The sequence below is a fragment of the Nannobrachium achirus genome (genome assembly GCF_963921795.1).
Source record: "Nannobrachium achirus genome assembly, chromosome: 7".
NCBI lineage: Eukaryota > Metazoa > Chordata > Actinopteri > Myctophiformes > Myctophidae > Nannobrachium > Nannobrachium achirus.
Genome location: NC_137816.1, coordinates 32,283,355 through 32,427,533, shown reverse-complemented (window position 1 = coordinate 32,427,533; position 144,179 = coordinate 32,283,355). Strand labels below are relative to the sequence as shown.

The 144,179-nt window shown below is 42.3% G+C and overlaps 1 protein-coding gene across 1 annotated transcript; it reads left to right on the top strand.

Annotated features, from left to right (window-relative positions):
* The first annotated feature begins 57,304 nt into the window (after positions 1 to 57,304).
* loxl1 (lysyl oxidase-like 1) lies at positions 57,305 to 108,142 on the top strand. The gene is made up of 7 exons (XM_080729248.1): positions 57,305 to 58,434; positions 77,507 to 77,615; positions 80,062 to 80,199; positions 99,350 to 99,506; positions 100,090 to 100,185; positions 102,763 to 102,878; positions 108,020 to 108,142. Exons 1-7 carry the CDS (start codon positions 57,306 to 57,308, stop codon positions 108,024 to 108,026), a joined length of 1,752 nt encoding a protein of 583 aa, XP_080585374.1. The 5' UTR covers position 57,305; the 3' UTR covers positions 108,027 to 108,142.
* Positions 108,143 to 144,179: the final 36,037 nt, after the last annotated feature.

Genomic DNA, 144,179 nt, shown 5'->3' with positions numbered 1-144,179 from the left:
ACTTTAGAAATACTGTGTACTGCTTTGCGTGATTTAGGGCAAAATCTGTATAGGAGCAGTGTCCAAAAATGTGTTTTTGAAAAATCGGCCAGATGGTGGCGCTAGAAGAGGGCAATGTGAGAAATGAGGGGTGGAGGTTGTGGTTTGGCAACCAAGGAGTGTGTACCGCTTTGCGTGATTTTAGGGCAAAATGTGTAGGAACAGTGTCCAAAAATGTGTTTTGCAAGAATCGGCCACATGGTGGTGCTAGAAGAGGGCCATGTGAGAAATGAGGTGGTTTGGCAGGCAAGGAGTGTGTGTGCAAAGTTTGGCATGGACAGGGGAAACGGTGACGGAGATATGAGAAGGGGAAAAGTGTGACGTGACGTGACGTGACGTGACAGACTGACAGCCGGTGGAGGTTTTGATAGTAACTGCGACTTAACGGCCGCAATAACCACTTGAGCCCTATTTTATACTTTGACTATTAAAAAAAAAGAAATTCAACACAGCTTGTAGATCTGATGTTTCGCAGTGTTGGCTTCGTCAGGTGCTACCTTGAAATTGTACATAGTTACTTTCCATCTCTGTATATGGGAATGGGAAATACGAATACAATGAAGATTTGGTCTCTCATGCGTTACTCAAAAAGAGTTTAGGCCACAAAACACTCATTAGATGGCTAATAAAAAGTAATTATTATATGCTGAAGGATCATAACCCGGGCCTATGTGTGTTCCTATGTGTAGAAATATTTTCTTCGTTAGGCAACTTACTGGAGGTAATGGCATTTCCTCTCACACTCTGGAGCTCCAGCCAGGCAGCAGTGCTAGCCCCTGTGGTCCGTGACATTGTTCGCAAGGTTTAATTAAGTCACAGGCACTCTTGATGGAGTTAGTTAAAGTCATGAGCCCCTATTGACTTTGGAATGGCTGAGTGAAGCCCATTCTTGTTGTTGGTTTGATTGTTTTTAGTCATTAAAGGACTGGGACCTTGGGGAAGCTTGGGTAAGGGACACAGTCACTTACGGGAAAATACTGTGTGAATCGCAAATCCTGTAGTTTATGTTCATATATTTCTCAGAAACAGAATAGGCTTACACTTCACATCACAAGAAGTGACTGAAATTTGTTTCTGTGCAAGCTCCATCATTTGTTGTTTTCAGGGAGAAAAACTGAAAAGAAACATAAAAAAAAAAAAGTGGCCCACAAAGCACTTATGTTTGTGTTTTATTTTTATTGAATACTTTATTAGTCAGAAATATAAACAGCACGTGGTACAGTCAGACATTAAGGCTAAAAGGATAACACAAAAAAGTCCTGCGGGACTTCTTCCTTTGTGGTCCTATGTATTCATCAATGAATCAACATAGCATACACAATTACATTTCTTACACAATTAAACTTCTTACCTTGGCTTTAGAAGTACTTATTTGCTCCCCAAAGACTGGTCCAGGTGTTATTTTTCAAAAGATGCAATAATTTTGGATCCATCTGCCCTACCCGACCAGGGCTTCAGACAGGAGTGATTGGTTGAATTATAAATCTGCATATTTCTCTTGCTCGAAAGTTTATTTTTCTGTACATGTCTGCCGTAAATACTGATAGCATCCTATTCAAGCTGTAATATTAGCAGTGCGCCGCCATATTGTTGTTAACAATCTAACCCTGTGAGTTCACCCAGTGCTGTGCAATCCACTCAAAAGGGATAACAGTCTTGATTTGGAATTTGCAATTATCTGGAACATTGCTATTGTTTCATTAAATGATTGTGGTCTGCAAAAGACTTTCCACCTTGGTTCCAATAAAAAATAGGGAAAGAAACAGCTTTTTTGTTTATTTGAAGGCAATACAGTTGCCATGGAAGTACAGTCGGAACTACTTAGCCAGTGTTGGTTCCTGGTGCCTATATTTAAAACCCCTGGCTGTAGCAAGAATGGAGTTTCTATTAGGTCTTGTCTGGTAGATGATTTTAGCCCAGAGGTACTTTTCCCTCATCTCTCATATTTACTGAATAATCCAAGGGTGAACCACAAATCAGTCGACACAAATGCTGCATTAATAATGCTGGAACCTGGAGAGCCAGGGTACGCTGATGCTGCCAGTGACACTTTAATGTCTGGACAATTATGACTTAATTCAGCGTTTCTCCACCAGCTCTCACAGTATGTTCTGATGGGAGACTCTCCACAGACTCACAAAGAGGGTATGGCCACACACCAGAGTATAGCTACAAAAAACATCTTTATTTGGCTGACGTTTTGGTCAGACTCTCCACAGACAAATAATATAACATAATTCATAAATATTTATGAGTAAAACATTGATTGATTGATTGATGATTGTAGCCGATTTCGAAGGCCTCGTCAGTCAGAAAGCAATCAGATGAAGCGGCCCTAAGTTGTTCGAATGAACCAGGCTATTATTAATATCATGCTTTTAGTAATTGTTTACACAAGTTGTTCTTAAAGTTTAGGTATCATTTGTTCAGGTTTGCTTCATCATTATTCGACACAACCACAGACAAGCGTGTACTGTTGGCAAGCATTCGGTGGAACAAAATGTTTCTCCCGCACTTATATTATGAATACTCAGGGCAGTATGAAAATGTACAGCACAGCTTATGTTATGAAGGAGAGCTGAGCAGATTGAATGTGCAGCAATAGGTAATAAGATCAACTTTTATTGATCCCTGTGGGGGAATTCAGATGTCGTATGCAATAGCAGTAATAATGAAACACAGGATCGGTACAGGTAAGAGTAGAGAATATAAAATAGACTCATAAAATAGCCGATTTATACTTATCACACGACAGTGTGCCTACAGTAAAATAGTTTATCTACAGTAATATGGTCACAGATGTGATGAGTTGTGAACATATAGATTGCTTTTATGAGGCTTGCTTACGTGATCTTAAAGATCTGTTATTTTAGGAGCCACAACACGTGTCACAACACAATATCTATTTTTGCAGAATTGCTCTGGAAACCGGATTCAAACCCAGGGTAGGGTAACAGTTGCATAGTGCTGCTTCAGTTTCAGTTTTCATGTACTGTAGGTGACAGGCGGGGACCTACCTCCAATCATGATCAAGTGGGGACAGGCCTTGGTGTGCGTACCTCCAACCATGATTGGAGGAAGGCCTCACTATCCTGATTGGAAGAAAACTTGTCACCCAACAGTTTTTGAAACTGCATTTTTCTCCTCACAGGAGATATGACTGAAGTCCAAATGTGGACCAAACACTCTAGTACCATCAGATTATAGAGCCATTTTGTTATTATTTGAATTAAATGAAATCACTTACCCTACCTTTAAGTATTTTCCTGAGCATATACTTTTGAATAATTACTTGTACCTGCCTGGGGTCGACTGCTGACATGGACCTACAGACACCCCCAGCCTGCCTCACTGGAGCTGTTCACTGGTCTGAAGCCCAAGTCTATCATATACTGCATGGCCAGCCGCCACTCAAGCATGTATTTCTGTGTGAAGCAGCACTTAATCTGAGAAATAACATGCAAGAGCCTGCAAACAAACCTTCACTGGGATAAATAAGGATTAAATGAGGGCTAAATGTGTCACAGCATAATCTTTTGCCAACGTAAAGTACACTTTTACATCCTCTCTGACCCCCATGTTAAATCACCAGGGGATGTTGTGACAGGAGGGCCGGACAGGGGCGTCGCACTGCCAATGACAAGCTGTGATGTGAGGAGAAAATAATCATACAAGAGAGAGGAAGAAGGAAAAAAAAGCGAAGCGGCTTAAAAAGGAAAAAAGAAAAAGCACAGCTTTCTAAAATTACCTGATTTTTCTGGCATCCTGTGCCATGTACTAATAAGGATCAGAGGCCCTCCATATGCTTGTAGTGTCTCTTTCTGCACTGGAGGGTCCAGGGATTAAGGGGGCTTGGGCTGGAAATGAAGACAAGCTGAGCTTCAACCGGCCACACACACAGACAGACGGACGGACGGACGGACGGACGGACGGACGGACGGACGGACGGACGGACGGACGGACAGTCTCACCGGCACCGCTTGTCCTTTATGCATCTAGTAGCACACTCTGAATGTCCACTGCTCGACTGTTTCTCTGGCCAGCATTACATATTGCCACAAATCCAAAATGGATTCCACATTATTGCCAAATTTGAATGTGTCTCACTGCTCATAGCGTGACGGTATGGTTCGTTTTACAGCAAATAGCAAACAGTATTCTATCCGATCTGCAGGCTTACAGGGTGTCAGTGCGACACGTAAGCTTGTAGATCTGTTTAAAATCAATTAAAAATAAATACAAAAATCTTTACCTTTTAGCGGAAAAAATATGTTGATCAGAATAAAAAATCCTTATATTTATTCAAAATGTTTCTCTGCAAAGACATGCCCGAAATATAGGGATGCCATGTTGAAAGCTCTCTCCCTGTGAGTCCTTGTTCTTACTAGGAGCACATACCGGTATACAGATGTGCCGTTTCAACTTTGCTGTATTTACTGCTCTTTTCCCGACAAATTCCTGCAAATGCATTTTTTCCACAGGTTTCTTGTTGTGCCTTTCTAATTTCTATGGAGAACTGAGCGTATTTTTGCAGAAACTTGCAAATGGCAAGGCACCTCTCCATTCCCATTGAAAAGCAGAATCCACCTTCATATTTCATAGGTAGATTTAAACTTCAAAGTAAGAGAAGGTCATACAAATCGATCAATGTTCCGCAAATCCCCTGTAAATCTACTGTCTTGCCAATGGCAGGACGGACGTGTGGTAGTTTTTATATGGCACATACGGTAACTAATGAAGATCTCAAGGACTGAGCCTTCTATATTCCAATGACAGTGTATTAGAGCTGAGGGCACAGAATACATTGTGGCTGTAACTGTAGCAATTCATCTCTGTCGGGTGGAAACCTCATATGTCCAAAACTGTTACTTTTCAGTATTAAAATTCAAAAGCAGCAAAAGTAGCAGATCCACATGCTCGACGAGCATAAATCTGCTACTTTTGATGCTTTTTTATGACGCTGTAGTATGATCAAGTAGGGCATAGATTTATGAAAATACACTAAAAGTAAAGATATGGACATAGACAAATTAATACCACCAGTAAGACTCCCGGTCGCTTATCTCCACAAATAGGGCAAAAATTTGTTTTTCCTAAATCTTCCTGATCCATGTTGATGACATGAGTGTAGACATGCTGTGTAGTGATTTTCGTGATTTTAGGGCAAAATCTGTAGGAGTTACGGCATTTTATGTGAGCTGCAGTGGAGGGGGTCCTCCACTGGGGGCGCCACCACTTTTGCATCCGTTCTGGAGCACCAGGAGTGGGTGGTCCCCAGGAATTCCCCGTGAGCAGCCCCGTTGGGGTGGTCATTTGGTCATTTTTGCACATTTGGTCATTTTTTACACCTGGGGGTCCCCCAGGGTCCTGGGGGTCCCTGGAGCTCCGGGGGTCCTTGGAGGTTGTAGTTTGACAGGTAAGGAGTGTGTGTGCAAAATGTCGCATGGATGGGGGCAACGGTTGTGCAGATAGGAGCAGGGCAAAATTAGACCTGGGGGTCCCCCAGGGACCTGGGGGTCCCTGGAGCTGCGGGGGTCCTTGGAGGTAGTAGTTTGGCAGGTCAGGAGTGTGTGTGCAAGATTTGGCGTGGATGGGGGCAACGGTTGTGGAGATATGAGCAGGGCAAAAGTGTGACGTGTGACTGACGGACTGACGCACGGACAGCCGGTGGAGGTTTTGATAGTAAATGCGACCTACGGTCGCAATTATGTGGGCACATTTAGCATGTTGAGATGCCAGGTACAGTGCAGTCATTTGCCCCAAGCCAAGGTACCATGAAGACATGCTGTCTGCCAGCCTGAGGCAGATAGTTGGCTCGGAGAGGGTGGGGCTTTCTGCTTTCTGCCACTCTTCAACCCTCTCTTCAGCTCAGTTGGTCCATGTCTTCAATGTTTTCAGGCCAAGGACCCTTTAGCAGAGAGATACAGCAAGGACCCCCCCACTACATACCGTATATTGTATAGAATTTTCACACATTTAACCACTTAAATCTTCGATACTTAGTTCACTTGACCTTTCACTCTGTAATTGGTCTGCTCTTTTCAACACCAAACCTATTTGCCGTAAATAGACGATCTACAAGCTTTCAACGCTCGCAGCGCGAGATCTGCTATTTTTGGCTAAAGTTCTCAGAATAGGCATGCGAGGATTCAAGTTGTTAATTATCACACAAAGATTTGGCGGCCCCCTGTAGTAACTCTGAGGACCCACTAGGGGTCCCGGACCTCCTGTTGAAGACCCCTGCTCTAGGCAGTGGTTTTCAAAGTGGGGTCTGGGAACCCCTGGGGTATTCGCTCTTTCTACCCCCAGGGGTCCTTATGGTGGTTCCAGGGGGTCCCCAGAATTTATTTTGCTATAGCATCTAAATCTGTTTGAAAACTAACCATATATACATTTGCTATTTTAAAATGGACGATCAACAACCGCAGTTGTGAGCTTTTGTAGCTTTGTATTCTTTATATTACTGTGGTTGCCCATATTAGGGGAACCAGACTATAGTACTTGTCCAAGTTTATTCTTTCCATCCACGTCAGATTAACTTTATTTTGCCACGCTACTACTCCTCCCACAGTTTTGGTGGCACGCACTTGGGCCATAATATGTTAAATCGACCGGCTTCATCAGGACACGCAGGGGTCCTCTTTTTCTAAGAGATACTTGTAGTTTAATTTCTATAAAATGTATTTGTGAATTGATTTTCCCCATTGACTTTAATTTAAAAACAAAAATCCCAAATATGGAGATGACTGACATCATAGATGTCTGACATCATAGACCACGTAGGACTGACACATTATGTCCATATATGGGCAATCCAAGATATGAGCTTAATATTGATGCCACAGGGATCTCCATATATGGGCATAAAAGGGACAAGGACTGACATATATCTCCATACTGTATATGGCCATCAATTTATATGTGAATTAATTTTCCCCATTGATTGAAAGGGGGAAATTCAAATGGTAAGATGGAATTCATTTGCAAGGGTGACTTGCGTCACGGCAACCACACTTGCAATTTCCAATTGCATCTTTCTAGTTTTCATGGTGTTGTGTGTTTTGTGTTGTTGTTGTAATCTCGTCACTGCTGGAAAAAAGGCTCCCAGTGTTTTCCGAGAATTAAATAAAGGTTCTCAAGGCTTTTCACCAGTCTGAAGTTGTGTACAATAATAATATTCCTTGGCACACGTTTTCTCACAAAGCCAAACGCATCAAAAGAGACTGACACTATGACCATGTGAAGTAAAATCACTATATGTGAAAACAGATACTGATTGAAACGTCTTGCAAAGGTGGTCTCAAAGCAGGAGAAAATCAGTGCTGCTGACCTTGAAAGAGTGAGAGTGCTAAACTATTGGCAAATAGCTCCATGGTAACCCGTCCGTTTTGTTGCAGAGAGCTTAATTCCTAGAGTTCCGCAATTGATTGAATCAAAGGGTTCATTTGAGGCGCATGAGGTGCGCATTAACATCTCCTCCACCAAATGAATCTCAATTAGAAAAGCTAAACATTAATTGGGTGAATTAAGGCTAGTTTCTCTTTTGGATATATCTGGGTTATATACAACAACTAGCCTAAATGTTCTGCAAGGCCATGCCACAGTCACTATGCACCTATAAAACAGGGATTCTCAGGGCACCCCGATAAATATTTCTTTCATACATCCGAGGCACCCCTACATTATATTCATAATTTTCACTCCCAGCACCTTATATTTATGGCATATTTTAGCGATTATGTTGCAAGGAAGGTTTGAGATAATAGCCGTTTTGGTTAGAACTTTTGGAAAATTACTTTTGTACTTCAAAGTGTCCAAATATATATTCCAAATATTATCAAATTATCCCACCACGGCACCCCAGGGTGCCCCGGCATCCACTTTGAAAACCCCTGACATAAAAGATACCTCTGAAAACTCTTGAGAGCGATTTGCACAGAATGAATGACCACATCATTCACCCGTTCAGAGCTATGTGAACGCTATACTGTGTCATTCAAAGTGAAAACTGTATTCTCCTCTTTGTGCTGCGTCATCCTAACAAAAGGCAAATGATAGCAGTTGGTAGCTGCAAGGTTATCCATTATTAGCTTATGCACCAGGCTGCAGCCATTTTGCTGTGCTGGGCGTATAGCCTACAAGCGATGCTAAAAACTGGTTTCCTGGTTAGTTTTTTGTTTCATTTTAGTGAAGGTCTTAAAAGTCTTTAAATGTTGCAGGAGGGCACGGTGCATGGCACAGTCTGTATCACTGTTGCCTCACTGTTAGTGTGGTTTCCCTAACAGGGCATCATCTGGGAATCAGATGTAGAGGTCAGCTCCATATATAGAGATCTAAGTGATTATCGAGTCGTCTCCATGGATATCCAGGGTTTGATGAGGTCAATGTCGTGATCTTCATAAATGGATATCCACGTGATGATAGTCAACCGTCTTGATTTGCAAATTAATTCTCTTGGCCATATGGAGCGTCCATATATGGGCATTGCCAAATATGGGCTTAATATTGATGACTTCAGGGATATCCATATATGATTGCCAGAACAGGCTGTCTTGGTCATTGAGTCAACAATGTGATGTCACAGGTCAGCTACAGCATAGACATTGAGGCGTTACCCACTGACGTACAGACAAGATCTGACGGGTTTCATAGTAAACTGCGACCTACGGTGAAAATCATCTGGGGGCCCCCCTGGAGAACCCGGCCCTCAGGTTGAGAACCACTAGATTAGAACACTGTTCCTCAACCATGTCCGATTATGCCCAGTTGGTCCAGTTGAATTGACCCTAAGGACTTTACTGTGGGGGTCATAGAGATAACAAAGGGTATCAAGTGGAGTCCAGTGGCATAACGGATAGGTCTATAAATAAATAAATCACAGAATCACTTAGTAAACTATACTGGAACCCCAATCTCCACTGTGAAATCCTCAGTGCTTTAATATTTAAATCTGAGAGTGTGCAAATTATTTGGTCTCATTTGTACAATCTCCGAGGGACCCCCTGCAGATCCCAGGACCCGCCGTTGAGAACCAGCGCTATAGCAAATGTTCCCCCACCAGTCTGTGATCAGGGGATCACTGGAACTGAAATAGACGTAAAAAAAAGTATGAGAGATTTCCTTGAACAAAAAGTGGATGCATGAAATTATGCTAAAAAGAAAGGGATGGACTGCCAATTCCCTACTCCCCCCTCAGATCAGCTCCATCCCGAAAAGCCTTGCTGCAGTGTCTCTAATCCACGGCTTTATTTTTATTTATCTGTCTTCTTTCTTAAATGTATCATTGAACAAGATCTTGTCTCATGAATTCGTAATTTCGGCGAGGCCTTAGAAGTTACACAACGGGGGCAGAGTTATTTCTCTCTCTCTCTCTCTCTCTCTCTCTCTCTCTCTCTCTCTCTCTCCATATCTCTCTTTTTTATGAAGCTGTGATCGTTTGCATAACTAATCTGGTATTTACATTCGTCAATTGCTTCATTAATTAGGTCAGTGATCAAAGCAGGGTTTCTCTATCACTGCAGAGAATAAGAGGAGGGTTGAGGGGGAGGGGGGAGCACATTTTGGTGACTCGGAACATATTCCTTATTATTAAGAACAATAACAACAACAAAAGCAGGTGGGGGAGGGGTTAGTGGAGGGAGCTTTCAGTTGAGACCTAACGCTGCATTTCTCATGCAGCACACAGAAAAATAGCGGTTCTTTAAAAGGCTATGTTATGGTTCCACGGAGAACCATACCTTGCTACTATATGGAACCATTTTATTTTGTGAATGGTTCTTCATGTTCCTCATATGGTTCTGGAGAACACTTTTTTCCTCTCCTCCAAGTTGCAACAGCCATCAGCAAATGGGTCTTTGAGGCACCTTAACCACTAGTCAGGGGACACTAATAAAACCTGGGAATAAATTCCTTACCAAACGATTTCTTCACCAATGTGTTCATAAAGGTGTCTAACACATCTAACAAAGGTTGAAATTGAAAATCCCTAGGAGAATCTTTGACAGCTAGGGTAATTCTGGGTCTCATTCACTTACTATACAATAATAGAAGGGAAAAAATGACTCTCAAATAATCTGCTTTAAGTAGCATTTGAGGGGTCTAACTATGGGTGTTTTTAATTATTCTGAATCCATTGCAAGCATTTGTTTTGCACAAAAAACATTCATTGGGCTAAAAACAGCCCCCAAAAACGATGGTTTAGTGATGAGTCATCACCGTTTTATGGGTTCCAATTTTTTGCCCAAGGAATGTTTTTCGTGCAAAACAAATGCTTACAAAGGATTCAGAATAATTAAAAACATATATTTAGACCCCTCACATCCCACTTAAAGCATATTTTTGGGAGTAATTTTTTTCCCGTATAGTAAGTGAAGAATTACCCTAGCTGTCAAAGATTCTCCTAGGGATTTTGAATTTCAACTTTTGTTAGATATGTTACTAGACACCTTTACGAACACATTGGTGAAGAAATCGTTTGGTAAGGAATTTATTCCCAGCTTTGCAGGTATTCTGATAATATTTCCTGACTACACTGAAACCCTAGCATCCTAATTTTGTTAATTGGAAAAAAGTTGAAATTCCTTGCAAATAGCAGATCTACAAGCTGTTGATTGGCTATTTTATGTGAAGAGATTTGGTTTTCGGGAAAAAGGAACAGCAAAGACCCCTGGGAGATACCGGTTGATGAAGTATATCCGGTTTACTGTAAGTGGTTAAGAATTCTTTATAGAAACATGAAAATAAATGGTTCTTGAGAGAACCTGGTACCAAAAATGGTTCTTGGAATCACTCTGAAGAACTGTCTGGCACCTTTATTTTTCTGTGTGTTGAGAGCCTGCTGAGATTATGCTGCACTCTTATGTAACTACATTATTATGATGCCAGTCAGAAAAACCTCCCATCTTCACCACAGTCAGAGCTCCCACGCCATCTACTGGTGGATGCTGGAGGAGGTCTCTTTTCAACCATTGCTAATGACCCACCTGTGGGAGAGCTTGGGGTGAGGATGTTGGTGGGGTCAACCAGTTCTTTGAGAAGGAGTCCCGACCTATCACAACGGAAAACATGACTCTAGTACTGTATGTCACAGGACTTCCCCCAACCCAACCCTTGATGCTGAGTGCTAAGCAGGGAAGCATTGGGTCCCATTTTTCTAGTCTTTGGCATGAACCTTGACCTCTCAATCTCAGGGCGAACACTAACCATGAGGCCACTGAGGTGGTTATTATTGCGAGTTTAGTATGTGAAACGGCACATGCTGACTCCGTCTGGACGTAACGTATATACATATATGTACAGTATATATATGTCAGGGGAACCACTCTAACAGAATGTATTTGCAGCTCTGACATCACACTCTGCCTTCACTGTGATGTCAGGGGCACCACACTAACAGAATCCCTTTTATGCCCATATATGGAGTTCCCTGATGTCATCAATATTAAGTCCCAACAGGACTTCATATGGGAATGGCCATATATGGAGGCCACTTCAGCCACATACTAACAGAATCCATATACCGGTATGGCCAAGACAGATGGCCAAGACAGCCCATGTGTGGCTGGTAGGGATGCCCCGATCAGGGTTTTTTTGCTCCCGATCCGATACCGATCAAATATTATTGCTTCCGATTCGATCCCGATCTTTCCCGATCCGATCTTTTGGCAAGGCATTAAGAAGAAAAAAAATTCTATTCATTCTATCACTTGGTTCTCAACCTTTTCAGGCCGTGACCCCCAAAATAATCATATTTTAACTGGGGACCCCCGACCCTGAAGAGTTGAGGAAGTATATTTTGTATAACACGGTTCTATTGTGAAAATAGCAGATCTACATGCTCACAACGCCTCGCAACGCGAGGAGTTGTGAGCATGTAGATCGGCTATTTTCACAATTTCTGGCTTTAATATTTGACAATTTGGCCAATGTTTAATTTGTCATTTTAGAGGTATTAAAAAGTCCTTAATTTTTCACTTTCGAAATGTGCAGATACCCTCTATACACTTAAACTTTATGTTGATTTGTTTACTGTTGAGAGAGAAAACAATGTTGCACATTAAGTTAATCATCTGGGGACCCCCCCAAAATAATTTGAGGACCCCCCTGGGGGTCCCGACCCACAGGTTGAGAACCACTGAGCTAGTTGACAGTGCAGAGAGACATAATTGCCTTCCTTTGATCCATTAGCAAGGGGCCAATTACTACTTATTGGCATCAGCTGCCAGCTGTACACAGAGTCTGACACAATCACCTTCCCTCTGCAGTGCTCTGTCTGTCTCATTTCTCCAAAAGCCCTTGAATATGATTGAAAATGATTAAGGATTACTGTGATTATGGTAAGCTTACATTTCATATCGCATTCACCTTACCTGTAACTTTCAGTACTCGCAGAAAATATTTTTTTGAAAAAAAAAAAAAAAAAAAAAAAAACTTTTTTTTCCCCGATTTTTTCCCCCCGATCTCCGATCTTATAAAAACGACCATATCGGCGGCCGATCCGATCACGTGATCGGGATCGGGCAACACTAGTGGCTGGTTCTACAGACGGGGATCTCCATGTATGGGCATAAAAGGGATCGTATGTATGATGTCAGATGTCATAAACGTCATAGGACTTTCACATAACGAATAACTGAGTAAGCATGTTTTTGCTCTCACAGCATATCTCCAGTACATGGATCTCCAATGGGTACCAGGGGTCTCCATATATGGGTATCTGGTCCGATATACAATACATCACTGGCCAGATGGCCAAGACATGACAAGGGCGAGGTCGCTTGTGTATATATATATATATTTGCACCCAAATGTATTCAAACACCACTGCAAATCTGGTTTATTGGCAAACTTCTGAAACTGTAAACTGCATGAAATAAACAAATCAAACAAGAACAATGTAAATAGCTCAACACAACTAATATTGTCGTGGTTTCTCCAAATTTAACACAAATCTTCACTTTTGATGTCAGAATTATTATTATATTATTAACTGTTCATGACAAATGTCTTTATACTTAGTCAAGCACCCTTTTGCTGTTATGACCTGCTGCAAACGTGATGCATAGCAGACACCAGCTTCTGGCAGCATTAAGGAGGAATATTGGTCCATTTCAGGACCAATATTCTTCGCTCATAGTCTTGGATTTTCATTTTGCCAACCGCCTTCTTCAAATCCCAATGAAGAAAAAAGACTGTTCACACTGATGACATGATCCACACTGTTGACCAGCAGCATCATTACTCATGTGAGACAAACCCAGGCCTGTGAACCCCAGAGTGTGCTCCTCCCTTTCTCCATGAGTTCCTTTGTCAGTGCTGATGTGTGTAATTTGTCTATAGCTTCCTTCCACGCTTTGCACTGACCTTCCCTTAGACAAGGCATCGTCTAAATAGACAGGGGGTGTGTGTGTGTGTGTGTGTGTGTGTGTGTGTGTGTGTGTGTGTGTGTGTGTGTGTGTGTGTGTGTGTGTGTGTGTGTGTGTGTGTGTGTGTGTGTGTGTGTGTGTGTTAGGGTGAGCATGCACATATTACTATAATTGTGAGGGCCAATTGTCCCCACAATCATAGTTGAGTTCAAGATTTTACTAGAAGAATCGTTATGTCATGGTTAATAGGCTACTAGGAAAAGTTTCAGGTTGTGCTAAGGATTAGTTTTAGTCATTTTAGAGGTTAGGTTTAGGAGTTATGCACAATCTAATACTAAGTGCATGTTCAAGAACCAAAAAATGCAGATCTATGAGCTTGTGGATCATCTATTTTTCACAATGACAGAAAACTGAAAAGACACTAGTATAAGACCGCTCAGGCTGTCTATATGGGGCAAGGGGTTAAAGAAGGGTCAAAAATAAAATGTCATTCTTAATGTCGGCACCCTAAAATGTTTATGTCCACACAAGTATAGTAAGACAAGCGTGTGTGTGTGTGTGTGTGTGTGTGTGTGTGTGTGTGTGTGTGTGTGTGTGTGTGTGTGTGTGTGTGTGTGTGTGTGTGTGTGTGTGTGTGTGTGTGTGTGTGTGTGTGTGTGTGTGTGTGTGTGTGTGTGTGTGCGTATACGTACAAGGCTTTTGTGTGATCCTGCTGACACACTCACATTGCACTCTCACGGCAGCAGCGGAGAGGAGCTGAGGTCTCAGCACACAGCTCAGCCCGTCTGTCCCGCGCATCAGCCCCGGTCACACTACATCAGTGGTGGAAAAAGTACTCCCATTTTATACTTAAGTAAAAGTATCAATACTGTATAGAAATACTCTGTTAAAAAGTAAAAGTACACATTTATTGGCATCAAAATGTACTTCAATACAAAATGTTTGAAAATGGCAGATCTACAAGCTCACAACACGTTGTGATGTGATGTGTTGTGAGCTTGTAGATCGTCTATTTTCAAATAACCTAGGTATAAAATAGGGCTAAAGTCGGTAATGCGTGTTTTAGGCTATGGTATTAGTGTATATCTGCAAAGTAACTAAAGTTTTAAAATAATTAATTGTGTTGGAGTATTATTACAATATTTGGATCCGAGATGTAGCCTAATGGATTAGAAGTAAAAGTATATTGGAAATTGGAAATACAAGTAGGCTAAAGTACAAACAAGTAAGACGCCTTAGGGCGACAAGCGACCTCACCCTAAAGGGCGAGGTCGCACATGTCATGGCCGTCTGGCCAGTGATGTATATCGGACCAGTTACCCATATATGGAGATCCATGTACTGTATATGGAGATATGCTGTGAGACCCATATATGGAGATCTGACATCACTGTGATGTCACAGTGTCAAGCGTTATCCCTGCTCTGAGTATCTGACATCACTGTGATGTCACCTGTGATGTAACAGTGATGTGTCAGGGGAACCACAGTGTCAGGCGTTATCCCTGCTCTGAGTATCTGACATCACTGTGATGTCACCTGTGATGTCACAGTGATGTGTCAGGTGAACCACAGTGTCAGGCGTTACCCAGACGGACGGATACGGTCAAGCTGTGACGATTCTGACAGTAAACTGTGACCTACGGTCGCAATAACTCAAAATTGTACTTAAGTAGGCTACAGTACTTAAGTAAATGTAATTAGTTACTTTACACAACTGCACTACATCACCACCTGAACACGCCTCAGAGAGACGAGACACGCACCACACCGCACGCACGCCAGCGGAGACTGAATAGAAACTGCTGACCGTATGTTTTCTCCCCTTTTGCTATTTCAGAAACTAGGGGGAGAAGAGAAAAAAAAAGCGCGATCAATTTGATAGGCATGACTGCATTGAAAAATGAGTGTTGCCTTGCTTTAATTGCATCCATTGAAGTGTTCTGCGCCTCAGTGAGTTAAGTGTCCCATTATTTGAGTTCAGTCACTATAGCCTCTTGCTCCGTGCGCTCATCTTAAAAATGAAGTTTGCACATACACTATTAGGCCATATATTATTCTGCTTTACATTGGCCGCCGGCCTAAAGGGCCATAATGCTCAGCAATTCACATAGCTCTTTATTCTTAATAACTTCCGTTTAAGCGGTAGGAAGATCTAAACAGGCATCAGAGGAGCAAAATATACAGCATGCACAGATGGTCTTCAATGTATAATGGGCTTGTGACGATAACAAAAACTCAGGACACGATATTATCTCGATAACGACTATTGTTGCGCAACATTCAGCATTCATTCATTAGCTATTTGCATAGGTAGGCTAGATATTTATCACTGGGACTTATCCACAAGTTTCCAATGTCCCATCGTGCATTGCACAGAAGGTGGGCGGCAGTTCTGGCGTCGCAGCCGAGCCGAGTGTGAACTACAAACTCACAACGGTCGCATCTGTGACGCGACGTGAACTTGTATGTCAGCTGTTCTCCGGACGTGTCCCACACATAATTCTACTGTAAATTCCAGCGGAAACAGTTGGATATAGGCCTAGGCTATACAAAAATAATCAATTGTTCTCTCAACTCGCATGTACTGTATGATCATTAACCACATGGACTCCCTATTTGGGTCATGTTGTTAAAAACGACAATTTGCAAAATAACCCCATAGCCTTTACATAATTAAGCATAGGCTATAGCCTATGCTTAATTTAAACATGTCATATGCCGGTATTGCGTTGCCAAACTAGCCAGTGCACAGTGCGGTGCAACGCATTGTTGTGACGGTGTCATGGGCTTAGTGTACAATTTCATCCATTTTCAAATTGGTCCTCAGTAATGCTCATTATATGGCACTATTTGAGTGTCTTTATTAATGCAACAATATGGCTTCTATTAGCTTTGGATCCCCATCGATGATGTCATAGCTAGGCTGGTTTCTGAATTGCCCAGTATAGCCCACCAATGAGACTCATAGTGAATTGACGGAAATGGTGCCATCTGAGCATTAGTGAGGGCCAAAATGTACAGATATGGTTGGAAATGGGTGAAGCTTTCCTTCAAGTAAAGCACCAGAGTAAATGTACTTGGTTACTTTCCCTCCACTGTTCGACGGTGTCCCAATTAATCCATTGTGACCCAGCGAGTCACTCAGGTCGGCTGGCGGTGGTCCCTGGGTACACAGCAGCCATCGGCCACTCCCTGCGGCCAAGCATGATTAATCCGCACGTGGGCCATTCCTCACCGCGGACATGGCTGCCACAAGGCACATGCATTTCCAAGCGGAAGAGGCATTATCGGAGCACTATTTATTCATGACCGCGGTTGATATATTAGATTTATAAATGTCACCCCCTACTGCAACAATGATTCAAATCCAATATCTGGCCCTAGTATAGCCATCTAGCCAAGGCAATGACATTTTTGTCTGCATCAGTCCGGGGACCTGTGGGTGGCACAGAGAGAACGGCATGTTCACTGTGATTTGGGAGGCTTAACCGCGTTAGACCATGGCGTCCCGAGTTTGGGCATCACATTATGTACGTGAACATTTTCACAATTTGTCAATTTATCAAAAGTTTTCAAGAAAGATTTTTGGCATGGTTAGAAAAATTGGCTAATCTGCAAGCTCACATCGTGTCACATAACGACACGTTGTAAGCTTGTATAGCCAAAGTATAAAATAGGGCTTAAATTGAAGCGCAAGAAACTAAATTAAATGTTTAAAATGTAACAAATATCCAGAGGGACTTGGAAGTGCAAGGGCAGAGTGAGCTCCATGAACCCTAGACAAGGTGGTTGAGAAATGGTCAAGAAAAAATAAATGAGCCATGAATAATAATAATTAACAAGTTGGGAAAAGGTCAAAACAACAGCACCACTAAGTAAAAACACTATTGTGAAAGTTCACTTGCTACATTAACTAGTTCCTAGATCAGTTCATAATTCAAATTTTTGAACTAAAGTTCATGGTTCCAAAAATGAACTAGTTTATTATTATTATTTTTTTTTTTTTCAATACATTGCTGCAAGCTATTATTTGGTGGATTTTGGTGGAGAGTGAGGTCCACACAAAAACGGAGATCTTTTGAATGGATTGTCGCAAGTGGACATGAATGAATTTTCAAAGGTTAGTGAAAATATCTGAAAATAGCATCAAAATAAGGATAGGTCGTCAAAGTCGTCGGTGGGGCCTGGACCACTGGTAATAAGTCCTCACGCGGCAGTAAATGAGTTAACACATTGGCCGCCAATCACACTAAAACGTGTTGTTTGATATCCAACACTTGGCCACCGCTGGCGCTAAAAGTCTTCTTTTAATTGTTTTGTTATTCACCTTATTTCTGGCCACGCCCACTGTGGACCTGGCTACATATCATTGAGTTTCCTGTGGGGAGCCTAAGAACAAGAGGGGACACCAACGTAAATTTCGCTATCTCGCAATTCCAACCGGCAGATTCGTCGCACCATGGGTGCCAAACTGGAAGCCTGTGAACACGTTTTTTTTTCTCCCAGATTGTGTTTTTTTAGATGAATGAATGAATTAATACCTGTCGATACATGTGTCAACTACTTTTCCTGGGGACCCAAGGACCTCTGTGTGAACCAATGCTATGGGAAACTGATGAGACCCCACACCTCCAACAACTGCCAGAATGTGCTAAGAAATATTAATTTCATTCGTACAGTAAATCAGTAGTAATCCTTGTTGAGGAAAGAAGAGCTCCGTGCCAGCCAACAGTGGGATATTGCGGTTGTACTTCCACACAAGCTCGCAGGCATGTAACTAGATTTATATGTGGTCGGACATTTTCTTGAAAAATGTGCATGATACAGCACATACTCAGCACATTTTTCCTGGAATAGATAACATTTAAAAACACCTACAACGATGTCTCTGTGTAAGACAACTGTTTGAATTATCCCATGTTTCAACATGGGTATTTGAGACAATATAAAAAGTGTCTGTTCCTAGAAAACTGAGTAGTAAACTTGATTATGTTGCCTATTCTGGGGGGGACATTTGGAAAAAATAGGCGATCTTCAAGCTCATAATACATTGCAACATGGCAAAAAGATTTGGTGTAAGGAAATAAAGTAGCTAAGCACATTTATTCAGGTACAATTTCAAGGTACTTTTATTTTACTTGGGTATTTCCATTTGTTGATACTACTTCTACTCTACATCTCGGAGGCGAGTCAGCTGAATATTGCCCACCGTATCTACACATAAGTGGTTAAAGGAGTAGTTCACCCCCAAAATTGATTGATTGATTGAGTATTTTATTAGACAAAAGTGGAGAACAGAACAAGTAGAGTCAATACATTAAAATATCTTTTGATTACTCATGCCACAGAGACTTGAGTTCAATAATATTCTTTTTGTCGCATTCCTACAGTAAGACAATAATTTGATTACAATAAATGTACCCCCATTGATTCCGGATGGGGACCCAAATGCATTCAGGTCCCCGTCCGGAATCAATGGGGGTAAATTTACTATAATCACATTTTTGTCTTAGGAATGCGACAAATACAACAAAATATTATTGAATTCAAGTCTCCATAGCGGGTACGTGTAAGCAATAGAAAAAAAAACATTTTGTGGGTGAACTACTCCTTTAATGGTTTATCAGTGCCGTTGCAGTGTGTGTAAATGGGTGATATGGAAATACGTTGTAAAACTATTTGAATGGTCAGACCAGACCAGATCAGAGGATGATCTGATGCAAGATGACAGTTCACTTTATTTCAAAGTGCAAAGAGCAGTGTAACATTTCAGGTTGTGTCATCTGCTGTCAGGAGAACATTTCTATTCTAAAGGCGGAGAACGTTAGTGTGTGTGTATGTGTGCATTGCGTGTGTGTGTTTGTGTGTGCATTGTGTGTGTGTGTGTGTGTGTGTGTGTGCATTGCGTGCGTGCATTGCATTGCGTGCGTTTGTGCGTGCGTGTGCAGCAAGCATACTGTAACGTCACGGCTCAAGTCTCCTACTCTATTTAAAGTTAACCAAAGTTTCCATTCTCCAGGTTATTTCAACTGGGATTAGTCACACTCACCGTCACTGAGAGAGATGCTGAAACACTGAGGGAATAAAAAAGATATCATTTTGTTGTTGTGCTTTATTCTTGTTTTTCCCTTGTTCTATGAAATTGCAACCTTTATAGCCTGCCTCGTGTCTTGCAGTCGGTAACAAACATAAATCGTCTCTGTCGGGTGATAGTCTCTGTACTTTTCAAGATTAAAATAAGAAAATAGCAAAAGTAGCAGACTGACAAGCTCAAAACGCAATGTTTCAGTAGGGCATTCATTTAGGAAAAAAACAAACAAAAGGTCAGAGATAAGAGCTTTTTGCCCCGACAGCAACATAATTGTTTGTTCAGTATTTTGCAGTGCCTGACAACCTGTGGACACAGGTTAATCACCATTATTTGAAACTTTAGCTTTTCAAAAAATGTAAAATAGTAAAAATAGCATATCTACAAGATTACAACGTAACACAATGTGACAAATTTGCAACAACGTGTAGAGACCCGACATTGTCCCATGCACCCTAAGCAAGCAATTTTTGAGACAAGTGGAAATAAAATAAAATAAACTCCCCCTTAAAGGTATATTCAGTGATTGTATTTCATTCAAATAAAAATATAATTGGTACATTTTCCATTCAATCTCCTCACTAGAATGTGTGCTGACCATAAAAGGACTTCCACCATGGCCTGTGTTACGAGCATAGCTAGATTCGGTTTTCAGAGGTGGCCAGCCAGTCCTCGACCAATCAGGGTAGAGTATGGCCGTAGTTATGTTATGATGTTTAGTTATGAGAACCACAGTCGCTCTGAATCTACTAAATGCCTAGATTGTAAACTACTGAACTCATAAAATGCCACATCGTAGTAAATCAGTATCATACATATCCTGAAACTGGAGACGTAGGCCTACCGATATTCAGTGATTGGGTCTAATGATCAAAAGAAAACATTATAATGGTGTAAAAATCCAGTATGGCCAGTATGCAACAAGATGACCCCCGGCCACTTTCATTATCACTGAATACACCTTTAACTGGATGAAACCATGAAAATCAGGCGAAGACCCCAGGCTCTAGGGTCAGCACCATGGATAGCGCTCTGACACTGACAATGTTAAAACAGACAGTGAACCAAATGCCCACTTTTCCCCCACACCCCACGTGGAGATCTGCTACTTAGATCTGCTACTTTTGCTCTTATTCAATTTGAATCCTCAAAAGTAACAGTTTTGGACATGCAATTTACAATTTAGGCATTTAGAAGACGCTTTTAATCCAGAGCGACTTATAAGCAAGGTAATCAATCAATCAAATGCATAGAAATATCAATCTAGAAAAACAAAAATAAAGGTAGACCAAGCACCTAATCAGTAAATAACTGTATTTAAAACCTGAGAATGTAACTTTCATGTATGGTCATTGAGGGTAGGCGAGTGCTATAGTGCTGGGCTTAGGTGGAGTCTGAAGAGGTGAGTCTTCAGGCCACGGCAGACGCTAGGGAGTGAGTCTGTCGTGCTACAGGGAGTTTATTCCACAGTTTGGGGGCCAGGAGGCCGAATTGTCTAGGACGAGTGGATTTTTGTCCTGAGGTTTTTAGGGAGGGTTCTGTCAGCATCCCTGTTGCTGATCTGAGTGAATGGGTAGGGTTGATCAGGCTTTGGAGGTATGGAGGGGCCATACCTTTGGTTGCTTTGAAGGCCAGCATTTTTTATATGACTGATGTCTGGATGAGGAGCTGGGCTGACTCCTGGGTGAGGAAGGGTCTGATTCTTACCTACAGGACCGGGTGACTGAAGCAAAGTGTGCCTTGAATGATAGTTGGCTGTCCAGGACCACACCAAGGTTTTTAGCAGTTGGAACCGAAGTCACCAATGCGTTGTCTATGGAAATAGTGAGATCATGCACCCAAAAAAGACAACAATACACAGACTCAATGGTGTCACAGGGTTATACCATCTCCTACAAAGAGATGAAAGGCAGAAAGAATGAAGGATAGAGTGGATGTGAAGGCAGCCAGTTAGAGAGGCCGGCCACAGGGCCACAGGAGTAAATAAGAGGCCAGATGACAGCGAAGGCAGCTCACTGTAATAAGTAAACACATCACAACCCCATGTGATTTATTGCAGGGCCCGGATGACATTTTCTCTGGCGGAATGAGGAGCCAGCCAGGCTCCTGTGTTTCCTTTTTTTCCCTTCTTTTTTTTTAATTCAGAGGACGAATGCTACATTCTTGCTCTCACATTTCTCAGCGAAGAAAGGGCACTCCTCTTATCTCCCCAGAGGATAGGAATCCAAGTCACCAGGGAGGGGGGGGCGCTATTGGAAAATAGGGGTGGGAGGGGTGTGCCTTGATAAAGACCTGAGAAGTGCGCCACCAGGAGAATAATAAGTCTGTCCATATATTGATTTAGTTATTATATATATATATATATATATATATATATATATTCTTTTTTTTTTTTTTTCTTTTTTCCTTAGGCCTCCCACCCCTCTCAAAGGGCACCCTGAAAATGCAAGAAGAATTCCAAAAGCGGCATTTTTTCAACCTTTTTTTTTGCCCGATGGTGAAATAAATAATATGTATCCATGAGACCTGTGTGTGTGTATGTATAAATATTATTATTATTATTTTTATTTGTTTACATATGTGCACAGTATCTGAAACACTATCTCATTTTTATTTAGGCGATACTGTTTATTCACAGTTAATAACCCACTTTCCAATGTCCTTAAAGGTCTCATGACATATTTTCTCAAGTCTTTATCATGGTCCTTCAAATGAGTATTAACTGAAAAATCCACTCCAGGGAGCCATGGCAGTTATATTTGTATCTCTCTCTGTGTTCCAAGACCTTAGAAAAAAAAACAGCCCCTCTTGATTGCTGGATTGCCTGAGACACACCCAGTTCCCATTTCACTGGGAAATACATCACGATGAGAAAATTAAATACTCTCAAAATACCATTTCATGTCATCTCTAATATTCGAGTTATAGACTGATGCTAACCGTGTGGAGACCATCATACACCGGTCCGTGCGGTCACTTGGAATGCTCTCGATAGAAAATTAATTGGATCCTTCGACTTGTCATCTGTCAACTCATTCAGTGTGTGTCTAGTGTAAGATTGATTTTATTTTATCCCCATTAGCGGGTGCCATGGTGATCAGCTGATCTGTACCTGCATGGTTTCCACAGCTCACATACTGTACTGTATTACATAACACATTATGTCAGTGGTTCTCCATCATTTTCATGTCAAGGTCGTCCAAATTAATATGTATTTGGCCGTAGACCCATCTTGAAGATGTGTGTTAAAAGAGGTTAAAACTCTATATTCTGATAGTAGTCTCAGCCTTCATTGTTTTTTTTATTTTATTTATTTGTATTATTATTATTTTTTACAGGGGTTCCTATCTCTAAAACAGAAACTATACCTTTAAGATTTTTTTAAAGGAATCAGGCCTACTCAAGTATTTTAACGTGCATTATTTTTTTCACTTATTCTCCCTATTTTTCCAATACTGTTTATTTGTTATGCTCTATTGTTGCGTGCGTGTGGAATATAGGTGTAACCCAGGTGGAAAACCCAGCTTACTAAGATAAGAGAGTTAACAAGGTTAACTAAGACATTATTTTATTTTTATTGAAATTCAATAAGTTGATGTTTTTATTTTAAAACATGTACAAAACGATCTACCTCTTCTAACTAATACCTCATTAGTTTGTTGATTTATGTTCAAGAGGTTATTTAGAAGCAACACTAGAGGGCTGCACTCTGTTTTACCAGCACACCCACACACCACGCAGTGAAAACTGACGTCACCACGCAGCATTTCCTCTTTGTTGTTTGGCGCGTCTGATGAGAAGAAGCAGACAGCATAGCTGAGAATATATTCATTCATAAAAACGAAATAGCTAACAGAAAAGTTACACCAACTGTTGCAACAGTGTGGTGCTTTATGTTAGTCTACCAGGGGAAGAATCCTGCAGCCGTTTGGTGCGTGAACCAATCGTTAACCCACTCGGTGAGATGAAACAAGTCCACACATGTTCACTTGTGTTTGCTAACAGCTAATGCTAACTTCATTCATAAATACAGTAGCTAACAGCTAGCACACTGTTTACACAGGCAAAACCCCTGTTGGGAGAGAACAATCCAGACGTCGTCAGTGTGTGAGCATTGGATGTGATCGGTGAGAGATATTTTGCTGTTGAAATGTGGCTGCTATAACATAATAGTGTTGTGGGAAATATATTATTTGATGGTTATTTTACATTTAATCCTACCAAGATGCACTGTAGCAATATGTATAGTACTTTGAATAGTGTTGTGGGAAATATATTATTTGATGGTTATTTTACATTTAATCCTACCAAGATGCACTGTAGCAATATGTATAGTACTTTGAATAGTGTTGTGGGAAATATATTATTTGATGGTTATTTTACTAAGTGACAAAAACGGGATTTAATCCTAAAATGCACTTGTAACAATCTTGTACTACTTTGAATGGGGAAATGTTACTATTCATTTCTTATGGTGAAAATGCATTTTAAAGGTGCATTCCACATTTTTTGGCCTTAAAGGGATAATGACTTGAAATGTTCTACTGACACTGTCAAACACAGTGAGAGTTTAATTAGTGCCTTTGGGTGCTGTATTATGACAGAAAAGAACTGTATGTGTGTGTTGTTTTGCACTAAAGTGTTATTTTGAGTTAATATTTGATGAGAGGTATTTGATATTGTTTCTACTTGATATACTGGTTGAACTGAAGCAGTTAATTCATTTATTTTGTATCTAACCAGTTATTGGTTAAAAATATGCCAAGCATATGTGAATAATTAATTCTAAAATTCATTTGTTTGGGTTTAGAGTTAAAAACTAAGTCCATGGAGTGTTTGCCTTCAGCAATACTCAGTTGATATTGATATTAAAATGTTGTACAACGAGAAGAGAACAGAATTGAATTGAAATGAGATACAGAAGGTATTTAATTCATAAAGAATTAGATTATAGACTAAAAGACCTGTTTCAAATACAGGTCAGGTTTTTTGATGAGGTTGGAGATCCATGGAAACGGATGGCGAGCTACCCAGTCGATGATTCCAGAAACGAGACCGACATCAACCACGTTCTGTGAGAGAGAGCAGACGGACTGTCTGTCGTGGTAGGATTGTGCCAGTCCCCCGACTGGTACTGACTTGAACACACGTGATAAAGAGTGCACTCCAACGAACCTTTGATTGACTATTCCTGTCGTGAGGAGCGCAGGAACTGAACCAGGCCTCTTGTCTGGTTCCGACCGGTTCCGACTGAACCATTTGACTGAAACAGTGACTAATCATCCTTGACGTTGACTTTTGAAGTGAACAGAGCTCTAAAAGTGATTCGATCACTCAAAGACATTTTCTTTTGTCTTTTATTATTTTTGGGGGTTATTGTTGCCGGCTAATGTACCATTGTTTATTGTATTTCATGTGCACATATTTACCTTGCTTAAAACTAAAAGGGTGCCTGTTGGTTACCCAACAAAAGCTAACTGTGTCGTCTGATGTGTTGTGTGGTCATTGTACATTTATCTGTTATTCACTATCCCCAACGGACCTAGATGTGTGATAGCCTCGCCCCACCGTAGTACGCAGCTCGAGGGGTACAGGTGGGGGGTTACACAAAGTGGCGAGCTAGCCAGGAGTTAAAGGGTTAATAGAACTGTTGTACAATTACCACACCACATCAGACTTGTGTTGCATGTATTGTTTTGAACATTGGTTATTTCGGGTGAACTTAACAGAACAAAAATGGATATAATTGAGCAGGAAAGTGTCAAGGTTCCAAACTCTGTAATCATCACAGGGTTGTCTAATACAACTGTAGATGAGGAAATAATTGAATACCTGAAACAGTACGGTGCCATTGAGAGACAAATTAAAATTCCGCAGTTTCCAGAAAACTTAATTGTAGAATTTAAGTTTGGTATTGCTGTTGAATCTCTTAAGTTGCCATTTCACAGAACCAGTGAAACAGATTCTAATATTGTACACCACGTAGATGCACTGGCGAGTGTATATGTTACAGTATGTTCAAGAAACCAGGAAAAGTTGTCATGGAGCACTCGTTTTGACGTTCACCACACACTAATCACCACCAGATGGCGACGTCAGCCAATGGATAAGAGAGTTACGTCACGCTTTGAACTCGCCGCAGACCGGAAGTGTTTACTCTTTATTTACTAGCCTAGCCTAGCCTAGCCTAGCCTAGCCTAGCCTAGCCTAGCCTAGCCTAGCCATTAGCTCCATTGTAGTCACTTGGACAGGGCGTTTAACGTGCGCTTGCCCAGGCCTTACGGCCTGGGCATAAATATAACGATTGCATTCACCACGGCTTCGTAACTCGCGCGGCGCTCCGCCGGCCGCGCGGCCCTGGCCCGCTCTTCGCGGCCACTCGCGCCTGCGGCGCTCGGGGGCGAAGAGCAGGACCAAGGTCCGCTGGCCTTCGCGCCGCTTGGGGCTTCGTGGACCCAGGGGGGCCTCGTAACTCGTTTGGGCTTCGTGGATACAGGGGGGCTTCGGTAGCCGCTCGCAGTGTCGTGGACAATAGAGCGGCGCACCGCCTGGAATACGTTGTTGTGGCGACCGCTTGCTCCGCCCCGTGCCGCATCACGAGTGCTCCGCGTCTCGAATGTGCTGGTTCTCTTATATCCGGTGACATATATACTACTGATAAAGGCACGATCTTAACCGACAAGTTTTTGTCTGATCTCAAAAACATGGCGAAAATTAGTGGCAAATCCTTTGAACAAATCCTGCAAGACGGGTTAGCTAGAATAACTAATGTTGTTGGCGAACCAAACAGTGGAGTATCCGGTGAAAATGAAGAAGATGACGAAACCGAGAAAAATGAACCAGATACATCCCTAAACCAGAGTCCAAAAGTAGCTGCGAATGTCACACCAGCTAAAGTAAATTCGGAAGTCATTCCAAAGCTCCCGTCCGAGCAGATTGTTCCACCTGAAGTGCAACGTCTAGTTGTAGAACACATTGTGAAAACTACTGATTCCTCAGCACAGAGCCATTCAACCGCAAGGTTGCGACCTTTCTCAGGCAGGGTACCATGTCCCAATTTTGAAGTAGACTATGACACCTGGAGAGACAGTGTTGAGTTCTACATAACAGACCCCACAATCTCAGATAGACAGCTGGTGAGGAAAATTGTTGACAGCCTATCGTTTCCAGCTGCCAGTGTGGTCAAGTCATTAGGCCCACACTCAACTCCCAGAGCTTATTTAGAGCTCCTCGACTCCGCATATGCTACAGTTGAAGACGGCGATGAGTTATTTGCTAAATTTCTCACTCTGAACCAAAACTCGAACTCCGGAGAGAAAGCATCAAGCTATCTTCAGAGACTGCAGACCGTTCTGAACAAAGCTGTGCAAATGAAAGCTATTGCAGCTAGTGACGCAGATACGCAGCTCTTGAAACAGTTCTGCAGAGGATGTTGGGAGAATGACCTGATTAATCAACTTCAACTGGAGCGTAAGACGAAAAACCCACCTACTTTCTCTGAGCTATTGTGGCTACTGCGCACTGAGGAAGATAAGCAGGCAGCGAAAGCAAACAGAATGAAGCGACATTTAGGTTTCACCAAAACCAAAGCTCAATCACAAGCTCATAATGTCAGCCTCTCGGACAATGATGAAGGTGCTGCAGTCAGCAAATCACCTCCAGAACTACAGCAAATCCAGAAGCAGCTTGTAGCTCTTCAAGCACAGATTGCAACCCTGATGCAACCCAAGGAAGTTAAATCTGATAAGAACAAAAGAGTAAAGAACAAAAATAAACCAAAGGAAGAATCATCCAGTGAAAAGGAAGAACCACCCACTGTGAAGCAGCCACCAGCAAAACTTAGCTCTGTGTCTAAGCGACCAAAACCGTGGTACTGTTTCCAATGCGGTGAGGACGGACACATTAAACCTAATTGCAGTAATCCTCCAGATCCTGCACTGGTGAACGCAAAAAGACAGGAGCTGAAAACAAAACAGGAAGCTTGGGATAAGAATAACACAGCAGAGAATTTAAACGACTAACTGTTCCTATTGCGGGGCAAATGGGAACAGAAGACTGCGAAAGTCCCAAAACTGAGACTGTACACAAAACCAGAGCATCACTGAAAGAACACAGAACTGTACCAACCAGAAAAATACCCAAAGGTCTAGTAGGCAGCAAGACCTCAGCTAACATAAAGGTTAATGGAATCGACTGCAACTCATTACTTGATACCGGTTCACAAGTCACTACTGTGTCCCAGTCCTTTTATAACTTGCACCTATCAGACCAAACTATGCACCCACTGAGCGACATACTTGAAGTAGAAGGGGCCACTGGTGATTTAGTCCCCTATGCTGGCTGTGTACAGTTGAATATCCAATTCCCCAAAGAGTTCATTGCTTCTGAACCTCGAGTTGAAACCCTTGCCTTGGTAGTGCCAGATGTCCGTTCCAACAGTGACATGCCAGTACTGATTGGAACTAACACTCTTGATACACTCTACGAGTCACAATACTGTGAGTCTGTACCTTCAGTTAACGCTTATTGCGGTTACCAACAAGTACTGCAGATTCTACAGTTCAGACACAACCAACAAGATGGTCAACTTGGATTGGTTAAGCTGCGAAGCAGTGATCCAGATGTCATACCTGCTGGCAAGAAGGTTGTACTAGAAGGGTTTGTTAACGTCAGTGGAATCAGCAATGAGAAATGGGCTTTACTTGAACAGCCTACCCTTTCATCCTTACCCGGTGGAATCCTCACTGATCGCTGTCTCGTTACCCTTCCAGTTCATTCCCCACACAAGATCCCAGTTGTGTTAAGCAATGAAACCAACCATGATATTGTACTGCCAACCAACTGTGTTATTGCTAAGCTTAGTGTTCCACAGAAAATCACTGATCCCCAGAACGTTCCTGTGAATTCAAAACCTGAAGCTAGTCAGCAACAGCCTGCTAGCCAGACAAACGAACAGAAATGTGACATGAATGAAAATCTCAAATTTGATTTTGGAGATTCACCACTTCCGGAGGAGTGGAAGGCTCGAGTAACTAAAAACCTGAATACCTACTCTGATGTATTTTCCCATCATGATCTTGACTTCGGTCATGCGACAAAAGTCAAACATCGAAACATCGACACCTTTCAAACAGAGACCACGTCCTATACATCCTCAAGACTATGATGCTGTCAGACGTCACCTTCAAACTCTTTTGGATGCTGGAGTTATCCGTGAATCGGAATCACCATTTTCATCACCGATAGTCGTTGTCAAAAAGAAGAACGGTGATATTCGGTTATGTGTTGACTACCGAAAATTGAACATTCAAACGATTAAAGACGCATACGCCTTACCTAACCTTGAAGAGTCGTTCTCTGCACTCAGTGGATCGCAATGGTTCTCGGTGATGGATTTAAAGTCAGGATACTATCAAATAGAGATGGAAGAGAGCGACAAGGCCAAAACAGCATTCGTGTGCCCTCTCGGTTTTTGGGAGTGGAATAGAATGCCGCAAGGGATAACTAACGCGCCAAGCACATTCCAGCGCTTAATGGAAAAGTGCATGGGCGACCTCAACCTACGCGAAGTTCTAGTCTTTCTTGACGACATCATCGTCTTTTCAAAAACCCTGGAGGAACATGAGACTCGTTTAGCCAAAGTCCTGGATCGCTTGAGAGAAAATGGTCTGAAATTGTCTCCAGAGAAGTGCCGTTTCTTCCAAACATCAGTGCGCTATCTGGGACATATTGTGTCTCGAAGTGGAGTGGAAACCGATCCCAAGAAAATCGAAGCCTTAAAAACCTGGCCGAAACCTCAGACTCTGAAGGATCTAAGATCGTTTCTAGGTTTTTCGGGATATTATCGCCGGTACGTTGAAGGGTACTCAAAGATTGCGAAGCCCTTAACGAGTCTCACGGCGGGCTATCCACCAACCCGGAAAATGACCAAAGTTTCCAAAGATGGTACCAAATACCACAATCCCAAGGAACCATTTGGAGAAAGATGGACAGAAGCATGTCAGAAATCTTTCGAGGAAATCATTGAGAAACTAACGTCATCCCCAGTCCTAGGGTTTGCTAATCCTGAATTACCATACGTCGTCCATACTGACGCAAGTACAACTGGACTCGGAGCGGCATTGTATCAGGAGCAGAATGGACAGAATCGGGTTATTGCCTACGCAAGTAGAGGACTATCAAGAAGTGAAGCACGGTACCCAGCCCATAAGCTGGAATTCCTAGCCTTAAAATGGGCTGTTACTGAAAAATTCCATGACTACCTGTATGGGAACAACTTTACTGTTGTAACTGACAATAATCCACTCAGATATATACTCACCACTGCTAAGATGGATGCCACCAGCTACCGTTGGTTGGCCAACCTGTCCACCTACTCCTTTGACATCAAATACCGTGCCGGAAAACAGAACCAGGACGCGGATGGTCTATCAAGAAGACCACATGGAGAATTGATAAATGATCCCTTTTCTCAAGAGGAAAGCATGAGAATCCATGATTTCACATCACACCACTTAGCTACTGTGGATGTAGTCAAGGCGACCTGTCAATATCACATTGTGGTACAAGAAGAGGAACCGTTACCATCTCCTTGTCTCATAGAGTCATTAGCTATCCACCCGGATGCTATCCCAGCTGCATATGAAGAGGAGGATGGGTCCTCTGATGGCCTTTGCACAGTCCCCAAATACAGTGAAGCTGAGTTGGCTAGACTACAGCAAGCTGATCCTGTAATCTGTACCGTTATCAAGTTCCTTGAATCAGCAGAACCTGTACCTGACAGCTCAAAGTCAGAGTTGCCAGAGCTTCCTCTGATGCTCAGAGAGATAAGTCGGCTAGAACTGAAGAATGGCCTGTTATACAGGAAACGACAGTGTGACAACACAACCGTGTACCAACTTGTTCTTCCACCTGTGTTAAGATCCTCTGTACTTACCAGTCTTCATGATGAGATGGGTCATCTCGGAATAGAACGTACTCTTGATTTGGCCAGATCTCGATTCTATTGGCCGAAAATGACATCTGAAGTGGAGTCCAAGATCAAATCCTGTGGGAGATGTGTTAAAAGGAAAAGACGACCAGACAAAGCCGCACCTCTGGTCAGCATCAGAACCAGTCGTACTATGGAACTTGTCTGTATGGATTTCCTGTCACTAGAGCCGGATAGTCATAACACAAAGGATATCCTGGTCATTACTGACCACTTCACCAAATATGCTGTGGCTATACCGACTAGAGACCAGAAAGCCACCACAGTTGCGCGATGTCTTTGGGAGCAGTTTTTCATCCATTATGGATTTCCCGAACGTCTCCATAGTGACCAAGGGCGTGATTTTGAATCCTTGCTCATCAAAGAACTCTGTGGCTTGGTTGGAATTAAGAAAATCAGAACAAGTCCTTACCACCCTCGAGGGAACCCAGTAGAACGGTACAACCGTACGCTACTGAGCATGCTGGGTACTCTACAGGAGAAACAAAAGACCAAGTGGCGTGAATATGTCAAGCCTTTAACTCATGCATACAACTGCACGAAGAACGAAGTCACAGGTTTTTCACCCTACGAGCTCATGTTTGGGCGACAACCTCGACTACCAATTGACATAGCATTTGGATTGCCAGTCAAAGAAAGTTCAGCCACAACTCACACGCAGTATGTGAAAAACTTGAAGTCTTACTTGAAAGCAAGTTACCAACTCGCTACAGAAAATGCAAAGAAAGTGGCTGACAAGAACAAAAAAAGGTTTGATATGCGAGTGAGAGAATCTACTCTGGAGATTGGAGACAGAGTGCTGGTGCGTAATGTCCGCCTCCGTGGCAAGAACAAACTCGCTGATCGGTGGGAGTCTACTGTTTATGTAGTACAAAAGAGAGCAGGCGATCTACCGGTCTATACAGTATGTCCTGAGGGCCAGGATGGACCAACCCGTACTTTACACCGAGACCTACTACTCCCATGCGGAGTTCTCTCTGAAATTGAGGAGGAGTCTGTTAAGCCAAAGACACCTACTAAGCGTAGAACGAGACAAACCACCCAAATGGATGACAATCATCAGTCCTCGGAAGAGGATGAAGATGAAATCCTAAGGGATAGAATCGCTCTAGAAATTGAGACACTGTTCCATCCTATGGAAAGTGAGACCGAAACCAGAGAATCGTCAAAACCTTTCAGTGTGTCTCCATCGGAGGATGTCGCAGCGACTGGAAGTGAGAAGGAAAACCTACCTGAAATGGAGCTACCAAACTTACCTGTGAACTTACCTGAAACCACTGAAGCTGATGTTCTAAACTCACCTGTGGAAGAAGACAATGATCAAATGGACATGGAGAATCTAACAGAAACTGAAACAGACTTACCTGAAACGGAAACAGAGGAACTAACTGAAGGAAGAGAAGGGGAAATGGAAAGTGAAGAAAGACAAATTGTTTCTGATGATCAAGGAGATAATTCTCAGGAAGACAACCAGTTACCTGGAGAAACGACAGAAGATGCTATCAATGAACAAGATCCCGTACAGTCCTTACGTAGGTCTGAACGTCAGAGAAAGCCCACTGGGAAATTCACTTACCCTCAGTTAGGAAACCCTTTCCTGTCTTTTGTTCAAACCGTATTTGATGGTTTCAACAGAGCAATAGTCGAAACCTTTGAAAGCAATATCTTGAAAGAAGAACATGAAGGGACTCATGTTATTTAAGGAGGGGAGGGTGTAACCCAGGTGGAAAACCCAGCTTACTAAGATAAGAGAGTTAACAAGGTTAACTAAGACATTATTTTATTTTTATTGAAATTCAATAAGTTGATGTTTTTATTTTAAAACATGTACAAAACGATCTACCTCTTCTAACTAATACCTCATTAGTTTGTTGATTTATGTTCAAGAGGTTATTTAGAAGCAACACTAGAGGGCTGCACTCTGTTTTACCAGCACACCCACACACCACGCAGTGAAAACTGACGTCACCACGCAGCATTTCCTCTTTGTTGTTTGGCGCGTCTGATGAGAAGAAGCAGACAGCATAGCTGAGAATATATTCATTCATAAAAACGAAATAGCTAACAGAAAAGTTACACCAACTGTTGCAACAGTGTGGTGCTTTATGTTAGTCTACCAGGGGAAGAATCCTGCAGCCGTTTGGTGCGTGAACCAATCGTTAACCCACTCGGTGAGATGAAACAAGTCCACACATGTTCACTTGTGTTTGCTAACAGCTAATGCTAACTTCATTCATAAATACAGTAGCTAACAGCTAGCACACTGTTTACACAGGCAAAACCCCTGTTGGGAGAGAACAATCCAGACGTCGTCAGTGTGTGAGCATTGGATGTGATCGGTGAGAGATATTTTGCTGTTGAAATGTGGCTGCTATAACATAATAGTGTTGTGGGAAATATATTATTTGATGGTTATTTTACATTTAATCCTACCAAGATGCACTGTAGCAATATGTATAGTACTTTGAATAGTGTTGTGGGAAATATATTATTTGATGGTTATTTTACATTTAATCCTACCAAGATGCACTGTAGCAATATGTATAGTACTTTGAATAGTGTTGTGGGAAATATATTATTTGATGGTTATTTTACTAAGTGACAAAAACGGGATTTAATCCTAAAATGCACTTGTAACAATCTTGTACTACTTTGAATGGGGAAATGTTACTATTCATTTCTTATGGTGAAAATGCATTTTAAAGGTGCATTCCACATTTTTTGGCCTTAAAGGGATAATGACTTGAAATGTTCTACTGACACTGTCAAACACAGTGAGAGTTTAATTAGTGCCTTTGGGTGCTGTATTATGACAGAAAAGCACTGTATGTGTGTGTTGTTTTGCACTAAAGTGTTATTTTGAGTTAATATTTGATGAGAGGTATTTGATATTGTTTCTACTTGATATACTGGTTGAACTGAAGCAGTTAATTCATTTATTTTGTATCTAACCAGTTATTGGTTAAAAATATGCCAAGCATATGTGAATAATTAATTCTAAAATTCATTTGTTTGGGTTTAGAGTTAAAAACTAAGTCCATGGAGTGTTTGCCTTCAGCAATACTCAGTTGATATTGATATTAAAATGTTGTACAACGAGAAGAGAACAGAATTGAATTGAAATGAGATACAGAAGGTATTTAATTCATAAAGAATTAGATTATAGACTAAAAGACCTGTTTCAAATACAGGTCAGGTTTTTTGATGAGGTTGGAGATCCATGGAAACGGATGGCGAGCTACCCAGTCGATGATTCCAGAAACGAGACCGACATCAACCACGTTCTGTGAGAGAGAGCAGACGGACTGTCTGTCGTGGTAGGATTGTGCCAGTCCCCCGACTGGTACTGACTTGAACACACGTGATAAAGAGTGCACTCCAACGAACCTTTGATTGACTATTCCTGTCGTGAGGAGCGCAGGAACTGAACCAGGCCTCTTGTCTGGTTCCGACCGGTTCCGACTGAACCATTTGACTGAAACAGTGACTAATCATCCTTGACGTTGACTTTTGAAGTGAACAGAGCTCTAAAAGTGATTCGATCACTCAAAGACATTTTCTTTTCTCTTTTATTATTTTTGGGGGTTATTGTTGCCGGCTAATGTACCATTGTTTATTGTATTTCATGTGCACATATTTACCTTGCTTAAAACTAAAAGGGTGCCTGTTGGTTACCCAACAAAAGCTAACTGTGTCGTCTGATGTGTTGTGTGGTCATTGTACATTTATCTGTTATTCACTATCCCCAACGGACCTAGATGTGTGATAGCCTCGCCCCACCGTAGTACGCAGCTCGAGGGGTACAGGTGGGGGGTTACATATAGACTACAGTCTATGTTGATGTTTTTGTCTGTTGGAAAGCACTTGTATTTAAATGTACAAATTAAATGTACATTAAAATGTAAATATATAAATAAGCATGACTTTACTTGACAGGGGGGTCCTCCAAATCTTTGTGTGATAGAAACTTTTCTTTCCCCTGAGAACTTTAGCCAACAATAGCAGATCTACAAGCTCACAATGCCTTGTGCTGCGAGGCATTGTGAGCTTGTAGATCGGCTATTTTAGGCAAAGGGGTTTGGTGTAGAGGGGAAAAAGAGCAGACTAAGTACAAAGTGAAAGGTCAAGTTTATTAAGTATTGACGGTTCAAGTGGTTAAATATCTGAAAACACAAATTGACATGAATCCAAGATACACTGATGATTGTGCTGTCAAACGATGAAACTATATGTAATCTATGAAAAGGTTGTGGGGGGTCCCTGCTTCATCTCTCTCTATCTATAAGGGATCCTTGGCCTGAAAACGTTGAAGACCCTTGATCTATTCTTTGAATCAAGCACTGGGGTTGAGTATATTTGTCCACCACTGGTTAAGTTGCCTTTAATGACACCCACAAGGGGGCAGTGATTGGTTGGGATTGCCGTGTGGGAGGTTAATGCTGCAGTGGATACATTCCATGAGACCTGTAATGGACAGAAAACAAGTGATGGCCATTACATGCTGACCATTAACACTGTTGTTATTGAAAACCTTTAAACTAGATCCATTTTTTGCCCATTCAATACCTTTTTTCCCATTCTAAAAACAACCTGAACCTTTTCTGGTTCATGCCCATTTGAAATTATAAGTGGTTCGCAGCCCACCCATCTGACCAAGTTAGGTGGCCAGATGGGTGCATTTTCAGAGTATGTTTATTTTAACGATTAATTAGCCTCGGGAACCAGGCTTTTATTATCATTCGCGTTTGGCTCAAAAAGAAAAAGCCTGGGCTAGGCCTGCTGAAATGTCTGGAATTAGTGGTGGGCAATCCCGTTCATTTCAGTGAACGAATCATTTTGTTCACGTTCATGGTAACGATCCGTTCAAACGATTCGTTCTGGGGGCCATTAGGGGAAGGGGACGGGGGTATGAATGAAGGCGTGAACGTAACAGTTTAAGGAAATCAACAAATCGTTCACGATTCATGTTTGTTCGGATGTTATGAACGAATCACTCATGAACGACACATCACTATCTGGCATAGGAAGTGGGAGTGAACCTTCCAATTCCCCAACCAACCAGAGTGCAGAGGGCGTCGCTCCAAATGTTGTGCCGTCAGCCATAGACATAGAAAGGTAATAGCCTTTGCATCGGGAGACCGGGGGAATCTACATCGCTTACGCGTGCGTCACAGAAACGGTAGTTGGTAGTCCAATCAGAGGCAGGTGGGGTGGGTCTTTACATACTCAGCCTCTAAGAACCAGAGTCTTCTAATCAGAGAGTCCTGACACTGTGGGGTCAGAAACAGCGCTGGTCACGTGGTTCATTGTCACTTTACACCTCATAGACTTCAATGCATTTTGTAAACTTCCGGTTCGCCGTTTGTCACTATACGCCAATAGATGTGTGCGTAGAAGACGCACACATCTATTGTGACGCAACTCTCCGTAGGTAGAAGGCTCTGCTAAGAACTGAATGGAAACATGCCAATAAAGCTCTGTTGAATTGAATTAATAAGTCCCGGAAAAGACGTGCTGTGATTGGCCAGTAGTCACTTTGACTGGCAGCGTTCCCTCGGTTTTTCCGGATGTCCGGCCTCCAGTTGTTGCACGTCGCTCCAATGAACTGCAGCAGCGGATGAGGTATCTAGTGTTTTATATCTATGCTCTAAGCTATGTGCTATGGGTAGCAGAGGCAGGCCATGGGGCGGGTGCACAGATTGGTGAACCAATAGAATCCACCGGCTAAAAATGTTAAATGTACTTGAGTCAGTAAAGTACAAAAGTATTGGTATCACTATCAAAATGTAGCACCAAAAGTAGAAAAGTATGCATTATGCAGAATGTCCCATTTCACAACTTTTGTGATGTATAAAATGTAAAATCTTTTGAAAATAGCAGATCTACAAGCTCACAATGCGTCCCATCACGACTCATTGTGAGCTTGTAGATTGCCTGATGATAGGGCCCAAAATGTATAAGGCTTAGGAGGTTGATGTATGTTTTTGGAATGATAATCAGAGTAAAAGTACAATATTTGCCTCTGCGATGTAGTGGAGTAGAAGTAAAAGTACTGAAAATTGGAAATACTACACCAAAGTAAAAACACCTCAAAATTGTACATTGCTTGAGTAAACGTACTTAGTTACTTTACACCACTGGGAACCCCCCCTGTATCTGAATACCATGTACAATCACCTTTACTGCATATATCTGACATATAAGGGCGGGGACGGAAAGACACAAAGGCAATCATTCGCATCCATATCAATTGTTGAGGACAGGTCTGTGTGCTAGCCAACATGTATCCGCCTACAGTGTAGCCGTCAAGGAAATGCCTAGGAAGTGTTTTAACCTGCCCATCTTAATCCAGAATGCCAGAGCACTAAATCAGGCTGCCCTAGAGCAAATAACCCAGTGTCTTCTTTGGCTGGAACCGTGGTATGGGTTTGCACAGCACTCTCACATGCTCTCTCTCTCTCCCACTCTGAAGTGTGCGCTTTGGCAACGGCCTTTCATTCTTGAATAGCCGAAATACTCAGTCAGGCCCTTTGGGACCGTGCAGAATGTGTTTGGGGAAATATTCATCAGCTTACTGTATTCTCTTGGACGAGTAACGCTCTCCCTTAAAAAATAAAACACTCATCTATGTGCCCTTGAGCAAGTGCACTTAATCCTGGACATTCTACAGCCAGCTGTTGCTGAACATTATACTGTAAAAGTTGAACAAGAAAATATGTCTTTCAAAGAATCATACTGTACGTCAGTGTTTCTCACATGGGGGTATGTGTAACCCTAGGGGTAGGCAGAGGCACTACAGGGGGTACTTGAGAGAAAATGGAAATGGAAACATTTATTTTCCTGCTATAACTTGCTGTTCTGTAAAGCTTTAAACCAAATTAAGTAAGAATTTTGACTAGCACAACTGTTACTGAATAGAAAACAAAAGGCTACTTACTGTTATGCTCATTGACATAAAAACAGGACTTTTGATGTCAGTATTTTCTCATCAGAATGTTGTCGATTAAAGGGGATACTTGGATTCAGCAATCAGGAAAAGGGGGTACTGAAGAAGTTTGAGAACCACTGCAGTATGTGTTCACCCTACTGAGACTCTTCTATAGCCTGTATTGCGTGAAATATTCATAACCTTTTTTCCCCCTTGGCCTCAAATGAATGTGAAATGTGATTTTTGTTGTCTCAGTCATATCTCACTTTACAGTGTATACAAAGACTCCGAGGTGGAAAGTAACTAAGTACATTTAGGCTAAGTACTGTAGTTCAATGTTGAGGTATGTAACTTGAGTATTTCAATGTTACAACAATCTATTCTTCTACTCCCTATGTCAGAGGGAAATATTGTACTTTTTTAAAATCCAATATAATTATTTGGAAACTTTAGTTAGCTTGCAGATTTAGATGATTTTTTGAAGGATTTTGACAAATCCTATACAAATCACTATGTACTTTTGTACTTTTTCCTCAATTAAATGTTTGATTACATACTATTACTAATACAATATAATATTTCACTTGTAACAGAGGATTTCATCATATCGGTATTGCTACCTTTACTCACTACTGGCTCTGTGTTAACTTGAGAGTGTAAACATGTCTGTCTGTCTGTCTGTCTGTCTGTCTGTCTGTCTGTCTGTCTGTCTGTCTGTCTGTCTGTCTGTCTGTCTGTCTGTCTGTCTGTCTGTCTGTCTGTCTGTGGTTTGATTTGTGTTTCACATTTTAATTCATGTCCCCAAACACCAGTGGTCTGTCAGTCGTGGTGAGAGCTTTCATGGGTCCAAGCTCTGTGGTCAAGTCTTGTTTGAGAGAGACAGGGTGAGGTGAAGTTTAGATTCCAGTGAGCACTGCTGACCCGTGACTTTAAACAAGACCTGGTTTAACGTGGGAATTTGTGGAGGAAGCTCCAAATTCTACACCTGTCAGGACTACATGGAATGCCTTCAAATATTATACCAGGCAGGAAGGAAGAAAAAACACATTCCTCTGCTTGACTGTACTTTTATTAGACATAAACAGTGGTGGAAGAAGCCTGCTCCCGATTTGTTACTTAAAGGAAGACTTCACCCATTTTCAACCTCTCTTCAAATACCGTAGGACCCTGATGATAAAATGGACACTTCAGAACCCACAGTGACATCATCGTTAGGCATGTTTTTACCAGCTTGCTAGAGCTGGTCAAGGAACATCATGAGGAATGTGGGCATTTCCTTCAAAATGGAGGCGTGCCCTTCATTGTCTCTGTCAGGCCGAAAGGCATGGCCGTGAATATGTTTTGCCCCCTGTCCCTGTGTGTATCCGTGGTCTAGTGAGAGATGCGATTCTCTCTCCTTCATTGCGGGACTGCAGGACTAGTTACAGACAGTCAACAAAAATAGAAAGTGATTCCCAGCTATACAAATAACGGTATATGTGTGCTCAGGGGAATCTAATCATTTAGCGTATTTTATAGACTTGGTCTTTTTCCATACGCGACGCAAACCAGGCAGCAATTTAGAACTACAATACACAAATCTATCCGTTGGTGTCAAGGTGTGCTATGTAGACTTGTTCTGTGTGGCACATTGCTGAGCAGTGCGAGTGCGCGCACAGGCAAACGTTAGAGGGAACATTGATCGGGACATAACTCGGACGGCGGCGGCGCTGAGTGGGCTGAAAGTGACTTTGCAATGTTCGGGACGGCGACTCGCTCGCCTTAGCTCGCTCGACGGTGCCTCTCGTGACTCAAGTCCCCTTCAGACGACGCGCCTCTGTCGGTGAAAATGAGTGCACCTTTTTCAATCTCACTGGTTCATGTAGCATATGTTACATACCCCACCAGGCAAAAGGACCGTTGTAAAATGTAAAAACTACCGTAATCACATTACTTTAGTACATTTACCTAGTTACTTTCCATACCCTGGTACTTTTATAAACATTTTGATAAAAAATAGAATAAAAAATAAACATCGAGCCATTACTTTGCTGTCTGGCTGTTCTTGGGAAAATGTTCATGACCCATAATGGTGTAATCAGTATAGCGAAAGGCCTTGGATGAAAATGAATAATGGTATCTATCCGGTGAGGCCAGCTCTCTCTCTCTGGAAACACAGTCTCTCCATGGAGATAAGCAGAAAGAAAATAGTTGTTTGGCTCTTGTCTTATCAGCGAGAACTGCATAATGTAATCTGACTCAATGGCGGATCAGATCAATCATTCAGTCTGTCGCGGGAAAGGGAGGGAGAGAAAGCGAGGGACACAAGAGGAAGAGAGAGAGAGTGAGGGATAGAGAGAGAGGAAGAGAGAGTGACATGGAAAGAGTACCACTGACTTATTTCCCTCAAGTAGAAATGTTACCACAGGAAGAAGAAAAAAAAAGTAGCAGTAATAGAACTGAAAAAAGAAAGGCCTGGTTTTAAAACGGATAACTTTTTTATGGGATGAAAAAGGTCATAAAAACAAGAATTCAGCTAAGAACATAATTATCTAAATAAAATTTGCAGCAATTTAGTTTGAGCATTCCAACATGTATACTTATGTGTTCCTGCATTGGCCCAGTTAGTTTGAATGAATGCCAATTGCCAGCTGAAATAAGTATTATCAGTATCACCACTTGATATAGGACGATTTGCTTGCATGATGTCACTATTTACACAAATTTATACCAATAATGATGATATATGAATAACATTCTAGCACCTTCTTATTTCTACATCAAGCAATGATGTCCTGCAAATGCATTTCTTTCACCGGTTTCTTTCCCTGTTTTGCTTTTCTAATTTTTATGGAGAACAGAGCTTATTGTTGCAGAAACTAGCAAAAATAGCAGATACATTCTAAGTTCTCTGCAAATCCCCTGAAAATCTACTGTCTTGGCTCTGGCAGGAAATGTGAAGTTTTGAAACGGCACATCTGTAGCATTGAGGTTAGATCCCAGAAACGTACAGTGACAAAGTTTTTAATCCTAAAAAAGTTGCGTGTGAACGAGGCTGTAAATCACTACTGCAGAAACGTACAGTGACAATGTTTCCTGTGGCGATTGGGTTGCATTGTGAGCTTGTAGATCAGATGAACACTGTACAGCAAGTATACTATTAAGCATTATTTTTTTATGTTTAGTTGCGACCGTTTAGTATGAAAATCTGCCGATCATGTCCGTCCGTCCGTCCATCTGTCTGTCCGTCCATCCGTCCGTCCGTGCGTCATCAATATTAAACCCATGTCTGGGAATACCCATATATGGACATATTGTGTCAGTCTGATGATAACCATGTGTTATCGCAACACAAGTCACACTTTAAATTTTTGAATTCCATCTTTGTTTTTTTATGCCCATATGGAGGAACCCTGATGTCTTCAATATTAAGCCCATTGGAATGCCCATATATGGACATATTGTGTCAGTCGCCTTTAGTTCATCTTACTGGTACAAAACTCATGCTGGATGCTATTCCTTTGTTTTGACCAACCATACACTATATTGTTAATTGTTGCTGTCAGGCAGAAACCTTGTAAGTGTCACGTATTGTACAAGTGTTACACACGAGTAGCAAAGAAAGTGCAGAATTACACAAGCTCACAGTGTGTCACATCATGACACATTGCAAGCTTGTTTTTTGAAAGTGAAACTAGCAATTGTGTTGTAGGTTGTATACATATTTAACCGCTATTAACTGGAGCATGTGACTAAATAATAATAACTCGAAAACCTCATATAGGCTATCCGTATTTCATCTTTTTCTAAAACATAGCAGATCTATAAGCTCACTAGAATGGCTATTTTGGACTTAACAAGGTTTCCAGACAGCGTACGTGTGTCTGTGTTTTCTTTTGTGTTGCTAGAGAGGAGGGCTTAGGGTGACTCTTTGTCCTTGAACAATATGAAGGTGTGAGATGATTTCTGATTCCTCATGTACGTTGTCTCTCACTCTGTTTTCTATCCCTCCCTTGGCTAGCATCTGATTACTATCCTGTTGTTGTGTTGAAGAGAGAGAGAGAGAGAGAGAGAGAGAGAGAGAGAGAGAGAGAGAGAGAGAGAGAGAGAGAGAGAGAGAGAGAATGCGTTTGTTGTGGTGTAGAGAACGTGATGGAAAGTAATTAAAGGGGAAGACCACCCATTTTCAATATTGAAACATGTCATTAATATACCTTAGAGGAGTTGTGTGGAAATAGAAAAAAAGTTCCCCCTCTTCTGTGTTGCCTAGAACTGGAGGATTGATTTTGGGGTTTGTATTGTAAAGTACAATGTGTGATGTCATCAACTTGTACTTTACAATACAAACCCGAATATCAATCCTCCAGTTCTAGGCAACACAGAAGTGGGGGAACCTTTATTCTATTTCCACACAACTCCTCTAAGGTATATTAATGACACAGTTCAATATTGAAAATGGGTGGTCTGCCCCTTTAAGTACAGTAGAGCACTCCACTACATCTCAGAGGAAGTATTGTTGTTTTTACTCCACCACAATTATTTGGATTATTGGTACATTAACCTACTAAACCCTCTCTATATAATTTGTTGTATTCATAGATAACATATAGAACTTTTAATCAAGTAACATTTTGAATACAGCACATTTTCGAGCGTTGGTCACACCACTCCTAAGCATGAGTGTGTGTGTGTGTGTAGGTAGCTTTGTTACTATCTATGCATGTGTGTATGTAGCGAGCTGCAATACCGGGCGCTGGTGACCAAGTGGCGCTGTTGCGTCACACGCACGCACGCGCACTAGAGGTCTTGACAGGTCCAAAAAAAAAAGAAACGAAATCGAAATGGACAGGCAAATTTCGTCCGATTCCGACCTTTTCCGAAATAATAATCAAATTACAAAACCAAACCCGAGTTGCCCTGTAACGGTCTTGTCCGATTCCGCCCTGTTCCGACTTTCTTTCTTTTTTTACAGACCGTAACCCGTGACATTTGTCCCGAAATCCGTTTATTTCCAAGGTTCCGAGAGACTTGACCATTTAATGATTATTAAAGGCCCTTGCGTGCCTCTGCCTTCCATGTGCCGAGGTCCTACTCACTGCAGCCGTGGCGCTGTTAACTGATTGAAAGGCAGAAGAAGGCTGCCAAGGAATCTATAATATTAACATCGAAACAAAAGCCTGGGAGAAAGGAATGCTTTCAGGCTATTTTAGATCTACAGAGGTAATTTTCGGTTTGTTTGTCATGGTTGTAACTGGTTGTACGTGGGTGCTTTCTCATCAGCCTGGCAGCAGCCTGGCTTGCCTTGGAGTAGCTACGCATCACGCATGTCATTACGCACCAAAGCTCTTTTCTCCCCGCTGTTAATCTGATCCTATACCAGCATAATCATCTCACAGTTACACAGCCATTCATGTCGCTGGCTCGCGGCTAACTGACCTGATCCTAGGTCAGCCAAAACGCAGCACACAACCACACATGTCAAACAGTTAATTCCTGATCAGCAACAGTGCACGCTAGCGCATACACACAAATATTGATTGATTGTTTTATTAACAGTTCGCATAAAAAAGCAGAAAGTACACACACTTCACACACATGGTACGGGTCCTCTCGGGTCCACTCAGGTAATAGACATAATGATTGACAGCCCCGTATTCCGAGGTGATTATGATAAAACACTGACCGAACCCGATATGGGTCTCTCGGGTCCTCGCACACACATGCACGCACATGCACACACGCGACCCTGAAATGAACTGCTACACACACACGGCCACGGCCACGGCCACGCACACGGCCACGCACACACACACACACACACACACACACACACACACACACACACACACACACACACACACACACACACACACACACACACACACACACACACACCCACACACACACACACACACATGCACCACCGCTCACTTCAAACTTGGTTTAATTTTTTAACTTGTAACAGAGAGGGATAGAGAGAGAGAGAGTAGGGTTTGTTGGGGCATACAGCACATCTGTGGATATGAGTCTCCAAGGACCAGCTGTGGACGACTGGAGCTAATTGAATAGGCTGCTTCATCACATTTACAGGCTCCACTTGCTTTGGGAAACACATGACAATTCTCTCCTGCTAATACCCACACCCCAACCACCCACCCATTCATCCGCCCTTCTCGACTTTATCTTCCTTTTCGTCTTTCTTCATTTAATACTTGTTGGTATAATATTTTATGAAAGCCACGTTGCAGCGCGTGAGCAGGAGCTGGAGGTGCCCCGAGACAGGCAGGAAGACAGGCAGGAAGGCATTGCTCGTAGGCAGACAGGCAGGAAGGAAGGCAGAGACAGACAGGCTATGGTATCTTACTATGCCAGTCACATGACTTCCACCTTAACGTCTCTAGAGCAGACCTACTTGTTATTCCACTCTGTCTGGGTCTCACCTTAGTCATTAGGGAGCTCCCATGAGTCTGTTTGCATTATAATCTCTTATTTTAGATTGTCCTTGAGGCACACACACAAAAAAAAGGCCATCTTCGTACGAGACCCTGGGAAAATTAGCCCCTTATCTCAGTAAGTTTGCATTTCAGAGGAGAGAGGCAGCAGGTCATATTCAAATCTCAGCGAGACACACAGATTAGCTTGGTTCTGTTACAGTCGTGTCAGGAGTAATGTCCATCTATAGTCATGTTTCTCAGGGCAATGGTTTTGAAAGTGGGCTCCGGGGGCCCCTCAGGGGTCGTTGAAGGGGTTCCAGGGTCTCCCCAGCAAAAGAGCACTTCAACCATAGGGCTATTTGTAAATAGACGATCCACAACCTTCTCAAGCTTGTGGATCGGCTATTTTTGAAACGTTCTGAAAAATCTTGAAAAACGTTGGAAAATGTTATTTTTCCCTTATGGGTGTTCCTGGCACATATTTTCAAATGAGGTGCACGGCCAAAAAACATCATAATTTGGGGGTCCATGACATGAAAATGTTTGAAAAGCACTGTCTGAGGGAATGAGCTGCACCTGAACATTTGGGTGGCAGATGGAAGGAGTGAATTATATTCAGAACTGGTAGAATGTGGATTTTAAATAGGAACAGGCATCTTATGTTGTTTATTGGTCCATGCACCAGTGGTTCTCATACAGTTTCATGTCAAGAACCCACAAATGAATACATCTTGTGGACCCATCATTTGAAAAGATTTGGTGCCTATGAGAGAAGATTCATCGACAATTTTGATGTACTTTTACTTCTACAACGGTATAGTTTACCATCGCTATTTTGTGCATGTCATAGACAGTTTAAGAGGTTCAACTGTTCCTAATTTTGTGCTTTATTTCATGTAAATTAACTCCAAAGGAAACTCCTACCATATGATTATAAGGCAATATGCAGTATCACAAGTGAATCAAAGCATGCTTTAGCCCTCTGTGTTTCCATCCCCTCACAAAAAAAAATCCTGTGCTAATCTGTATATGATTATACAAGCTTTCCTTTTTGATGTTTCATGTGGCGGGTATCTCCCTTAGAGATAGGATGAGAAGTTCAATAACCCGAGAGAGAATTGGAGTAGAAAGGAGTCAGCATATAGGTGGTTTGGGCATCTAGTACGGATGCCTCCTGAGCGCCTTCCTAGGAAGGTCCTTGATGACCAAAGACCAGATGGAAGGATTATATCTCCACACTGGCCTGGGAACGCCTCTGCATACTCCCGGAAGGAGTGGAGGAAGTTGCTCAGGATAGGGAACTCTGGAAATCCCAGTTGGAACTGTTACCCCTGTGACCCAATTCCAGAAAAGCGGTTGAAGATGGATGGATGGATGGATGGATGGATGGATGGATGGATGGATGGATGAACTCAATGTAAATCATGCCTTGACTAAAGGCATTTCTTTTGTGTCCCAGTCAATGGTGGAATATAATTTTTAGATACTTTATTTTTCAAATTTCCAACACTTCATATTCCACCCCACAATGTCTCAGAGGCATATATATTATATATAATATATATATATATATATATATATATATATATATATATATATATATATATATATATATATATATATATATATATATATATATAAAATGTTTTTAATTTAATCTTTAAATGTTTTACTCCATTACAGTTATTTGATAGCTTTTTCATGCAGGGAGAGAGATGCAGAATGCAGGTGCCCTGTGTCTCTCCCAGAACGAAACAAATAAATACAAATAAAATACACAGGAAATAATGGAAGACAGGTGGGCACATCAAAGGCTGGCTGCTCTGACAGCATGACCAAACGGCCTCACAACAGCCCAGGATCAGCTGTTGTAATCACCGCCTGCTAGAGTGAAACGTTTGGCCTTGTTGAATGAAACTAACTACTCATACATTCACTACATAATTTATAACAGAGGCTTTGTAAACAGAACAGATCAAAGCTGTGAGTCACCAAGCCCACAGTACAAGGGTGTTAAGTATACACAGGACACAGCTAACTGGTCACAAATGCTCGCTCTCCTCGTTAGTCTTGTATACTTAATACATGTGACCATTTCACAGTCTGTAAACAAGGGGAGACAACCAGTGGTGGGGGAAGTAACTAAGTACATTTAAGCCCCTTTTCAACTGCAGCTTTAGCACCACACTACATGACACTACACCGCACCACAGCACCACATAAAAATGACTGTGATTATAACACAATATCAATTTGTATTACAACTATCTTAATTATAATAGGCTACACTATAATGGATTATAACTGTGATTAAAGTATTAATGTATTACTATGATAACTATAATTCCCTATAATCCTTACAACTAATTGACAAGCCAGCTCATGGTGGTGTTTAAGCATGTCATTGATAGACTCTCACACCACTGCTTCTACAGATTCCTCCTTTCACACATAAATCGCTGCATTTTCCCCCTACATTCCTAGCTGCTTTCCCTGAACATATTGTACTTGCACGATGTACAATTAAACAAAACATAATTTAATGCTATGACGCGAATTACATCATAGTACGTCCATTATAAACCTTCCGGCCGAAACACAGACTTACAAATAGTTCCACGGTGCAGTGGACTTATGAGTGTAGTAGGCCTACTGTGTCCCCTGGTGGCAGGCACAGTGTAGTGCAGACATTACCTGGGACTGTGTGCGTGTGCCAATGTTGTGTATTGTAACTGCGTCTTCTGTCAGCCCAGACTACACTGACTGGACACCTTACACAATTCACCCTTTGTCAAGTCCCGCCCATTGTCCTGCCCCTCTCCACACCCATTGGTTGCTTTGACTTGGAGGGACATTCAGTGGGACATTCCATCCACTGCCATGTTAATTCAGTTGCTTCATATTGTTATTCTGTGTGCTCAATTCTAATTTCAAACTTTGTTTCAGTCAATTGGAGCTGCTCAGTGGCAGCATAGTGAATCAGCATGTTTTTAAATGTTTTTATTTCTCCAAAAATTATGTTTTAGCTAATTCAACATAAAAAAGGCGGAACCAGGGCGGGACAAGGCAGATAGAGCCTGCTGGTTGGTCAGTCAGGGACCAACCAGGAGGCTAACAAAGGGTGAATTGTTCCTGTTTCCTGAGTTATTGGTGTCCGAACAAGTGTGCCTTTTTGTTCATGATAGATATTGACAATAAGGTATTGAAAACATTTTAATCGGATTTAAAACCTAAACCCTTATGTTGATCAAATATAGAGCAGTCCTGCCTGAGCGCCCGGAGGGCGCGAAGTCCTAGGAATGGAGCGGCCGCGTTAGCGGCCGCGAATTTCTAGTAGATATAATAGTGGTTATAACACAATAGAATCTATTATAATGTATTACGACTATATGCCGGTGGTCTAAATGAAAAGTCAGTGAGTGATCAGTCATTATCAAGTGTTTGGCCTAGCTCAGACCTACTCTGGATTGGATACTTTTTAGTACCACGTTTAGTTCCACTTTCACACCACTCTACCCAGGTCCTTGTAGTGGAAAACCTGTGTGTGGTGTGGAGTGGTGTCGTGTTGGGCCATGTCAGTGGAAAAGGGGCTTTTCTCAAGTCGTGTACTTAAAGGAGGACTTCAACCATTTTCATCATATAATTGGTCCTCATTAATGGTCATTATATTATGGTACCATTTGTGTCTATTCACTCTGTGTCTCAGAGGAGGGATGGATCAGAGGATCTAGAGCAGTGGTCCTCAACCTGTGGGTCGGGGGTCCCCAAATTATTTTGAGGGGATCCCCAGATGATTAACTTAATGTGCAACATTGTTTTCTCCCTCAACAGTAAAACATAACGTTTAAGTGTATAGAGGGTATCTGCACATTTCTAAAGTGACAATGTAAGTACTTTTTAATACCTCAAAAATGACAAATTAAACATTGGCCAAATTGTCAAATATTAGAGTCAGAAATTGTGAAAACAGCCGATCTACATGCTGACAACGTCTCGCGTACAGAACCGTGTTATACAAAATGTAATGCCTCAACTCTTAGTGCTCTTTAGGGTGGGGTCCCCGGTTAAAAGGTGATTATTTTGTGGGTTGTGGCCTGCAAAGGTTGAGAACCACTGATTGCACCATTTTATCATGAACATTAGTGAGGACCTGACCAATTATATGAAGATACTGTAGTTTGAAAATGGTTGAAGTCGTCCTCACAATTGTGAGGTTCTTTTGCATTACTTAGGTATTTTTTAATCCACTGCAATTATTTTGACAGCTTTAGTTAAAAAATAATGTTGGATACATACTTTAACCACCAATTGCTACTTTTACTTTTACTAAATCTGAGTACTTCCACCATTGGCTGGGATCGTGGCTGGCTAACAGATACAATATAATACAATACAAGACTTTGGACTTGATTCACAAGGCAAACATATACTAACTGTATATGGCTTTCTAACTAGAATTACTCTGCTTTATGTCACATAAGCTGTCATATTCTAATACTTGCAGTGCATTTTCAATGCACAGTGAAAACCAATTTACTGCAACAGTAACTGGGACAATTATGCATAACTGACCTGTTTTAGCACCTGGGTATAGCGTATTGAACTCTCCTCTGCAAAAGGCACAGCATGCTGGAACTTTTAGATGCAATTTATCAAAGGAACACCTTATTGTTTTTTAACGCTGACCTTAAGATATAATTGAAACCAGTTGGAAATGTTTCAGGGGAAAAGGCAGCCGGTGCGATCCGTGGATGTTCTCTCCCAGCATGCTGCAGTAGGCACATGCACACATAGACATCAAAGGGGGCTTGAGCCCCTGCCCTTATAGCTGTCTGTAAAAAGTGCCCTCTCCAGACCATGAATGCAGTTTTTACCATGCCATACCTGAAGGCAGCATTCAAGAGAATTGCCTTGTCCAAATTCTTCTGGACTTGACTGCAGCATCTTATGTTGAAAGAATTGTCCTCTCTGTGTAGAAACCCATGCCATACGCCACATCTCCAGTATTGCCTTGATTATGCTTAGTTCAGTGTGGTATCAAGTATTGAAAATAGCCGACCTCCAAGTACGACACGTAGTGAGCTTGGAGGTCTGCTATTTTCGATATTTCCACCAAAAGGCACTTAAAAATGTCAGCCCCTGCCTCTTTAACATTCTCTGCACGTCCCTGTGCTGCAGATGGAAGAGGGAGGAGATGGCTGAATGTGTTGAATTCTTAACAGACACCAGGAAGTGGTCTATCACTCTACGTGACTGTGTGTGTACGTACAGATGTAAACCATACCAACACTCTTATTTGTATGTTTTGTCTCTGCTGCATTAATGTGGTGTTGCTGTTCCACCTCCAAGGGGAATTGCTTGGTCTATCTATCCTTTAGTGCAAATGGAAGAATATAGGCCACGCTTCGGTATGGCTGATGGATTGTTATGATGGGATACAATTAGTTATAAAGCCATGCATGATGTCATTGCTGTCGGGCAGAAACCTCTTATCTCCATGTTTTCTCGTAAATTAATGCTCATCACAGTGCCACACAAAAAGCATCAATATTAGCAGATCTACATGCTCCAAACGGGGGGTGTAATCTCGCTCTTTCGGCGTCCCATCATTTCGACTATACTAAGGGAGTCGGCAGGTTAGCTACTCACCAGCGTCAGGGTTACTGAGGTTAGGGTTTGGGTTAGGTTTAGGCATAGAGGTTAACATTCACCAGTGTCGGCAGGTTAGCTACTCACCAGTGTAGGCAGGTTAGCATTTCACCAGGTTAACATTCACCCGCATCGAAAAGATGGGATGTCGAACAGATGTTATGTCGCAATATCGAAACGCTCCCCCAAACGGATCCGCGCCAATATGGCGACGGGCTGGTGTTACGACCACCTAAACCTAACCTTAACCCTAACCTCAGTAAAACAAATGTTGGTGAATGCTAACCTGCCGACACTGGTGAATGCTAACCTGGTGAAATGCTAACCTGCCAACGCTGGTCAATGCTAACCTGGAGAATGTTAACCTGGTCGGAAATATGTGTGGACCCTGCTTCAAACGTGGTGTGAAGCACTGTGTTTTGGGCGTGTAGATCTGCTACTTTTGCAATATTGAATTTGAATCCTGAAAAATAACTGTTTTGGACATGAAGTTTCCACCCGACAGAGATGACTTTATGATACAATACAAGCTTGCTCTATCACCTGGGTGTGCTAGCTAAGTGACATTTTAATTTAAAGCTACAATCCGTAACAAAAAAAATGGTAATTGCAATCATCTCTGGACATTGTCAACCAACCCACCATCTAATCTAAGAGCATCTCCAACCACTGCAGATGCATGTGATACAGTAGTTACTTTACCATATACAGAATGGTTCAAATAAAGTTTTATTCTTTTGAATAATTCCCGGATTGTAGTGACAAAGGTGAATTTGACCTTGTACTGTTAGCTATATGTGTCTCCTGTATTGTGTTCTTTTATACAGTGAATGCACACTAGATGTTTGTGTATGGGAGCACACTGTGTTTCTATTCTGTGGAGAGAAACAGGCTTTGCTCTCAGCAGTGGGGACCTATTCCCTTTGGGCCCTCCATCCTATGTGGCACACGGTGGCTCAGATCAATGCACGCTTTCACAGTGCTTCATAGATGGTACATGGTGTGTTTCCACCAGGCTGCAAGACGCACACTGCTACAGTATAGTCACACAAAAACAAGAGCACCTCGCCATCCACAGCTCCCACTAATCTCTATGGAATGTTTCAAAGACAGGATTTCAGGGCATTCCGAGACACACTCTCTCTCTCTCTCTCTCTCTCTCTCTCTCTCTCTCTCTCTCTCTCTCTCTCTCTCTCTGCCCCCCCCCCTCTCTCTCTGTCTGCCACCCCCCCCCCTCTCTCTCTCTTGAAATCAACAATATCTCATCTGCGAGGGGGGAAATCCCTCAGGGATCATCCTGTAATGAAAAATTACAACTGCAAGCTTAATTTCAGCACAAGAAGTCTAATGGCATGTAATATCAATGCAGGGAAGAAAGGGGATAAGACACAATCCAGGGTTCCACTACACAGGAAGGATGCATGGCTTTACTGTAAATGAATAACATGCCAGCAAAGTGGAAACTAGAATCTGTCCCTCGCCCCTCCCAAAACGAATTTCTCCATTTTGTGACAATGTGACAAAACAAGAAAATGTCCTTGTAATCACCACATGAAGTCTGTACAGGACAATTGTATCCCTGGATGAGTACCTCTTGCAATACACTGAAAAAAAAAAAAAAAAAAAACATTTTCTGAAATTAGATGCTAGCATTGGTATGCCTTAATGGATAGTAAAACTCTAGACTAAATCTGCAAGAATAATAGCACTGTCATGAGGTCCAAACATCCCCGCAACAGAGCATCAAGCTATGAAATCGAAAATGACCTGATGTGTGTAATAAAGAAGGCAATTGTTTTAATTAAACGGGCGAAGCTGCCCACAAAAGGGAAATTATTTACACAGCGGTGTGAAAAGCAATTGAAGAGTTCTAATGTATTCTAAAGCGTTACATTTCAATTTTGGAAATGAATAGCACATTGTTGCCTGTGGCCTAAATATCCAATCAGGAAGGAGGCTGTGTAACTAACATGCACAACAACAACAACAACCGAGGATTTAGGTTACCGTCAGTCCTTTAATACTTAATAGTAGGCTATTTACTAAGTCATTTGTTGTTGTTGTTTTGTTTAGTTTTTTGTCCTTTTAAAAAATGTCTTCCAATGTAATCATTGGCAAAAAATATTTTCACCTGTTAGTGAAACGTTTAATGTGAACATAGAGATTTGTGTTATGTTTCCCATTTCCCCCCGAACAACCAGTTAAAAACACTAGCACCACTGTAGAGCCTATTGTGTTTTGTTGGATTCCTTTTGCCAGGAATTAAACCCAGGGCCTCTATGCGGTGTTGGCCGAATGCTTTACATCAACAAACCTTATGTTGTTGTAATTAATTTAATTCATATTTGTCATCATGGAAATCATGTTCACATGGTGAATATTTCTCCTTTAATAATGACATGTCTCCAAAAGAATGCCCATTGTACCAGCAAACTCAATCTGAATGATGACTTGTCTCAACACCAGCGGTAGCCCATGCTGTTCGCCAACAAGGACAAAATTGAGGGTAATTGCTTCTATCCTGTAACACTTTCCTGCGACGGCTGAGAGGTCGTTCATTTTAGCATGCTATAATAGCTACTCAGAACATAACAATCAACTCATTCTAAGCAACAGACCTTATTCAGCGTGGCCCATGCTCCATTATTCTCAATGAATGAACGCCGAATTGCGTTTCATTTTGGACAGTTTATACATTGTTGTAGTGGTACCTGTTGGCTAAATGGTATAAATGGACTGCATTAATTTCGTCTTTATCCAAAGCATTCTCACACATTTACACACCAGTGGCAGAGGCAACCATACTGCGACATCATAACAGTTATAGGGCAGTGTATTGCTCAAGGACACTTTGACTATAGCCTGGCATTAGCCAGGCTGATAACATGGATTCACTCACTGGTTCCTCCACTCTATCAGTCTGGACTTCAGCCCATAGGGAGCGAGTATGAGAAATCAGGAAATGAACGGGCCAATCAGTGACTGTGTTCCACTGTTCATATTACCTCCTGATCCACTGCTGCCCTGTATACTGTATAGTACAGTATGTCTGTCGTGAGGAAACCTCATTTGTTCAAAACTGTTACTTTTCAGGATTCAAACTCAAAAGTAGCAGATCTACAAGCTCAAAACGACGTTAAGGGCGTTAGAATATGGAGAAAGGAGGTTTCTGCCTGACATTCTAGAGACCAAATATGCAGACTGACCTGTCCACATGGAGCCAAAATGGACCCTGTGTCTAAATTTGCAACATGCCACATTGCAGCAAGTGTTGCAAGCTTGTAGATCTGCATTTTTTACTTTGAAAATAATTGTGAAATTGACCATTCATAATAAGTAATTTTACTTTAGGACTGTAATTATTATTATTATTTCAACCCTATAGGTCGCAGTTTACTATGAAACCAGCACATCCTGTCTGTCTGTCTGTCTGTCTGTCTGTCTGTCTGTCTGTCTGTCTGTCTGTCTGTCTGTCAGTCAGTCCATCCGTCCGTAACGCCTCTGTCTATAGCTGTTCTGACATCACATTGTTGACTGTCAAGACTGCTGACTATCATCATCTGGATTACATGCCCATATATGGAGATCCCTGATGTCATAATAAGCCCATATCTGGAATTCCCATATATTAAGGCCATATTTGGCGATGCCCATATATGGACGCTCCATATATGGCCAAAACAGAATTCATTTGATTTGCAAATCAAGCCTGCTGACTATCATCACCTGTATCTCTATATGAAGATCACAACACTGACCTCATCAAATCCTGGGTATCCATACGTGGAGACGACTGGATCATCACCTAGATCTCCATATATGGAGCTGGTCAACTCAATACCTCTACATCTGACCTCACAGACTTCATATATGGATATAGCTGACCTGTTCTGACATCACAGTGATGACTCGACCAGCTCAGCAGAAGGGTATACATGCCAAAGCAGCCATGTGCACGCACCCCATGTGCGCGACCTAGCCCTTTAGCTTCTCATTCTTAGGGCGTCTTACTGGTTATTATTACATCCTGTACTTTTGTTCTTTTACTATTTTGATTTCAGGACTTTTCTTAATGGAGAATTTTTATGGTGTTATTGCTAATTTTATAATTTTTTTAAATGGAAGAGTACTTCCATCACTGGTCCGTGCAGCCTTTCCATGTTGCCTAAATGGGATCGGTACACTTTGAGTAATTCTCTGAGTACACAATGAAGTGCTTGATTTGATAAGTACACCCCTCCCCCTCCCTCTTTCATTATTCACCACCCACTTCTTGGACAAATTATCATTTAAATGGTCTGGAGTAATGGTCAACTACTTGGACAAAAATCATAATAAAGTGACAAATGATTAACAATCAGTCAGAGAGAGAGATGGAAAGATGGACAACAGACAGACTTCCCTGCAGTGTATATAGTGACTGTATTGCATCTGTATACAGTAAGTGTTTGGAATGTCAGCTTCACATTTACAGTATAACTAACATGTGCACATACCTCTTCAGAGAGGTCAGAGCACTATAGATCATCCCTCAGTGCCGTGCCATGCCCCAGGTTAGCTTGGGAGGTGGTGGGCCTCAAAGTGGAGTCAGAGTATGGAATGGAATCTGCAAGCTCACGACCTGCCTTGCAAGCTTGTAGATCTGCCATAGCCCAATTATAAAATAATGTAGGTTTAAGTGGTCAATGTTGTGAATTCAGTGCAAAATTGTTGTTACATGTAAGCATCAAATAATCCCCACTCGGCCTCACGGCTTCATACACATCACAAAAAAATATTATTTCGTGAGACCTCTTGCACCCGTTGTTCCCCTTGATTTTCAAGGGGAAGGAACTTATGAAATATGAAAGGATTCTGTGTGTGCATCAACATGTTTTTACTGGGGCGTGTTTCAAGCAGACCCGAGTGAATCCCCGCTGTTACAGTATACACTATAACAAAATCTTACAGTCCTGTTGAGGAATGCATGTCCTCGCCCTGCTCTGTGGCACGCTGGGCCGCTGCGCGTGCAAGTGGCCATGCCAAGGCAAACACCTTGTAAACTGCTGACTTTGATAACAGGACGGGGGGAATCTGATTATTGTCTCTACGCACTCTGTCAAGGCAAGGCAAGGCAAGGCAAGGCAAGCCATGCCCGGGCCGGGCCGGGCGGTGTCCTAATCCCCGTGTTTTCAGAGTGTGATTGCTGTGACGACTTTGCCTCCCAAGTTGTGTGATTTGTGTAAATGAGGAGTTTATGGCGCAGCTTGGCTGGCGTTCGCAAGGCAACTGTACACACATACACACACACACACACACACACACACACACACACACACACACACACACACACACACACACAATCCTGTGTTGTTGGAGAGACCTCTGCATGCGTGCACGTCTTTTGTGGATTCAGTGTTGTTCTACAAGCCACAAGGGAATGAGGGGTGAAGCATGGGTTTTTGTGTGTTTGAGAAAGAGTGCATGTGTGCGTGTGCAGTGTGTAATGCGTGCCTGCGTACAGTGGCGTCAGTTCAGCAAAAGCTAGAGTATGGCAAAAATCGGGTTTTGTCTGTTTTTTACCCAGGTTTGTTTCTTGAGCTGGATATGGCAGCCTGGAACGGTTGTTCAAGTGCAGCTAAACCACAATTAACAATAATGCATTGCACCTGTGCAGCTGACCAAGATGGGGAGAATACAAGAATGGAGAATATAATTATAATACCTTGTTAAAGTGACCATTTTGTTAAATTTTGCATTTGTAGTTATTTGACTGTAATTTAACATCATAATAACCAGCACAGATTGACAAAGAGACATTCATGAATTTATATTTAAAAGTAACTTTTATTTCACCCCCCTGGACCCAGGGTATGGCAGCTGCATACCTCTGCCATACCCAATAATTGACACGACACCCCTGCCTGCGTACCAGGTATTACTATATTTATGATGTACAGTATCTTATATCTTAAGGAATCAACCTCTGTGGATGACCACTGTCCTGGACCCCACCAGAGACATTATGTGTTCATGGTTAACAAAGATATTTAGTGTTAAGGTTATAGGATTAGGAAAAGATTGAGGTTAAGGTCCGGGGCCAGGGGTTGAGGGCTTATGCTCGGGTGAGGCTTAGAAATGGCATAAAAGATAATAAAGTCATTTGTAATAAAATAGCCATTGTAAAACTGTACGGTACTCAAATACCTGTGTGTGTGTGTGTGTGTGTGTGTGTGTGTGTGTGTGTGTGTGTGTGTGTGTGTGTGTGTGCGTGCGTGCGTGTGACACAGGGAAGTGGATGGCGGATGCAGAAATAAATGAGCACTGTTGCCTAATTGATCTCATGATTAGGGTGGAGGTTCTGGGGAACATGAGCCCTGCTCCACATAAAGACACCATTGTTTGTACTGGGAATTATTTATTTATTTGCACGTGATAAACACACAAAGGCTTGCAGTACGAATACCAGTTTTCTTTATTTCATTCATTGGGGATCCCAAACTTTTCCATGCCCTCACATAGCCTCTAGCTACAGTATATGGCCCCCAATAATAAAGAGAATGCGATGTCGTGGCATGTTATTTCAATAGCGGCCCTCACAAAATGGCACCACCTGTCCATTGAACCCAATAGTTGGAGCCACCATGTTGTGAGTGTGTTGATCCGTCTTTATTGTGAAATTGCTTTTTTTTTTAAATAGTATTGAAAATCGTTGACAATATTGACATACACAAAATAGGGATGCCAGCTTGAAAGTGGTTGAATTGAACAAACCTTTTGAATAGAATTGAATTTGAATTGAAATTAATTATTGCACACACACACACACACACACACACACACACACGCACACGCACACGCACACGCACCCGCACGCACACAAACACACACAAAATGCCACTTAATATTCCTCTCTGCTCTACATAACAGTATGAACCTCCTCCTCAAGGACGTGTTGTTCAGTGTAAACTCCATTAATGTAGAGTTCTCTGTGAAAGGGTACGCCCCTGTTAACAATTACTCTCTGAGGTCACATTAGTTATGACTTATTTCCCATCTGCACACGATTACTGTCATTTCAAAAGGTTCTTTTCCAAAATGAGCAACATAACAAGTGCGTTCCTCAAACACCTGTGGCAAAGAAAGGCCCCGTTCCCCTCCCCCCTGTGCATCTGTGCTTGTTCAGGATGATAAAAGAATTTGAGCAATGGAAAGTGAGAGGCGATATAAATCGGAGTGCCTTTGCAGATGGTAATGTTGACTCTGGAAACCTCACAGAGCCCTGGCTCCTGCAGGCCCGGAAACAGCACTAGCACTAGGGCCATGTGGGACCTCTCAGGAAAAAGAAAAAGTTTGAGAGAGCTTTCTTTCTTTTTTTTTCACAGCCCATTGTAAGCAATCAAAGAGGCAACTAGGAGCCTGCAGGCGTGCAGTGTACAGGCACTCTCTTTCCAGAAGGCAGAGAGCAATGCTCAGTCCACTGACAGGCCGGCTAGCAGAGCAACAGGGAGACGGGACGTTTTCTCACAGCGCTACGAGACACTAGCACCACCAGTGGGGCCTCTTTAGCCCGCTCCCCTTCTCACCACCTCCTCTCTTGAGCATGACAACTCCTGGATGCTCTCTCAATCTCCTCTCTTTGCTGGCAGCGAAGACCTGCGGATGGACTCAACCACTGGCTTGAAACCCTCCAATGCGTGTACCCTCTCTGCACTCACATCAGAGCCATACCCACGGAAAGAGGCTACACATGCTCTATTGACGGAGCTACAGGTGGTTTGAGTTTGAGCTGGTTGGTGGGGTGGAAGGGATATTTTTTCTTCTCCTTGCTGTGGTGTCTTTGAGGGGCCACTATGCTGCCTATCGTTGTGGCATGTTCGCTATGTGTCCTGCTGTGCTCAACGCAGGCTCAGGATGCCACACAAACTCAGGTGCAAACTCAGAGGCAGGGGCAGGACAGCTCTGCCGCCCCGTGGAGGCAAGTGATCCAGTGGGAGAACAACGGCCGGCGGTTCAGCCTGCTGAACAGCGGAGCGGAGTACGTTCCGGCTGGAGCGCAGTCCCAGGAAAGGGCTCCCAGGGTGGTTGTGGCCGATGCTGCTCCTCGGCCCCGCTCCCCGCGCAGACCCCAGAGCGTGCGTAGACAAGCCCCCTCCAGAGGAGGCTCGGAGACCGTCCGAGGGCAGGCCAGGCACCCCTTCGGCTTCGGACAGGTGCCTGATAACTGGAGACAGACTTCAGGGGGCACAGGTGGCACAGGTGGCACAGGCCGCTTCCAATCGTCCACTGGCTCACGTTTCAGGCCCTCCACGGGCTCTTCGTCGTCGTCATCATCGACCTTCTCCTCATCTTCATACAATCCTTACCCTCAGTACCCCTTCCCTCAGCAGCCGTCCTACCCAGTGCCCTATGACCCCAGTTACATGGAGCCAGTCAGGAGCTTCGAGCCACCCTTCCAGCCTCTTGTCCCAGGGGGAGGCTATGGTGGTGGAGTTTACGGGGGTGGAGGGAGCTACGCCGGGGGTGGAGGGAGCTACCCTGGGGGTGGAGGGAGCTACGCCGGAGCTGGGTACGGAGTGGGTCCCGTGCTCCCAGGTGCCCCGACTGACTACACTGAGGATGGCTACCGTTACTACCAGCCTTATGGCTACGGGCCCAATCCTGCTGCGGTGCAGCCGCGGGCCGCCGCACCACCCGCGGCAGATGGCCTGGACCGCCGGTACACCCACAGCCTGTTCAACGAGGACTCGTCTCCTGTGGTCGCCGTCCCCGACCCCAACCAAGGCAGCCCAGTGGTTAATGTGGACAGGACAGGTCCCGTGGCTCAGACCCCGGTCAGAAGCCCTCAGTATGAGCAGTTTCCTCCTTTTGGAAGACCTCAACCCCAACCTCCCTTCTTGCAGCCCGGCAGAACCTCTCCAAACTCGGCCGTCGAGAACCCCAATGTCAACGTAGGGAGTGTGTACCGGCCAGAACAGAGAGGTATTGTAAGCCTTCTATGTCACACCTTCCCTCTTTTTGTCAACAGGTTCAAGTTCAAATTCAAGGTTTACTATCACTTCCCATCCGTGGGGGAAATAAACTAAGTTAATTTACTCAAGTACTGTACTAAATACAAGTTACATTTTACACTTTTTTATGTACTTTATAGACCTACTTCTACTTCACTACATCTCAGAGGTAAATACTGTACTTTTTACTCAATCATTTGCTTTATTTACTGTTACATAAGCGATCTATTGTACGTGTACAAGCTCACAACAAGCTTGTAGATTTGCTATTTTCTAACAAGTTTGACTTTGAATACAGGATGTTTACTTGCAACAGAGACATTTTATATTATGCTATTGATATTTTTACTTAGTAAAAAATCTGAGTACTTCTTCCACCACTGTATCCTATTAGGTTCTGACCCCTCATCAATGCAGTACGATAATTAATGTAAACTAAGCAAAGTAAGTTGCAGGTTATTTGACCGAATCACTTCATATCATTAGAAACAGAAGCAACACGCAGTGAGCAATTGAAAAGTTATCTATGTTTTTGGTGTTTAAGAAACTTTGTGAAGCAGCACTTCAGAGAGAGAGAGAGAGAGTTAAATGAGTCGCAAAGGGAGCCATTACATAGTGTAGAGCCTCATCCAAGCATCCGTTTCTGCCTTTTAAGATAGGAAAAGCAAACAATATAAAGTAAAACTCCCCTGCCATTTCTGTGTGTTGTCTTATACAGCAGTGGACATAATGGTTTGAATCTGAGAAACTTGGAACCCCCAGGGTCCGGAAAGCTCGCCACCTGACTTCTTAAACTATCCCACTTATTCTGGAAAACAATCTAGGTTTCTCTTTATTCCAGTCAGATGTTTTCTCCCTTGATCTCCGCCAGACTGAATGAAATACCCGTAACCACATGAACCCCAGTGTGCCTGCATATCCTGGGCATGTCAGAATAGCTCAACATTCTTTGAAATTAGCCAAACATTTGGCGAAAATAGATGATATACGAGCTCAAAGTGCATCACAGCGTGATGAGTTGTAAGCTTGTAGATCGGCTATTTTCAACAAAGAGATTTGGTATGCGGGGGCAGTTCGGGAGATGAGGGGGCTAAGTCATAGACTGTAAAAAAAAATATGGACGGTGCGAAGCCATTGGTTTCTATGCGGCGAAAATGACGCTTTTTTGTCCCTTGTATGGGTGTCGCCATCATTGTTTGAATGGTACCCCAGGAATCATAAGGAATGCTATTGGCTGCCAACGGTCACGTGCAACCGCAGGGATACATGGGAGAATGTGGTCGGAGCCTCCCGAAATACAGCACACGAAGAAGAACACAGCCGACTGGTATCAGTTTAGTTGGCCACGCCCCCTGCAACTTTATCATCAATTTTAACATAAATGGGACCATATTTGCACAAAACGCATATCATGGTAATTGAAAGGCAGTTTTTCACTAGCGACAGGAACCGTAAAGTATTTATGAAGATGTTTATTAAGGTTAGAAAATCAAAGAGGAAAATGAATGGGGTCCAGTGGAGAACAAATCTTTTTGGTACCTCGCGGGAGGAAAACAGCACAACTAGCAGCCAATCATGGGATCTTTCTCTTCCGGGAAAGCTTCATGACTATTCCAGCCAACAACACCCCTGGGCTAAGTACACAGACCCCAGGGAGACCCCGGTCAACAAAGTATATAGGTCAAAGGTCTTCCACAGGGGGTCCGGGAACCCTAGGGGGTCCTCAGAGTTACTACAGGGGGTCCTCCAAATCTTTGTGACTTTTTTATATTAAGCATTTTTAGACTAGCGTCCATATTCGGAGAACTTTAGCCAAAAATAGCAGATCTACAAGCTCACAACGCCTCGCAGTAGATCGGCTATTTTTGGCTAAGAGGTTTGGTGTAGAGGAGAAAAAGAGCAGACTAAGTAGAGTGAAATGTCAAGTTTATTGACAGTTCAGTTAAATATCTGAAAACACAAATTGACATGAATCCAAAATACACTGATGAATGATTGTGCCGTCAAACGATGAAACTACAGTATATGGTATCTATGGGTTGTGAGGGTCCCTGCTTCATCTCTCTCTCGACTAAGGGGTCCTTGGCCTGAGAACGTTGAAGACCCATGATATAGGGGTCCAAGTGATTTAGTAACCAGAGCAGTAGATTCTCCCGAGGCTCTGCCTCGTTTTCGATTTACAAACAAAAGCAAATGCTCGACTCGAAGGTTCATCCTTTCCCCATTCACACAATTATTGAAACCAGGTGTTGCGAAAGCCCTGCCAAAGTACGGAGAGCACACACAGGACCCCTCTGTATGTGTGTGAGTGTGTGTTTTTCGGCGTGGGGAAGTGCTATGCTACAAAGAAACAGATTGGTTCATGGGGAGGAGGCCTGAATGGTGTTGTAGAGTCTGGTATAAGGGTGGTGACCTCACAGGGGGATTGATGGCTGAGTGAGGGGAGGGGATGGCGACCTGGCGGCTGCTCGAAGCCCCATAGGCTATGAAGACAAGGTAGAGGTGTGTGTGTGTGTGTGTGTGTGTGTGTGTGTGTGTGTGTGTGTGTGTGTGTGTGTGTGTGTGTGTGTGTGCATGTGCGCGTGTGTGTGCGTGTGCACGCACTTGTGTGTGTGTGTGTGTCTGTGCGTGTGTGTGCGTGCCGTACCACTCCCTCAGAAGGAGGAGGGGGAGGATGGAAAGTCCCTGTAACACATGGGGTCCATTGCCTCAGAAATATTAGTAAGAACTCACAGGGGAGAGAGAGAGAGAGAGAGAGAGAGAGAGAGAGAGAGAGACGGCTGGGGGTGTGCACCCCAGCCACAAAAAACAGCAATGTTTTGCAACACAAAAGACACACTGTGTCTTTGAATCCATGAGAAATATTTGTTTTGATATAGGCAGTCACTGGGCAGTGGTGGCACGCACACCTAAACTGGAAAGGAACTTAATGTTGTAGATCTGCAGGAAAATATACATAGAGCATGCGGTATATACTGTATATTTAGCTCCAGGCATACAGTATTAGAATGATGCAATGCTGAGCATGTGAGAGTTTCCTGTGCTGGCTGCTGCCTCAAGTCAGAGAAACTGATGACCTCAGAGAGGATTCTCACAGTCTTCCAGGCACATATTGCACAATTCTTTAAAAATAGTTTTAATGGTTTCTTCTACATTTGTTGCTCTTAAACATTTTCATGTCAAGAACCCCCAAAATGATATGGATTTGGCCGCAAACCCCCATCTGAAAAGATTTTGTGCCAGAGACCCCCATATAAGATTTCTGTTTCAAGAATATTCCAAATGGTTCATATATTTTCAAGATTTTTTCAAAGGACCCCTGGTGCACCCCGGACCCCACTTCGAGAACTACCATTCGACAGTACATCATCTCACTTAACCTTCCTCCCCATTCAGTATATCCCAGATAGGACATCTTGAAAGACAATGAGTTTGAATTTGTGTTCTCAGTTATGTCACTAAAAAAGTCAAACAATAGGGGCACCCGCTGGCCTACAGGTCCAGGCGCATTCCACATAGGCATTGTCACATAGGCATTGATGCCTGACGACGTCACCGGGTCGATTCCCGATCAAGACGACCTTTGCCGCATGTCACTCCCCATCTCTCCCCCCATTTCCCGTCAGTCTACTGTCCTATCAAATAAAGGCACAAAAGCCCAACAAACAAATCTTTAAAAAGACAAACAATAGCCAAAATATCTGACTAATTGATTATGACTTAGTGAAACAATATCTATTTCAAAATCAATTTCACTGACCTCTGGGACAAAATGCATATCAGATATAAAATGTTAATACAACAGACTTCCTCCCCATGTGACCAGCTGTATTGTACACTCTCCAATGTGCTGTGTCTCATCACCAACACTCATTAGCTCCTCCAAGGCTGGTAGTCTTTTCTTCTCCTGCAGTGGAGGATGCCAGCATTCTGTGCAGATACCTTCACACTCTCACAAAACATTTAATAAGTTGTGATAGAAGCACAGCCAATGGGAGCTGTTGAATAGCTGCAACAGCAGAGATCTTTATTGCCTCGCCTCTTGCCAAGGAATTCCATTGGAATCGTTACTGTGTTGCGATAAAACTTTGTGAATTTCAAGGCTAAAAGATTACTTAAGATGAACCCAAACGGAAGAGAGTGCTGTAACTTTGCCACTGATGTAAAAAAAAAATAAAAGAAAGGAGGCTGGATCGCACAACACATAATGTGATAAGACTCATTCATTATATACACCATATAAAACACTTTCCTGTCCAATTTGGCAACAGTCTAGTACCTAGCACCTCAAACACAAGCCAACAGCCACCCGCTACATATTCAAACATCTAAATAAATCCATCACACCTAACCCTGTGTGGGTGGGCTAAGTATTGTTTTGAGTTCCTCTCAAGCTAATTGTATTTAGCGGTAAAAATGTATAGTGGGGATGGAATTTCAATTTGAACCACTTAAGCCCTATATATCTTGTTGTATGATGCAGATTTGGAGTTTGGAGATTTGACATTTTGGGGAAATTCTTGGTATTTGGAATAGTTTGAACACAACTTTTTTTTGGCAAAACCAATATATATTTTCAAATCGGAATCTGTGGCCAAATACATATCAATTTGGAAAATAAAATGTTTCATAACCGCAGATTTAGGCCAGTCTTGAGTTAGAATGACAGGCCTAACTGCAGATGCATGGCCCCCAGCCAGCACCCCTCCCCATTCACTCTCCATCACTCCCCAAACCACCGCTGAGGCAATCATTTTATACAGCCATTCATGACAGAACAAAACCACAGACATTCTGCACACCAGAAACAGAACAACATGGGACACTTGCAGCCTGGTTGGAGCTCATGGGAGTTCTGAAGAACCACAGCATAATGCTGGAGCGTAGGGTTTAGTCGAATACATTACCAATATACTAGTGTTACATCGTCGCTCAGTTGCCTAGTGGTTAAAGTGTCCGTCCTGAGACTGGGAGGTAGATGTTCAAATCCTGTCCGAGTCATACCAAAGACTATTATACACTGAGGACCTGATTCAGCATCAAGGGCTGGATTGGAGTCCATGCAGCATACTGTACTAGCGTGATGCCCAGGGGATGTACTTGTGCATCATGCTACCTCACACTACAGAAGCAGGAGAACGGCTCCTGACCTGTCGGGCCACATGGCTCAGCAAGGCTAATTACTTGCGTTCAAGCTCACAACATGTCACGAGCGCTGTGAGCTTGCAGATTGTACATTTTTGCCACTTTTTTGTGACACTGTGGCAAGTGGCGAAGTAGGGAATTTGTAAAAAAAAAAAAGGAAAAAAAGGTAAATTTGAAAGATGGAGATACAAGGAACAGCAACGATGTATACACATTACAGCAATTCATCATGTCTACGGGTGCTTCTTCCTGGGGCCGGCAGTGGTGAGCGATAGTGAAGCAGCCTATGCAGCTTACTGATAAGCCAACCTTGGAAGGAGCCATAATGGCTTAAAATGTAATTTAGCTATGACTCCAAGCCGCAACACTGGCTTGACACAACACATTCTGAGGCTGGGTTGTAGGGTCTCTGATCCTATTAATAGCTCGCACAATTTCTGTTTTGACTTATAGACAAGGAAGTTGGAAAATAAGGTTTGTGTATTATATCTAATAAAGAACAGATTCAAAATAATGACATTCCTTTTGGGCGGATTGGTGGTGATCTGTGATCTGCCATAATTTATTATGTTACCACAGTCTGGATCTTTTCTGGCCTGGTTCGGGCTTCCGAGACTTGCTCAAAGGCAGGTTGACAGTAGTTGTTGAACATTTGCAATTAATATATACTAGTAAGACGCCCTAAGAGGGAGAAGCGACCTCGCCCTGAAGGGCACATGGGCACCTGGGCGAGCGCTGGCACTTTGGCATGGGATCAACATTGACCAAAAAAATACACAGACCAGGTTGGTTGTTTAAGTTGGACAAAAAGTGTCCATATTTTCCCAAATATGGAGATGACTGACGTCTGACATCATAGATGTTTGACGTCATAGACCACATGCTGTAGATCTGCAATTTTCTTTGAATTTCTGTTCCCCTGTTAGGACATGCCCCAAAGTGGGATGCTAGGGTTTAAGTGATTACAAGTGCCCCAAAGAATCATCCAAGATGCATGATTCTTTGGGGCTCACTGAGCTGAGCTTGTGGGTTGCTTTAAAATTGTAAAGGGGCCACTCTTACTCAGGGACGGATCCCAAGTTCATTTGTTGTACTTAAGTAAAAGTACAGTAGCGAAGTAGTGTCAAAGTCTGTCATAGAATGTTGAGACCCTCCAAACTATTGTAATACGAACATGTGTGTGTGTGTGTGTGTGTGTGTGTGTGTGTGTGTGTGTGTGTGTGTGTGTGTGTGTGTGTGTGTGTGTGTGTGTGTGTGTGTGCGCGTGCGCGCGTGCGCGTGTGTGTGTTACTGCACTGTAGGAAGAGGATATTCTTCTCCTCGTCTCTCCTCTCACTCAGAAGAGGAGTTGTTTATGCCTCTAGTCATTTTAATTGGTTCGAGCTCGTTTCGTTATGACAGACGACGCCACATACTGTAACGAGGACATTTCCGAATACGCCAGTTTGCTTGCTCGCTGGCTATCAAGAAAGAACTGGTGCCCAAGGGCCTTGGGCAACTATAAAGACCAACCGAACAAAATATTTAGTCTTCCTTAATGTGAGCCAGGGCCCTTTTCTCAGCTTTAATCTTTGTCTTTTATGTGATTCCAGTTTTCAAAAAGTTCATCTTCCGTTACACCAAAGAGGCATAGCCTATAGCTACTTTTGCTGTTTTTGAATTAGAATCCTGAAAATTATTTCTAGTAGTTTTGGACATAACAAGGTTACCATCTGACAGAGACGATATTTCACTTAATGCCCTACATACAAGAGTACCGCACAAATGTAGTGAACATAGCGTAGCTCTTTGTGAGATCTACAAGATTTTTTAGATAGGCTATTTTCACTACTTTTTTCCAGTTGCTGTCCCAGGCACCCCTCGGCTGACCAGGGAGGCATTATAGAGACCAGGATTACTGCATGTTTTTTTTATGAGGGGACCTACCTAGGGGACACAGGGTGAACATAGAGCAAAGTCGATAACTCCACACAGAAAGGTCCCTTCGCCAACCCCACCTATGGTGTGGGCATTGATGACGTGGAGAAGAGAACACACCCTCAGCACCCACAGCGTCCTCGACAGGTATTGAACCCCGGACCTTCTAGCTGTGAGGCAATAAATAGCACGACCGACTGTGCCACCGTGCTCCTATTTTCACTACTTTTTAAAATATTTTGTACATATAATAATACGAAAGGAACCGTTTTGGACATACAAGGATTCCACCCGACAGCAACAATAAGTAGCCTAGTACAGTACGTCTCTTGCACATCTGATTAACCCTTAACTTTTTCTCTGCCATTTTAAACATAGCTGTAGTAAGCAGCTGCCAAATTGTCCTTACCTTTTAACGTGGGCACGCGCACGCATCGTGCACAATCTGTGCGCGACTCATCTAGTAGACGTGTAGACTCGGTGACAAGCTTTCGAATACAAAAAACCCCATTGAAAAAGACATATCCGTTGCCACGCTGTATCTCTGCTTATCAGCCAGTGTTTACATGAAAAAGCATTGAAAAAAGCCAACTGTGCGCTATGGTAACACGTGGACACGTTCGCGCACAAAACGCACGATATGTGCGGGGATCATAATCCAGGCGTGTAGAGACTGGATCAAAGTTTCCAAACGCAAAGATCCGATTGAAAAACGAGCGTTCCATCGCCCAGTAGCTTCCACTTCTGTTACACAGTAAACCAATGGAGGCGGGACTATGGCCCAGGCTCAGACTGGATACGGAAAGCTGGATCCGGTCCAGACCGGAAATGACCGGATACAGTTAGGGGGGCGGGCCTAAAGAGCCAGAATCAGCGAAAATCTGCGCTAATACTTTTAATCCTTTCATAATGATTAAAGCTAATTAAACTTTGCGGGCTCTACGGGCATGGCAGCGCGGTACAGCGGGAAATCGACGGGCTCTACGGGGATCGCGAGGTATGAGTTAAGTGCTGTTCGGGTCATTTTGACCCGTTTTACATTTTCATTTGGAAAAAAAAGGTAGAAGTTTACATTTTTTCCACCTGAAACTCACTGGCCTTAAAGATTCTTCTGAGATGAACATGTAAAAAAATATATTTTTACACTACACCCATGCTACACCCCCCTCATATTTTTTGAACCTTTAGTGCTGTTCGGGTCATTTTGACCCGGAAGCACAAATGCACAGAAATACACAGTATTATGCCAAAACACAGACACACAGTCACCCCCACTTCTAACACCCCCCTTCCGAAGCCCCATTCTGAACCCTCCCCCCCTCTCCCCCACCCCACCCCCCCCCCTCCCCACACCTAACCCCCCCCCTCCCCTGATGCACAGAAATACTTCTTGCTCAGCTCTCACTGAAGGCGGTCGCACTCTCTCTAGCTCTCTTATCTCTCCCTCCCTCGTGTGTCTACTAGCGAGGCAGATAAAGTGCATATTACAGGTGAATCGTTCACTTGCGGATACAAGCACCAAAATTGGCACACATACTCCTTAGGCATTGCTCTTTTCAGAAAACCATCTGGCCAAAAAAAAAATCAAGATGGCGGCCAATTTTCATGATGGCCGCCATTGAATATACAGTAATCTTGCATTCCGCAATAAAATCCCATAGACTTGTCCTATTTGAATAATTTTGGTGTCAAATCATACATTTATCACTATGTAGAATCCAAATTTGGACCCATGGACTTACTCAATGACTTCCTTGTACCATATATCAGTCCCGGAATCTTAATATTCTGCTAATAGTGTGGTGCGATGCGTCCAAAAAAACAGCTCCCGTAGGATTTTTTTGCTAAAATTGATCTTTTTGCAGATCCTGGTTCTATAGAGTCCAAACTATGAGAAAATGATGGGTGTCAACTTTTCCGGATCCCCACCCCCTTTCTGGGGGTCATCTAGTTTGGGACCTGCCAGAACAGTACGCCAGCCAGTTAATGTCCAATTTTCTTAATATTAGGGTTGTTTTGTAGGTTTTAAAACATTCTGAGTTCATTTATTACACTTTTGAAGCAGCCAGAATAAGCTTTCTGACTTTTGGTTGGGGTCTTTCCTCACCTGGGACCCCCCAGATGGACCCCTGAGCCTTTCTCAGTACTCGCTCTGCTCCTGCTCCAGAACAATGTCATATTAGATCATAATTGAAGCATAAACTTTTTTTCTGAAAACAAAAAAAAAGTAGTAACAAATACCAGGGGTCTTCCACAGGGGCTTCGGGACCCCTGGGGGTCCTCGGAGTTACTACCTAGTGTGATAAGAAGTGTACTTCTAAGGATTTCTTCGCTAAAATGTATTTTTTTTTACTGCTTTGGCTTTTATAGGGACCAAACTGTCAGAAAATGATGGGTGTCAGATTTTCCTGACCCCAGCCCCCTTTCTGGGGGGTCATCTATTTTAGGACCTCGCAGAACAGTATGTCAGCCAGTTAATGTCCAATTTTCATAATATTAGAGTTGTTTTGAAGGTTTTAAAACATTCTAAGTTCAAATATTGCACTTTTGAAGCTGCCAGAATAACCTTTATGACTTTTGGTGGGGGTCTCTCCTCACCTGGGACCCCCGGAATGACCCCTGAGCCTATCTCAGTACAGTCCTTGCTCTGCTCCTGCTCCAGAACAGTGTCAAATTAGATCATAATTGAAGCATAAAAGCTTTTGTACCTGTACCTGGGCTCTGTAGCTAATACCAGGGGTCTTCCACAGGGTCCGGGACCCCCAGGTGTCCTCAGCGTTACTACAGGGGGCCATCCAAACGGCTGTTTCAGTTTTGGCCCTATTCTTGCAAGAATAATATTAGAAACTGTTAGTTTTATGTATCCTGGGTTTATGTAGTGTACTTGATGGTTTATTAGTATTCTCAGTATTATTTACTAGTTAGATGCCTCAGGGTGCCAATTCTTTGCCATCTGGCCAGTGATGTATCGGACCTGTTACCCATATATGGAGACCCCCTGGTACCCATATATGGAGATCCATGTACTGTATATGGAGATATGCTGTGAGAGCCCAAACATGCTTACTCAGTTATTTGTTATGTGAAAGTACTATGATGTCCATGACAACTGACAACATACCCTTTTATGCCCATACATGGAGATCCCTGTCTGTAGAACCAGTCACACAGATATGGGCTGTCTTGGCCATCTGTCTTGGCCATATATGGATTCTGTTAGTGTGGTATGTGGCCAATGTGGCCTCCATATATGGGCATTCCCATATGAAGTCCTGTTAGATATGGGCTTAATATTGAAGACATCAGGGAACTCCATATATGGACCTTGTCATACATCTTGAATCTATGACCTCAGCATCAAAGGCTGGATTGGGGTATGTCCCTGTGACAAACTATTATCATGTCCACTAGGGGTACTTAATGTACATCAAGCAGCCTCACAGAAACAGGACATAGACTCCTGCCCTATGAGCCTCAGGGCTGGGCAGTGGGTTGCCTTTGGCCAAAGACAGAACTTAAAGTGGATTCTGTTCATGACCTGTGTTGCACTCTTGCAGAAAAGAGCAAAGGGATGCTCTTCTTCCATGCCTTCACTGGCTGCGATGTTGTTTCAGCATTCCGCGGAAAGGGGAAGAAGTCTGCGTGGCAAACCTGGAATGTTTGTGATGAGGCTTCCGGTGTCTTCAGCAAACTCAGCCATTACCCACCTGTAGTGAAGGATGAAGACCTGAAAACCTTGGAGAAGTTTGTGGTCATGATGTACGACCGATCCAGCACAGCTGAAGGTGTCAATGATGCGAGGTTGGACTTGTTTGCTCGGAAGCAGAGGCCATACGAAGCCATTCCTCCAACGCAAGTAGCACTGAAGCAACATGTGAAGCGCGCTTCCTATCAAGCGGCCTGCATCTGGAGTCAGTCAACAGTATGTCAACCAGAAATGCAGACTCCTGACAACTGGGGCTGGACCAAGAAAGGAGATCTGTGGCAGATTGATTGGACTGAGCTCCCACCCATTGCAGAGAGTTGCCAGCAGCTGACCAAGTGTGGATGCAAGTTGGAATGCTGCAGTCGATGCAAATGCTACCGCTTTGGTCTGACCTGCACGGCACTGTGCAGCTGCAGGTGCGAGGTTTAGAAGCGTTGTAGTCTAGGCCTACTATACTATTGTACTATACTGCCTAGGCCCTAGATAAAAAAAAAAAGAAAAGACAAAAAATAAAAACGACCTCCTGCCTCGACGGGATCATCACCTTATCGTGGTGAGGCAGTTTGCGTGTCTCCATGACCCCCAGAGCTATGTCGGCAGGAGTCTTGTACTCCTGTACTCCTGGCAGGGTTACCCAAGTCGAAAAGGTCGAAGAATAGAGACTAGACAAAGAGTGATCCCACGGCGCTATTATATCTACCAGGCATTTTAGCCGCGTCAGCCGCTGTGCATTGAAATCCGCTCTGTTGAGTTACTACATTACTACATTACCCCCCCCCCCCCCATACACACACACACACATACACACTATAAACCTCTAACAATACTAAGATATACACTACCACCCATTTTACCCGAGTCAGACATAACACAAACCTCTAATTTAGCAGAATATTAGGATTCCGGGACTGATATATGGTACAAGGAAGCCAGTGAGTAAGTCCATGGGTCCAAATTTGGATTCTACATAGTGAAAAACGTATGATTTGACACCAAGATCATTCAAATAGGACAGGTCTATGGTATTTTATTGCGGAATGCAAGATTACTGTATATTCAATGGCGGCCATCTTGAAAAATGGCCGCCATCTTGAAATTTGATTTGGCCAGATGGTTTTATGAAAAGAGCAATCCCTAAGGAGTATGTGTGCCAATTTTGGTGCTTGTATCCGCAAGTGAACGATTATTTCTGTTATCTGCCCGGCTATACCCGCTGCTTACGGAGAGTTTCCCCTTCTCATTGTCTTCGAAACGGAGCGTATCTGAACACTGTCTCTACTCTCGTAGCTATTTGGACCTATTTGGAAGCAAACATGGATCTGGTGAGCTATGCACTGAATGCCATGGATACTATCTTTTCAACACGAAAATCTGGTTCGGAGGAATCCAGTTGTCCCGACGGAACCTACCCAGCTGGATACGTGATGGACTACCGGCAACGGTGGAATATGATGTGCCTTACGGTTCTTTCCGTTGAGGATGTGGAAGATCTTTATCTTTTTACTCTTGTGATAACAGGGTTTCTGCTGATTGGCATGGGCTTTGCCTTGGTTTATCGAAAAATCTGCAAGATGGGAGGACCCACAGGAGCCCCAAAACTGCCCGTCATGATATTGGAACTGCACAAAGTTGCTTGTGCCCAGACTGTTGCGTTTAACGAACTCAAACGCAATGTCAACATCTTGCTGGAGCAAAACAACGCTATGCAAAGAGGGCCAAAATATGGACAATAGAGGAGTATACTCTAACTCTCTGTATCCCTCGCCCGAATTATTACGACCGGACTGGCACGACCTTGGAATACCGCACTCCTCCTGTGAGATGGGAACTGTGTTGTGTGCGCTCGCCCCCCAACCCCCCCCCCTAAAGGAAGTCAATGTGAAGGGAAGCCTTTCCCACCCTCACCCAATTAATGTCTGCTCCCACACGAACATCTGGTGTTTTGACTTTCGAGCTGGTGCTGGGCCAAGGACGTCTACATAGTATCGCATTGTCACCAGCGAAAAGGACATTCTGACCTAGCTACTATCTGGAAGCTTACAACCGGTCTAACGCACACACGAACACAATCGCAGACTTACACGCACACACACATCCATTCACCTGCCTTCACCCCCCCCACCCCCCCCCCCTTCCCAATGTTCGTAAGGGCTTATTTTTTCTTTCTCCCGGGCAGTTCCAGGAGGAACTGCCCGGAAGCAATGTTTTTTTTTAACGGCCCAAGCAACCCAACACCATCCAATGCAAAGCTTGCACCTCCCAAATCTTTTTCTTTTTCTTTTTCAGCAAGAAAGGGCTATAGCAGCGCCGTGGTACTGTATGTACTGTATGGCAGCAGCGTGCTCCCTTAAATGCACAAATACATTTCGTTGTACTGTGAATGTACTTGTATGTGTACTGTTCTTTGAAAATGAGTTGATCGTTGACAAATGAAACTGTGCCTGTGTACCTGTACTGTATTGTTACAATGACAAATAAACTCTAATCTAATCTAATCTAATCTAAAATACAAGGAATCATGTACAAACACAGATACACAATCACCCCCTTCCCCCTTCTACCCCTTCCCCCTCCAACCCCCCTCACCTTACCCTTAACCCCTCCCCACCAAACCCCCCAACCCAAAAGTATGTAGGAGGCTATAACTTTGGCGTCAGTACTATGGTGTCAGGCATCTCCATATTTAGGTAGAAATGCAAGACAGACAGACAGACAGACAGACAGACAGACAGACAGACAGACAGACAGACATTCCATAGATAAATAGATTTTCAAGCAGACATTTGCAAGCAGCGCATCACTGTTGACTTGCTGTCATATTTGTATGCTTTATTGTAGTTTCAGATTCTTTAAAGTGCATTTTAGCTACCTTGCGGTACATGCTATGTTAATTTCTGCTTGTGTTTATTCATATTTATATTATGAAAATGCTGAATAAGGACAGATTAAAAAAGCATGCACATCCCAATGTCCAATGAAGTCGCTGACTCAAGAAATACCTTGAAGATTAGAGCAGAGCAGAGCAGACACATCAATAGCTGCCATTAAGAGGATTTTATTTAATGCAATGATGTGACATTTGCAGCAACAAGCTCTTCCTCAGACTTCACGGATGAAGAGCGTGTTGCTCAAAGCGCCACTTTATGGCATTGAATAAAATCTTCTTAATGGGAGCTATTTGATGTGCCGATCTTTCTGTTGTAATCTACATAATGAAAATGCTAAATACCATCATGATAATATGATAACTGTGAGTGAAGGGTACTGGTAGCCAAGTGGTTAAGGCGCATATCACATAGGCTTAGATGCCCGACAGGCTAGAATATACCAGTTTTGATTACCGAGCCTGGCAGTTTCAACAATATTGTTGCTGTCGGGCAGAAATTATGTTTCCATGTTTAGAATGATGTTTTTGTCAAATTAATGCCCTACCTCATCATACAAGGGTCACACAAAAGTAGTGAAAATATCCGACAAGCTCACAATGCCTCGCATCTGTGAGTTTGTATTGACGTATTTTGAAAAATGTTTTTAAAATAAATAAAAAAGGAACAGTTTTAGACGAGAGCACCGATATGAAAGAACAGATAACCACAACAATGATAACACCAGAATAATCATTTCGAAGACTTAAAGGGCCTACACCATGCTTTTAAAACTATATTTTTTGTATAAATATATGCTCAAAATTGAGTCTTAGACAGGTTTTAACCCTCAAAAAACACTCTGACCATTCTTTTTGTTTGTTCTAGCTCTACTATAATGAGGCTCTCCAGCTGCAATACCAAAACGGCCTCTGTTTGCTCAGGGGCGCATCTAGTGGGGTTTTTCCAGAAAAAAAAGAAGTTTTTTGAAAAAAAAAAAGTTTTTTGAAAAAAAAAGTTTTTTGAAAAAAAAAATGTTTTTTTAAAAAAAAAAAGTTTTTTGAAAAAAAAAAAGTTTTTTGAAAAAAAAGTTTTTGAAAAAAAATAGTTTTTTGAAAAAAAAAAATTTTTTTGAAAAAAAAAATGTTTTGCCCAAAACCAGAGAAAGACACAACGGTCAGAAATAGGACTTTGTGAGGATAGAAGGTGCCAGTGGGACCCCAAAAAAAGGTTTTAAAATAGAAAAAGTGAAAATTCATGGTGTAGGTCCTTTAAGTAAAAATAATATAAGGGAGAGGAAAGAAGAATGATGTAAGGTTTATATCAAGGAATATGCTGGCAGCTACAAAAAGATACAAAGCGGCAAGTCTGTCACAGAGTCTTTCTCCATTGAAGTGTCTATCAACACGTTTGTTGTCAAGCATGCGTCAGGAAGCGAGAAAAATATAAAGGCTGGTGTTAAAAACAACGATTAGAATTGGGTTTCCCCCATATTACAAGCAGGAATTGTGTGAAAAGAGAAAGTGAGTGGAAATGGTTAAACAACCTGCTACATTTTGTAGCTTTGTAGCTGCAGTCGAATTCAGCTCAACTTGGATTGTTTGTAGCTTTGTAGATTTTATAGCAGCTACAAACATCGAACGTCACTTTGTACTGTATCTTCCTGTCGCTGGCATCCTTTGAAAATGAATGGTAGCCTGCAGTGGTGGAAAGTAACTAAGTACATTATATTTGAAAACTTGCTAGTTACTTAAAGGAGCTATAGTCAACTTTTTCTTGAAAAACGGATGCTAAAATAAAAATAATGTTTCGAAAATATTTTATAAAAAAATAAGCTTCATATATGTGTCTATTCAAAAATGACCACAAAAAGCGTACACTAATGATAAAATAATCATTTTGGCCATTGTCTGACCGACACTTTGTTGACATTCTAGTCTATAGACTAGGATGTAAACAAAGTGTCGGCCCTACAATGAAAAAGTTGACTATAGCTCCTTTAAGTTTCTATTCTTATTACAAAACATACATTGCCCACTTCAGCCCTATACACTTAGGCCATTTGAAAATAGGGGTGGCAGTGGCTCAGGGGTATAGAGAAACCATCATTAGAACAGCGTCATTAGAGGGTTCCCGAAAGGTTCCCAGTTCGATCCCGGGTTCCCCCAGAGTTAGTGCGAAGAGTCCTTGGAGCAAGAATCTGGACCCCTAGTTGCTCCCAGTGAGCAGGTTGGTGCCTTGCATGGTTTCCTGCGCCATCGGTGTACCGTGTATGAATGTGTGTGTGAATGTAATGCACAATCTCTGTAAGTTGTATTTTCATAAAATATTGTTAAAATGGTTGTGATGCTATATTAACACATTTTCTGGCCCCCCTGTCAAACCAATGCCTTTTAGAAGGGGTCTTCAACGTTTTCAGGCCAAGAACCCCTTAACTGAGAGAGAGATGAAGCAGGGACCCCCTTTACATATTGTATAAATGCGTTATGCAGATTTTCATCGACTTGCTTGACGGCGCTGTCATCAGTCTTGGATTTGTGTTAATGTTTGACACTAGCCACTTCAATTGTCGATATGTAGTAAACATGACTATTCACTCTGTACTTGGTCTGCTCTTTTTGATCTCTACACCAAACCTCTTTGCTGAAAATAGCTTGTAGATCTGCTATTTCTGGCTAAAGTTCTCCTCAGTATAGGGATGCGAGGGTTCAAAGTTTTTAATTGAAAATAATTATCCTATCACACAAGGATTTGGTGGCCCCCCTGTAGTAACTCTGAGGACCCCCTAGGGGTCCCACACCCCCTGGCTTATTACAGTATGTGTACCTGACAAAGGATGTGTGCATGTGGCCGACAGCAAGGGGGAAAAGCCTCATTTGAACCCTTGGCTGCAGAGCAAAGACTCACCTGGGCATCAAACTGCCACAGAAACGGCTGATAGGAAACGTACCAATCCGCTTTCCACTAAGAGCTTTCCTGTTGTTGCCAACAGAGAAGGAAATGAATGCAGAACCAAGCTCTTCCTCTGCATGTGCTCTGTGTGGTTCTGGGATGTATCAACACCAAAGTCCAAGATACAATATTTATCAAGATATTTTAAATAAAGAAATAGTCCAAATTGTGCTATAAATAAATAAAATAAAATCATATGTTGTGATTAAATGAGATACACTCTGCCTTGAGAGCTTCCAGCTTTGTTTGACTAAAGCTAAGTTAACTCCTAAGCTAAATGGCAAGGCTATGTTCATTAGGCAACAGCAAACGGATTAAGACGTTTAAATAACAAAGCAATCAGCGAGAAAGTCATAATCATTGTTTTGCCCTGAATAACTAGTCTAGATGCCGTTACAGGAATAACACTGAGACATTTATTTTGTTATTGCAATATCATGATATCACAATAACAACAATAATGTTACATCCCTAGTTCTTACAGTGTAATTGAGCAGAATTGAGGGATTTCGTTTTCGTTTTGCACTTTTTTAGTTTTTAAGCCTCCAGACTTCACAGGTCAGATGGCTTGACTTTCAGTTCACTGGAACAAGATCACGTTAAATCTCATCTGGCCTAGGCCAGCTGAGCAGGGGAAGACGATAAGCTCTCCCAGAGACCCTCGCTGGCATGCCCTTTACTGGAAATGGGACAGACATTAGCTCTGACATCCCTGGCCCGCTTTTTGATTCCTCTGTTTTTCTGACAGTCTTGGTCACTGGCCCACTTTCAAAACAGCAGGGGTGTGAGATCATTGTTGTTTTACACGCATTGGCACGCATGTCTGTCTCCCTCTCTCTTGCCTTTTTTTTAATTCTTCCTAAAAAGTATTGCTGTTGCCTGCTCTCTCTCTCTCTCTCTCTCTCTCTCTCTCTCTCTATTTCTAGCACTCATTCCTTCTCTCTTATCTCTCCCCTTCCCCATTCTCTCATGCTTTATCTCTATCATTCGCTCGCAGTGCCTCTTAAAAAAAAAAAAAAAAAAAACGATTTGCAGATTGCAGCAACTGAAAGGAGTTCATGGCTTGCGGTTCAGATGTTTCTAGGTTTAGATGAGAACGCCTGCAGCTAGGAGTATAGCCTAGTCAACCTACATTCAGTATGCTAGAGCTTCAGCGGGAGTGAGGGCTTTATATTAAGATTAGTGTCACAGCACATCACATCATACTGTATGAGCTAGACTTCCAATGAGTCGTGTGAACTACCTCTCTGTGAATTAAATGTTTGGTAGAAGGCTGAACGCTAAAGAACGGTGGATATTGGCTACCTGGGTTATTGTGACTGTATAGGTCGCAGTTACTAACCTGCAGCTCAAGTGCGTCAGTCAGTCACGCCGTTCTTGTCCCTTTTATGCCCAAATATGGAGATCCCTGATGTCCTCAATATTAAGCCCTTGTCACGCTCAATATATTGCCGAACCTTGTCCCTTTTATGCCTGGGTTATGTAGATCCCTGATGTCATCAATATTAAGCCCATATCTGGGAATGCCCGTACAGTATGTGGAGATCCCTGATCAGTTCATATCTAGGAATGCCCATATATGTACATATTGTGTCAGTCTATGTGGTCTCAGCACAACCTAGTAAGACACTCCTTAGGGCGTCTGGCGCTGTTTTTGAATTTGAATCCTGAAAAGTAACATTTATGGACATAATGAGGTTTCCACCCGACAGAGGCAATTTCTACAGTAGGTACATTTTGTCTTTTGTAAACGGGGTAGAACAAACTTTAACCCCCATGAACCCCATTTGTTCCGAGAGGCCTAGGGAATGCAAGTGTCTTGTTAGAAAACTATGACCCGCCAGTTTGCGAAGATAATCATCAGGAATGTGGAGTAATTAGTGGCCAATGCTATTCTCCAGTGTGCCCTGTTCTTGAACTACGGGCCTTGGCACAACACTGTAATGCCTGATTCATAGTTGGTTGCGCGCCAGTGTGGCGCATCAGAGAAAAGAAAATCTACAATCTCAGAATGCAAGTTCTGAGCTTGCAGATTTGCTATATTTGGTGCGGGACTGTGTCTGTGCTGTGAACACACTGTAATTGATGATTGGTCCAATGTTTTACATGAGACATAACGTTACCAATCAACGTGTGCTTTTGGCAGTGGTGTAAATAAGTACATTTACCTAAGTACCGTACCTAAGTACAGTACTGTACAATTTTGAGGTATTTGTACTTTACTTGATTATTTCCAATTTCCAATACTTTTACTTCTACTCAGATCCAAATATTATACTTTTACTCCAAAATACAAGTATTTGAAAGGTTTAAAGGTAGTTAGTATACTTTGTAGATTTGGATTATTATTACAAAACTTACATTAATTACTTTACAGGCTACACAGTGTCATAGACTGTAAGTGACTATGTTAAAACACTGTGTTGTAACCTGCATAGTAATCATGCTAATTTCTTTAGGTTTGCCTGACCTGGTTCCTGACCCCAACTATGTCCAGGCCTCCACATACATCCAGAGGGCACACATGTACTCTCTCCGCTGTGCTGCTGAGGAGAAATGCCTGTCAAGGTAAGTCCGATGCTTTGAAAGCTTTATACTACACTCTATAACCACGGTATATGCACACATTCTGTATGTAACGCAGGTTCTCAGTGGTTTAACCCAATGTATTGACTTGAACACACATACATTTGTCAAATAGTTTAATCGGTGTCAGAAATGTTTCAACTCCACTATGTCTATTTTGTTATATGCATTAGTAATCCTTGCAAATTCAAGCATTGAATTGAACAAAATATCCCTTACTTGGGTGTGCTATTACCCATACTTATCATATACTGTGTAAAACTACTGGTCAACTACTGGTCATTAGCGATAGGCTATAGCAAACCGCGGTCGCGCCGTTTTTCGCCATGGACCGGGCCTCCCTCAGACCACCTCGTCCGTTTGCGCCTCGCTGCTGTAGAGGGGTCTTGCGTCCCTCTACGACCAGGCGTTCAGGAGTTACGGACTCCTACACCAGAGTAAATGCTGTTTTTATGTTGAGGCAAGCTACTTCCAGAGAAGACAGCAAGACATGCTGTGATTGGCCGGCAGTGTATGATCCACGCTGTGATTGGCCCGGTAGTGTATGATGACGTAACTTTGCCGCAAAAACCGGACCTCAGCCCGGATTTCAAAAAACATATTTAGAAAAGCCTTTCAGGGCTGAAATTAATTGAGTGGGTGTTCTAAAACTTTAGCGATTTAATAGTTAGATCAAATTTAAGATGTGTTTAATTGAAAAAGTTGCATAGTATAACTGTAACATAGCGTTGCAATTATTTCAACCACTTTATCCATGTACACGTCGGCTATTCAAAAATAGCAGCTCTACAAGCTCACAGCGCGTCATTTCATGCCGGCGTGGCGAGCTTGCACACCTGCTATTTTCCCATAAGACAAAAAAGAACAAAGCTCTCAGCGCTGCATAAAATGAAGTGAAACACGGTCACCTTGAGGGTAACTGTTGTTGTGAGAGAGTGTGCTCGGCCCCCGTCGCTGAACACTAAGCTATACCAGGCTGCCGCCTTTTGACTACATAGACCCACTTGAGATGATGGAAGTGTCCTGTCCCTTTGGCCCTGCTCCTCCCCCCCATCACAAACACACAGCCATCCCTCTCCAGATCCCCTCTCATATCCTGTCTGAGTTCACAGCAATCACCCACAGATGGCCCGCTGTAATTTGCCATACACTCCCAATGTCAACACTCGGCCAGCAAGATGAATGGCTTTAGAGACCTCTCCCTGGTATTGAGGGATCACAGTTTGTGTTCTTCTTCCCCTCCTCGTCTCAAAGATAAGAGAAAACCCTGCAGATCTAAATCTTGCACAACAGAGTGGCTACCTGGATGTTTTTCTCACAGTGGAGTTTAAAAAAAGAAAGTGTTATCGATAGTGTTATCTGTGATCTGTGTTATGAATTATTTATTAGATGCTGCATTGTGTACGCCCGCAAAGCTTTTCCAGCTATTTTATTATGTATTTATTTATTAGTGAGTGAGTGAGTGAGTGAATCAATGAATCAATCAATGAATGATATATCAGGGCAATCACTGGACGAGAGACGCCGATTTTTGTCATAGTCTCTACATACTTTGTGTATGTAGAGTTAAGGTTAGGGTCTTGTCCTAGACAGGTACAATGGCTTATCTTTGTAGCAGCAGTTCTCTGCACTCTGTCTTGTGGTCATGACGGTTATGTATATGTGTTCTCCCAATTTAGCACTGCTTGTGTACAGCTCCGGGAATGAATGAATGAATGAAGAAACGTTATATCAGGGGAAACACTGGGAGAGCGACACGGATAAACTAAGCTTCAGACCTCCTAAAACAAACTGATAAGACAACTACAAGTAATACTACTTATCGTCCTTAAGCCCATGACCCACCTAATTCCAACACTATATATTGCTATATAGATTGGGATGGCTCAGGGTAGAAGACAGGGTTAAGCAAATATCACTGGGATTGGTATTTAAGATAGTCAAAGACATATTACCTTCAGTGCCCTCAATACCCTCATACATGTCGATTCAAACAACTTCTCCAAAGCGAGTGACACCCACAGCCACAAACTAGAGGGAGCAACCATGATCTAGCCTATACAGTACCACCCAAATTTAGAACAAACATGGCAGAATTCTGTTTACATCTCTGACTAATGAAGTATTCAATCAATCAATCAATCAATCAATCAATCAATCAATCAATCAATCAATCTTCATTGTAGTCATTCTAATAAGTCTTGTGTTCCCACTGCATTATACCGTCATTATAATGCAGTGGTTCTCAAATTGGATTCCAGGGACTCTGTAGGTTCCTTTAGGGGGTCTAAATTGACCCATACAAGTCTGACAGTGTACAAATTGAACCAAATGAACCTGTCAGGTACACTGTCAGAGTTAAGGGGAGAGCTTGAAATGTGAACGTTTGAGAAACACTGGTACAATGTGTTCTCCCTCTGTTCTCCAGCACGGCCTACAGCTCAGAGACCACAGACTATGACGTCAGAGTGCTGCTTCGTTTCCCACAGAGAGTGAAGAACCAGGGCATCGCTGACTTCATGCCCAACAGACCCCGGCACACCTGGGAGTGGCACAGCTGCCATCAGTGAGTATACTGACTTTTACTCAAGCTAAACCAAATCTGAGTACTTCCACTGCATTATTAACACTCTTACCGTATAGCTCTCTCAATGGGGAAAAAGAAGAAAAGACATGAAACTGAGAGAGTGAATGCCAAGCCTCCAGACAATCTAGATCCTCATCATCATCATTAGTTCAGTGCTGTCTGTCTGTAGACATACGCTGGTATTTGACAGCAGCAGCACTGGGTGAAATGCAGCACTAATGATGTCCTGTTAAGGTACCCTCTTCAGTTATCTGACTCAGGGACATTTTAATGACCAAGTAGTATAATAGGAATATGTCTTTTTGGGTACAGTTGGGTCATGTACTGACAATCTATAGACTTACACGTTGCTATTTTGTGAGAACAACAGGGCTCCCTATCGTTGTCATCGGGCAGAAACCTTGTATCTCCGTATCTCAACTCTGTATGTCTTTTTATTTTATTTTATTTGTGAATGAATGCCTTACTCACTCAGTCCTCTCCCCGATGCTCTTTAACATCTACATCTACGACCTACCGGAGACAAAATCTAGGAAGTATGGGTACGCAGATGACCTAGCCATTATGCTGCGACAACCAACCTGGAAGGCAATGGAGGACGGTCTTAATCAGGATATGGGCAATCTGGTTGACTACCTCCAAAGGTGGCGACTGCAGCTCAGCATAGGCAGTGATGGCAGAGTGGTTAGTAGTGTCCATACCTAGGACTCCGGAGGCCCCAGAGGTCGCAGGTACGATTCCCCGCTCCAGCTATCACTGCTCCCCTTCCCTCGCGCTCCTTGTGGGCAGCACTGGGTTCAGCTGGCTTAAGCTGAAAAAAAAGCAGCTGGGTTGGGCTGCGATATCTGAATTTCCCTCGCGGGAGGAGTAGGTATTTAAGTGTAAGTAAGTAAGTATAGGCAAGACAGTGTGGGCATCATACCACCTCAACAACAGAGAGGCAAAAAGGGAAATTAACGTGTTTGTTGACAACAAGCGCCTGGAGTTCCAGCAAGCCCCAAAATACCTAGGGGTACGCTTAGATAGAACACTGTCCTTCAAACAACACCTTGAAGACGTGAGGGCCAAGGCAACATTCAGGGTCTCTCTCATCCGACATCTTGCTGGTACGACCTGGGGAGCATCTGCCACCACACTACGAATTTCCACCCAAGCCCTGGTCTTTTCGGCAGCTGAATACTGTGCCCCAGCCTGGTGTAGGAGCCCACATGTCAAAAAGGTAGACTCCGTAATAAACAACTCCCTTCGAACCATAACTGGCTGCCTGAAGCCCATTCCTGTGTCCTACCTGCCAGTCCTTGCAGGAATTGCCCCGGCCGGCCTCCGACGAGAGGCTGCAACCCTCAAGTTAGCAAGGAAAGCCCAGATACACGACTGGCATATCCTGCACCACACCACAGTGGACACAAAGCCTCCAAACAGACTCAAGTCCCGCCACCCTTACAACAAGGCGGCACAAGAGATGCTCTGCTCCATCCCGGAGGACATGTCCACGAGGGCGTGGCTGGCAGCATCATGGAAACAGGAGTGGGAGTCTGCTGGGCCCTCCCGCATCCACCGCTACATCTGGGACCCGGGAGTTGGCTTTGAGGGAGAGGACCTACCTCGCCGGCAATGGACTCTACTGAACCGCCTGCGCACTGGAGTCGGCTTCTTCAAATCAGCAATGAAGAAGTGGGGCTTGGCAGAGAGTGCAACATGCAAGTGCGGCGAGCCTGAGCAGTCTGCAGAGCACATAATTAACTCCTGTCCCCTGTACAAACCACCTTCAGAGGCCGGCCTCTTCCAAGTGGGACCAGAGACAAGAGCGTGGCTACACAATACTGAGTTGGACATTTGAGGATGATACACAAATGAAGAAGAAGAATGCCTTACTTTGTCATACTATTAGTGTCACACAAAAGTAGCAAAAAACGGCAGTCTGTAAAGCTCACAATGCATCACAACGCATCACATCACAACGTGTTGTGAACTTGTAGACCGGCTATTTATTTTATTTTATTTTATTAATATTGAACCATGCAGTGAAAAGTATTTATAAGAGCTTGTGGGGTCTATTTTGTTTGTCTTAAGTACCAGCTCTTATGCCTTAACTTAAAGGCCTGTCCATACTGTCTCCAACCACCGAACATTTCGTCTGAAAGGTCCGGTTAAAAAAAAAAAAACATTACCCCGAATTAGAGTTCGGAAAGCTGCACTTAGGAAAGTCGGAATTCTCTGACGAAAGGTTCGGTGCTCGGAGACAGTATGGACACGCCTTTAACTTAAGGCATAGCCTAGGAGCCGGTAATTAAGACAATCGAAATAAATAATTACTGCATTGGATCCACTGGAATGCAGGTTCTTGTAATTTCCTTACAAGTAAAGTAACAGTGTTGGACATACAAGGTTCTCCGCCACGACAGCGTTATATGCAACACAAAATGTAGGCTATTCATAGTACAGTATAAATACAGCAACCGACTCTATTACTGTATATGTTTGTGCTTGTGCAGCATGGCACGTAATGTATAGCTTTTTCTTTTTCTTTCTCTCTTTGCATTGCGTCTGCACATTTTTGTTTGAACGTACAGATTTGTGTTGCCTTAGCAAGCTGATAGCAGCTCACAGTGAGTGGTCTCTGGAGGGTCTGGGGAGTGAGGTGATGTTTGGATACCCCATGTGTTTTCTCTATGACCCCATGCTCCATGCATCCCATGGCTGCTCTGTGTCTCACTTTTCAACACGTCTGTCTGCTCACCACCGTGCTCGCTCGCCCCTGGCCTGCCAAGCTCCACTCGTCTCGCTGCCCGGGCGGGCAGGGGTGTCGCACCAAATTCTGGGCCCTGGGAACAAGGATTCACTGTGGGCCCCCCATGAATGTTCTTCATAGGAGGGGCGTTTTTGTGCTTTAACTATTGAAAAATAGCAGATCTACGAGCTCACAGCGTGGCACCGAGTGCCGCGCTGCGAGCTTGTAGATCTGCTATTTTTGAAAAATCGTGAATATTTCTTTGAATATTTCAAATCCTAAAAAAAAGAAAAAGAAAAAAATGTTTCTATGTCAGTGGTGCTCAAACTTTTTCATGTAAAGGACACCCAAAATAATGTGTATTTGGTCACGGACGCCCATCTCAAAATATTTAGTTCCAGGGACCCCCCAGAAGCTAAATTTAAGTTACAAATGTTAGCTTAAAAATACATATATTCAAAGACACATTTTCACGACTTTTCAAAAATAGCAGATCTACAAGCTCTACCTAGCCTAGTAAACGACCAACTTCCGTTCTCCAGTGAAATGGTTTCCGGAAGAGGGCTCTACCATAGCTAAAGCATAAAATAATTAAGGCCCCTCCACCTTGGGCCCTAGTGACTCAGTCCCACTTCCCCCCCACCTTGTGACGGCCCTGCCGGGCGGGCCGGGCTGGGCTCAACTGCAAGGAATGTTTGAATGCCTGGCCATTTCGGGGGGAAAAAAAGAGAAACAAGAATTGACACAGTCAATATATGAGCTGGTCGCATGTGGGTTAAAAAGGCGGGGAGATTTAACAGTCTAAAAGAACCCTTTAACATTAGCCCTATGTAATCAATTGAAAAGGGCAGATGTACAAGTTGACACACAAGAACAATGACATGTCATTATTAGCCTGTAAAGAAAGATCCGACAGGTAATGTTTTTTTTTTCTTTTTATTGAAAGATTCGAGCATGAACAGGTTGCAGTAAACAAGACAGTTGTATATTGCAGGAAGATGAGAGTTCTATATTGCAGTGAACAAGACAGTTGTATATTGCAGTGAACAAGACAGGTGTATATTGCAGTGAGCAAGACAGTTGTATGTAGGCTGTACTTGTTAACCTAACTGTTGTACTGGGTGGGTTGAAATAGAATCATGGTTCTATAACCAGGTGTGCTGTTTAGTGTTGCGCAGGCTGACCCGGTGCCAACGTTTCAGACCTTTTCAGGCGGGCGGGTGGGTTATCACCACTCTCACGTGCAAAAAATAAATAAGAATAATCACCTGTTCTTATTTGCCTTTTATTTTTAATAAGAGTAGGCCTATAAGAATAAGAATATACAATGTTTGAATACGAGCACGAGCAAGCGAGTTTTAAAATGCGCCAGAGGTTTCTCCTCCGCTCCTTGGTGCGAGGACCGTCCCAAATCCGCTCCTGTTGAGGCCGCGAACCACATCTTGCCAACATTTGACACAACAGGAGCACAGCAGAGAAGATGCACAAACAATTCAGCTCAGAAAAAGTTAAACTAAATGCCACAAGCTTAAACCTTTATCCCATGATTTTGTAACCCATTTTTCACCCAGTGCATGGTGAACTGTGTAGCGATTTGTGTGATTTTAGGGCAAAAACTGTAGGAGCAGTATTCAAAAATGTGTTTTAAAAAATGTGGCGGGGGTCCCTGGAGCTGCGGGGGTCCCTGGAAGGGTGGAGGTTGTGGATTGGCAGACAAGGATTGTGTGTGGAAAATTTCACATGGATAGGGGCAAAAAAGTGTGATGTGACGTGACAGACAGACTGACAGACAGACAGACAGACAGACAGACAGACAGACAGACAGACAGACAGACAGACAGACAGACAGACAGACAGAGGTTTTCATAGTAACTGTGAACTGACGGTCGCAATTATAATCATTAGTTTTGTTTATTTTAATTATTATTATTAAGGAACTCTAGAAATCTCAGTTGGAACTGTTACCCCAGTGACCCGATGCTGGATAAGCGGTTGAAGATGGATGGATGGATGGATTGTGCTGCTGGTGTGTGTGTGTGTGTGTGTGTGTGTGTGTGTGTGTGTGTGTGTGTGTGTGTGTGTGTGTGTGTGTGTGTGTGTGTGTGTGTGTGTGTGTGTGTGTGTGTGATACACTGTATTGGCTAAATGGCCCACCATGACGACACCAACACCTTATTTGTTATGTTAAATAGCTACTGATTATCCCCCTTGGGATAATAAAGATATCTATCTATCTATATATCTATTAAGTAGCCTGCCTAACAGCCATAAGCATACCAACATCATCATCATCAGCACAGACTTTATTTGTTTAGATCGATTCATATTATTGTCTTGACCTGGGCGGAATGTGAGTTACTTTCATCAAGTCTTGTCATGAGACAAGATGAGAAAATATGTGTAGGCTACGACTCATTTTATACCAACACAACACATTGTATGTGTTTGTATCAAGAAGCACCAAGGAATAGGCTACTTCATCTGATATAAAGCAACTTATCACTGGACTGGACAGTTGTGTACATACGGTAAGAAAGACAACAACCTAATAAATATACCTACAAGTGAATTTGCGTGTTAATGTATTCATTTGATCTGTGATGATGGTGTTTAAACAGCCTATAGCGACGAATGAGGTAGACAGTAGCCTACAGCTGTCTATTTCTCTCTATTTCAAAACAACCAGAATAAACTGCTTCAAATGTAGGCTAGGCCTACGTGTTTCTTATCATGCCGATTGCTTATAAATCTACAACATGTGATATATCTGGCGTTAAAACGTCTCGAATCCGAAAAGTTTTAGCCGCTCCGAGTCGCAAATACACAAGAGTGTCGTCGCACCAAATTCTGGGCCCTGGGTACAAGGATTCACTGCGGGCCCACATGAATGTTCTTCATCTGGGGATTTAAAAAATTGCAGATATACAAGCTCGCAGCGCGGCACTCTCGAGTTTATATATCTGCTATTTTTCAATAGCTAAAGTATAAAATAATTAAGGCCCTTCCACCTTGGGCCTTAGCAACTCTCCCCCCCCCCCCCCCCTTTTGTGACGCACCTGCAGTCCTCCACACATGTCAACACTTCGCGTTTTTCATTCATCATTGGCTACTTTATCAGTAGCTATTTTACATTACAAATAAGGTGTTGTAGTCATGGGTCAATGGCCTTTAGCCAACACAGTGTATTCATATTTAAATCGACTTTTTTAAATAAAAAACGGCGATCTGTGGTCCAACAGACAGGGGCTTCCTCATTCCTTTTTTCCCCAAATATTCCTCTGCGGTTTTGTTCCATAGTTTTGTTCTATTAGCCGTGTAGGCTACTACACCTGTTTGAAGGTGTATGATTCTCTCTGTATAATAAACATTTGGTTGCATAACACAAAGAATGATAGCCGATCTGCTGCAGAGTCTTTTCTCTCTGGTTCCCTTCAATCCCGTTGCCGTTTTTAACTAGAGATGGGACGTTCGTGAACGAATCGAGTCATTTGAACGGCTCTTTGAAATGAACGATGGGATCCGGTTCACAGTAGGGAGCCGTTCCTTTCTAAATAAACAGTTGTGGAAAAAGTACAAGCACATTCACATAGTAGAAGTTTGCAATTAAAATGCACTTGAGTAAAAGTACAAAATTATTAATCAAAATGCAATTAAACCAATGCATAAAGTAGCCTACTTATTATGCAAAATGTCCCATTTTAAAAGTTTTCCAATGAATACGTAGGAAAAAATAATAAAAAGTATTAAAACATTTGAAAATAGCAGATCTACAAGCTCGTAGCTTGTAGATCGGCAAAATGTATATGGCCGAAATGTAAATAGGGTTGAAATCATGTGTAATTATGAACACAATCTACAAAGTAGGCCTAACTAGTAACTAAAATGAGCCAGTCTTTTGAACGGCTCTTTGAAAGGAACGAATTCCAGAGATCCGGTTCACTTCAAAGAACCATAAATCCCATCTCTTTTTAACCCATAGTCTGGAGGAGCGTCGCCTGCGATTGGCCCTAATCAATGCAGTTCTTCCCCCCCCCATCGTCTGGAGGGCCGCGACAGCCAATAGGCAAAAGGTGCCACAAACTCACCTAAATGTTGGAGTTGGTCTGACCAACTCAAAAATGGCAATGTCCGCTAGCTGGCCTTGAGGGTGGTTCTGGAGGGAAAGGACCTGAATAGCCAACATACTGTATACTTGGATAAAGTTGTTAATATGATTGTGATGGGTCGCTGGCACAAAGTCTTTTCAGATTGGGGTTCGCAAGAATACATATTAATTTAGGGGTCCTGGACCTGAAAATGTTTGAGAACCTACTGCATTGGAAAACTGGCAATGTGGCTGTCTGTGTGTCGTCAGCCTTGTACCCACAAGGGGCTGGATGGGAGACATGCTGAGGCAATCGTTGCACTGGGCATTGTGAGCGGAATGACAAATCAATAGTTTTTTCCCCCATCAATTTCTTTTCCTCTTTTTTTTTATAAACTTTCCTTTTTCCCCCTCCTCAATTTTGTCTATAGGCCCTGTCACTCCAAAGCCCTATATTGCTGTTTAGTCTTTCGTCTCTGTCGGGTGAAAACCTCATACTATGTACAAAACCGTTACTATTCAGGATTCAAATTCAAATTCAAAAGCAGTAAAAGTAGCAGATCTACAAGCTTGCAACGCTGCATGAATCATCAAGTACAAATTTGGCACCATGAGTTTCTATAATTTGACTAGGGGTTGTTTGTCCATCACTGTGCATGTAGGTTAGTAGAACATAACCGTTGGCCATTGAGAAATCCTCTTCAGGGAATGAAAATAATGTGGCCCAGATTCTGACAATAAACTTTATTGCCCTACATTTTATTCACATAAACTGTGTAGTAGAGACGTTTTATTCAGGTTTTTACATCCAGTCCAATCCATCTCACTTGAAGCAGAGAAAAGGAAATGGATTCTCTTGAGTTTCACAAGCTATGACAAAGTTTGAATCTTTTAACTCACTGTTCCTCCACGTCGGGTTCGGGGCCCAGCAGCGGTCCAAGTGGACACTTACGAATCCGTAACTGCCAGGCAGTACACTTAGTTCCTCCTGTTCCTATTTGAACATTGGGCGAAGAGTCCCCTCCATTTGCTCTGGTCCTTGGCGACCCTTTTTGCCAGCTGACTCCCATTGCACTTAGGTCTTCCTTGGCTGTCTGTCTCCATCTCTTCTTTGGCCTCCTTCCCTTCCACATTGCCACACTTGCCGGTCTCTCTTGGCAGTCGGAGTACGCCATTCTCCTTCTCCTGTTGACAGTGGTGCCCCCCCTGCCCTTCTCATCACCTCCTCATTGGTGATGTGGTCTCTCCACGATATCCTCAAGATGCATCTGAGCCAAGAGATCCAACTTGCTGGTGATGTTGACTGTCTTCATCCAGGTCTCACAGGCGTGGAATGACCACTGATATCGTATAAAGGTGTAGCTTGGTGGCTGTAGTGATGGCTTTGGACGACCAAATGTTTCGGAGCCGTTGGAACACAGCTTTGCCCATTCTGGTCTGTACGTCTTTTTCCACGTCTCCTGTGCTCCAGCTGTGCAGCACAGGCCGTACAAATGAAACCAAATGGGTCTGTAAGGGTCCCATTCACCTGCAGTGAGGAGCCCCCACTGGGAGGACATATAAAGCCTTTGTCCTTCCTACTCCTCCCGCAGTGCAGTGATATCCTCTCCCCGCCCGGCTTCCCTCCCCTGAACATGGGCCAATTGTGTTCATAGTAGACACTCGACAAAGCCATTCGTTTTACGACGTAACCCTATTTTATACTTAAAGGAGTAGTTCACCCGCAAAATGACTTTTTTTTCCTGTTGATTACTCACGCCATGGAGACTTGAGTTCAGTCATATTTTTTAGTTTTTTGTCGCATACCTAAGTCAGTAATTTGATTTCAATACATTTACCCCCATTGATTCCGGATGAGGACCCAAATGCATTTGGGTACATTTACTATATCCACGTCATAGGAATGTGACAAATAAAATAAAAAATATTGAGGTCTCCATGGTGTGACTAATCAATAGAAAAAAAGTCATTTTGGGGGTGAACTACTCCTTTAACAAGCTCATACGACGTGTTGTGAGCTTGCAGATCTGCTTTTTGTGTTGCTTTTTTTAAATGTTTGTAAAACTGTTTTCGGTTTGATTTGGGAACCTTTATTTCTCTGTGTGTAGTGCTTGGAATGCAGCATGTCAGGCCTGTGCTAAATAGTTCCCATACAGGCCTTGTTTCTGTGTAATAACACACACTCAGGCCCAGACTGTGATCCCCCCTCCATCCCTGGAAGTCCCTCTACTGTTGCAACACAGTGGAAAATGACTCATGGGTGTATGGAGAAGGATTGGAATGTGTTGTATATCGTCGCTGTTGGATGGAAACCTTGTATGTTCTAAAACTTTTCAGGAAATTGCCCCCCCCCCCCCCCCCAAATAACAAATAATAATACTAATATATAATAATAATAAAAAGAACCTGTGTTCCAAATGGAACTGGAAATGGATTATTTTCGTCTGTTCAATATTTCGTCTCTGTCGGGTGGAAACCTGATAATGTATGTCAGGATTAAAATTCAAAAGTACCAAAATAGCAGAACTAAAGCTCAAAACGCGTTGCATCGAGCCACGTTTCGAGTTTGTAGATCAGCTACTTTTGATGCTTTTGTGTGACGCTGTTAAAAAAAAAAAAGATTCATGCCTTTATTGAGGGGGATAGACAGTAGGCTGACAGGACATGGGGGAGAGAGATGGCGAGTGACATGCAGCAAAGGCCGTCGGGATCGGGACTCGAACCCGCGACACACTGTCAGGCTACACTGAGACTACAGCAGGGGCCTGGACCGCTGCGCTGTGTGATCAAGTAGGGCATTCATTTATGAAAAAACTAAAGGTTCGAATATGGCTGTGACAAACTAGTTGAAACACGGAGATACAAGGTTTCTGCCCAACAGCAATGATATAAGGATTACTAGTCATTCTTATTTAGGCCGCCGCTGTGTTATTCCAACTCTGCATTCCCTATAGCTGACATAGCTGTGTGTGTGTGTGTGTGTGTGTGACTGCGTGTGCGTGTTTGTGTGCAGGGAGGGGGATCTATTATACTGAGTAAAGGCAAGGACCCCGTCCAGACAGCTTGTGTGCGTGCACGTGTCTGCATGCGTGCGTGCCTGCCTGCGTGTGTCACACACACACACGCGCACGCACGCACGCACGCAGTCACGCACGCGCACGCACACACACACACACACACACACACACACACACACACACACACACACACACACACACACACACACACACACACACACACGTACAGTATAAGCACAGATAATCATCTCAAGACTTCCATCCAAATAAATGCCTGGTGTGGGAACAAAAATAAAGAGCGTTTCAACCCCCTGGCGTCCTCCAAATTCCCTCATCCAAAGACAGCCAGGCACTGAGGCGTACAAGCATGCATCACTCATACACTCATACACACACACGCACACACACGCACTTTGTATTACTATACTTGTGAGGACATCAGCTAGTTTTGGCTTTAGGGTCAGGGTAAACAATGACCCCCCCCCCCCCCCCAAAGAAAAAGGTAATTGCATTCATAAAATGTATCTAAAAGCTCATAACGTGATGTGATGTGTTTTTTTTCTAAGTTCAAATCAGGCATAACTGTATCGCCAAGTCTTAAAAACTAAACATCTTTAATTTCGTTCACAGTCCAGTGTTGTTTTTGCTGTTGTAACATTACAAGATACCTCCGTGCATTGACTGGTGATAAATGCTGTTCTGAATCACAGTAACCCTTACTGAGATCGAACAGTTGGTGATAATGTCCTCAGAAACTGCTACAGTGTCCTAGTCAGGTCGTACCCAGCGCAGGGATACACCAGTTCTCACACAGAGGTCATTGAGGTCAGGCCAATCTGATGACACCTCAAACTCAGTAGCATGTGTGTCCATTTTAAGGCTGGGCTTTCGTTTTGAACCCCATGCAGGAAACTTGGCTCGCCCTCTCTTGCCAGAGGCACTTAATGCCGTTTCATATCTAGAAACAGAGAAGATCAAGTTCCTTGACAGTCTTGACATCACTGTTCAGCATGTTCAACACACACACGCGCAGTCGCGCACACACACACGCACACACACACACACACTCACTCACACACGCACGTACGCGCACACACACACACACACACACACACACACACACACACACACACACACACACACACAGACACACAGACACACAGACACACCAGTCCAATACTGCACCAGTCCCCAAGTGTGCCATTCGTATAGATACAGACCCTCTATGTTTAACCTGTCTTATACTGGATATCAAGTGGACTGTGGAAGTCATTCACAGCGCCCTCGTCTGTGGCCAATATTTTACTTGTATTAAAAAGTAGCCTACAACAGTATTTGCATCAAAATACTTAAAGCTGCACTATGTTACTTTCCTGTTCTACCCCGGACGGCTTTAACAGGAAAGTGTTGAATGTTTTACCATTGAGCAACAGTAATAGAGCCAGTCTGCTTGATCAGGGGATACATTGAATCAAACCAGAAACAGGATTGTCTCAAAGGTCCTGTCCCGATCTAAATGTCTCAATAAAAAGACCATATACAATAACCCCAAATGTATAAGTTATATTTTATTAATATACTATCGTATACCATACCATACTTGATACTACCTTACATATTGGACAAAATTAAAATTTATAATACAAATATGGCTTAATTGGTAATAAGAATATTCTAAATCTGCAAAGAAACTATATAATAAAAAACTATATAAATATATCTAGATATCAAGTGGAAGTCATTCACAGCGGCCTTGTGTTGTAACAGCGAAGTAGTGGTGGTAGCAGAGAACGCAGTGAGACAGATAGCTTTCAGCCCCCACAGGGGTTGGCAAACAGCACTTCACCTGCAAGCACCTCTTCACTCCGCCCCCCCTTTAATATGGAAAATATGAGTTTGTATTATTGTCACTCACTCCATCTGTGGAAAGTACCCACTTTTCGCTCCAAGTCTTCATTCATTCTTTAATGACTGTTCCAGTAAAAGTCGTGGTCCATGTTGAAACATGGACCATGATCTCAGGAGCACTGGCATTATTCACCGTCTGTCTGACTTTTGTGTCTGACTGTACGGGGTCCAGAGCTTACCTCACCTGTGTGACATCCATACAGAACAAGCAGCACTCAAATGGTTCGTCACTTTAGACTTGTGTGAGTTTCATTCATCAAGTATAACGCTGCTGTCGGGCAGAAACCTCCCATTTCCTTGTCTTTCATAAATTAACGCTAATACTACAGCTTCACACAAATGTAAAGCAGATCCACAAGCTCGAAACGATAAAGACGATAATTGATTTGAATAATTGAAGATCGCATGCAAAGGCCCATGTTATTCTTGCCCCTGTTGAAACGGTTTGACATCACTGACTGGCTTTGTTCATGAACTGATTCTTCTCTTAAGCCTGACATTGTCATACAATGCTGATCTACGTTAATCTATTTTTTTTCTATAATTTTTATCCCACAATGTTGTAACCCATTTTTTCACCCAGTGCCAATTGCCTAAGCTATGTAATCCTGGGCTCTGCTCTCCCTCTGCCGCGCCTGGGGAGACAACGGACTGACCTCGTGCTTCCTTCAATGCATGAGTAGTCCAAGTTGTTTCTTTTCACCGGTATGGACGTAGCGCGTGGAAGGAACACGTTATTCCAAACAGTTCCTTTCCCCTCCATCAGGCTGGCCAGGGGGAGGCATTATTGAGACCAGGATTACTGGGTGTTTTTGTGAGGGTATCTACCCTAGGAGACACAGGGAGAACATGCAAACTCCACACAGAAAGGCCCTTTCGCCAACCCCACCTGGGGTGTGGGCACTGATGATGTATCTATCTACGATCTACGTTAATCTAAGTTAACTACAAGCTGTGACCCTGTAGATCGCCTATTGTCACTGTGCACCAACGGCGTACAATGTATAAATGAAGTATCTAGATCAAGGGTGAGCAACTTTGATGATGGAGATGGCCACTACATTTCCACACTCACCCTAGGGGACACACTGTGTACCCGCCTTCCCACCAGTAGTATACTAACCCAGTGGTTCTCAACCCCACTGGTGTGCCATGGCGACACTGCAAGTGGGGCACCAAATAATTGTCAAAACACTAACATTTTGAGGATAATATAATATTTTAAAACTTCTGTTTAGACGTGAAAAATGGGACAAAGAAAAATGGGTTAAGAAGAACAAAAACAACAAAAATGCTGTGTTAAGTGGTCAGATGGGTGGGCCCTGATCCAGAGGTTTGAGAACCACTGCTGTAAATCGCAATCATTCAAAAGCCCATGATAGTCACAAATAAAGGGATACCAACAACTCTCTTTAAGTGTAACATTTAATTTCAAATGCTTTTACTCATACTTGTATAACACAGCGGCGGCCTAAATAATAATGACTAGTAATCCTTATATCAAGAACACAGCGGCGGCCTAAATAAGAATGACTAGTAATTCTTATATCATTGCTGTTGTGTAAATAAAAATACAATGGACATAAAAAATAACAATGTACCGTAATACCATGGACTGTAGTAAATAAAATACTGTAGGTCATGTACAGTACAGTAAACTTGCTTGTTCGGAATTGAAACAGCAAACTCAATAACATAAGTATTGGGATCTCAACTCGCAGGCCGCATTAAGTGAAGATGGGGGCGCCAGTTGCCTATGTATGGTCTAGACCAGTGTTTCTCAAAGTGGATTCCAGGGACTCTGTGGGTTCCTTTACGGGGGGTCGACCCATACGTGTCTGTAACTCTGACAGTGTACAAATGGAACCAAATGAACCCTGGTGGGTCCATTTGGTTCAATTTGTACACTGTCAGAGTTAAGGGGAGAACTTGAAATTAAAAGGTTGAGAACCACTGGTCTAGACTATTAGAGGCAGGCTATTTTTGAGAATGTTGACCTATGACGACATACCCAGAATAGAGAGACCGGCGTTAATGTGGTTTATGTACCGTAATACCATGGACTGTAGTAAATAAAATACTGTAGGTCATGTACAGTACAGTAAACTTGCTTGTTCGGAATTGAAACAGCAAACTCAATAACATAAGTATTGGGATCTCAACTCGCAGGCCGCATTAAGTGAAGATGGGGGCGCCAGTTGCCTATGTATGGTCTAGACCAGTGTTTCTCAAAGTGGATTCCAGGGACTCTGTGGGTTCCTTTACGGGGGGTCGACCCATACGTGTCTGTAACTCTGACATTGTACAAATGGAACCAAATGAACCCTGGTGGGTCCATTTGGTTCAATTTGTACACTGTCAGAGTTAAGGGGAGAACTTGAAATTAAAAGGTTGAGAACCACTGGTCTAGACTATTAGAGGCAGGCTATTTTTGAGAATGTTGACCTATGACGACATACCCAGAATAGAGAGACCGGCGTTAATGTGGTTAACTCTCAAAAAAGACCTAGTGAGAGTGATAGAGTGTGCCACTTAATTATCTTTACTAGCCCTTACCCGTTCAAAGATATGAGCTCCAAAATGATGTGCAGTGTGTGGGTTATGGGATGTGCACTGTGCACACAGTATATGAGGGATGGAAAGTAACTTTAACTGGTGCTTGCATGATGTAGGAGCATCAATGTAAGAAACCCGTTTCGTTTAATGGCTACAGAGATACTGTTACTGTTGCTGTTTCAGACAGACAGACACTCAGACAGACATTCGCAAAATTATAGTATAGATGGGTAGAGTGGGGTAAAAGCCCCCTTGGGATTAAAGGCCCTCTGGCTGTATAATTCTCCAAAAACAAACAAAACAAGCAAACAGCAAATGCCACCAAATGTTATTTCAACACATATGCTGCCACTCTTGCACAATGTATAAAATGTTATGGTCTCATCTCCTCGAGGTCTAGTTATTCCTCCAAAAGGACACTGCGGTCAATTGATGTTTTGTTGTGGTTGTTTTTGCTATTTTTTTACTTTTATCCTGAAAAGTATTGCAGTTTTGGACATGCCTGTGAGGTTTCTAACCGACAGAGACAAAATAATCGATCATCGATTCTAATAAAAATAATCAATTTGTTTCTTCTGTTTAGCCACGTTGTGACTTGTGAGCCTGTAGATCGCCTATTTTTTGACTATTGCTGTGTGACACTATTGTATGGTGAAATAGGGCGTAAGTGGTTAATTAATTTAGTTGATTTAGAAAAAGTCAAACAAATTATCCCCCTAAAAATGCTTCTTGATTAGATTTGTCAATTAGACGAAAATGTAATCGACAGAATAATCGCTATGGAAATCATCGCTATGGAAATCATCGCTATGGAAATAATGGATAGTCGAAGCCCAAATATCACCATGCTGGCACTGTGTGCACAGCAGGCTCATGAGGTGAAGAGGCTCCTGGGTCACTTTGACGTCTGGCAGAGGTCCAAGTGCAATGACACTCGGTGCCATAAGTGATTTCAAATGGACCACATCGTTGACAGAGGCACTCACAGACACTCAGTCACTTGGACAGAAGACCTTTTCCCACCCATAAATTAACGCCCTAAGTGTCGCAAAGTGAAATTGATTAAGTGTTTCTGTCGGTTTTCAAAGAACCAATGAAAAATAATAAATGCTTTTTGACTAAATAATAAGTACAGTAGTCTACTATGGATCCATTGGTTATTTTATTTTTTATTTTTTACTAATTTCCTGAAAAGGAAAGTTTGTGGCTCTCAGGCTTCTGCCTGACAGCCACAAACTCAATTGAGGTGATCGGTGGCCGTGTGCATCCAGGCTTTTCTAAGCTTTTAAAGCTGTGCAAACCCACACAAAAACATTGTTGCTGTGGGGCAAAAACCTCACATCTCGATATTTAAACCTTTCATAAGATTTTACGCAATTTACGTCCAACTTGATCATACTGTACAATACATAGCGCAGCAGATCTGCAAGCTCAAAACTCCCAAAGCGACACGCTTTGAGCTTGTAAAGCTGCTATTTTTTAATTCGAATCCTGAAAGGTTTTGGACATAATGAGGTTTCCTTCGGACAGCAATGACATACAAAGGCATTAACTCATATACAGTACACACAAAATCACACACCTACACGTGCATGAAAAGCACACGTGCATTCGCTTGCTCATTATTATACACACAAACGCAAATATACACACACGCACACACACACACACACACACCTCTGATCTTACTTTGCAGATTGATCCAAAGTAATGAACAGCCATTCATACATCATTAGGGTGTTAATGTCTTGTCTCATCAGTGCATTGTTGTTGTCATTAATTAGAATAACGTGTCCTTTGATACTTTCTGATATGTTTATCCACGGTGCAACATCGCTGACAATCTAAATGTGAACAGGTGAGGTGAAGTCAACAACTCCTCTGTGTCTTGTTTACGGTTGTGGACTGTAACCGCTGTACTTGTAAACTCTGTAAATGTGTTGAGGATGTACTGTAAATTATATTTTTTCTCCATATATATGGCCATTAATCTATTAGTGAATTAATTTTCCCCATTGATTGAATGGGGAAAATTCAAATGGTAAGACAGAATTCATTTGCTAAAAGAGGGGCATGCGAGTAATCAGGAGCGGAGGTTGTGGTTTGCCAGCCAAGGAGTGTGTGTGCAAAGTTTGGTATGGATAGGGGCAACAGTGCCATGTATACAGAATAATGTTGTCTGCAAAAAGCAACCTCATGCTGGCGCTAGAAGAGGGGAATGTGAGAAATCAGGAGCATACACTGCAGTGTATAACACTGCTTGCTTTTTGAGCGGTGGTCACACCGTCTCCATAGCGTGGCCGTGTGTGTCTGTGTGTGTGTCTGTGTGTGTGTCTGTGTGTGTGTCTGTCTGTCTGTATGTAGCCTCTGGTGTAGCCTGAGTACCCTGGGTGACCAGAGAGGTGCTGTTGAGTCTAGCCTGCCCTGAGCATCAACTGCAATACACACACACACACACACACACACCCCCACCCCACACACACAGGCACCCCCCCTCAGAAAGTGGTGGAGGAAGTACTTTTTATTTTTCTTTAAGTAAAAGTAGCAATACCACAAGATAGAAATACTCTAAACCCATTGTAACTTCTAAACCCATTGTAAAACCCATTGTAAAAAGTGTGTGTGTGTGTGTGTGTGTGTGTGTGTGTGTGTATGTGTGTGTGTGTGTGTGTGTGTGTGTGTGTGTGTGTGTGTGTGTGTGTGTGTGTGTGTGTGTGTGTGTGTGTGTGTGTGCAAGATATCAAATATAGATTAGGGACTAGGGAGTGCTGTGTGCTCGGTATAAAAATATAATAGATATATAATAACCAGTTAATTGATTGACTGACGGGTATCGTATGATATGGCAGTGCTGGTGCTTGTACACAGCATATACAGTACATGTATATATGGGTATACAGTACACAATCTAGGTCTGTGTGCGCAGATTTTTTTTTTGCTTGTCGATCTGCTATTTCTTTTAACGAAAGCTGTCCCCATAATAGTGGGGTTTAAGTGGTTAAGTACAGCACTTGATTAAATGTACTTTACCCGGCTTAGATGTGTGTAGTCTCGTAGGTCAGTGAACTGTGCTCCCAGTCTGATGGTTTGCTAGATGGATGATGCGGTGGCGTAGCTTGATGATTTATTTAAGCAATCATTAGTGGGTGCGTCCAGACCAGTGCATCATTCGTTCAACATGTGAATGCGGGCCATCTGTTTGAAGGAACCCCCCTGCATTCTGGCATTCCTGACCGCATTGTCTCATATCCTGTGATCTGATTGGATTTCTATTAGGAATGTAAAAGCACAAACATTCAAAGTAGAAAATCATGATGACACCAAATCCCAGAAGATAGCACTTTAAATGCATTACTGAAAAGCCCTTTATTGCCAAAGTGGTCCTCAGTGGAAATAAATAAATCTCTGGAAACAAACAAACGACCAGATAAACCTGCCATTCCCCCTTGCAGCCCCACACCCATGGTTCAAACGCCCTCTCTTAAAAGTCAAACAGCAACACTCCCCACAATGCTGCCTTATTTTTTGTTTAGAAAAATAATTGCCTTTGTTTAATTTAAAGGAGCACTTTGTCCATTTTCAATGTATCGATGTATAATTGGTCCTCATGATGCTCATTATGAGATGGCAAAATGTCCGTCTACTTGAAACTACAACATTATTCTTCCAAGAAAGTTAACGTGGTGAATCGAAAGACATTGAATTCCTATTTAAGTTCATTGCATTAAGTTTGAAATATTTTCTTTTCTTTTTTTTCCTTCTAAACCTGCCTTCAGATGATGTAACTGGTAGGCAGGTTTCTGAACTGTTCACAGACCTCCTCTGAGAATCGTGAGTAGACTGAAATGGTGCACATCTCATTATTAGCATTAGTGACGACCATGGTGATGTGTTCCTTTAAAGGGACTACACCATTTTTTTGGTGTCCCACCAGCACCTTCTATCCTCACAAAGTCCTATTTTCAGTTTAAATGGTAAATGGTGCATTTATATAGCGCTTTTATCCAAAGCGCTTTACATTCACGCACACATTCATATACCGGTGGCGGTGGAAACCATGCAAGGCACCAACAAGCTCACCAGAGGCAACTTGGGGTTCAGTGTCTTGCCCAAGGACACTTCGACATGTAGACAGGAGAAGCTGGGATTTGAACCGCCAACCCATGGAGCATTGGCCAACCCACTCTACCTCCTGAGCTACAGCCGCCCCACAGTTTAAGGGCGGATCTATGCAACTAGGTCTCAGAACGGGCTGTCAGATGTTCTCCCTCCAGTGACATCACGGGAGGGACCTACTGCTGTGCTGAGTGGGGGTTGGGGAGGGGTGGACACTGGACAGGCCTGAGCAGGGGTAGGGGAGGAGCTGTATAGCGCAGTCCTACCACTCAGGACAAGGTGGTACTGCAGCTGAAAATTCCCTGAAAGCCAGGCAGAAATGACATAGCCTAGCTGCAGCTAGACATCATCCCCACACATGTTAAAACAATATATACTATACTGCAGTTACTAGTTAGCTGCATTAGTATATTTGCTGGCCCCAGGCTAGAAATGACAGGGGCTCTGTATTCAGGAGTGGTAATTTAGCCTCAAACCTTTTGAAAAATGTTTTTGGGACACAAACAATATGATATTAATTATTTGTAAATGCATGGTGTTGTAGAACCTTTAATAAGCAATGGCCTGCCCTGTACACAAAGAGAAGAGATCCTAATTTAGGAGCTGTACTTTTAAGTTAGCAAAACTGCATGAAATGCAGTAATGCTTGCCTTTGTGTCGCAGTTATGCTGTGTACTTATGAAACCTTAATGTTCCCCTGCGTTTTTCCTCCAACAGGCACTACCACAGTATGGATGAGTTCAGCCATTATGACCTGCTGGAGGTGTCCACCGGCCGCAAGGTGGCAGAGGGACACAAGGCCAGCTTCTGTCTAGAGGACACAACATGTGACTTTGGTCACTTGAAGCGTTATGCCTGCACCTCTCACACACAGGTAAAGGATGACCAGAGAATATGTATGTACTGTTACAGTAGGTGCGTGGTTAAGGAATGGACGGGAGAAAGCACGTTCATTTGATGCAGCTTATTCAGCATCCTTTTGATTTCAGCCGCAGGACATGCACTTGAGGCCTCATCCAACTGAATTTAAAATGTGCAACTGTACCAGAGGAGCATAATGTACTGTATATCGTCATATTGTACGTGGTCAACATTTCAGAGGCGTTATGCAGAACTTCTTGTTCTGGAATTTGCTGGAATGTGCAAACTGGTCGGACAAGCTCATGGATTTGGCAATTTTGACACTGTAGTATGATCAAGTAGGGCATTCATTTACAGAAAAAAAAAGTTAGAATATGGAGATAAGAGGTTTCTGCCCAACAGCAACGATAAAGGGTACTGTATGTACTCGCGACCAATGATAATGTTTGTGTGACCCAAAAATGTGATCACTTGTTAGGGAAACATTGCTCTAAAGCCAGCAGCAGAATGCCTCAAACCGAAAGATCATCCTACAATTCTGCATGAAGTCATTGAGACTGGTTTTATATTCCACATGTATGCCTGTATTCCTCCAGGGTCTCAGTCCAGGCTGCTACGATACCTACAACGCTGATATCGACTGCCAGTGGATCGATATCACCGACATCCAGCCTGGAAACTACATATTAAAGGTAAGGCAGGAGGAGGAGACATTGGGTGTGTAGACATATTCAACTAGAAATACTGTTCCTACGAAACAGTGTGGGCTCGCATGTAACACCATGTATGGGCACAAAGATCTACCCTTTGGCTGCACCTCATTGGCTAAGGGCCCTGCCTTTGAACTGTCGGTACAAAGGCAGTGTCAGTCTTACGTCATTTTGAGGAGAACTTGACTGATAGATTACGTCATTTTGAGGAGTGTTGAGGAATGTCATTCTTTTTCAAGATCATCGAATACTTTCATTTTCAAAAAGAAAAACGTTCGATAACAGCAGAACTTCTTATTTGGGACTGAAGTTTTCCTTTTTTTCCTTTGGCTTTATTTGTGAGTCATTGGCATGGAAAGGTTCTGGGGGAACCCATCATGGTCTGTTCCACCAAATATAATTGATGTGACTACGACAAAGCAGATGGAAACTTTCTGTAGAGTTTTGACATTTCCTGCAGCTCCTCAGTGACTCTGTAAAGCCGTCACGGGTCTTGACTTGATTGAAGGATTAAAGAGCCACATTATATGCCATTGTATTCTCGGGTCACGCTTGAATGACACATAGAGTTTAATACATGGATGAGATCAGTGCCACACAATGCACTTCATACCGTCACTGTCGGGTGGAAACCTTGTATTAATGCAATGGAGGAAAAAGTACTCAAATATTTTACTGTAGGTAAAAGCATCAATACTGCAATGTAGAAATACTCTGTTACAAGTACGGAATTCAAAATTGACTTGAGTAAAAGTACAAAGGTATTGGCATCAGAATTTACTAAAGCCGTGCCAAAAGTAGAAAGTAGCCTACTCCCTATGCAGAATGTCCCCTTTCACAAGTTTTCAAATGTATAAAATATATAAAGACCTTTTGAAAATAGCAGATCTACAAGCTTACAATTCGTTGTGATGTGACACATTGTAAGATTGTAGATCGGTTATTTTCAAATTGCGAAATGTATGTAGGGCTGAAGTGGTTATGTTTTGTAATAAAAATCAAAGTTTTCAGATAAATGTGGTGGAGTAAAAGTACAATATTTGCATCTGAAATGTAGTGGAGTAGAAGTAAAAGTACTGAAAATTGGTAATACTTAGGTAAAGTACAAAATAAAATACCTCAACATTGTACTTAAGTAAATGTACGTGTATTTAGTTACTTTACACGACTGCTTGTATGTCCAGAAAACATTACTTTACATGAAATGGGCGAGGGGAAAAAACAAGCCTGTGTTCAAGTGTGTCCGATGATGTTATTATTTGGTCACAAGCTCTCGTTAAAGGACCACTTCACCATTGTCATCCTTACTTAAACAGGTTAAACAAGATTAAAAAAATTGGTATGTTTAAAATAATTTTGTTATTGATACAAGAACAATAGTAGCTTCTAGTTCAGCATGCTAACTTTCCAGAAAGAGAAATGTAGTTTCTATTAGCTTGGAAGATAGATGATTGGTTAGGCAGGTTTCCGAACTGTCCATAGCCCACCAATGAGACACAGTGAGAAAACAGAAATTGTGCCATCTGACTGTGAGGACCGATTATAAGGTTTAAAATGGCTAAAGTGCTCCTTAAATGCTTTTCATTTATCAATATTTATAGAACCCACATACATAACCACTTTCACTTTCAAATTTTGCAGAGTTTTAGATAGAGTATTTTGGATTCTCTTGTATGACGAACTAGGTCATTAATTCAGGAAAACAAACAAACAAACAAACAAACTAAAAACATAAGAAGGTGAAATATGAGGATACAGTATTCTGGCCGACAGCAGCGATATCCATCGCACTCCCACTCCTTTGAGTCCGACATGCCTCTTAAAACCAAGTCGTTAAACCAAGAAGAATCATGGTTCAATTCTTGTCGAGAACCACTCGGTTTAGGTATTAAGCCTTAACAATGAATGAAGCCGCTTCTGTAGGAGCTCCAATGTCTAGCTCAATGACGCTTTGATAAAACATGTCATTGTCCTTCTGACCCTGTGACGACCTCCAATTCCAAAACTGTGTCTAAAGGCTCTTTTTCGATTACAAGAGCAAAGTGAGCTAATATTTCTCGGGTTCTGGATTTGTTACCACGTGCTTATGGCTCTGTGTCATTTCTTCTTCTTCTTTTTTTTTTATAAATTAATACTACAGCGTCACACAAAGCATCACAAGTAGCAGATCTACAAGCTTGAAATGCTTGTCGTTCTGCTACTTTTGCTGCTTTTGAATTTGAATCCTGAAAAGTAACAGTTTTGGACCTAGCCTAATGAGGTTTCCACCCAACAAGAGTTTAAACGTTTTTCAAAAATAGTGCAAATAGCAGATCTACAAGCTCACAATGCATCACGTTGCAACACATTGTGAGCTTGTAGATTGTCTATTTTCACTTTTCCTTTTTTTATTGTTTAATATAGAAATAAATAATGTCAGAACTCCACGGGTTCTGAATAGTTTGAGGTTCTGAAAGGTTGTAAGGTTTGTTGTTGTTACCCCTCCTAGTGGAAAAGAGCTCTGTTTTTCTGCTCTCTTTTCAACTGTACCTTTTCTTGTGCATTTTGTCCCACGTGCAGCTCCAGGTTAACCCCAAGTACCTAGTACTGGAATCAGACTTTACCAACAACGTGATCAGGTGCAACATCCACTACACGGGACGCTTTGTCACCACAAACAACTGCAAGATAGTACAGTGAGTATGAACCAACAAGCCCAGCAGCCATAGCAACACAATTCACCCTTTGTTATTCCCTGGTAGGTCCCTGACTGACCAACCAGCAGGCTCTATATGCCTTGTCCCGCCCTGGTTCCGCCTTTCATGTTGAATTTGCTAAAACAAATTTAAAAACATGCTGAGTCACTACACTGCCACTGAGCAGTGAGCACTCCATTTTACTGAAACCAAGTTTGAAAATAGAATTGAATACACAGAATAACAATACGAAGCAACTGAATTAAAATGGTTGTGGATGGAGTGTCCCACCGAGTGTCCCACCAAGACACATGCAGCAACCACAGTGTGAAGATTGGCAGGACTTGACAAAGGGTGAATTGGCCGTGACCAGAATCAGTTGTGTTTGTCACATCACAGTTTACAGGTGTAAAGCAGAGGGGTATTGTTTTTGTATTATTATTTTTTATTATTATTTATTTGTTTCTGTTAGGAGATGATATAGTGGTAGTGTGAGAGCAATGGCAATATATAGACACAACACGTTAAATAGAACAAATAAATAAATATATACAGCATATTTTTTAAGTTTAAGCATCATTATGCAGACATGTATAATGCATCATATGCAGGTGAAAAAGTAGCAGCAGGTAGCTTGATTGTTGCCAGGCAGGAATGGCGATCTCTGTTGCTGCACTTGCTACTCTGACAGGTTGGCGCCATGTTCAGTAGAGGGCTGCACTGTGAGGAATAGCGTGTACCTCCACATTATACGTTCACCCACTGAAATTCTCATGTGAAAAGCGTCTGGTGTGAAGTGTATCAATTGGTGTCGCTTGTTTGCACCCTCCCTATAGCCTCGGGAACCCAGGCATTTCATTCAAGAAAGAAAATCCTAGGTAAATCCCCCAGTAACTGTGGCTCAGCCTATCACAAGCCGCGGGCCGTCAAGGCATCACCCACGATAGTATCCGTGTGCAGAGGGGCTCACATGAAAATGTATTTTAATTGTAATACTGCGCATATAGAATATATTATGTAGCCATTCAGATATCTTATTTATTTTACATCAATATCATTCACGTGAACTAGTTTGTTTATGCGTATTTGTTGAAATGATGAAAATCGGTATGGCGATTACCACCCCCGCTGTTGGCCGGTGGAAGGCTGGATTTTAGCTGGGGAGGAGGAAACTAAAATCGGACACAAACACTTTGGTGGTGGTGCTTGCTGAAATGCGGTGCCGCGGCGGACAACCAGAGCGATAAATCATAGCGATCTTGATAATTACAATGAATAAGCATATAGGCCTACAAACTAGTTCACATGAACACATTACATGGATAATCGATGTAGCTATGATATCCATACGGGTACATATATTTTATAGGTGCAGAATTACTTACAATTAAAATAAATGTTTCCTAATTTCCTCATTTTCCAAGTTCGAGAGCCAGACCGGGTGACAAGGAGGGGAGCAGACAGCAGACAGCAGACAGCAGACAGCAGACAGCAGACAGAGGGGGGTGGGGCTGTGGGGGAGGCGAGGTGGGCACACAGATCAAAGACAGACAGATAGTCGGGGGTGTAAGGGACTTTCGCGCTAATCAGTCTAAAAGTGCAAAACTTTGCACAGATGTAGCCCAAGGAATGTTTTTTGTGCAAAACAAATGCTTGCAATGGATTCAGCATCATGACAAACCCCTAGTTAGACCCCTCATATCCTACTTAAATACCCAGAAAAGAAGTGTTTTTCTGGGTATTTTCCTCCTGTATTGAAAGTCGATGGGAGCCCAACTTGATTTGGCCGCTGTGGCGACCCCGAATGTCACAGACTCGGGCGCCCTAGCTAAATCATTAGAGCATGCCCTGGGCTACATCTGTGCAAAATTCTGCGCTTTTAGACTAATTAGCACGAAATTACCATGTCATCTCCCTAACGCCCCCGACTAAGACCAAAGATCAAATAGGGAGCTGCCGTTTGAATCCAGCAGCAAGTGTATCCCCGCCTCACCCTCCCTAACGAACCAACCAGTAGAGGTCAGCACTGACAAGCGATTAAGTACAAGTGGAAGTGGAAATTGGCAGATTTGGGGGTGGGTATGGCAGTGGTTCTCAACCTGTGGGTCGGGACCCCCAGGGGGTCCCCAAATTATTTTGGGGGGTCCCCAGATGGTTAACTTAATGTGCAACATTGTTTTCTCACTAAACAGTAAACAAACAAACAAAGTTTTAAGTGTATACTGTATAGAGGGTGTCTAGACTGTCTACACATTTCTAAAGTGACAATTTAAATACCTCTAAAATGACAAATTAAACATTGGCCAAATCGTCAAATATTAGAGGCAGAGATTGTGAAAATAGCCGATCTACATGCTCATGTGACCATCTGCTATTTTCACAATAGAACCGTGTTATACAAAATGTAATTCCTCAACTCTTAGTGCTCGTCAGGGTGGGTGGGGTCACCAGTTAAAATATGATTATTTTGGGGGTCACAGCCTGAAAAGGTTGAGAACCACTGGGGTAGGGGATGCTGAGGATATCACAGTGCAGCTGTGGGGTCCCAGAGGAAAAATCGTAGCAAATAGGGGTCCTTCTAATGTATCTCAAACTTGGGGGCCTTGAAATGAAAAGGGTTGAGGCTCACTTCCCTACAGTAGTGCATTCATTTTAGTGCGAGTGGCCCCGGTGTGATTTCAAGCACGAACCCAACCGGAGGGCTAATGATGTGGTCTGTACACACTGAGCTGGGCGAGACCGAGACGGCATGACATGGTGCCTGCCAAACACTGTTTTATGGACACACTCTCAGTGTTTTAAATTACTTAGTGGACTTAATGGGTTCTTTGCTGAAATATCTGATGATTTAATGAATTATGTGCTCATTCTCGAGTCAAGATTAATGACCTCTGAAACTTTCATATTTCGCCTCAAAGGAAGCAGTAGGGGAGTTGGCGCCGTTCAATAGCTCTTTATATCAGTGTTACTATCTTGTAGGGAGTTCATAGAGAGCAGATATATGAGTGGATATCGTTGCTGTCGGGGGGTAAAATCTGTGTCTCCAACTTCAACCATTCCCAACCTGTCCTACAGGTTTCTTCATATAAATGGTCCTCACTAATGCTCATTATAGGATGGCACCATTTCTGTCTATTTGATCTGTGTCTCAGAAGAGGCCTTTGGACTGTTCTGAAACCTGCCTTCCAGCGACATTGAACTTTTTTCTGTTTGTATTAAGTGTTTAAAAGAAAAAGTAAAAAAGTTACAGAAGCAAGGGAAAAAAGATTGGCGAAGGCCTCTTTGACGTCCAGGATTCAGTGCGTTCTTCACTAACCTTTGAAAAAATCTCTGAATGTTCTGCGTCGACGATTACAATAACAAACTGTCTGAATTTGTACAGACACATCCTACAAAAATAGACTGAATAAAATAAAAGCATGGTGAAAGGTGTTTGAGATTGTGGGCGATTATAGCATTTAAACGCAGCATGTACTTTCACACCAGCGCCAAGCAGATGGCGTGCAAAGGCAATATGCTCTGCTTCTGCTTACATGCCAGTACTCCAATTGTCTTTTAGAAAAAGTAGCAATATCTCAATATAAATGTCAATCAAGCAATAAAGCGTTGCCGTCGGGCAGAAACCTCTTATTTCCATATTGAAATACTTTTTTCGTAAACGAACACCCTACTTGATCATACTACCGTGTCACACAAAAGCATCAGTAGTAGCAGATCCACAAGTTGAGCTTGTAGTTCTGCTACTTTTGATGCTTTTGAATTTGAATCCTGAAAAGTAACAGTTCTGGGCATGAATTCCTCACCCAACAGAGACAATAAAAATAGTGATGAACTAGAACTGCACTCTGTCGAGGTGCCAACTTGCTAGGGGTGGGACGATATGAAAATTTCATATCACGATTATTGTGACAAAAGAAATCGCGATTTACGATATTATCACAGTAATCAAAATCCATTATCCTTGGGCAGAACATTTGGCAAAAAATAGCCGATCTTTACAACTTGTGAGCTTGTAGATTTCTTGGCAAAAACATTTGATAGAGAGTGAAAAAAAAGACTGTATCGAGTACATATATTATAAGTACCTTTTACCAATTATAGTGGTACCGGATATGCAGCTCTGCAAATAAAAGGTGAATTGATCCCAGTGCATGACGGAGGACGATATCACAATAAATTAAATCTCCACGATACGATTATTGTGAGTGTTTTTAATCACGATAAACGATAATATCGTGTATCGTCCCATCCCTACAACTTGCACAAGTGGCCTACTTGTGCCACAGCAGAGCACGCCATGAGGTGCGCTCACTTCTGGCATCACCACTGGTGATGACAGTGACACAACCAGGAATGCTGGTCCCTCATTGGCGATTCAAGTTTCTGTCCGATATTATATGGATGATAATAGTGGATTACCGGTATGTCCAGTGTATTTCTTCATTTACTGTGGTATTGAGTATTATGGTCTGTCTAACAGTGGTATAAAGTAACTAAGTACTTTTACTTAAGTACTGTTCTTAAGTACAGTTTTGAGGTATTACTGGAGTATTTCCAATTATCAGTATTTTTACTTCCACTCCAAATATTGTACTTTTACTCCACTACATTTATTTGAGCACTTTAGTCACTAGTTACTTTACAGATATCAATTATAATATTAACATACATTAACCACTTTAGTCCTATAGGCTATTTGAAAATAGCCAATCTACAAGCTCACAACGTGTTGTGAGCTTTTAGATCGGCTATTTTCAAACATTTTGTAGGTTTACTTTTGGTACTTAGGGTTGCACAGGGTTGTACAGAAGTACAGTTTGATGCCAACACTTTCGTACTTTTACTCAAGTACATTTTGAATTCTGGACTTTTACTTGTAAGGGTGCCCACACACCAAAATACCTATGAGAGTGGAATCCGCGTTCCGCCAATGCATTTCAATGAGAATGAAGCTTATCATTGAAATGCATTGGCGGGACGCGGATTCCACTCTCATACCGGTAGGTATTTTGGTGTGAGGGCACCCTAACAGAGCATGTTGCTATGTTGCTGATACTTTTACTTGAGTAAGAAATGACAGTACTTTTTACACCACTGCTGTCTAACAATGTGTTCTTTTGTTTGTGTGTCCATTGTTGCAGGTCCTGATGGGACTGGGGATGGATGGACGGATGGATGGACGGATGGATGGATGGATGGCTGCCCGGGCCAGGGCACATCCTCCCAGAGGAATGCTGTTCCATTGAAATGTGAATGGAATCACCCCCTTCCCCTCCCATTGTCGATGCTGTTGGCGGTGTCAACGTTTTGTGTGTGTTTTTTCATTTTTTTTAATCCTGGGCCCGCGGTAAAGGGCTCCACTGGCACTGAAGAATGTGGAGTATTTAGCCTACAGAAACACACACACACACACACGCACACGCACACACACACACACACACACACACACACACACACACACACACACACACACACACACACACACACACAGTGCACACTCAAACCCATTCTACACCAACCGTTCAGATCCCCATAGTCAGTCTCCATAATTAAATCTTCTTTCCAATAGTCATTATCCAAGCCCTCATAGTGCTACTCCACTGCTCCTAATGTTACCAAGTTACCTCACCAAGGCGCACAGCGGAGGCCGTTGTCGGGCGTAAACCTAGTATGGCCATATTTCATATATTCTTTTTTTAAATAAATGAATGTCCTACTTCATCATACAAGAGTGTCACACAAAAGTAATGAAAACAGCAGATCTAAAAGCCTGTAGATATTTTCACTATTTTTGTTTTGTTTTGATTTGTTAAATAATAACCAAAAAAGTACTGGTTTTGGACATACAAGGTTTCCACCTGACAGCGCTGAAATTAGTTTCCTTTCTGTGTCGGTGAGCGTCCAAAAACATCTGTGCCTGCCTCCCCCCCAGGAGTGGCTGGCTCCGTTTGATTACAAATAAGGCGTGAAAATGGTGGCGGTGCTGAGACGAACGGTCCCACACGAGTCAGGGTTCAACTGCAAGCCACACTAATAAAATTAAAGAGAGAGGAGGGGGTACCTTCCCAGGTGCAGTCATCCATGCTGTCTGGGTGAGAGAGAGAGAGAGAGAGAGAGAGAGAGAGAGAGAGAGAGAGAGAGAGAGAGAGAGAGAGAGAGAGAGAGAGAGCGCTTTGGAAGATTTCTCTGTTACAACAAGTCGTTGCTGTCGGGCAGAAACCTCTTATCTCCATATTCTAACTTTTTATGTTTTTGTTTTCTTTTTGCATAAATTAACGCCCTACTTGATCATACTACATCGTCAAACAAAAGCAAGTAGAAGATCTACAAGCTAAAAAATGCACACTTTTTGTTTCTCGAATAGCCAAAGTGTAAAGGTAAGGTAGTGGAGTAAAAATGTTAAATATTTGCGAGATTATATTGGAGTAGAAGTATAGTATTTTATGTATTGAAAATGGAAATAAGTAAACTAATAGTACCTTCAAACCACTGCTTAAAGGACGACTTATCTTCATATACTGTACATCAGGGTTCCCCAATTAGTTTTCCCCAAGGGCCGGATTATATCTAGGGTACCAAGTCGAGGGCCACAGCATTGCGGGGGGCGACGGCGGCGTTCCCGCTACTCCAGCGACAGTTCAGATATCGTCGTTGTCGGGTGAAAATCTTGTATGTCCACAACTGTTTGTTTAGCATTTATCATTTTAAAAATGATTTAAACTAGTGAAAACAGCCGATCTACAAGCACACAACGCCTCGCACCGCGAGGCGTTGTGTGGTTGTAGATCTGCTGTTTTCACTACTTTTGTGCGACGGCCATGAACTGTATGATGAAGCAGGGCTTTACTTGCGAAAGAACATACAAATTTGGAGATACGAGGTTTCCACCCGACAACGACTATATACTAGTGTTGTTGCTGCTCTTATACCACCATTATTACTGGGATTGGTGGGGGCCAGACAGTAGCCCCCCGGGGGCCACAAATGGCCCTTGGGCCGCCTATTGGGGAACCGTGCTGTACATAATTGGTCCCCACTAAATGCTCATTATAAAATGGCACCATTTAACTGTCTCGTAGGAGGGCAGTGGACAGTTCAGAAACCTGCCTACCAGTGGCATCATCAATTGGGATTCCAAGTTACAGCTTTTCTCTTCCTGTAAAGTTAGCATGCTGAAATGGAAGCAATTGTTCTTGAACCAATATAATAACAATACAACCAAACAGTATCTGAACTGTCCACAGCCCTCCCCTGAGACATAGACAAAAATGGTAACATCCTTTAATAAGCATGAGTGTACCATGAATATACCATACGTTGAAAATGGGTGAAGTGGTCCTTTAAGTACAGTAGTTGAGTATATACTCACAGCTACTTTCCACCAGAGAGAGAATCAGGGAGAGAGAGAGAGAGAGAGAGAGAGAGAGAGCTACCCAGTGAGTCATAAGAGTCATAATGTGTGTGTGTTTATGTGAGCTGGCTGCCTCATTGGACCAGGCAGGATGGTCATATAGTGATTCTCCAGGCACACAAACCATTTAATGTTGTGTTTACCAGCCAGAGCGAAACCCACCGCAAGTTTGTTCTCATTTGCATTTTGTCATTGGCACGTCGGACAGAGACCTAGTATAATGTGGTTTTGTGTGTGTGTGTGTGTGTGTGCGTGTGTGCGTGTGTGTGTGCGTGCGTGCGTGCGTGTGTGCGTGTGTGTTTTGTTAGTTTTTATTAATGCCCTACTTCATCATTCAAGAGTCGCACAAAAGGGTTTTTTTTTTCTTTCTTTTCTTTTCTTTTTTTTATAAAAAAGGTTTTGGACATACAAGGTTTCCATCCGACTGTGAGACAGTGAGACAATGGAGGCACGCCGTCTCAGGCGACGATGAGCCCAGTGAGACACCGCCGAGCTGGCGGTAGCGAGCGAGTTGCCGTGTCTAGCGGTGCAAACGTCGCATGAGCGGACTCAGCGCGTTACCGAGTTATGTGCTGTTATGGACAGAATAGTAAATATTAGTCCCCTAATATCCACGTTGTCAATGATAACACAAAAAAAGGGGGTTTGGCCAGCTGCTACGTAGCTCAGTGAGTTGAGCAAGTTGGCCACTATCACTATGGTCTGGGTTCGCCTCCCACTTAGGGGAGATAACTATTCGAGTCAACATGCGTTGGCGCATGCGCACTAACACTCTGACCGACTCAGTCCCCAGAGCATGGCCCAACTGGCCCATTACAACCGGCTGATAAGAAGTGATAATCGCTGAGGATATCGAATGATAACATCCAAATCGGCTGGTTTTATTCAATAGTGTGTTGTGGCAAAAAAAAGAGACTACTGCTACAGACTTGTCATTGGGATGCAGACTGCCCCAATGTCACATCCACCTACCTCTCTATGAGTGAGCTTTTTGTTCTTCCCCTCTGCCTGTATCACCTTCTGAAAAGAATAGCATGTCATTTTCATCTCTTTTCTCTTTTAATGAATATCATTATGTTCTATTTAGTCTTTATTTTTTTTTACTTTAAAAATGTGACTTGGACCGTTCTTTTCAGAAGGTGAAAGTGTGGGTCCCATTACAAGTCCCTGTGATGGCTCACAATGGCTTCCTCCAACTCTGTCACAACACATTTCCCAACCCCCAGGTGTCTAGAGCTGGGCCATATGACCTCCAATCAATATCACCCTTATCTCATAACTTTTGCCGCAATTCCAATTAATTAACAATTTTTTAAAAATATATTTATACTGTATATAGTGAAGATTGCTGATCTACAAGCTCACAACATGTGACGTCACATCATGATGCGTTCTGACCTAGATCGGCTAATGTAGCTATTTTTCACCATGTTTAAAGATTAGTTTTTTGGGCTTTTATGCCTTTAATGAAAGGACAGTAGACTGACAGGAAATGGGGGGAGAGACACCCGGCAAAGGTCGGGGATCGAACCAGCGACGCCGCCAGGCATCCATGTGTAATTGGTAGGCCACTGGACCAGTAGGCCAGCGGGCGCCCCTCCATTCGCTATGTTTGCACACCACCAAGACAAGTATAACACAGGCCTTGAATGGTTAATCAGACTAACCGATTATGTTGATTATGAAAAAAAAATCGAGATTCTTCGTGTCGACTTTATATGAAATAAAAATATTTAAAATTGTCTATTTGGATGTAGGCTATTTGTGGTTATTTGCTCAGCCCTGCTGGTGTCAATTGAATAGAATAAGGAAGTAATAACCTGACTTGCGCCAGATGGTGGCAGTAGTGCGTAGGCTACCGCCCTACTTTACCATCTGAGATCTCTCGGGGGGAGTTGATAACGCTCGTAAAGTCCCGGGCCGGACGAATCAGCGGCAGCTACGGGCGGGCTCTGAGCGGCTCTGAGCCAATAGAGTCTGATTGCAGACCACGTGGATGCAGACAGGCCAATATGAGTGGTTGGAGTTGGCACTCCCAGACTGTGATAGAGAGACGGCCACATCCAATCACCTGCTAAAGAATTTGAAAAAATGGCCCGCCCCTTACATCGGGTCTGCCCGAGAGATCCCAGATCATGGTAAGCAGAGCGGTATGCAGCCAGGCATACGCACTGCTGCCATTATCTGGCGCAGTCAGGTTAAGGAAGTAAGGCATTAAAAGAGCAAAATGCCAGGCATTTTGTAGCGTATATTTTGGGCCAAGCACGTTGGATTGATGTTACCAATGTAGTACTGTATATATATATAACAAGTTCTTATTTATCACTATCACAGTGAATCAAAACATTTTAAGGTTTTTGGACGTTACAGGTGAAAGAAAATGCATTGGAGAACTGATACAGATACTTTACTAACTGCCTACTATTTGAGCCAGAATGTTATGCATGTCCAATACATGTAGTATACACTAAGAACAGTACTCAACCTCACTTGAATCATCGTATAGACTAGAGATACTCCAGGTCAAATATTACTCAACTACAAGTTGCGCTGTGAAATTTGTACTCGAATGAAACTATAGGTGCTTTAAATCGCTGGGTGGCACTGTTCGCTAGCTTATGGGTCACCAATTATTTCTAGGGTAACCGGAAGGTCACCTGATACGGTGACAAAAGTGCATTTGTCTTTGAAGTGTAGTATCCTAAACACAAATACTTAGTTTTGTGTGTTTCTGTCCACTAGGTCCAAAAGCATGACTGTCATTAGTTTCACTGCCTTTAGAGCTTGGCCCCCTAATATATTACCCATTGCATTTACCACATTCCATTGACCTTTTTAAGTTGTACTGTAAACAGTCAGTTATCTGGTTTGATCTACTAGTCCAGTGGTTCTCAACCTTTTCTGGATCAGGACACACTTGAAAATCAACAGAGTGTTCACAGCCCACCCATCAGATGGGTGGGCCACATGCATTCTCCGGCTTGGATCAATGGAACTAACACAGTATATTTTAAGTTCCTATTTATCACAATGAAACTCATTTTCAAGTTTTTAAAGAAAACATACCATGATCTTTTTTTTCTTATTTTTTTTTACGTTTTATGTTTTTTTTTTTTTTTTTGTATATTGTTATATTATCAATACAATCTTAGTGTATTTCCAATTATTTGGGGGCCACTTGCAATACCCTCATGGACGCGGTTGAGAATGGCTGTACTAGTCCTTCTGGTAACTGCATGGAGACTGTAAGCTCACATCGAGCCAAAACAAAGTAATACTGAAACTTTAAGTTCAGACAACAGGATGACTGTGTAAAACTATGTGACAATTATATGATTGTGATGATACATTTCGATTGTTTTGCTAACAATGAACACCTGTCAGAAATGTCATATCTAATAAAAGAAAACATTTACACATCCGCCATGTGCACATGGGCAACGACTCACGCTGTTACTTTATTTTCCTCCTGTAAGTGAATACACATCTGTTTATAACATCATTCACACCTACGTACAATACAGGGGCAATGTTGTATGGAATCACTTTAGTCATCAAGGCCTATTTTGAAAATATGGAATTTTGGAAATAGCCATTCTACTAACTCACAGCACATTGCATCGTGTTGAGATGTGAGCTTGTAGACTGTAGCGACATCTCCAAAATAGTGACACCAGATTTAAAGTAGTTAATTATCATATAGCGGGTATAAAAAATATGAATAATGCCTTTAAACATGTACCCTGCCATCTGCATGTGAAAGATGGCAGGGTATGTCCAGTGGTAGAATAACTACTCAGATTTTGGACTAAAGTCAAATCACCATGCAAACCACAGTGTAAAATAGCCATTGTATATAGGTTTAAAGTGGTTAATATAAATAGATTTTATGCCATTTGCTGGGGACCCCTTGGAACCCCCTCAAAGATCCCTGAGGGTCCCACTTTGAGAACCTCTGCTGTACGTACTGTCATTGTTCCGTTTGTAGTAGTTCAATAAAATCACTGAAGACGAGACAAAAAAAGTAGTCTAGTAGGAAAGGGGGGTCCACGCGCATAGGGTGGATATTTTTTCGCCACCTGTTTTTTCTTAATCCTTAAAGGGTATATTTTAAGATTCTGCCAGGTGCCAAGCTGAAATATCGTCCCAAGGGGTTCATTGTTAATGATTTCTTGCATCTACCCATTCACTTGCTATACAGGAAAAAAAGACCCCCAAAAGAATATTCTTCAAGAAGCATGTGAGGGGTATAACTATTTTTTTTTTAAGATTCTGAATCCATTGCAAGCATTTGTTTTGCACGAAAACCATTCCTTGGGATAAAAATGGACCCCACAAAACTGTGAAATGTGATGACTCATCACTTTTCACCTCAACATTTTGCATTTGTAGTTATTTTACTGTAATTTAACAACATAATAACCAGCACAGATAGACAAAGAGACATTCATATTTAAAAGTAACTTTTATTCTTCCCCCTGGACCCAGGGTATGGCAGCTGCATACCCCTTGCTATTGCAAGTAAAAGTCTGGAATTGAGTAAAATTACAAAAGTATTGGTGACAAAAGTAGAAAGTACTCATTATGCAGAAAGTTTCAAAATGTTCAAATGTATGAAATGTATTGAATCTTTTGAAAATAGCAGATCTACAAGCTCACGATATGTCACATTGAACTTGTATATCTGCTATTTTCAAATGGCCGAAATGAACAGTATACAGAGCTGAATTTGTTAATATGTTTTGTAACAATAATCAAAATCTACAAGGTAACTAGTAAATGTTGTCAAATAATTGTAGTACAAGTACAATATTTGCCTCTGAGACGGAATAGAAGTAAAAGTACTGAAGATTGAACATACTCCAGTAAAGTACAAATACCTCAGATTGTAGGCTTCTTACAGTAAGTACAGTAGGGGAGAGCGGGGTAAACTGAGACACTTTTTACATTTTCTCCCCTAGAGGCGAACTAAAAGATATATCAGTAAAAATATACACATTTCCCAGTAATTTGGGATGTTTCCTAACAATGGAAGTTATCAGAACATATTCAAGACAAAAGGCAGAGAAAATATGATTGTTTTAAAAAAAGTGGTCTTGTGTCTCAGTTTACCCCAGGACCGGGGTAAACTGAGACAGACCAGAGAAATCAACGGGGTAAAGTGATCCACTCACTTTTTTCACTTTAAAACTACCATAAAAACACAAAAACCCGGTTAACCGGGTTAAATATGCGCAATACAAAAATGTACATAGCAGACATTCTTTTAATCGGCTTTGTCCTGTCATTTCCACCCATGTGTCAAATAATGTGACACATGGGCAGAAGGAAAAAACTAAAAACCCTATAAAAAATGTATAGAAGGGTTTACCAAACTTTCCTCAGTTGATCCTTATGTAATTCTTCCTGTAGAATCTATTTCTGCAAAGTATATTGTTGTATTGTGCATAACTAATGAAATAATTCGCATATTTAGTCAAATATGCTAATTATCTCATTAATTATGCACAATACAAAGAAATATATATCAAAAATGGATTCTACAGGGGAAAATACATAAGAATCAATTGAGACTAGTTTGGTACACCCTTTAATTAGGTTTTTACAGCTTTCTCCCTGTCTTTCATGTTAAGGATAGTCTCACTTTACCCCGAAGCAATTGTCTCACTTTACCCCACAGCCACATTTTGGGAAAAGGGATATTTTTATCAATTCAGGGTAATCTTCAGCTAGCATCTATCACATGGATTTATAAGTTGGTAGTTCATCAACATGTATGATATAAAATGTTCTCCCTGCATCAATTTGCTTTGACACAACAGCTGATTATGTTGACAGCAAGAAAATTTACTTTTACATGCAAAAAACACATTTTTGTGAAAAAAGCATGTTTTCTACAGCACTATCAGGTCTCTCTTTTCATGACAAGTGGGAAATTCAAGGGGCTTGAAAATATAATGGTCACATGGCCACAAATGTGTTCCATTGCCAAGATAAATGGAGCGTCTCAGTTTACCCGGTGTCTCAGTTTACCCCGCTCTCCCCTACTTGAGTAAATGCACTTGGTTACTTTACACCACTGCATGTGGGCAGCCTGTGACATCAGGCTGGCCACATGACGTCACAAGCTAACGTAGGACCCCGTCTGAGTCCCATTTCCATCCCTTATTGAATTAAAATGTAATATTTCATAGATCATTTGAAGACTAACTGCTGGCAGAAAGTTGGCACTGATCAGTCCAGTGGTTGAGACAAACACACATGCACACACACGCACCCACGCTCGCACGCACGCACGCACGCACGCACACACACACACACTAGCCTCCTGCAGAGCTACCGTCATAAAAACGTCAAACATACTGGATCGTATCAAGGCTACGGCACAGTACTGTCCAGTAACCTTGACGACCGCGAATAGAACCCAGCGATAGATTACCTCACTCTAAAACTGCTATAAGTAAATGTGAGCCCACAAAAACTCTTACCGGTCTCTTACCGGGGGCACGGCTCAAAAACAAGTTCAACAAAACCACAATAGCCTATTAATATTTTGTATTAATATTATTATCTTATTTTTTAATTTAATTTTTTCAATTGAGATAGCCATTTAAGCTCCTGGCAGGCATCTTGGACGCCATCTTAAAAAGTATGCCTTTTACAATGTTTTCCTAGATTTTTTGTTTGTTATTTAGCATGCTCAATACTACCAGATTCCATTGAAAAAACGTATCAATTTGTTTGGGTTTAAACCATATATTGACTCATCTAGAAACGTGAGTAGGCCTACAGTCATGTAGCCATGTATCGTATACGTTATAACTTCTTTGAAACTTTTTGTTTTATTTCAGACTGTTGCTGGTAAGATTTCCGTCCCAATTTCAGCTGTGCCTCCCCTCTGCTTGATGAGACGACTCATTGTAGATGCAAGTGTTGGCTCAAAGGTACACCATGCATTAAAAAAATATATAATAATATCATATTGTTTATGTCCCAAAAAACGTTTTTCAAAAGGTTTGAGGCTAAATGTACCACGCACCGCTGAATCTACCCATAAACTGAGAAGGACACAATGGTCATAAATAGGTGCTGGTGGGACACCCAAAAAATACATACAAATAGGACACATTTAAATTCATGGTGTAGTCCAGGGGTTTTCAAAGTGGGTGACGGGGCACCCTGGGGTGCTGTGACAGCAGTCCAGGGGTGCCGCGAGATATTTTGATAATATTTGGAATTTGTCTGGACACTTAAAAAATATTTAGTATCATTTTAAACTTGAAGTACAAAGTTATTTTTAGTCAGTTCTAACCAAAGTGGCTATTATCTCAATGTTTTCCTCGCAACATAATCGCTAAAATATGCTATCAGATAATGTACCATACAAGTCCTCCTACCTAATATATATTTTAGTATAATGAATAAATGTTCACCAAATGTTTGCCTGTGACATGCCATTACGCTATGGTTGAAGTGGTTAAATTGAAAAGCTAAAAGAGAATCTAAGTATAGGGATGGGATTAGTAGGCATTCTGACACTTTTGAAGAGGAAATAATAGACTTCAATGGAAGGTATTATTAGAGAGTTTTCTAGAGTGAGTGTGTATGTGTGTGTGTGTTTGGGGGGGGGGGGGGTATGTATCTCCTTTGAACAATGAGACATTACATAAGCAAATGAAAGGACAAGAAAACAGAGAGACTATTACACACATACACAAATAGACACCCACACATAGAAAGACAGACAGGCAAGACACTTGTCTCGCACGCACGCACGCACACGGGTCAGTGACGTGACGCCCCAAAAAATGTGTTTTTAAAAAAACTTTAAATTGCAGGCATAAAAGTTATTTACTTTTGTTCTACTCACTCTCAACCTTATGGAAATACATTTTGTTTTTAGATATTTTATTGGAATCAGACTTTATTCAGCAGTTTGTTGTACTTGTGCCTAAAATCGTCATATGGTGTGACATGAAAATAATTGTTCATAAAATGAAAATGGAGTACATCTTTCTTAAGTTACTCACTTTATCAAAGTCCTTTATCATAACTAACCAGTGATCCACTATAGTTTTTTGAAAATTAATTATATCTGTATATTTTTTTCATAATCGACACTCTGTGTGAGGCCCATGTTCATGATCTTACAACATATTTTAAATGTATTCTGTCAAAACTTTCTCTAAAATTACACAAATATTTGTGACTCTTCCTGATAATATTCTCTATGTAATCCATACACATTTTTTTGGTTTAATCATTAATAAAGGTATGATTTCTCACTATTTGGAATGTCACACCAAATGATTTAGTGTCACACCGTATGATCATATCTTCATGTGTCAAAGCAAACTGTGTTTTAACCTACCTATTAGTGAGTACTGAACTTTACTGATTGATTAAACAATTACCCAGGATAACATGGCCTTAATATTTCTGAACAGGATATTATTGTAGGGCTTTAACATGGGATAAGAAAGAATTGTAGTAGTAGATGGATGATGAGGATGTGCACAGGAATGCTACGCACACCTAAGTCTTCTGCCGGCCCACGGCAGAAGGATCCTAAAGGGACAATAAGGCGCATAGCCACACTTGGAGCCAAGGCATTGAAGGCAACATTTTATTAACACCAATTAGTGGAAACAGAACTCAGCATTCAGGTAAATTGCTTTTTTTCCGAAGTCTCCTGAACTTGAACACAGCATTTTGTGTTGAACAAATGTAATTAGGAATCATGACATTACACCACATCTCCACTAGCTAAAGAGTGCTGGGTTGCGCAACTCTGAAAATAGCTGATCTACAAGCTCTCGCAGCACAACGTGTTGAGAGCTTGTAGATCAGCTATTTTCGCTAGTTTTGTCTCGGGTCCTACCTTAACACTGTCCACTGTCCAGTCCAGTGAGTGAAAGTACAAAAGTATTAGATCAGATTAGATTATACATTTAGACTGTATTATTTGTACATCAGCCAGTCGTATTTGGTGAGGGTAGCAAACCGGCTGCCTTGTTGAGGTTCTGCTATGCCACAGACAACCTCCTGCTCTTCGTAGAAAATGCAGTCTCGCCCCTTTGGCTCCTCTCTCCTTGCTGGGTCATTGTTTAGTTTCTCCCTGTACTTTCTCGTTCTCTCAGCACTTGTCATTTTCCAGCTGACAAAAGAAAATGGAATGTATAGTTTAAGACAAAGAGAAAATATTGTTTAGATTGAAACAATATGTTAAGGTTTCTGTGAAGGGGTTTCTGCTCTGTCTGATGAATTTGAAGTATCACTGAATGAAGCTAAATTACATTTTATGTAAAAATGTTTAAAACAAATGTTTAAATGTACAAAAGAAACATGGAACTTTGTTATTTGTTGTTATATCTGTAGTTAAATACAGTATAAATCATATGGTGTGACAGTCAAGTCATATGGTGTGACAAGCAGACATGTCACACCATATGATTAAGTGTCACACCATATTACTGTTTTCTCCATTTAGGTTTACCTTGAGGCTACTATGCACACATTAGCATGCTAACAGCATGCTAGCTATAACAAAGCAGCCTAGATCTACATGGAAATATGACCAAAACTTCAAATAACTTAAGCTTTTTTTAAAGAAAAGGTGTCACACCAAAAGACATCCAGAATGGTGAGTTTGTCAACGTTTCAACAAGATGGCATTTCATGAAAATGTTAAAATCATAACTCACCTCAGACACCTGTCTTGCAGTTGTGCTGGGAGTGCTGAATAGCCTTACAGAAGAAGGACCTCTCTAGCCAATAGGTGTCCAAATAATTGCCTGTTTAATTTTTCCAAACTAGTGTCACACCAAATGATTTTGGGTTGGGGGACAAAATGTTTTTGATCAGAAATGACTGAAAACATTATGCTTTGACTTTGAAAAGATATAGGCTCAAAATAGACATTTTTTTTGCCTAAATTCATTTTCAAATGATTTTTAGCAATTCTTTTTCTTAGTTTTATTCAAGTTCCCACTTTGAGAAACAAGGTCAGGACAGTCACACCATATGAGTTTTGCCATGTTTGGTTGAAGATTCTGAAGAAATGAGGAATGAAATGTTTTAATCTTGAGTAAGTTCACATAAAGCTTAATGTCCTGCACAATATTCAGAAGGTTTTTGACAAATATATTTTTTATTTATACATGTTTGACACCGAGGACAGCGAAAACGTTACGTCACGTCACCCACCCACACGCACACGCACGCACGCACGCACGCACGCACGCACGCACGCACGCACGCACGCACACACAAACACACACACACACAAACACACACAATCAAACCGAGGCAAGGAAGCTTCAAAGACGAGCATATTTTCAAAGTCTCATCATCTCCCTAGGAGTGCAGCAGCAGCACTGTCCAGATCCAAGCAGTGAGGGAGTCTAACTGTCTGTCTGTCTGTCTGTCTGTCTGTCTGTCTGTCTGTCTGTCTGTCTGTCTGTCTGTCTGTCTGTCCTTAACCACTTGAACCATGGCGTGCCTATTCTGGGTCAACATTCACTCAAATGGCAAATGTTATTGTTGGGCAATTGTTTGGAGGGGGGGGGGGGGGTCTAAAAAACGCTCCAAAACTTTGCAACTCAGGTCCGTTTCAATCAGACTAGAGGGCGTTAATACAGAAGGGGATGGAATTTCATACTGTAAGCATTCCATTCAGTTTACGTTCTTCTGGCCTCCCGAGTATAAGGAATTGTGTTCATCCTGTCACCACCTCAAATCAAATCTCGGAAAAAAATAAAGACACACAGTGTACTACCTCGAGGCACTTTCAAGCGAGCTGCATTACAAGCAGATGGTTGTCCCTTGTGGTAAACTGTATGAGGACATGGCATAAGAGATTAAAAAAGAGGGGGTGTATCAAATGGGGGTCCTTGGTATCCTGGCTCCAGACCATAGACCTCGCCCACTCCACTGAATGGACTGCTTTAAGAGCTTCAGTCTCATAATCAGGCTAGGTACATGGCCTATTGCGTATTAAACTTGTCGGTCCTTGAAATGGAAAAGATCACAGTGTTTGAATGTTTGTAAGTAGTAAGCCTTGCCGAGCCATGCTTATGCCGGTTTTGATTGATTGATTGAAGACTTTATTAGAAGTTTGCATAGGAAAAGGTACAGTTTCATGACGGTACAGTTCACTGGTACAAGGTCTACTAAAAGGAGATCCATGAAAAGACTAAGCTTATTTCCACTGGAAACCATTAAAGTATCTCATATAACATTGAATGACAGACGAATAGAACACAGTACTATGCAGTAGATATGTAAATAAAATAAAATGAAAGAACAAAAAAAAAGAAAACCGTAATTCTAAACAAACAGAAAGTATATACAAAGAAGGGGCAGGGGAGGGTAGGGCTGGGCTAGGTTTGTTTTTTTACCAGTTGCGAACGGCTGCTGCCTGTAAGTGGTTTTTCAGGGCAATTTTAAAGGATGCTAGTGATCCACACTCCTTTATGGCCTTAAAGGCTTTCCACATTTTGGTGGTATAGCAGAAGAACGAGTTTGACCCTTTGTTGGTTTTTAGTCTGGGTTGAAAGTGATCTGTGGCGCTGCCTCTGGTGTTGTAATTATGGACATCCTTAACGTTTATAAAGTATTTTGACAGGTACTTGGGTATCATAGTGGTGTAGTGTATCTTGTACACCAGGCCCATTGCAAGTTGCCGTACTCTGTCATCTACTCTGAGCCACCCCATTCTTAACTGGTGAGTAGCGGTGAGGTGAGTCTGATAGGGAAGGTTAAGCAGGACCCTAATTAGTTTATTTTGGGCTGTTTTGAGTTTAGTTTTTAGGGCTTGTGGGGCGTCACGATACCATACGTGGACTCCGTAGTCAAAGAGGGGCTGGATTATTGCACCAGCTATGGTCTTCAGTGTGTTGAAATTGACCATTGGGGCGATCCTCTGTAGGAAATAGTTCGTTGGTTGATTTTATTTATTACTTTAGAAGTCATCTTTTGTGTATATCTGCAAAGTAACTAGTAGCTAAAGTTTTCAAATAAATGTAGTGGAGTAAAAGTACAATATTTGGATCCCAGATGTAGTGGAGTAGAAAAGTATTGGAAATTGGAATTACTGAAGTAAAGTAGAAATACCTCAAAATTGTACTTCAGTACATTACTTAACTAAATGTACCTAGTTACTTTACACCACTGAGCGTGAGGCGGCTTGACGTACAATTATATCCTCCAGCCTTGATGTACATGTACACCCCCTGAACATGACGCTCGAACAGTATGTCTCAGGGACCAGGGACTTACCCCCAATCCAACCTTTGCTGGTTGCCCAGCAGGGAGGCAGTGGCTTACATTTTTATAGTCTTTGGTATGACCCGGCCGGGGATCGAACCCCGACCTCCCTCTCTGAGGGCGGACACTCAAACCAAAAGGCCTGTTCTGAATATGTGTAAACAAATGGGTGTTTCCAAGTAGAATGTCTTGGGACTTTTCACAATATTATGATAGTATCCAGAACATTAGCTATGTCTAGTTCGTCAATAACAATATCATACAGCAGGTGTCATGTTTCTTCGAGAAATATGCACAAATGGGTGGACTGGGCATATGCCCGGACTGGGCATGCATGGGCATGCATGACCGAAGTGTTACCTACCAAACGTTACCACCTTGCACCGTGTCTAACCTCATGCACATACTGTACCTGGTTTAGGCTACTATGATTGCGACCGTTAGGGAGCAGTTTACTATGAAAACCTCCACCGGCCGTCCGTCCGTCACACGTCACACGTCACACCTTTGCCCTGCTCATATCTCCGCATCAGTATGACATCACACCACATGTGTACACAAACCTTTGTGTACGTTGCTGTGGCAACAGTCTGTTGTTGCTGGTTTGTTAGTGTACGTTAGCAACCACCTTAGCAACCATGGTTTTACCCTAGCAACCAACTGTTTACTCTAGCAACCAACTGTTTACCATAGCAACCATGTTTTTTTACCCTAGCAACCAACTGTCACACCACATGTGTACACAAACCTTTGTGTACGTTGCTGTGGCAACAGTCTGTTGTTGCTGGTTTGTTAGTGTACGTTAGCAACCACCTTAGCAACCATGGTTTTACCCTAGCAACCAACTGTTTACCCTAGCAACCAACTGTTTACCATAGCAACCATGTTTTTTTACCCTAGCAACCAACTGTTTACCATAGCAACCAGATACGCAGAGCAGGGATCTCCATATATGGGCATAAACAGGTGACATCACACTGATGTCAGATACTCAGAGCAGGGATTTCTCCATAATATATGGGCATAAAAGGGATTCTGTTAGGGATCTCCATATATGGGCATAAAAGGGATTCTGTTAGGGATCTCCATATATGGGCATACAAGGGATTCTGTTAGGGATCTCCATATATGGGCATAAAAGGGATTCTCTGTTAGGGATCTCCATATATGGGCATAAAAGGGATTCTGTTAGGGATCTCCATATATGGGCATAAAAGGGATTCTGTTAGGGATCTCCATATATGGGCATAAAAGGGATTCTGTTAGGGATCTCCATATATGGGCATAAAAGGGATAGTGTTAGGGATGTCATCATATCTCCATATATGGAGACATAAGTTGCTCATGCCCAAATATGGGCTGGTGAGGTCAGATTTAGTGTGATGCGTAGGTTATCTCCATATATGGAGATTCAACTTCAATGAGTAACCATGGCAAACTGTCAACTGCCCGTATGTCTTGATAATTGGTAAAACAAACTTTTGGCCTATTTGTGGAGATAAGCGACCAACGGTCGCTTATCTCCCGATTAGGGAGTCTTACTGGTATATACCAGATATCCTTGAGTTATGCCTCTCCTTGACAAGTTTTTCTTTACCTTACTGAATGTTTCTCCTTGCTAATTTTCACATGCTCATTTTTACACTCAGAGTTACAGACCCCGAGCCTAAGGATCTACATTTGGACCCCTCATGATGGTCCACGAACCTGACGTTGAGAACCAGCGCATTACCTCAAGGCTCTTTCATGCGAGCAGCATTACAAGCAGATGGCCGTCCCTTGTGGTAAACTGCATGAGGACAAGGCATAGCGATTGTTTCCCTGTAATTTCAATTGCAACATTGAATTAGCCGCCCATCACAGACGTGGGCATCTTTGTTGCAGCGGGCCGCTGTTCTTGAACACATACTTCCTGAACTACGTAGCGCTGTGCCACGCAAGCTGTCAACAAAAGGCTTTGTTTTTGAAAACATGACGCAGATGATGACATCGTCGTGGTGGGTCCAGGGGGTCCCCAGCTAAATAATTGGTAGTGAAGACTCTGACATGGTTGTTGTGTATGATATTGTGCGTCCTGTACAGTGCAGGCTATTGTAGAGGGTGTATGTTGTCTTAACCATGTCTATTCTGGGGGGAACATTTGCCAAATAATTGCACATCTACACGCAACTGAGCTTGTAGATTTGCTGTTTTGGCAAAGAGATTTGGTTTTGGCGGAAGAAATTCTTAAGACTGCAGGGTTTAAGTGGCGACACTATTGTTTATCATCGATGATGCTTACAGTACTCCTCTTACTAATTGTAATTGTAGCTTGACTGTCGTGCTTACTCTGGCGACTACAATTTCAATCAATAAAGGTCTATCTATCCAACCTCGACCATCCATCGTTTTAAGTCGATTCGTCATCTCCATATGGCTAATTATCGGTTGGATTGGAGGTTGCGAACTGCAAGTTTGATGTCGACAGTGGTGTAACTAAGTACATTTACTTAAGTACTGTACTTAAGTACAATATTGAGTTATTTGTACTTTACTTGAGTATTTCCAATTTCCAATACTTTGACTTCTACTCCACTACATCTCAGATCCAAATATTGTACTTTTACTCCACTACATTTATTTGAAAACTTTAGTTACTTAGATGATCTACAAGCTCACAACGCTGCGCATCGCGACGCGTTGTGAGCTTGTAGATCTGCTATTTTCAAACATTTTGTACTTTTACTTTTGGTACTTTAAGTATATTTTGATGCCTATACTTTTGTACTTTTACTCAAGTACATTTTGAATTTCTGACTTTTACTTGTAACAGAGTATTTCTACTAAGTATAAAATGTGAGTACTTTTTCCACCACTGGAAGTCGATCGGTCAAACAGTTCTCCAGATACATAAACTACAGACACACTCACATAGGCAGAGATTTCGCACATTTTGCCATTACTGGATTTATAGCAGTAGGATGCTTCATGAAAACAACATCTTTGTGTAGACTGTAGATGTTACATTTGCAGTGGAAGGAATCTCCATCCACATCCGTTTGTTTTGATGTTCCAATGCCCACTGTGTGTGTTTGGTTTGTTCCAGCATCACCCTGACCCCCACGACCCCTGATTTCCTCTGGGCCCCAGCTGTTTGTTCAGGCCGCTCACACCATGGCTGTGCAGTGTGTGTGCGTGTGCGTGTGTGTATTAGAACACTGTGCTTGGTTGATTTTCCATCTGCATCCATCAGAACTAAAAGCTGCAGAATGCACTGAAGTGAATATGTCATTCACTACAGTGGTTGGTATTAGTTTGTCTAACTGCCATGACTACAGTGGTGGAAGAAGTACTCTTGCCACTTAAAGGGGAAGACCACCCATTTTCAATATTGAACTATGTCATTAATATACCTTAGAGGAGTTGTGTGGAAATAGAAAAAAAGTTCCCCCTCTTCTGTGTTGCCTAGAACTGGAAGATTGATTTTGGGGTTTGTATTGTAAAGTACAATGTGTGATGTCATCAAGTTGTAATTTACAATACAAACCCCAAAATCAATCCTCCAGTTCTAGGCAACACTGAAGAGGTGTAACTTTTTTTCTATTTCCACACACCTCCTCTATAAGGTATATTAATGACATAGTTCAATATTGAAAATGGGTGGTCTTCCCCTTTAAGTAAAAGTAGCAAAACCACAATGTAGAAACACTGTTACAAGTAAAAAAAGATAATTACTTAATTATTGGCATCAAAATGTACTTGCAACACTCTTACCCTTAGTCATTTCTTTTAAATATTGTTTCTCAAAGTTGACAGCACCACCAGGGTTTCTGGAAACACGCTTTAAAAGACCTGGTGGAAACCTGGGCAGAGATGGAGCTTATCGTAACATTTGTTCCAGCTTTGTAATCCAAGACGTGTGTAATGTGTAAAATGTCCTGCATAAATAGTGCAGACAGACATGGTGTTGACGCTCCAGCACAACACTCAGTGCCACTAGGAGCTCGTAGAAGTACTGAGCAGCTCCCTGGGGCCAGCTGTGTAACACTTCCATAACTGCTGGAAACTAGACTAGTACAGGGGTCTTCAACAGGGGGTCCGGGACCCCTAGGTGGTCCTCAGAGTTACTACAGGGGGGCCGCCAAACCTTTGTGTGATATAGTAGGATAATTATTTTAAATTAACAACTTGAATCCTTTCATCCCTATTCTGAGGAGAACCTTAGCCAAAAATAGCAGATCTACAAGCTCTCAACACCTCGCTCCGCGAGGCGGTGAGAGCCCTGGGTACTCTCACCGCTAACTTCTGGGTACTTTAACTATTGAAAAATAGCAGATATACAACCTCACAGAGCGGCACGAGTGCCACCCTGCGAGCTTGTAAATCTGCTATTTTTGAAAAATCATGAAAACTTGTGCAAGTCTTCTAGGTTTTTTGAAAACCCTATGTTTCTATGTCAGTGGTGCTCAGACTTTTTCACATGAAGGATCCCCAAAATGATATGTATTTGGTCACGGACCCCCATCTCAAAATATTTAGTTCCAGGGACCCCCCAGAATCAAAATTTGAGTTACAAATGTTCGCTTAAAAAATACATATATTCAATGATTTGCACACATTTTCACGACTTTTCAAAAATAGCAGATCTACAAGCTTGCAGCGCTGCACCGCGCTGTGAGCTTGAATATCTGCTATTTTGCAATAGCTAAAGTATAAAATAATGAAGGCCCCTCCACCTTGGGCCCTAGTAACTCAGTCCCCGCTTTTTTGTGTGACGCTGTATAATGCCCTACGTTATAATAATATAACGTAGGGCATTAATACACAAAACACAAAAAATAAAATATGTACAACAGCAACAAAATTAAATGGGGATCTTGAATATTAAACTAAACTGGGGGTCCTTGAGAGGGTTGAGAACCACTCAACTGAACTATACTGGAAGTCTGGAACCCCTATAAAATCCTCAGTGTTATATTCTATAAAAGTATTTTACATTTATGGAAGGAAGCGCGCTGCCTTACAAACCGCTTCAAAGCGTGTCAATCGAAAAAGCAATAACATATGCACTCCTCATTAAAAAGTACACCTCAAAGTGCTCCCAGCGGATGTGAGTGTTACTGAGTCAAGCGAAAGGCTGTATCTGCTTTACCTAGAGGTTAGCAGAACCAGTGGTGGGAGACATACTCCATTATTTTACAGTAGTAAAACTCAATCGAGTAAATGTACTTACAGTAGTTACTTTCCACTATACTGTTCTTTTTTCAAGGGAAAAGTTACATCTACTTTACAGGACAGGTTGTCAACCTGTCCTGTAAAGTAGTAACTGCTAACCGTTAGCAGAACAATAAAACCAGCACACTGGTACAGGTCATCAAACAAAGACATATAGTGGTGGAAGCTAACCTCAGTGAGGGAACATAGGGTCAAGGGGAACATAGCCATGATCCCAAAGAAGTAGGCCTCAGATTTATTGTTAGTTTTTTTGATTTAAGTCAAAGTACCAATAACACAATGTTGCAAGTAAGAGGCCCATTATTAAAAATTGACTTGGGTAAAAGAACAAAAGTATTGGCATGAAGATATACTTACAAGCTCCACCAGCTCCACAAGGCATTACATTGCAATACGTTGTTGTGAGCTTGTATATTAGCTATTTTCGAATACACAATGTATAAAATAGGGCTTAATTGGTTAAAGTATTATTGTAATAATAATCTAAATCTATTTATTGTGGAGAATGGATTGGATTTCACTCATTGCACATGGGTGAAATCAGCACATTGCTACCATTGGCCCACTCAATAGCAATGCAATTCTTGTAAAAGCTTACATCATGTGCTTAAAATGTTCAGAAGTACACCTGAAGCTGGCACCGACTATGATGCTCTTCATTAAGAATACAGACTTTCACCAACCAAAACATTTCTAAACTCGAAATGAAATGTTCTGCGGCGAAAACCACTCTTCAAAACAAAAACTTCCTTTCATTGAAGAAAGGAGGAAAAAAATATTTTTTTGTATTCGTTCACACAAAACCCCACCATCATGCCAGTACCCTTAATAAACTGTCACAGTCCAACCCTCAACCTTTGGACATTGTGTTCTTCAGTTTTTGGACATTATTTCTCTAAACTAATTTTCCTTGTTTTGGATGTTTAGTCTATTTGTTAGCTCTGTAGCTTTATGTTACAGATTGTTCTATGTCAAGATCTTCTATATCGTATTTGTACGATAATTATACCCTCTGTACGATGTACGATCAATAATTCTAAAAAATGCCCAAATTTACGATAATTTAGCCATATCATAAAAAAGTGTGTGAATTTATTAAATTTCTTGGTTGCTGATTTGGGATCCGGTTTACCTTTTCAAAATAAGTTCTAGATCTGTACTAGATCTGAAGCATTAAAACATTGGCCACGTACTTCAGTCCAGTTCAAGGCTTTTATTCGTGAAAGGTCCAGGAAGTTGCCTGTTTCTACACAGCATATGTGATGGGTTTTTTGTGATTTTTTTCACTTTTTTTTAAGATTTGTTTCTTAGAATAAATGTAAGCCATTTACCATGAGAGGGAGTGGGTTGTTGGCTGATTTATCACTGTTTCTGGGTTGTGGCACGAGGCGAAGCCGAGTGCAAAACGACCCTGAAACAGTGGTAAATCAGCCAACAACCTACGACCCATACGTGCAAACAATCCGGGAGCGGCATGTAATTATCGTTGAACGGCATCATTTCTGAGTAAAAGGAGACTTGTAAGCACTTTATTTTTGAAATCTGACGTTTGTAGCTCAAACCGTTGAGCCACGAATACCCCACTGGTTCTCAGGTTGAGGGGGAAACATGACGGTCATGTATATGACTGTCATGTATTCAGGGCTACTGCTCGCAGGGAGTCGCTGAAGTTGAAGGCGTTTATTGACACAGACACCTGTCAGTGAATTATACATTTTCTTGATATTCGTCATCACGCAAGATGTTTCTGTTTAGGGGCTGGGCTTAGGGCTCTAATTGTTTCATTACAATACACAAATACTCGATTTTCTTTTTTTTTTGGCATCCATGTTAGGTAGGCCTATGGCCATATTATCACTACAGATTATGCTCTAAAAGTGTGAAAAACATATTTTTGATTTCATTTCGACTTTAAGATAAATGTCCCGAATGGTGTGCACTACATGGCAGAGGTGGTTTCTCAACCTTTTATGGTTATAGGGCCCACTTGAAATTCTCGAGGCTCACCCATCTGGCACTTAAATGTCATGCGTCCATTTTCAGAGTGAAAAAAGCGGATCTCCAAGCTCACAACGTGTCGCCTGCAATGCAACGTGTCATGAGCTTCTAGATCTATTTTTGGAAATATGTCTGGGAAATCTTGTGTTACCCCAATATTCCAATACTAAGCATCTTCCTATTTGAGTAATATTTTGACAAGTACTGGACTTGAGTACTTCATGTCCACCACTGACTGCCGGGCACATTTTTCGTTTTCACTTTTACTTTGCATAACCTTCGAGAACTGCATGACCCCATCCTGCTTGCCATTGCAGCATAACATAATCATAGTAATGTAATGCCATAAGTATACGTGGTTTGTGGACATAGCAGAAAGTGAAATTGGCTGGAGGTGGGAATATATTATGCAATTTTAACTTGCAGTATCCATCCACACACCTACTCTCTCAGGAAGTTGTCCACCTAGGCTAATATCTGCATTACACACACACAACACAGACCTAACTCCACTTTCATTCCGACAAAGTTACAAAGATCTCAAGTAGTTTGACTTTCCTCCAGGATCAATAAAAAAGACTAAGTACATACAAAGAACCCCAAAACACTCGCTTACAACGAGACACGGCCGGAAGACATGACTTGAGACCTCCATTCCCCACCCCAGCAGGACTGTGGGGGATAATTGAATTGAGTGGAAGTGGAAGGAGAGGACAGGGACACTACTCTGTGTGCAGACAGTGCCAAAAGTCAACGACAACTCCTCACATGAGCTCTCATTTCTGTTGTGCCTCCTGGCTGCAAAGAGATTCAGCGACACAATAATCCAGTAGTGGAAAGTACCTGAGTACAGTTTTGAGGTAATTCTACTTTACTTGAGTGTTTCAGTTTTGTCTACATTTCGGGTTTGGAATGGCACGAGGGAGCCCCACAAAAAGACCACCCCAAAGATCTGTGCACGTATGCCCCTTCTTTGTGGAGTTTGAGCACCTGCCCCTTCAGTGCTCTCTGCAAGGCCCTGCCATAGACTGTAGAGAAACTTGGACTAAGGGAACGGTGACGTCACCCATTGGTTTCTACAGAGTGTAAATGAAGCCTGTTTAGAAAACGTGTGCATGCCGTCATCTTTCTACATCTCCTGTCCTGAAAAAGAGAAATGGTATAATTCTATTGGTTGGCACAGAGCGGGGGGTGGGTCAATACATGCTATTGGTTGGGAAATCAGGCTAGCCACGCCCCTCCTACGGCATACACTATTTTATCATCAATTTTAATAATACATGGGACCATAATTTAACAAAACGCATATCAGATTGAAACAAGACTTAAAATGGGTGACTGGAACCATAAAGTATTTATGACAATGTTTATTAAGGTAATACAATCAAGTGTTATGGTCAGCAAAACCCCATTTTCTTGACTGGAGCACGTCATCTTTTTGGTAGGCCTACCAGCAGAGGGGAAAACAGCGAAACTAGCAGTGGTGGAAAAAGTACTCTCATTTTGTACTTAAGTAAAAGTATCAATAATGCACTGTAGATGTACTCTGTTACAAGTAAACATCCAGAATTCAAAATGTACTTGAGTAAAAGTATGAAAGTATTGGCATCAAAATGTACTAAAAGTACCAAAAGTAAAAGTACAAAATGTTTGAAAATAGCAGATCTACAAGCTGACAACGCATCGCATCGCGACACGTTGTGAGCTTGTAGATCGGCTATTTTCAAATAGCCAAGGTATAGGGCTAAAGTGCATTAAAAAATTATGTTTTATAATTGCGACCGAAGGTTGCATATACTCTGAAGAACCGTGTCGCTTGAGTGTCCTTCCGTACCCCTGTGATGTCAGTGTGATGTCAGCGAGTTGTGACATCACTTCCTGTACAGGGCGGCTACACGAAATGTGGATAACACTATATATGGAGATAGTCCAGTCCATCATGTCATATGGGACTACCGTCATAGAAAGTAGCCATTGTTAGGCCGGAGTCAATGGCTGTCTGTCTGACTGTCTGTACAGGAAGTGATGTCACATGACATACTTTTCATATATGTAAATATGGGGGCGTCTGTGTTAAGAACGTTTCGTTGTCAAGCTCAACGTTGGGCATTTGGACCTATACATGGAGAAATGGAGCGAATCTGTTTGGCCTAAACATGGAGATGTGGAGAACACTATATGTGGAGAAAGTCCATTCCATCATGTCATATGGGACTACCGTCATAGACAGTAGCCATTGTTAGGCCAACTCAATGGACTGAGTCAAGCATCAACTGCTGCTCTGGAACACAGGGTAGTGTTCCAAACATCTAGGCTGATAATCCAGCTTTTGCAGCGTCACAGGTTCAAGTCCTGACTTGCGACCTCAAGTCCCCATCTCTTCCTGTACGGGGCGGCTACACAAGACTAAGAAAGACAAAAAAAAAAGAGAAGGATACACAAGACTAAGAAAGACAAAAAAAGAGAAGAATAAAAAAGAAAAAAAGAAGGAGGAGGATAAAGATACCAAAAGGAGAGAGAAGAAAGGGTGGATGAGGTACAATGTGCGGTATCCTCTTCCGATCTGATACGGGCGGCTGGACTTAGATCACATATGAACGGATGTCCATGAAAGAATGTCCATCCACCTGGAGAAAAGAAAATGTAACAAGGAGGTGGCAACGGGGCGGCCAGATAAGTTATTAGGCCTGGATCCAACTTTAAGTCGATGTATCAAACCGGTACTCGAAACGTACTTAGAATTTAAACATATTTTCTAAAGTAAATATGGGGGCGGCTGTGTTAAGAATGTTTCGTTGTCAAGCTCAACGTTGGGCATTTGGACCTATACATGGAGAAATGGAGCGAATCTGTTTGGCCTAAACATGGAGATGTGGATAACACTATATATGGAGATAGTCTAGTCCAATATGTCATATGGGACTACCGTCATAGACAGTAGCCATTGTTAATCCGGAGTCAATGGCTGACTGTCTGTACAGGAAGTGATGTCACATGACATACTTTTTATGCCCATATATGAGTCCTAACATGGAGATGCGGATAACACTATATATGGAGATAGTCTAGTCCAATATGTCATATGGAACTACCGTCATAGACAGTAGCCATTGTTAGGTCGGAGTCAATGGCTGTCTGTCTGACTGTCTGTACAGGAAGTGATGTCACATGACATACTTTTTATGCCCATATATGAGTCCTTCTGTACCACATCTCCATGTTTAGGCAAACTCCACACAGAAAGGCCCTATCGCCAACCCAACCCAACCCAACCGATAGGGCCTTTCTGTGTGGAGTTTGCATGTTCTCCCCGTGTCTCCTAGGGTTGATACCCTCACAAAAACATGAACAAACTCCCCCCAGAATGACAACAACTAGAATCGTCAGAGAAACGCTGTGGTTGGCCAGATGGTCAAGAATTGGCGCGACCTCGCCCTTTAGGGCGAGGTTGCATGTCACCCTGAGGTCGAATTCCACCCTCAGGTGTCTTACTAGTTTATACCTGCAAAGTAACTAGTAACTAAAGTTTTCAAATAATTGTAGTGAAGTAAAAGTACAATATCTGGATCTGAGATGTAGTGGAATAGAAGTAAAAGTATTGGAAATTGGAAATACTCAGTAAAGTACAAATGCCTCAAAATCGTACGTAAGTAAAATTACTTAAGTACATTTACTTAGGTACTTTACACCACTGGAAACTAGCGGCCATTCATAGGAACTTGTTCTTCCGGGTTTGTTTCATCTTAATTCTGCAGAACTATCTGCACTTGAACAACCGTTCTAGGCTGCCATATCCAGCCCAAGAAACCGTAGAAACGGGGGAAAAAAATTAAATGTACTTAACGCTGATCCCGAGTATACTCGTGAACAATACTCGAGTATTTAGAGTGCCGATCCCGAGTATACTCGCGTAAAATACTGTATATAGAGTAACGCCGGCACCCTTACCCTATGGTCCGTTGGAAAGTCCTGGCACGATTGGACTCGCCGATTCATCATCATCACGGATCCACGTGCACAAAATAGTAATCCCTTAACATGGAGGCCGACGGTGGATCTCATCTTGAATGTCCATTTTCTCCAAACAACACTTTTAAAGCCAAGGATGGCATTAGATTCTCGCTACAATAACGTAATAACAAAGGCAACGATCGGCCATTTTAGCAACGGCATGGGGTGACGATCGCTTCCGTTGAATGACGTCATGACGTCAAACCGGAAGTGTTTACGCTATGGACTTCTGGCCTTCAAAATAAGAGAATGGCAGCGTATGGAGCCTGCGAGAAGCACGCTGGACATTTAACCCGTTCATGTCTGGAGCACTAAATGGGTTAAAATAAATGTATCATGCCTGTTGCTAAGGTATGGCAACATGACTCTGAACTGACGCCACTGCTCTCCAGCTGAACAACAGAAAACCCTTTTCATATTGTGATACAAATGTTATCCAATCAGAAGAGATAACTCATACATACAGGATACAGGATTAATTGGAAGTGATGACATGAAGAACTGTGCAGACAAAATTGGGGAACACTATACAAAGTTCAATTGATGTCTGACTGAAATTGGAAACCCACCTGAAAATGTATTTTCTGTTTATTAAAGAGCTGTTACTGAACAAACACTCTATAGCAATGATTGCTATCAGAATGCTTTACCCTTTTCACCAAAAAACATAACAAATATCACTTAATACTCCTCTCACAAGGACTAATAATGGTGCATCTTTAAAAGATATTACCGAGCGGGACCATACAAAGCATCACATTTCTAAGTAAGGAACAATAATTGTGCATTTGAATCTGCATGCATTTGAATACAGAGTATTTCTACATTGTGGTATTGCTTCTAGTACTTAAAGGACGACTTTGCCACTTTTCAACCTATCTTCATATAATAGGTCCTCACTAATGTTCATAATAAAATAGTCTCTTAGGAGAGCTGTGGGAAGTTCAGAAATCCATAGTCTTGTGACATCATCGTTTGACAGTTTTATTGCAACTGGAATAAAAAGCCTGCATTTTCTGTTAGCTTGGATTCTCCATCGATGACGTCACAAGACGATGGGTTTCTGACCTGCCCTGCACAGCCCTCCTCTGAGACACAGACAGAGTAGAAAAGAATGATGCTATTTTATCATGAACATTAGTGAGGCTGAGAACCAATTATATGAAGATAGGTTGAAAAGTGGTGAAGTCGTCCTTTAAGTAAAAAAAAAAAAAAGAAAAACTATCCAGAGTACTTCCACCTCTGCCCAGCTGCACACGAGTGTCATTTGTGTAGTGCCTTGCTGCAACGATATTCAGTGGCACAATATCAAGGCCACAGGTAATTCATCTTGTGACTCCAGCTCTGCTTTGCTGCCTTATTAAGTGAATAAAGACATGGAGAAGCCTTCATTTCCGCATGAGAAAGGTAGGAGGGAAGGCTGGCTGTGGGAAGGAAGAATAGCAGCAGCATGAGATACCGCTGGCTGGGAGACGAAGAATGGCTTAAGTCATTTAAATACGAAAAAATAATGTTCTGATTTACATGCAGCTGCAGTCGCTGGCTCATTTGTTTTGATAATGGCTCATCCTGCGCACAATTTATGCAGAGCCGGCCCCGTCATATATATATATATATATAACAAACATCTCACTTTTTGTGCTAAGGCTTCACATTAAAACGGAGGAAAGTAAAGCTTGCATTGTAGGCTCAAAACGTTCTCTAGCACACCCCCAAATGTATGTCATTTATATGGCCACGGACCACTATCTGAACAGGTTTTGTGCCAGGGACCCCCAGGCCAGGAGAGAAGATTGGGTTTTAAAAATATGCAAAGATTATTAAAACTCTTCCAAGCATTTTTAAAAAAAATGCCTATAATAGAAGATGTACAACTTGAGCTCACACAGCTCGAAGTGACACGATGTGAGCTTTACATCTGCAAGCTAAAGTGGTTAAAATCATTGTGATGATGTACAGTATTAAGACATTTTGCTGGGAAACCCCTGGAACCCGCCCCCCAGGACCCCATTTTGAGTTGTTTCTAATTACTTTGCACATTTTGATTATAGATAAATAATAAACATACATTGGCCACTTAAGTGTTATATACTTTGTCTATTGATAAACAGCATATCTACAAGCTCATCACAATATGTCGCAATGCAGAAAACCACCCTGGAACCCCCTAGAGGACCCCCCTACCGCCCACCACCACTGTTGTACTCAAATAACCCACCAGCCCACCCCACCCCCCTCCAGCGTCTTTGGGAGTCCACCAGGTGGCAACAATGAGGGCAATAAATCCTCATTAAAGCTTCTGCCTTCTTCTTTGAAAAGTGGGAAAGTGAGGTGGGGGGATATTCCTGTTTATGCTCCCAGACAATTGGAACAAATGAGTGGAAGGGGCCTTGAGGTGCCCTCTAATCAGGTTCACTCAGTCTCAGTCTCAGAAGTCTGAAGATGTCACCTCGTGCCCCTTGAGACCAATGTGTCCCAAACTTTTTTGTCTGGAGACCCAAGCGATAAGTTTGGCGTCTCCCCGGGACCACGAATCAACCACTTAAGCCTTTTATAATAGTGAAAATAGGCCACCTACAACAAGCTTGTTGTGAGCTTCTACGTCTGTAGAATTGTTTCTTACATTTTTTTTAATTATTATTTTGAGTTTGATAGAAAGACATGAGGGAACAACGACCCGGGCACTCAAAGGTAGAATGGGGGAAAGACCCTTTAAGAAGATGAGGCGAACAGCAACATGCTTCGACCTGAAGTGTTCTTCATCATTAGAGGGTGTGTTTTTGAAATAATAAATGTAAAACATTGTAGGAGATGTTAAAAAGGTATGTTTAGTCACGACCCATAAAAATCTAAATTGGGTGCGGCCCATTATTTGGGAAACACTGCTGGGTCTTCAATGTTTTCAGGCCAAGGACCACTTTGCTGAGAGAGAGATGAAGCAGGGACCCCCACTATAGCCTATATATTCTATACAATTGTGTTGCAGATTAAAAATATTCATAGATTTCTTAGACAGCGTAGACTTGTTTGACAGCACCGTCATCAGTGTATGTTGGATTAATGTGTATGTTCAGACATTTAACCACTTGAACCGACAATACTTGGTCTGCTATGCTTTCCCCCCTACACCAAACCTCTTTGCCAGAAATAGCCTATCTAAAAGCTCACAACGCCTCGCACTGCGAGGCGTTGTGAGCTTGTAGATCGGCTATTTTTGGCTAATGTTCCACTCAGAATAGGGACGCTATAGGGTTCAAGTGGTTAATGGCGGCCCCACTGTAGTAACTCTGAGGACCCCCCTAGGGGTCCCGGACCCCCTGTTGAAGACCCCTGCCCTAGAAGACCATGCACCCAGCCACCCACTTAGGACATGCATCCCAAATTTGCACTGTTCCCAACTTGCATCGTACCCGAGTAATAATAATAATAATGAATTGCATTTTTATAGCGCTTTTCCAAGTGCTCAAAGCGCTTTACAATGGTTCATTCATTCATACATAATATTTTCTTCTGAGATGTGGCGGTGGAGTTAACGTATAAAGTCTAGAAATGGTAATACTCGCAGCCAGTAAAAGTAACCACACTGGACTGTAGCACTCCCTCAGCCTCTGACAGGCTCATATTTCACCTGGTTCTTCTCCAACCTTCCACTGTCACGCTGCCTTGGCTGTCACAGGGGACAGGAGGGGCGAGGACATGCCATCATCTGTGGGATCAGTGATTTCACAGGCCGCTGGTGGCAGCAGTCCTTTAACCACCACAGTGGTGGACAGTAACAGAGGACGTTCTGTACTTAAAGGGATATTTAACTTTCAAAAAAACCTTTGGTCATCTTATCGTCTAATCAGGCTTTTATGAACACCCTGAACAGTTTTTAATTTGCTTGATTCAATATTTAGATATTTGATGTAAATGTTACCAGGCCCTCCAGGCCCAGGGCCTCTCCCCACACACACCCATTGTAACTTCAAACTTCATTTTAACCATGATAGATTCATTAAAAACACCCATTATTTTTTTTCTGGTGACTCGTACTACCCTCCTAATACGTGAGCAGGCCGTGTTTTTTCGTTAACTTTGTTTCATTTATTTTTTTGCATGCATGCAACATTCAAAGTCAGTGGGGTCAAATAGTGCTGGTATTGTGTCTTTGGGGCTGTGAGGAGTTGGCGTAGCCATTTTCATGATGTAACACTCACCTGGTCTGAAAAATGGGGGAGAATGTCCTGGCAGGCAAATCTATATTGCAGAATAAAAGCCTTTCACATTTTTTTTTTTTTTTTTCAGAAAACATTGGTGATTGGGAATGTTTTGGGGAGGCCACTAGAATCTTAGGGCCAGCTCTGGAACACAGTAAACATCCGAAGCCTTCTTCTCTATTCTGATAGGAAAACAGCTTCTAAAAGTTTGATGGAATGCAGGACCATCTTTCCATTGCGTCGATCGTTTTTTTTTTTTTTTTCTTCTTTTTTTTTTATGCCAGCCTCCGTGCACATAATGCTGCTGTGTGACGTTGTGTGAAGGGATCTAAATTTGGCATCAAAATATACTTTAAGTACCAAAAGTAGAATAACTCATTGTACAGAATGCCCCATTTCACAAGTGTTTTCAAAAGATTAACATTTGTCCAAATCTTTCAAAAATAGCAGATCTATGAGCACACAACATCGCAGCAGAATACTTTCAAATGTAGTACCTACGGTAGAAAGTTTTCAAACAATTATACCGGTAGTTGAATAAAAAGTGTAATATTTGCCTCTGAGATGTAAGAGAGTAGAATTGAAAAATGAAAATACTCAATTAAAGTCAAAGACTCAAACTACTTCCAAATTGTACTTAATTAAGTACAGTACTTATCGTCTCTGTCAGATAGAAACCTCATACTGTATGTCCAAAAAGTATAGAAGTTCAAAATGCATCTCTTCACGCTGTGTTTCGAGCTTGTGGATCTGCTGCTTTTGATGCTTTTGTGTGATGCTGTAGTGTCCACTAGAAGAAAAAAAAAGTTAAAATGTGGTCTGCCCGACAGCAACGATCCTGTATGTTACTTTCCAGCACTGCAGCTGGCTGACCCCTCCCTAGCTTAATTAGCACATGGCTGCATGGGTCCAGTCCTCCCAGGATGCAACCTGCTGAAGATGAGCTGGGCTGACTGGGGATTCTTACTGCATGATGCCTAGCCCTCCTGGGGAGAGCTGAATAGTTGTGTCACGCAGAAACCCTCTATCTACATATTTCAACTTTGATGTTTATTGTGGGCTCGAAAGGCGAGCACACTTTAGATATTATCATTATTTATCTATCAGTCAGACAGACAGTTCTCCTCAACACTTTGGCACCTGTCTACTCCCATACTTACACCGAAAATCGATATTCAAACATCAATGTGTTCAGCTTACTGTGGCGACGTGTGCTATTACTTTTTTTTTTTACAGTAAAACTCTATCTCCTCCTGGGATTTTTGCGTTACGCACACAAAACTTTTTTTTACATGAACTTTGGACCAATATGGTCAAACTGGTCTAATGGTTTTTTTTTTTAAAGTGAAACATTATTTTTTAATAATTCACTGAATATTGCAGTTTTATGCAAATTATTCTTCTGCCTCTAAATCATACACGCAAAGTGACACGTTCATGGCATTTGGCAAAGATGTAGAGGGTTAGTCCAAATATCACTGAAAGCAATCTTATTCCAATTGGCCAAAGGGGGAAGCTATACGAAGCGTTTGAAAATTCAAACTTTAAACAGGCATAAGTCATGCCTCGTTTCGTTTAAAGACATGCAACTTGCTTACACACGTGCCTTGACTCAAGCGGAAGACATCTGTGTCTTTGTTAAGTATGCTTAGAACACAGCCTGCGATGTGCGTGAAATTTTGCACACACATTCTCACTAGGTCAAGGAACAGATGCCATCATTCTCACATTGGCCTGTTATAGCGCCACCAGCGGGTCAACCTTTGCATAACACATTTTTCGGAACAAAATGTCTCAAATCATACCGTTAAGTTCATGTAATAACACTGCTTGTCTGCATTGTAGTTCGATTACCATTTTACTTCAGTAACGTCAAAGAAAGCACTGCCTGCAATCTTGACATTTTGTACTATTATAGCTGTTGTTTTTTGGCTTGAAGTTTTAGCATAACATTTGACTGCACTTGCTGTACTGTTATTAATGTTGTTAATTGCGACCGAAGGTCGCATATACTCTGAAAAACCGTGTCGCTTGAGTGTCCTTCCTTCCTTCCGTAACCTCTGTGATGTCAGTGTGATGTCAGCGAGTTGTGACATCACTTCCTGTACGGGGCGGCTACACGAAATGTGGATAACACTATATATGGAGATAGTCCAGTCCATCATGTCATATGGGACTACCGTCATAGACAGTAGCCAAAGGAGAAGGATACACAAGACTAAGAAAGACAAAAAAAGGAGGAGGAGGATAAAGATACCAAAAGGAGAGAGAAGAAAGGGTGGATGAGGTACAATGTGTCTCAGAAAAGAAAAGGAGGTGGCAACGGGGGCGGCTAGATAAAGTTATTAGGCCTGGATCCGACTTTAAGTCGACGTACAGGATTCCAGAAGTGTAGCGCTTATTCGCTCTTGTATCAAACTGGTACTCGAAACGTTCTTAGAATTTAATATATATTTTCTAAAGTAAATATGGGGGCGGCTGTGAAAAAAAGAGAAGAATAAAAAAGAAAAAAAGGAGGAGGAGGATAAAGATACCAAAAGGAGAGAGAAGAAAGGGTGGATGAGGTACAATGTGCGGTATCCTCCTTGTCAAGCTCGACGTTGGTCATTTGGACCTATACATGGAGAAATGGAGCGAACCTGTTTGGCCTAAACATGGAGATGTGGTACAGAATGACTCATACTGTATATGGGCATAAAAAGTATGTCATGTGACATCACTTCCTGTACAGACAGTCAGACAGACAGCCATTGACTCCGGCCTAACAATGGCTACTGTCTATGACGGTAGTCCCATATGACATGATGGACTGGACTATCTCCATATATAGTGTTCTCCACATCTCCATGTTTAGGCCCTATCGCTCACACCCTAGGTGGGGTTGGCGATAGGGCCTTTCTGTGTGGAGTTTGCATGTTCTCCCCGTGTCTCCTAGGGTTGATACCCTCACAAAAACATGAACAAACTCCCCCCAGAATGATAACAACTAGAATCGTCAGAGAAACGCTGTGGTTGGCCAGATAGTCAAGAATTGGTGCGACCTCGCCCTTTAGGGTGAGGTCGCATGTCACCCTGAGGTCGCATTCCACCCTCAGGTGTCTTACTAGTAACATATTAGTAGAACCGTTGCTCCCACACTTGGAAAGGAGTCAGCTTAGGTGGTTCGGGCATCTAGTACGGATGCCTCCCGAGCGCCTTCCTAGGAAGGTCCTCGATGCACGTCCCACTGGGAGGAGACCCCGTGGCAGACCAAAGACCAGATGGAGGGATTATATCTCCAAACTGGCTTGGGAACGCCTCGGTATACTCCCTGAGGGAGTGGAGGAAGTTGCTCGGGATAAGGAAATCTGGAGGTCTCAGTTGGAACTGTTACCCCCGTCCCCCGCGACCCAATTCCGGATAAGCGGTTGAAGATGGATGGATGGATGGAATAACGTATTAATCAAACAAACAAGTAAATGTAAATAAGCATTAAGGTGAACAACCGTCCCGGAATACAATGTGTTTTTAAAGCATTGCCTGTTCCAATCTCAAATGCTTAGAATCAGAATATCCAGATTTCAAAGCCAGCTAGGGGAACGACACAAGGGGGAGATGCACAACACTCTCCAGCTAACTAAACAAGTAGGTGGCCTAGGACTCAAATGTCAAATATTATTACTGGGCCACTCAATTATACAGCCACTGATGACATGGATAAAAGATCATTCAAGTACCAGATGGTTACTGATGGAGAGATTGAATTATGGTACTCAGTACTCACTAGCAGTGAGACCTTTTCTGGGAAAATGATTGTGAAAAACCTTTGTCGAAACACACTTCAGATCTGGAGGAGAGTGCATTGTAATTTGCACGTATTTACAGCATGAAAAGGTTTGAGAAGCTCTGTGCTAAATGCCTAAATTGTAAATTGCTCAGACACAGAGAAGTCTAACCACCAGCAACAGACCCCAGGGGGGAAGGACTGGATGATGAACAGGAGGTGTGTCTGTGTGTCACAGACTCCAGGCAGGCACGTGCACACATAGACATCAAAGGGGGCTTGAACCCCTGCCCTTTTACCCGTCTGTAAAAAGTGCCCTTTCCAGACCATTAATGTAGTTTTTACTAGGGTGAAAGAAATGCAAATGCCCTCTTTCCTGAAGGCAGCATTCAAGAGAATTGCCTCGTCCAAACTCTCCTGAACTTGAATGTGGCATCTTATGTTGAAAGTATTGCCCTCTCTGTGTAGAAATCCATGCTGTTACGCCACATGTCCAGCATTGCCTTTTTTATGCTTAGTTTAGTGTGGTATCAAGTACCGAAAATAGCCGACCTCCAAGCTCACAACGCGTCGCAGCGCGATGCGTTGTGATCTTAGAGGTCTGCTATTTTCAATATTTTCATCAAAAGGCCCTTTTAGAAATGTCAGACCCTGCCTCTCTAACATTCTCTACACGTCCCTGACAGACTCAGTAATAAGGACAGAATGCCAGCAGGCCAGGCCAAATACACACCTACTCTGTTGGAGTCAGAGGCAACACCATTACCTCATAACGTCACCCGTGTAAGTGCGTGGTTCTGCCCGGAGACCCGCGGTCCCACCCCTCCCCTTGCTCATCCACCACCCTGGCATCATATGAGTCTCACCAACGCATGCATGCTTGTGGGACACTCTCTCACCCACTCACCTCTCAGGAAACAGGTTTACACAGCAGACAGGGTGGGAACCCATGTGGGTGAGTGAGTGTGTGTCTCTCACATGCATGTGTGCGAGCAAGTGTGTGCGAGCAAGTGTGTGTGTGTGTGTGTGTGTGTGTGTGTGTGTGTGTGTGTGTGTGTGTGCGTGCGTGCGTGCGTGCGCGCACGCGTGAGTGCGTGCATGTGCGTGTGCGTGTGTGTGTGTGTACATACTGTACTGTACATATTTATTTCTGAATTTGTGCCTCCATGCGTACATGCCTGCAAAGTCAAATCCCCAGTGTCTCAGAGTGTGTAGAGGTACATTTGGGTACAATTTTACACAAGTGGAATTGGAACCCAACTGAAAATGTCATGTCTGTTCATTAATGAGCTAGAGAAACTGGGATTTAATGTCAAAAACAGCCCAAATAGCAGGTCTGCAATCGGCTATTTTCACTATAGTAAAACTAAAGTTTTATATTTCAACATTTTATGTGTTGTTTTTTTGTTTAGTTTTTTTCGTAAATGAATCCACGACAACTTCAACATACAAGAGTGTCTAACAAATATAGTGAAAATGGCCAATCTACAAGCTCACAACGCTGCACGATGCGTTGTGAGCTTGTAGATCGGATATTTTTACTAATTAAAATAATAATAATAATAATAATAAATTAAATAGTCATCTAAAAGTAACGGTTTGGGAATTGGGAGGTTTCAACCCAACATCAATGATGAATTCCCTTCTCTCCGGACCAGTGCTGAAACACAGCCTCTCTGTTCAGTCCACTTCAGGTCATACAGTGGTCTTTCTGTGGACCCCGCCCCACCCTCCCTTCTCATTTCAGCTTGACTGCTCATGGGGAAGACTTGTGTTTACAGATTAGGCAATCCTTTGCTGTTTTGCCATGACTACGGCAATCAAAACACTGTGAGAAAGGGCTGGGCACAGGGAGGGACGGGTCAAAACCCTGACATCTATTGCGTTGGTTCTCAACGTGGTGGTCCGGGAAACACCATGAACAGCAATCTGTCACTCTGAGAGTGTACAAATGGAATCCAATTATAGGTCTGATTTGTACTACTTGACTCTCAATATGCCATAGTCTCTATGCCAATGTGCTGCACCTCTTAAAGGATCAAGAAACCCTGCATCTTTATTTGTTTTACCAGAATTCAGAATATGAAAAGAAATCTAAAATGTAGGCGTGGTTATCTGCTGTTGTGGGGGAGGGGGCGGAGTAATGCATGCATATTATTGTGTTCTGAAACTAGCCTCAGAGAGAAGCTGTCCGCACTTCTGCTCACTGTCTGCTGTCTGCATTTCGGAAACCAATTTTAAAACCAGCCATTGGAGGTGTAAAAATGATAAAGATTTCGCAACTCCATCTTAGATTTACCGGTAAAAATGTGCAAATATTTTACAAACAAGCTTTTATCCATGGTTCCAGGCGTTCCAGCCGTGCTCAGTGCTCTGTGGGCCGCACGTCGAGCATGTCTTATCCGTGGGGACAACCGTTGAACCATAGCGATGGACGC

What these genes read in the sequence shown, in the direction of transcription:
- loxl1 (XM_080729248.1), top strand. Translation starts at nt 57,306, where the DNA reads ATGCTGCCTATCGTTGTGGCATGTTCGCTATGTGTCCTGCTGTGCTCA. An exon ending in GAGGAGAAATGCCTGTCAAG is followed by an intron (nt 77,616 to 80,061) that starts GTAAGTCCGATG and finishes TCTGTTCTCCAG; the next exon opens with CACGGCCTACAGCTCAGAGA. An exon ending in CCTGCACCTCTCACACACAG is followed by an intron (nt 99,507 to 100,089) that starts GTAAAGGATGAC and finishes GTATTCCTCCAG; the next exon opens with GGTCTCAGTCCAGGCTGCTA.